At 36.1% G+C, this 127,129-nt stretch overlaps 14 protein-coding genes across 18 annotated transcripts; 6 read left to right on the forward strand and 8 right to left on the reverse strand.

The window, feature by feature from the left end:
* The first annotated feature begins 8,942 nt into the window (after positions 1–8,942).
* LOC131009744 (uncharacterized) lies at positions 8,943–9,957 on the forward strand. The gene is made up of 5 exons (XM_057937153.1): positions 8,943–9,080; positions 9,130–9,288; positions 9,391–9,558; positions 9,607–9,789; positions 9,841–9,957. The coding sequence occupies exons 1-5, from the start codon at positions 8,943–8,945 to the stop codon at positions 9,955–9,957; spliced, it is 765 nt and encodes a 254-aa protein (XP_057793136.1).
* Positions 9,958–35,232: 25,275 nt separating this feature from the next.
* Positions 35,233–37,186, forward strand: LOC131009745 (uncharacterized). Its single transcript, XM_057937154.1, has 2 exons — positions 35,233–36,993; positions 37,160–37,186. Exons 1-2 carry the CDS (start codon positions 35,233–35,235, stop codon positions 37,184–37,186), a joined length of 1,788 nt encoding a protein of 595 aa, XP_057793137.1.
* A 7,706-nt stretch (positions 37,187–44,892) lies between these two features.
* LOC131010263 (agamous-like MADS-box protein AGL12) lies at positions 44,893–48,521 on the forward strand. Its single transcript, XM_057937711.1, has 7 exons — positions 44,893–45,403; positions 46,077–46,170; positions 46,863–46,924; positions 47,048–47,150; positions 47,364–47,405; positions 47,572–47,613; positions 48,194–48,521. Exons 1-7 carry the CDS (start codon positions 45,222–45,224, stop codon positions 48,314–48,316), a joined length of 648 nt encoding a protein of 215 aa, XP_057793694.1. The 5' UTR covers positions 44,893–45,221; the 3' UTR covers positions 48,317–48,521.
* A 10,635-nt stretch (positions 48,522–59,156) lies between these two features.
* Positions 59,157–59,600, reverse strand: LOC131009746 (uncharacterized). The gene has a single exon (XM_057937155.1). It carries the CDS (start codon positions 59,598–59,600, stop codon positions 59,157–59,159), a length of 444 nt encoding a protein of 147 aa, XP_057793138.1.
* A 2,560-nt stretch (positions 59,601–62,160) lies between these two features.
* LOC131010264 (GDSL esterase/lipase At1g71691) lies at positions 62,161–65,759 on the forward strand. The gene is made up of 6 exons (XM_057937712.1): positions 62,161–62,318; positions 62,389–62,595; positions 63,704–63,825; positions 64,783–65,022; positions 65,099–65,348; positions 65,424–65,759. Exons 1-6 carry the CDS (start codon positions 62,249–62,251, stop codon positions 65,642–65,644), a joined length of 1,110 nt encoding a protein of 369 aa, XP_057793695.1. The 5' UTR covers positions 62,161–62,248; the 3' UTR covers positions 65,645–65,759.
* LOC131010265 (GDSL esterase/lipase At1g33811) lies at positions 65,688–68,435 on the reverse strand. Of its 2 annotated transcripts, XM_057937713.1 has the most exons (5): positions 68,079–68,435; positions 67,879–68,003; positions 67,216–67,461; positions 66,343–66,601; positions 65,688–66,271 (listed from the first exon to the last, which is right to left on the reverse strand). In XM_057937713.1, the coding sequence occupies exons 1-5, from the start codon at positions 68,329–68,331 to the stop codon at positions 66,048–66,050; spliced, it is 1,107 nt and encodes a 368-aa protein (XP_057793696.1). In that variant the 5' UTR covers positions 68,332–68,435; the 3' UTR covers positions 65,688–66,047. The 2 variants fall into 2 exon arrangements, with proteins under 2 accessions (XP_057793696.1, XP_057793697.1); XM_057937714.1 differs by lacking the exon at positions 67,216–67,461.
* A 2,733-nt stretch (positions 68,436–71,168) lies between these two features.
* LOC131010266 (uncharacterized) lies at positions 71,169–74,703 on the forward strand. Of its 2 annotated transcripts, none has more exons than XM_057937716.1 (6): positions 71,169–71,344; positions 71,539–71,607; positions 72,037–72,140; positions 73,463–73,607; positions 74,023–74,229; positions 74,398–74,703. In XM_057937716.1, the coding sequence occupies exons 1-6, from the start codon at positions 71,255–71,257 to the stop codon at positions 74,548–74,550; spliced, it is 768 nt and encodes a 255-aa protein (XP_057793699.1). In that variant the 5' UTR covers positions 71,169–71,254; the 3' UTR covers positions 74,551–74,703. The 2 variants fall into 2 exon arrangements, with proteins under 2 accessions (XP_057793699.1, XP_057793698.1); XM_057937715.1 differs by having other exon boundaries at positions 71,171–71,344; positions 71,539–71,618; positions 71,993–72,140; positions 73,497–73,607.
* Positions 74,704–74,996: 293 nt separating this feature from the next.
* LOC131010268 (uncharacterized) lies at positions 74,997–77,026 on the reverse strand. 2 transcript variants are annotated; one of them, XM_057937719.1, is made up of 3 exons: positions 76,581–77,026; positions 75,688–75,802; positions 74,997–75,245 (listed from the first exon to the last, which is right to left on the reverse strand). In XM_057937719.1, the coding sequence occupies exons 1-3, from the start codon at positions 76,809–76,811 to the stop codon at positions 75,172–75,174; spliced, it is 420 nt and encodes a 139-aa protein (XP_057793702.1). In that variant the 5' UTR covers positions 76,812–77,026; the 3' UTR covers positions 74,997–75,171. The 2 variants fall into 2 exon arrangements, with proteins under 2 accessions (XP_057793702.1, XP_057793701.1); XM_057937718.1 differs by having other exon boundaries at positions 74,997–75,802; positions 76,581–76,957.
* Positions 77,027–77,548: 522 nt separating this feature from the next.
* LOC131010267 (glucuronoxylan 4-O-methyltransferase 3) lies at positions 77,549–78,814 on the reverse strand. Its single transcript, XM_057937717.1, has one exon. The coding sequence runs from the start codon at positions 78,634–78,636 to the stop codon at positions 77,761–77,763; it is 876 nt and encodes a 291-aa protein (XP_057793700.1). The 5' UTR covers positions 78,637–78,814; the 3' UTR covers positions 77,549–77,760.
* Positions 78,815–79,617: 803 nt separating this feature from the next.
* LOC131010269 (dynamin-2A-like) lies at positions 79,618–87,981 on the reverse strand. Of its 2 annotated transcripts, none has more exons than XM_057937721.1 (22): positions 87,537–87,981; positions 86,668–86,718; positions 86,453–86,573; positions 86,216–86,305; positions 85,698–85,759; positions 85,328–85,442; positions 84,851–85,193; positions 84,476–84,623; positions 84,120–84,221; positions 83,918–84,037; positions 83,746–83,829; positions 83,524–83,651; positions 83,353–83,437; positions 83,079–83,211; positions 82,869–82,945; positions 82,362–82,418; positions 81,883–82,039; positions 81,645–81,793; positions 81,347–81,460; positions 80,962–81,029; positions 80,562–80,734; positions 79,618–80,121 (listed from the first exon to the last, which is right to left on the reverse strand). In XM_057937721.1, exons 1-22 carry the CDS (start codon positions 87,687–87,689, stop codon positions 79,898–79,900), a joined length of 2,754 nt encoding a protein of 917 aa, XP_057793704.1. In that variant the 5' UTR covers positions 87,690–87,981; the 3' UTR covers positions 79,618–79,897. The 2 variants fall into 2 exon arrangements, with proteins under 2 accessions (XP_057793704.1, XP_057793703.1); XM_057937720.1 differs by having other exon boundaries at positions 79,618–80,124; positions 87,537–87,979.
* Positions 87,982–90,573: 2,592 nt separating this feature from the next.
* LOC131010271 (dimethylnonatriene synthase-like) lies at positions 90,574–92,388 on the reverse strand. The gene is made up of 2 exons (XM_057937722.1): positions 91,467–92,388; positions 90,574–91,376 (listed from the first exon to the last, which is right to left on the reverse strand). The coding sequence occupies exons 1-2, from the start codon at positions 92,355–92,357 to the stop codon at positions 90,753–90,755; spliced, it is 1,515 nt and encodes a 504-aa protein (XP_057793705.1). The 5' UTR covers positions 92,358–92,388; the 3' UTR covers positions 90,574–90,752.
* A 14,485-nt stretch (positions 92,389–106,873) lies between these two features.
* Positions 106,874–108,855, forward strand: LOC131009748 (uncharacterized). Its single transcript, XM_057937156.1, has 3 exons — positions 106,874–107,469; positions 107,758–108,002; positions 108,803–108,855. Exons 1-3 carry the CDS (start codon positions 106,874–106,876, stop codon positions 108,853–108,855), a joined length of 894 nt encoding a protein of 297 aa, XP_057793139.1.
* LOC131009749 (cytochrome P450 71AU50-like) lies at positions 108,852–109,391 on the reverse strand. Its single transcript, XM_057937157.1, has one exon. It carries the CDS (start codon positions 109,389–109,391, stop codon positions 108,852–108,854), a length of 540 nt encoding a protein of 179 aa, XP_057793140.1.
* A 6,814-nt stretch (positions 109,392–116,205) lies between these two features.
* On the reverse strand, positions 116,206–121,478 carry LOC131009750 (trimethyltridecatetraene synthase-like). Its single transcript, XM_057937158.1, has 2 exons — positions 121,229–121,478; positions 116,206–116,915 (listed from the first exon to the last, which is right to left on the reverse strand). The coding sequence occupies exons 1-2, from the start codon at positions 121,476–121,478 to the stop codon at positions 116,206–116,208; spliced, it is 960 nt and encodes a 319-aa protein (XP_057793141.1).
* Between the last annotated feature and the right edge of the window lie 5,651 nt (positions 121,479–127,129).

Genomic DNA, 127,129 nt, shown 5'->3' on the forward strand with positions numbered 1-127,129 from the left:
ACAACAACCGTTAGATATAAAAAAGTCATTATATAAAGTTAGAGTATATTTATTATATAGAGCCATTTAGATAAATATAGAGCGGTTAAATAAATTTATTATACATTTTACATTTTATACCATAAAATAGAAGAACAAACACACAGAAGAAAAGCAAGAAATGAAAAAAAAAAAAAAAACAAGCGTCACCCCCACGCGCCAACCAGCACACACTTGTCACACACACGCCGTGGTGGGACGCGCGTGATAAACATGCATTTTTACCTCTTGGTGTGTCATATTTGATGTTTAGTTATGAGGATTTTGTGTATTTGATGGTTTATTTGCTTATATATTGGTTTATTGTTAAAAACTTGTCACTTTCTTGTTCTTTGAATGAATTTTTAGAAATAATGAAGCAGAATTTGGAAGAATTGGCTGAAATACAAGTTGTATTTCGTCTCGAGAGAAGTTCATGAGCGCAAACGGATTGTAAATCGGAGTTCGAACCAGGGAGAACGAGCAAAAAAAAAAAATCAATGTGCAAAGCTATCAGGACCCCGTCGGGCATTTCGGCGCCTCACGCGGGTTGGCGCGCGGCCGCGACTCGGGCCGCGTGCCAGCTCAGTTTTTGCGTGATTTTTTTTATTTATTATTTAAGCTATTTTTCGAATCTTACACGGTTTTGACCTATATTTTAAGATCTAGGACATATAAATACTCCCCAGAAATATATTGAAAACACATTTTATCATATTTTACTTTTCCTAAGAGCTGAGAGAGACAGACGGCGAAGACTTCAAGAGTAAGAACTGAAGATTCACATTTTTTCCTACAGTTTATTTATGAATGTTTATTTTTATTCTTGAATTTTCATTGCTAGTTCATATGTCTATGCGTGGCTAGTAATCTTTTATCATAGGGTTTAGGAAGTAAACAGATTTGAATTCTTGACAGTTTTGATTCAATTAATCAAATTTATTTATCTTTTTTATGTTCTTGTGCTTGTTGTTTGCTTTATTGTCTGATCACCAATTTAGCATAATCTAGGGTTTTAATTTGATATCGGGAGATGATAATTATTACCTAAACGAAGAACATAGAACACATTTATTTTAATTCTAAAGGGAATTGATATTTGTGAGGACATTAATCCTTGGAACTTTTAGGAGTTGCATGTTAGAAGTGTGATCCGGGGACGGTAGCCTTGCATGTGATCAACGGTTTGTACGCCACGGGAGTGGATATAGACTAGCTTTGAGATTGTCCTAGGAGAATTATCTTGGTTGTTGAATTGAATCTGTTGAGATTTCCAATCTGTTGAAACCTTTACCTTAGGCTAATTTATTTCTATTTGATTCTTCCCTGCAACTTGATTTATTTGTTTTCCAGTATTTATTTTTCTTAGTTTAAAAAATAAACCTTCAATTTTGTTGTCCAGATAGAGAATAATAATTTAGGATAGGAATTAATATTAATTGGCCTCTGTGGAATACGACCTTACTTGCTACTGTACACAATTGCACCCGTACACTTGCGGCATGTTAAAGAAATTAGCGAACAAGTTTTTGGAGCCGTTGCCGTTTCTGGGGACTGATTATTTATTAATACTATATGTGGATTGTTTGAGACTAATCTGGATTTTTATTTATGTTATTTTATTTCTGTTCTTTATTTTTCTTTTGGTTCTGATTTTGGCTCTTGAGTTTGCAGGTAGTTCTATGGCTACACAGGAAGACGTCCGTGCTCTGAAGGAGCATCTGCAGTATTTGATTGTAGCTCATCAGAATCTCGAGGCTCAGAAACAGCCTCCTATCAATGAAACCTTCACACCTCAGTTTCAATATCAGGAGCCTCCACGAGTCAACGCTAATAATTTTGAGTTGAAGACTTGCCTGATCACTATAGTGCAGCAAAATCAGTATGAAGGCAAAGTTGTTGAAGCTAATGCGCATTTGGCGCAATTCCCGGAGCTATGCAGCACCTTGAAGATGAATGGAGTCCCTGATGACATTATACGTCTCTATTTGTTTCTATTCTCACTCCGGGATAAAGCAAAGTCGTGGTATCATACTTTAGAGTTGGGAGCCAATCCGACATGGGAAGATGTGGCATACCAATTCCTACGCAAGTTCCACCCTCCCGATCTCACCCTGAAGTTGAAGATGGACATTCTACAGTTCCAGCAATTTGATGGATAAACGCTAGCGGAGACATGGGAGAGATACCAGAAGAAGTTTAGGAAGTGTCCGAGCCATGGATTCGATGAAGGCACGCAAGTAGTTATGTTCTATAACGCTTGCGGGGAACGCACCAGGATGTTCATGAACACAGCTGCAGGTGGTTCCTTACTTAAAAAAGGGAGTTATGAAGCGATGGATATCATTGAGAGTATTGGCCACTGATAACACTCATGTTTCCATGGTTTTTATTGTTCATATGATGATAATTTTATAGGAAATTGAGTGTTGGATGATTGTTTTGTGCTTAATTTGCTTTATCTTGTGAAACATGATTCTTACTCGAACTTTGAAGGAAATTTCAGGTTTAATGACTTCGAATTTGGAACAATGTTCTGAAATATAAGTTGTAGATCGTCTCGATACGAGTTTGTGAGTGCAAACGGATCATCAATCGGAGTTCGGACGAGAAAGTTATGGCCGAAACAAAAACGTCGCGCGCAGCAGTTAAGTTGGTCGCCGAAAATGGGCATTTTGAAGAAGAAACTCGGCGACCGCCGAGTTTGACCGCCGAATTTGGCGGGTTTGCGAGATTTTCCAATTTTCAGAGTTCTTCTGGGTTTCAAACACTGTATTTTACCCTGGCACTATAAATAGGTCTTCTTTTGACCTATTTTGGGTTCATTTTTCAGTCCAAAACTTTATTTTCTCAGTTTCATAGCTTTAGATTATTATTGCTTTCCAGTTTTTACTGCTTGGATTGGATTTCCACAAGATTGAAGATTCAAGCCGCTACAATTGTTTTATTCAGAGTTTTATTTAATTCAGTTCTTTCAATTGTGTTCTTTTTAATTATGTTTATGATTTATTTTAGTATGTTTGGCTAGTTCTTTAATCTGAACCTAGGGTTTGTACATAGCTGATTAATTATGTGTGTATGATTTATTGATATCAATTTGCCCTCCAACTTGTGATTCATGATTCCTGGTGCTTAATTTCTTGTGAATTATTTGGCCAATAATTTACATGTCTAGCTGTTCAGTTTGAGTCTTGAATGCGATAATTGTTCAGCCGATTCAGGAATGCATGTTATAGTAGTAGCCTTGACACTTGAATGGGATAGGTGAAACTATAGGGAGCTATTCTTTGTGTACGCTTGGGAGTTAATTTATTCATTGGAGTCTTGAATGTGAAGGGAGGTAAATTAATCTACTTTCATAGGTGTTCGTTAGAGAAGCTTGTGAATAGTTTTGTGATCTCTCATCAGGGTTGGATTAAATTGGTAATTGAATCAATAGATTAAATGCATGTAATTAATTAGTAAAAGTACATCCCTAGGATCAGAGTCTTTTGTTATTTGAGTTTTTACCTTATTTTATTTGTTGTTATCTGAATTTAGTGCTAATCAAACCTTCCTACTTTTTGTTGCCTGTCTACTGTTATAGTCTGTTTAGGAGTTAGCTAGAGTTATTTCGTTGTGTCAGTCCCTGTGGATACGATACTCGGTTACTGATTATTTGCTACAATTGCACCGTGTTAGTTGCGGTATTTGTTGCTAAGAAATTAGTGATCAACTTTTTGGCGCCGTTGCCGGGGATTGATTAGAAGTTGCTTTAATATTTCCGATAGGACTAGGTAGTACTTCAGGCGTTTACTGTTTCTTTTTTTTATTATTATTATTTCTCGTTTTTTTTCAGGCACTGCATACGATGGCAACTATTGAGCAAATTCAATTTCAAATGTTGGATATGATGCAGCAGATGTTAACAGAGATGTCTAGTATGAAGACAACTGTTAATACAAGAATGACCAATTTGGAGTTTCAAGTGGGTCATATTGAAAAAAATTTCTCAGCACTGTCCAAGCAAGTGCAGATGTTGGAGACTCAAATTGGTCAGATTGCCAACCAAGCAGCCGCGCAGCACAAGTCGAGCCAATTCCCGAGCAACACTACTGTCAATCCAAAGGGCAAATGCAATGCGATTTTCAATGACACTGTGTCTCCTGAAGATGAGGAAGCGATTGAATTTTTCCTGGCAAACTGTGAGGAGACGAGCAAGGAGCATGAGTCTCTGATTGAGGAACCACACAAGGCTCCTGTTCCACTTAGGGAATACATTCCAAAGGGTCCACTTCCCCGTAGGCTGATGAAGAGGAAGGTGCTTGAAGAGCAATGTGCTGAGAAGCCGAGCAAAAAGTGTAACGCAATTCAAGTGAGAAGCGGGCCAGAGCAGCGAGATCGTACAGAGCAGAGGAATCACCATTCCTCTGCAGAGCAGCGGGATCAGCCAGAGCAGCGGGATCGGCCAGAGTGGAGGAACGGCAAGGATGCCAAGGAAATCAAGCTGGAGATCTCCCATTGCAAGAATGAGAGAAAAGTTGTAAATCCCGAGGAGACAGAGCATAGACGCATAGTGGATGAACTAGAGAGGCTACTTGAAGAATCAGACCGGCGTGCAGAGCCTCAAGATAGCAGAGCAGCGAAGCAAAGTTCAGAACTCAACAGCCAGAGCAGAGAAATCAACCATTTCTCTGCCAATATCCGTTCATCTACCAATGATAAAGAAAAAAAGGCAGTCGTTCACACCAAGAAGATGGGTCATGAGGATAGGAAAATCTCGCAGGCGACAGCTGTGGGCACTGAGCTGCCAATGAAGCTACTTTCGAAGAAGAAAGATACGAGTAGCTTCACCATTGAGTGCGAGATTGGAGGAGAGCTCTTTCCCAAGGCTCTTTGCGATTTAGGGGCTAGTGTCAATGTGATGCCCATCTCTGTTTTCAAGCGGTTGGGAATTGGAGATCTCAAGCCGACCTCAATGGAGATTCAGATGGCGGATAGATCAAGAGTGAAGCCGAGAGGAAAGCTTGACGACATCTTTGTGAAGGTTGACAAGCTCGTCTTCCCTACGGATTTCTTGGTCCTCGATATTCTTGAAGATACAAATCCGCCATTGATTCTTGGTCGATCATTCTTAGCTACGGGGAGGGCTATGATAGATGTGCCCAATGGAAGTGTTATCTTTCACGCAGCTGATGCGCATGAGTCCTCTGTCTCTGTTCGTGTTAGGCGGTCTGTCACGCCCGCTGTGTTTGATGTTCATTGAGAATATGAGGTATCGTCGAGCTCTAGACGTTAAATTAAGCACTTGTTGGGGGGTAACCCAACTGTTTTTCTTTGTTTTTTTTTTGTTTGTTTAGTTTCTTTTTGTTTCTTTGTTTTCTTTGTTTTTTTTGTTTTGGGAGTTTAGTGCAGTGTTGAGCTTGGAAGATGCGGGAACTCGCGCCTTGTCCATACTACCACCATGGAGCATGTTTTTCTGTGAGTAGTGACACACATATCATCATCCCTCCAAACTTATTTTTGAACTTATGTTCTGTAATAAGTTTGGGGGAGGGGGTGAGAGTAGATATGTGTATCACTTTTATTACTTTTGTTGGCTTTATTGCTTTTTCCTGCTTGGTTGGTGGTGTGTGTTTTTTTGATTTTGAGTTGATTAATGCTCCATTAGATTTCTGGTGAGATGCCAATGATGATTTCTGTGAAAAAAAAAATCGAGTTTGATTTTTTTGATGATTTGAGCATAATTGGAACTAATTTGCATAATTCTAGAGTGATTTTAACCTTGACTTTTGGACGTTGAATAAACCGTGAGATTTTGAGCCATAATTGTTTAGTATACACAGTTTATTCTTTGTTGTGAGTTTGGTCATGCATGTGGTGATCTTCTAGAACTTGCCATGGTTTCTGTGTCGAGGTTGCTGTTGTGCCCAGGATTAGGAGATGATTTTAGGCCATCTTTTATTAGCCACATTATTATCCCAAACACTGTCCTTGAAAAAAAAAATTATCCTTTGTTATCCACTTTGAGCCTATTTAGCTTTTTATTCTTTAGCCGGATGATAGGGGGTGATGTAGTATATGGGAATCTTTGTGTGGTGAATATCATAGTGGGTTGTGAAAAAGAAGGGATGATTTTGTGTTACTATTTACTCTTATAAGCTCTAGAAAGTTGTGAAAAGAGAAAAAAAAATTGTTGAAAAAAAAAGAAAAAAAAAAGAGATGAAGAAAAGTGTGAAGTCGAGAGTATATTGAGAAATTTGTTAGAGAATCGACTTTGTTTGTTGGAAATAAATGGAGAGCATAAAAGAGTGTTTAGTTCTGTTTTGTGATAAAAATCCCTTGAGCTGTGTTGATTATGGTGATATACTTGGGTGGAAGATGGAATTTATTCCATACTTGATTTGTGATTTGTGAAGCTATAAGGTTGATGTTCTTAAATTATTTTGAGTCACTTAGCCGATATTTCCCTACCTAATCCAATGTCCCTACATTATAACCCGAAAAAATAAAGACCTATTTGATCTTAGTCTTGGCACACTTTTAGCGATGGAGATTGTAGACGATTGGCAAGCTTATGGTAAGTGATCTGCATTGCATTGAATTTCGATGAGAGTATACACGTCCTATTCCATCAAATTGAGAGTTGAGTGACACACATACCTTGTGAGATTCAATTGTTTGGAATGTCAAGGTTGATTTTGCTATAGGTTGTGTTTATTGGTGAATTTTGTGCTTAATTATTGAGGATTTGAGAATTCTATCATTCTTTATTATTCGGAGGCATCGATGAGCTAGATTTCTTACCCATTCGTGTTATTGATTGTGTTCTTCTCATTATTCGAGGACGAACAATGGCTTAAGTTTGGGGGAGTTGATAACACTCATGTTTCCATAGTTTTTATTGTTCATATGATGATAATTTTATAGGAAATTGAGTGTTGGATGATTGTTTTGTGCTTAATTTGCTTTATCTTGTGAAACATGATTCTTACTCGAACTTTGAAGGAAATTTCAGGTTTAATGACTTCGAATTTGGAACAATGTTCTGAAATATAAGTTGTAGATCGTCTCGATACGAGTTTGTGAGTGCAAACGGATCATCAATCGGAGTTCGAACGAGAAAGTTATGGCCGAAACAAAAACGTCGCGCGCAGCAGTTAAGTTGGTCGCCGAAAATGGACATTTTGAAGAAGAAACTCGGCGACCGCCGAGTTTGACCGCCGAATTTGGCGGGTTTACGAGATTTTCCAATTTTCAGAGTTCTTCTGGGTTTCAAACACTGTATTTTACCCTGGCACTATAAATAGGTCTTCTTTTGACCTATTTTGGGTTCCTTTTTCAGTCCAAAACTTTATTTTCTCAGTTTCATAGCTTTAGATTATTATTGCTTTCCAGTTTTTACAGCTTGGATTGGATTTCCACAAGATTGAAGATTCAAGCCGCTACAATTGTTTTATTCAGAGTTTTATTTAATTCAGTTCTTTCAATTGTGTTCTTTTTAATTATGTTTATGATTTATTTTAGTATGTTTGGCTAGTTCTTTAATCTGAACCTAGGGTTTGTACATAGCTGATTAATTATGTGTGTATGATTTATTGATATCAATTTGCCCTCCAACTTGTGATTCATGATTCCTGGTGCTTAATTTCTTGTGAATTATTTGGCCAATAATTTACATGTCTAGCTGTTCAGTTTGAGTCTTGAATGCGATAATTGTTCAGCCGATTCAGGAATGCATGTTATAGTAGTAGCCTTGACACTTGAATGGGATAGGGGAAACTATAGGGAGCTATTCTTTGTGTACGCTTGGGAGTTAATTTATTCCTTGGAGTCTTGAATGTGAAGGGGGGTAAATTAATCTACTTTCATAGGTGTTCGTTAGAGAAGCTTGTGAATAGTTTTGTGATCTCTCATCAGGGTTGGATTAAATTGGTAATTGAATCAATAGATTAAATGCATGTAATTAATTAGTAAAAGTACATCCCTAGGATCAGAGTCTTTTATTATTTGAGTTTTTACCTTATTTTATTTGTTGTTATCTGAATTTAGTGCTAATCAAACCTTCCTACTTTTTGTTGCCTGTCTACTGTTATAGTCTGTTTAGGAGTTAGCTAGAGTTATTTCGTTGTGTCAGTCCCTGTGGATACGATACTCGGTTACTGATTATTTGCTACAATTGCACCGTGTTAGTTGCGGTATTTGTTGCTAAGAAATTAGTGATCAACTTGTGGTGAATTATTCGGTAGGTGGTTCCTTACTTAAAAAAAGGGAGTTATGAAGCGATGGAGATCATTGAGAGTATTGGCCACCACAAGTTATCAATGGCCATCTGAGAGAGTTCAGCTGAAGAAAGTTGATGTTGCTTCCAGCTCTGATCATATGGCTTTAGTTGCTACTCAGCTGGCAGAGCGGAATGCCAAACTAAATGCTTTGACTATTGGTAATCATGAGCCACCTGTGAAAAACCCGATGATGATGGAAGATGCAAACTTTGTCAATAATGGAAATTTCTGGAATTTCCAGCGAGGTCAGTAGGGTGGATTCCAGAGAGGACGGGAGCGAAACTACCAAGATGGGCATCAATTCTATGAGGAGAAGAAGCCAAAATTGAAAGAGCTGCTAATGAAATACATCTCCAAGTCTGATGAGAGGATGGAGAAGCTTGAGTCTACCACCGCTGCGTTGGGGACTCAGATGAAGATGTTCGAGACCCAACTGGGTCAAGTGGCCAATGCTATCAGCAATCTGCACCAGTCAGGAAAATTTCCAAGCAATACCATGGTGAACCCGAATGAGCAGTGCATGGCTACTGGGTTGAAAAGTGGATCTACACACGAAGGCAGTTATGGATCTCGTGGAATGGGGGATAAGTCAAAGAGGAAAGTCGACAAGTCCCACCTCCATATCTTCCTCACATGCTGTTCCCTCAACGCCATTATAAGATGATCAATTTGAGGAGTGAGACTACTGATGAAGGTCCCAAGATGTCTGTGAAGGAGATCCCGCCACCAGCTGTAGAGCAGGAAACTGTTGCAATCATTGCTGAGGTTACTGAAAAGAAGAAATATGAGGGAACAGAGGTGATTTCGCCTGCAAGTTGTGCCAATGTCATTCCCTCAACGTCACAAGAAAGAGAGGGTGAAAGAGCAGTTCTCTAAGTTTTTAGAGATTTTCAGGAAGGTTAATATCAACATACCGTTGGTGGAGGCGTTGCAGAAGATGCCGCTGTATGCTAAATTCCTCAAAGAGATAGTTTCGCGCAAGAATAAATTGGGGAAATTTGAGACTGTAAATCTCAATGAAGAATGTAGCGCAATTTTGCAGAGGAAGCTGCCAACGAAGATTAAGGATTCGGGCAGTTTCACTATTTCCTGCATTATTGGAGGCTAGCGATTCGGGAAGGCACTCTGTGATCTTGGAGCTAGCATAAATCTCATGCCTTTATCCATCTTTAAGAGATTGGCCATTGGAGTGTTGAAGCCTACATCCATGATGCTGCAGATGGCAGATAGGTCAGTCACTTATCCACGCAGAATTGTGGAGGACGTACTTGTGAAGGTGGGGGATTTTATTTTCCCTGCTGACTTTATGGTTCTAGACATTTAGGACGGTAATAAAATTCCGCTAATTTTGGGTCGGTCGTTCCTTGCAACGGGAAGAGCTTTGATTGATGTGGAGAAAAGAGAACTCACGCTACGAGTAAAAGATGAAAGCCAAAAGTTCTCTGTCTATAGACCATGCCGCATCCATGAGGATGAAGTGCCCAAGAAAGTTAAAGGTCCGGGAAAGGTAAGAGTTGATGTTCATAATACATTTAATGAGGATTATTTTTCTTGGCAGGACCCAGCCGAGCTGAAATTTTGGGGAAGAGACATGGCTGGCAAAGATGGAGCTGAGCGTCGCAGCACTGCTTGTACCAGCCTCCTTGAGGAGATTATTTTCTCATCGAGCTATTGACGTTAAAAATAGCGCTTGTTGGGAGACAACCCAATTTTGATTAGTTCGTTTCTTTTCGTTTGTTTGTTCGTTTTCGTGCCCCACAATTCCTTTTCAAACTTATTGTCCTTGGTGGTGAATAAGTTTGGGGGGATGTGTCTTTGTGGGTGCACTTTTGCTTTGGTTGTCTTTGCTATTTTTGTTTGGAGTCTTTGTTTTGTTTGGAGTCTTTATTTTGTTGTTGAGTCGTTTAGTCTTGCTCTGGTGGTTTCTATGTGATGATACCTTGATGAAGATTTGAGTTGTATATGGATTAATTGGATGACTGGATGATGATGACTTCTGTTTAAAACTTGTGAAATTGCATGTGTTTGTGTTGATATTGTTGTGATTGAGCATGATTGATGAATGATAAGCATGGTCTCTTGGTGTTGCAATCAATGAAATAAGCTGTGAGGATTCGAGCCTTGATTGTCATTATTTTTACAGTCTTATTTCTTATTCTTGAGTGTTTGATTCAAGCATGTATGTTTCTCACTAGAACTTGTCTTGGTTTCTCCCTCGAGGTCACATGGTGTGCTTAATAACTTTGATGTGATAGAAGGCCATCTTTGCTAGCCTATATATCCCATAACTGTCCTTTTACTATATATGATCCTAGTTCGCCCCCTTTGAGCCTTATTTTTCATTTTATTTGATTTAGCCGTGGGTGGGAACTTGGCGATTGTTGATATGGGGTAGTTGGCGTTGTGGAGATGTGTAATTATGGATTATAAACCTTGATCTTGATATAATCCTAGTATCCTGCAAGTTGTTAAAAAAAATTGTGATTGTGAAAAGAGAGAGAGAGAGAGAGAGAAGAATTGGAAAAATGGGTACCTAGGATGCTTTAGAAATGCATAATGTCATGAGAAATAATTGATGAGTTGTGATGGAGTTTGTATTGAAAAATTTGGTTTTATGATAGGTGGAGGATTGTTATGTGCAAGAGTGCTATGAGGTTGGTGATTGTGTTACAATGGGTCATATCTATTAGTCACTTAGCCAAATATATCCTACCCTACCAAAGAGCCGACAGTACAACCTTCAATAAAGACCTTTTTTATCTTGGTTATAGGAGTACATATTTAGTGGTGGAGAGGTGAGATGATCTATAAGCCTATGGTTGAGTACTTGTCTTGCTTGATTTGAGAGTATACACGTCCACATGTCAATTGATACACTTGAGAGTTGAGAATTCTTATATTCTATATCTTTTTTGTAAGGATTGCAAGTCATGGAGACCATAATTTGAAGTTTGTCATGATTGTGATATCTTGATAATAGGAAATACAACTGCATGTTGGCATTTTGTTGACAAAACTGAAGCAATAATGTTGTGAATTTTCCCTACGCTCTTATTGATTCATTCTTGGTTCATTTTTGTTTTGTCTGATGACGGACAATAGTTCAAGTTTAGGGGAGGGGGGTGCCAGTTGGAGGCGATGTCCACAAATGTCAGATGGGAGTTGGGTGCCATTTTGGAACTAGTTTCTGAGTTCACAAATACTCTTGTGCAATCGGTTGGACCATGAAACTGGTTTCCAAAATGACAGTACTTCATTCGGGAAATGACACTTGAACATTTTCAAATGACACTACTTCAACATACAAATAACACTTGAAGATCTTCAAGTGTCATTTGTATGTTGAAGTAGTGTCATTCAGAAACCAGTTACACGGTGCAACCGATTGCACGAGCGAGTGCCTCTTCTCGGTTTCTTTTTTAAAATCAAATATGATCTTGCATTCTCCAATGCTAGTTCTATATTTAGGGAACTGAATTTTTGTACCATTGGAGGTACCCTATGTGTGGTTCTAATGAATAAAATTTTAGCTTCCAAATTAAAAAACTATAATTGGAGAAATTGAAAATTAGTTTCCACTTGGAAACCAAGTAACCAGGTGCAGAAACACACCCATCTCCCAAATAATTTTATGTGGGCCGCTAACGAACTCATTTTTCGTGCTATTTTGAGTTATTGTTTAAGTTTAGATCGCGTCGTTTCTTATATTTTTCTGTGTTTTGTATCCGAGAAGTGATAAATATGCATTTTTGCTTCTTATTCGAGTTTGTGAGCGCAAACAGATCAAAAATTAGACCTCAAACAAGGGATAACGGGCTAATGAAAAATCATTGCGCAAAGCTGGACAACGCACGCGGTCGAGACACATGCTCGTGACTCGGGCCGCGTGGTTGGCTAATTCTAGTTGTTTTGGCCGCGCGTTTGTGCCTCAGGCCGTGTGTTCGCTGGATTTGGTTGCGTTTTGATGGATTTTTGGCCCAAAAATTGATTTTCACTTGATTGTTTTTAGTATCTGACACTACGGCCTATAAATACCATTTGAAAGCTTCAAGAAAAAAAAGAACCTTTACCTTTGCCTACTTTCACATTTGGAGAGCTTGAAGAGAAGAAGAACTTAAAAATCAAAAGCTTGACTTGAAGATTCATAGTAGTTTTTACGGTTTTTGTTGTTGGATGATTATTATAGCTTTGAATATTGTAGTAGTTTATATGTTTACATGTGGCTAGTACTCTTTATCCTAGGGTTAAGTAAACAGATGATGATTTTTGATTTTATATGAGTCAATTAATCGAGACTTGTTCTATCATTTTCGTGTTCTTGTGCATATTATTTGCTTAGTTGATTGATCACATTATTGAGGTGGGATCATTATTCTACTCACGATATATTCAATTATTTTATTAAAATAAATATTATATATTTTTAAAGGGGCATGAAATTGGGGGACGGAGGGAGTATAAATTGATGTTGATTTATCTTGAAAAATTTAAAGTGTGAGTGATACTATATCAAAATCCTGGAATGACAACTTTATTGTTTAAGTATTGTTGGATAATAAAAGATAATTTACTTTAAGTAAACCACTCCACTGCGATTGATTTGTCTTATGATACTTATTTAATAAAGGTGGTGGCATCCCTCTCTTCTTCAGTTGCTTAATTATTTTAACTTTCCAAATATATAATATTAATGTTCTTGGTTTATGATTAGACTACATTGCATCGAATTCCAATATTCTTATTGTCATATTATTCTATAGAGATATTTGCAAATTAATTTAATTTGTTGGTTAATTTTGGTCCACTTCAACACTCATACGCCTTGTTTCCTAATTCTAAGCTATGTTTTTTTGGGGGATGCAAATTAATGATTTGAAGTGTTTGATTTATTAATTATTTTACCTTTCGAATTACACATAATTTCTAATTAATTAATTGTCAATCAATCGATGTATCATATATTTACTTGACTTCTATCACATTCAACATTTATTATATGAGTATACGTGTGTGTGCAATTCGCAGAAACTGATGGCAGATACTATATGTATGCTTTATAATTTTTCAGTTAATACAAAAAAAATTGATTAATTGCATGTAAATACACTAATTTTGGCAAAAATTCATTTTTAACGCGTATTTAGAAAAGTTCAATAAGACACAAAATTTGTTAGTTGTTTCGTTCAAAAGAAAACTTTGTTAGTTGTTCAATTTTAATTTCGATGAGCTACATAGACATCATGTAGTCCCATGTAGACGCGCGCCACACAGATGTCACAATGACTCACTGACGCAATGTCATTTTTGGTGAGCCACGTGGACGTCATTTCATTTTATAACTTGAGAAATTTGAAATCGGAGTCAAAATTGAATAATTAATAAAATTCGTGTATTTTATTGAACTTTTTTAAAATTATGTTAAAGATGAATTTTGGCTAAAGTTAGTGTATATATATATGCATGTAATTATCCCAAAAATATATGTACCTGACTAGAAACCTTAGTCACATGGTTTGGAATGAACCTCCGTCCTTTGTGGTGGGTCATTTCCACATTCCATGTTCATGTGTTGAATAATTGATCTCGCGTTCCCTCAAAAAAAAAAAAAAAAAAAACCTTAGTCACACTCACCTTCTGTAAATTGAATATGAAAAATAAAAATAATATTTGAAGTGCGAAAAGTAATACAGAATTAAATGATGGAAGAGTAAGAATGACAAATTTAAGAAATAAATATTTGTAATTTTCGTAGGAATAATTAGAAGATTTTTTTTTTTTTTTTTGAGAAGAGGAATAATTAGAAGATTCAAAAAGAGGACCAGTTTTAAATTCCTAAGTCCTAACCCGCGTGAGTGCACTAAAATTCTTTAAAAGTTGCATAAGAAATTTGTGGAATTAGTACGTTTATTATATATAGGACTCAATTAATCAGGGTTAATTTCATGAAATGTTACTAAACTATGGTACTTGTATCAAATTGGATACTAAACTTTAATTTGTTTCAAAATGATTACTAAACTTATATTTTGTTTCATTTAAAATTTTAACTACATTTGTATAATAATTTTATTCCAAAAAATAATTAAAATACAATATAATCTTCTCCAATAAAATTAATTTCTCCCATCTTCTTAGGCTTTCCAATTACTCCATAGAAAGATAGCGAAAACAACGCTCATCTCCAGATTTCGAGCTCAACGGCGCAAAGGCGACGCAAGCAGCTTGACCTCCACTCCAACGATCTTCGAACCCAAGCCGGTAGCGCCGCTGCCCACCCCTCAATTCAAGCGCCTGAGAAGCAGCTGAACTTCATTTGGGTCACCGTGGTTGTTCCCGACGGCTTCGCCATCACCCTCGACAAAAGCGATTTCCGGTTCATCACCATCCTACTCCTCATTGACAGTTGTAGCCACATGATTAATCACAGACCGGGATGGCCATCAAATCGAGCTCCAACCTAGCCATCATGGCTATTCAGATCGAGAATCGTCAAACATCAAACAAGGGAGCTCGCATGGAGCAGAAATCGAGCTGTCGGGCAACGACAATTGATGCGAACGTGGACGAAAGAAACTGAGGCTCAGATGTGTTGTTGCTCTCTTGCAGAAGATGGATGTTCGTATCAAGAAATGTCAACAGAGTTATGCACTAGCAATCGCTTACAATGTAGCAATTAAAATTGTGGTTTATTCCAACTGTGACTGTAGATGAAAAAATCAAGCTAACACAGGACCGGGAAGATGGGAGCCAGGAGTTGATTTTAATGCAGAAGATTATGTGGTATTTTAATTGTTATATGGAATAAAATTATAAGAAAAAATCCATTAAAACCTTAAATGATACAAAATACAACTTTAATAATAATTTTGAAACAAATTAAATTTTAGTAACCAATTTGATACAAGTACCATAGTTTAGTGACATTTCATGAAATTAACCCCAATTAATCAAATAACAATACATTAATTAATATATCACAAGTGGGATAACGGTACCATAATATTGTAAATTCTTGGTAGGAGCATTATATAATGTTGGTGCGTGCGCACATATATTGTGTATACATTATGTAATATATATATATATATGTAAGTACTGATTCACGTATAATATGATATTCTATACTAGTTTTCACATCTATATATATTAAAGCAAAAATGTTGGTTGCAAATTTTTCCTCCAAACCTATCATTGATTTATTTAATGAGTATTAGGTTTAATTATCAGTAAATAGGTCATGATTGCTATAATTTACCAAATACTTATCTCAATAAGTAAATAAAAAAAATAAAAAAATCCCTTTATATCATTTAATGATGTGTTCAATTATTAAATAAAATGGGTATTCATCCAATATCAAAACAGTTCATTTGAAGAAAATAAAAGCATAAAATACTCATAATTTAATTTATTTTTAAAGTATTTTTCATATTTTAAAAATATTTTTTCCATATAGTTAATTGATATGGACAAATTAATATATTTTGTATAATTTAATATTTTTTGTAGGGTTAAGTACCATTTTTCCTCTATCGATGACGCCCCTATCGCGTAGGACCCTAAAGTCAGGGGTGGCGCTGTTTACTACCTCAACGTGGCAAAATCGAAGCAAATTTCCCCCGCCACTTATCGGATGTTAACACCGTTAGTTTTTTTTTTTTTTTTTTTAATACAGCCGCCTATCTTTGCCTCTCTCTTTCTCAAGCTCCGCCGCCACGGCTCCTCCTCCAGCAAAGGGCCGCCAACCGGCCTCCATCTCCCTCACTTCGACTCAACAAAATCACACCCAATCTGGCGACGAAACAGTGGCGAGAACCACTGCCTCCGCCTCATCTCTCACGAGTTTCACTGGACTCCGACGACACAGATGCGGCCGCGCTTTTTTTAATAGACGCCTATCTCTCCCTCTCTCAGGCTCTGCCGCCGCGGCTCCTCCTCTGTCGAAGGGCCGTCGGCCGGCCTCCATCTCTGCCGCCTCCTCCACTACCATCGCCGCCACCACCACCACGCTTTCCTTCGTCTCCACCAGCAGCAGTAGCAAGGCCTTTTAGCTTCAATTTCTCGGATCGGGAGAGGCCATCGCTGAGCCCAAATCACAGCAGCAACCAGCTCAAAAAACAAAAACAAAAAAACTAACGGTGTTAACATCCGTTAAGTGGTGGGGGGAATTTGCTTCGATTTTGCCACGTTGAGGTAGTAAACAGCGGCACCCTATACGCGATTGGGACGCCATCGATAGGGGGAAAATGATACTTAACCCTTATTTGTAATATTTGTCTCATAATAAAGGTGCTTATATATATATATATATATATATATATATATATATATATATGGAGAAGTTCAAGAAAGAACCATAAATAAAAAAAGAACGGAGAACCATTCTCAGCCATTCGATCATCAAGATCTACGGTGGATGCATCATCTTGTTGGATGAATATAGAACCTGGGTTCGAATCCTGAAGGGAGCATTTTTTTTTATTTTTTGAGTGCATTAATTTTAACAGCGAATGCATTAATTTTTACAGTGAATGCATTAGATTTGATGGTTCTCACGTTCTCACAAATAATGTAGTTCTCTCTAGAACCACACCCTATATATTTATTTGTTCTCTCTAGAACCACACCCTATATATATATAGGGTGTGGTTCTAGAGAGAACTACATTATTTGTGAGAACGTGAGAACCATCAAATCTAATGCATTCACTGTAAAAATTAATGCATTCGCTGTTAAAATTAATGCACTAAAAAAAATAAAAAAAAAATTGCTCCCTTCAGGATTCGAACCCAGGATCTGCATTCATCCAACAAGATGATGCATCCACCGTAGATCTTGATAATCGAATGGCTGAAAATGGTTCTCCGTTCTTTTTTTATTTATGGTTCTTTCTTGAACCTCTCCCTATATATATATATATACTCACACACACGTACACACAAGATATTCTATAAAACATAATGGTTTTTGTGTAACATATACAAATTTATATTATTAGCAATGATCGAGGTTGTACAAATTTAGTTACTATGAAATATAGTTGTGACCATATTTATTTTTCATTTCCCTCCTCTCTTTTTTTTTGATATCTTAAGAAAATATATATTTATTTTGTCTAGTAAAGTGAATGTCGTCACACAGGCCTTATAATATTAAATTGGTGATTATTTTACAAAATTGCATACAATAAAATTATAGTTATTTTATATCCATTAGACTAAATGATTTTATTTTTCATACAATAATTAATATTTTTCAAAAATATAATTATTAAAAATTTATGTAGAATCAACTGGATAATTCACACAAACGAGCTCAAATGAGTGAGTTTAGTGGGATATAACAAGTTTTGTTAAAAAAAAATTAATTGAAGAAGAGGAACCATGGAATTGAACCACAAAGCTCTCTATTAACATAAATAGTACTCCATTTGTCTCCCAAATAACTTTTTATGAGGGATTAACACAGGTTTTAAGACAAAGTTGATGTGTGTATTAGAAATGGTTAAAAATGTTATGATTAATATTGAAAGTGGTGAAAATGTATTATAATTATTATTGAAAGTGGTGAACAGTAAGAATAAATGAGGTATTATTATTGGTGAGCTAATATCTCAAAATGAATAGAAAATTATTTGAGGGACGGCTCAAAAAGAAAATATATGAATTTATTTGGAAGACGGATAAAGTATTTAGGGTTAGATATCCTCTTAGAAGTTTCTCTTTTTTTTTTTTGAGAGAGAGAGTCCCTTATTGGAAGTCCCTTAATATATATATATATATATATATATATATATATATATATATGTGGGGAGGGCTACAGTGAAAACACTTCTTAAAATATAAATATAAACGTTTTTTAATGTACGAATTTTATCCAACAGGGTTACGAATTCATCCAACATGGTTACGAATTGTGGAAAATAAATTTTTGCTACCTTTGGGATTCGAACCCAGGACCACGAATTCATCCAACAAAGTTACGAATCAACCATAGATCTTGATAATCTAAGGGCTGAAAATTGTTTATATTTTATATTTTAAGAAGTGTTTTTATTTTAGCCCTCCCCTATATATATATATATATATATATATATATATATATATATATATATATATATGAGAAGACTAAAATAAAAACATCTCTTAAAGTATAAAATATGAACCATTTTCAGTCCTTAAATAATACGGTTGATTCATCACCTTGTTGGATAAATTCATAGTCTTTGATTCGAATCCCATAGATAACGAAAATTTTATTTTTCGCAATTCAGACATTTATAAAGAGAATTCAGACGTGCTCTACATATAATTCATACATTTTAGTCAGTTCGTATTTTATATGTTTAGAAGTGTTTATATCCTAGCCATCCCCTATATATATGGGGAAGAGCTACGGTATAAACACTTCTTAACATATAAAATAAGAACTAGCTAAAATGTATGAATTCTATGTAAAACACGTATGAATTCGCCGTGTATATGTATGAATTGCGAAAAATAAATTTTTTGTTACCTATGAGATTCGAACTCGGGACCATGAATTCATCCAACAAGGTGTTGAATCAACCGTTAATCTGAATAATCTAATGATTGAAAATGGTTCTTATTTTTATATCCTAAGAGGTGTTTTTATTTTAGGCAATATATATATATATATATATATATATATATATATATATATATATATATATAGGGTGTGGTTCTAGAGAGAACTACATTATTTGTGAGAACGGGAGAACCATCAAATCTAATGCATTCACTGTAAAAATTAATGCATCCGCTGTTAAAATTAATGCACTCAAAAAAATAAAAAAAAAATGCTCCCTTCAGGATTCGAACCCATTATCTGCATTCATCCAACAAGATGATGCATCCACCGTAGATCTTGATGATCGAATGGCTGAAAATGGTTCCCCGGTCTTCTTTTATTTATGGTTCTTTCCTGAACCTCTCCCTATATATATATATATATATAATGTTTTTACTACTAAATAAATAATAAAAGTGTTATGAGACTATAATTCATAATTGACTTTGTATGTTACTATTTATATTAAAATGTTAATTATATTATCCATTTTTATTTCTAATAATTATGATAGTATGACTGAATTAGATTACACAATTGTTTATTCATATGTGCTTGATTAAATTAGAATTATTTTTATTTAATTGGAGGAGGAAGGGATTTGGATTCATAACCTGATCTGAATGATCTAATGATTGAAAATGGTTCTTATTTTTATATGCTAAGAGGTGTTTTTATTTTAGGCAATATATATATATATATATATATATATATATATATATATAATGTTTTCAAATTATGATAGTATGACTAAATTATGATAGTATGACTAAATTAGATTACACAATTGTTTATTCATATGTGCTTGATTAAATTAGAATTATTTTTATTTAATTGGAGGAGGAAGGGATTTGGATTATGATCACCCACTCTTACAAATGAAGGAATATGACTAAATCATCGTTGATTAGTCAATTTATTGGAGGAGTTACAAATAGTCGAATTGATTTAAATCATCGGTGATTAGTCAATTTATGCTTTATGATGTAATATTTTAATTATAGTATAGTCAACTTATTGAAATTTGTTTTTTGATATTATTATTTGTATTGATACTTAGCTTATAAATTAACTTCGTGTACATAAAAATTTCTATATTATTCATACTAGGCTACAAGCTACTCTAGTAAATCTTTAAACAGAAAATTCTATCTACTCTAGTAAGTCTTTAAACAGAAAAACTCATCCGCATCGCATTAATTAATTAACTTCAATTATGTATCAATTAATTAATAATTGATCATTGATCAATTTTTAGTTATTAGTGAATTGTATTGTTTGCTTATCCGTATAAGAGGCTATCTCCTCTAGACAAGTCTTGTATAACGAAAATTAATACTATTTCTGTAGTCTAGAAATAATCAATTTCTATCCCAAAGGGAGAAGATCCTTAAGAAATTGATTAAATCTATCCCACAATATATAATAACATATCATTTCATCCGAAACAGTAAATCAATTTAAAATTAATCTAATTAACAAATTTCATCCGAAACAATAAATCAATTTAAAATTAATCTAAATAACATATCATTTCATCCGAAACAATAAATCAATTTAAAATTAATCTAATTAACAAATTAATTTCAATTAATCATACTTTAAACATCCTATAAAGTAATTATAGTTAAATCAATTCAAAATTAATCTAATTAACAAATTAATTTCAATTAATCATACTTTAAACATCCTATAAATTAATTAGAGTTAAGTTAATTTTAATCAAACAAATAAATAATAAATAAATAAACAAATAAATAAAAGTCTATTAAAAACGAGAGTGTACCGTGGGAGTCGACGGCGGAACCGTGCGGTGGCAGGAGCGGTGAGGCGGCAGGATTGGCCTGAAATTAGGAGGAGAAAGATGAAGAGAGGGTGAGAGGGTGAGAGAGAGAGCGAAGGAAATGAGGGGCTTACCTTGACGGAGGCGACCGGCGGCAGGCAGCAGGGCAGGGGGGCTGGAGGAGAGGGGGGGTGTTCTGGATCTGGAGAGGGTTAGGGCTTCAAGCCCGAATTTGGGTTTAAAAATTAGCGGCGGCCCATTGCCGCCGCTAAAGCCCGACCCGCATTCTCCTTTTACCGGCGGCAATATTGCCGCCGCTAATCACCGGCGGCATGCCGCCGCTATTTGTTATATATTAAAAAAAAAATTAATAGACATTTCCCGGCGGCCTTAATATTTACCGGCGCCGCCGGTATGTACGCCATATATTTAAAATTTACGGGTCGGCCGCTCCGCCGTCGGAAAGCCGCCAGTAATCGCCGGCGGCGGAGCTGCCGCCGGTAAACCGACGCTTTTTTGTAGTGTCTCACTTATCTTGAGACATTTTTTTCTATCTATCTTGAGATATTTTTATGTTTTAGTATCCATCTTTTAATTTTTTCACCTACCACACATAACACACAAAAAGTATGTTTACTTTAGTTGTAAAATTTTCATTGGAAAATGATGGATAATAAAAAATGAGAAAATATTATCTTTTTCTCATTTTTATCACATGTTTACTCGAGATAAAAAGATGACAAAATATTGAAAAATATTTTCACACCCTACCTTAAGATAATATTATCCAACATTTGAGATAAAAGGAGCTGTCCGATAAAAAATTTCATCCTGATCGAAGAAAATTTTTCATCATAGCAAACATGTTAAACTGATGAAAAATTGGTGAAAATATATATTTTTTCTCATTTTCCATCAAAGTAAACACACCCTGAATACTAGTTTCTTAAATTATGTGTTCAAAGTTTTTGTCGCAATATAAATGATTGTTTTACTTATCCATATTTTAAGGTAAAGATTCAAAAGTTACGTGGATCGAATTCGAAATGTTTTATTCTTAAAATTAAATTCTCTAGATTTGCTTTACGACACATGCTTTCATCTCTTTAAAGTGGAATGTACTATTTAATACTGTTGATTATTATGTTTAATACACTATTCAATATATATTTTTTAATATATAGCTCAAGAGTTTGAGCTCAAAGACTATTTTGTTTCACTAGCCATATCCTTCTTATTTTATTATCAACGTTCACATTTGATGAACGATATATATGGGTTATCAACTTATCATGTATACAAATGATCGATTTAAGATACTATTAAGGCAAATGCTCCAATAGTCTGTGTTGAGACCATGCAAATTGACATTAAAAAATGGGTGGAAAAGGCATATAAATAAATATTCAAATAAGAAAGTAATTGGCGCGTATATATAGTCCTGGCTAATAGGCATCTCTAAAAACTAGATTATTGATTCTTTTGACCTGTTTTAAAGTAGTGCCTGTCTCATATTTTCACATATTCTATAATCAAAAAGCCCAATCATCATCAGCACACCATTCACTTTTAGGGCTGGGAAGTTCGGGATCGGGTATCGGGTACCCGATTACCCGACCCGAAAAAATCGGGTATCGGGTACCCTATACCCGAAAAAATCGGGTTCGGGTTCGGGATCGGGTATTTAGGGTGTTAGAAAATCGGGTATCGGGTATACCCGAAATACCCGAATTAAGCTGTAATCCAATCCCAATTCCCTGCCCTTGTATCGGGTATTTAATTAAGCTGCTGCAGCTACAGCTGCCAGCTGTAATCCAATCCTTCCCTTCCCTTGAATCCCATTTCCCAAGTTCCAAATTCCCACTCCCAGCAGCGCGGCGCCGATTGAAATACAATTCCATTCCCTTGAATTTTGAATTGAAATCCAATTCCCTTCCCAAATCAATTCATCCCTCCCAAACCAATTCCCAAACTGAACTCCCAGATCCCAGCCCGCCGGCCCTCCTCTCGGCTCTCACTCCAGAGTCCAGCCCCGCTCGGCCGCCCCACTCGCCGTCGCCCCTCGCTCCTCGCCAGCCCAGCGTCGGCGCGTCGCGACCCTCGCCCCTCGCCCCTCGCCGTCGCGACCCTCGCCCCCAGATCCGAGACCCTCGCCCCTCGCCGGCGCTGCTGCTTCTTCTTCTTCCTCTTTTTTTTTAAATATGTACAGATTTGAAAGTTGCAGATCGGGTAATTTAGGGTACCCGAATACCCGACTCGGGTACCCGAGTCGGGTATTAGGGTACCCGATTTCAATTTCGGGGTCGGGGTCGGGTATAGGATTTAGGGGATTTTCGGGTTCGGGTACCCGATTTTTTCGGGTAGGGTACCCGAACCCGACCCGATTCCCAGCCCTATTCACTTTCACACAGATCGCTATAATTTGATTTTTTTAACTACTGTGAATATGTCTAACACAAATTAAATATTGGTACCAATTAAAACTCAACAATATATATACTAATATAACTTACTATTTTATTTTTTCCTACAAAAGAAATACTCCATCTGTCTCACAAAAAACATGAATAATTGGGAGTGGCAATGATCTTAAGAAATGTTAGTTGAAAATTATTGTGAATGAAAAATGGGTCCTACTTTATAAAGCGTTGTGAGAGTAATGAATTAATTAAGGAAAGTAGTGGTGGGCCATGATGATTTTTTTTGTGAATAAGTATAAAAATGAGGGATAAAAAGTAAGGGGGTAATGTACAAAAAATGAAATGTTCATGTTTTTGTGAGATACCTCAAAATAGAAAAATGTTCATATTTTTGTGAGACAAAGAGAGTAACAACTTTTATCGCATAAAGGACCTCGGCCATATTTTCACTCGAGTTTGTATATCCAGGAGTGCTTATTTATACATTTTTTATCCCTTTCCACAGGTTTATATGTTTGTATTTTAGGGAATGCTTAATTTAAATGAGTCGATGTATATGAGTATATAATAAGAATCATTTTGTAATTTTTAGATCGGGAATATTTACAATAGATTTATCATTTTCTTGAATAAATTTATGCTTCAGTGTTCGAATCTTGTAAGTGATAATTTTTTTTAATTCATCATTTTTAAAATAGATTCATAAAATTTTGTATATAGTGAATTAATATATAATAGAGCTATTTTATACGGTAAATGCGGTTTGTATAATTATCAATCCCTAATTTCATTGCGCTAGGGAAAGAGTAATGTATATGTTGGTCTCGAGGCGAGTATGTATTGGTGTAGGGAGAGTATACCAGTTAGCAAATTTTGTTCGTTTTTCAATTTAAGTGTTCTATAAGGTAGGCTAGCTGATAATGTGTGTCCAGATAAACCTCGCCTAATAGAATAATCAGTTGGCTACCTTATTGACAGCTCGTCAACTAGTCAGTTGAACTAGAAACTGAAGCGTGTATGGAATGTGGTAGTAAGTTTTAACTCACTTAGAATATCTTTCAAGTTATTTGTTCAGCTAAGACCGAGTTCAGTTTAAAGGATCAATTACTTGAATCCGACTGATGAAACTTGAAAACAGTTTTATACTTATGTTGCATGCAATTCTTGAGGTCACTATGCTAAAAGGTTTAACATGTAAAGCAATATTGAGCCAAAGTGTTGATTACAAAAACACAATCAGTTTTACTTGATTTACAGATAATTAATTAGTTTGAAAAGTGATTTAAGCAAATACAACAAATTAAAGTAAAGACTGAAAAAATAATACACAAATATTTTTAAGTGGTTCGAACCATTTTAATCTCTCTTGATTGCTAAGACCATCCCACTTATGAGTAAGCACCCCACGTTGAGGAGACTCATTCTCATTATTTTTTATTTTTGTATTTTTCATTTATTTTAAACTGCACCAACTTAAATAACACAATTACTTCAAATTAAAATTGAATTAATTGAAATTACATAATATTTTAAAAAATAAAAACATAGCCTAAATAACTATTCCGACCCTAGAGGTCCGAAACGTGCCCAAACGTGCTCGATCAAATCACTCTCCGTCGAGTCACTACTAGATGCCCCATGTCTTGAGTCGTCATCTCTCCAGTGGGTAGCGCTTTCACCTTCGTTTTCCAAAATCATATTATGGAGAATAATACAAGCCGTCATGATGTCTTTGAGATGGTCAATGTACCAATTTCGAGCCAGACTTCGAATGATTTCCCATCGAGCTTGAAGCCCTCCAAAGGCATGTTCGGCATCCTTTCGTGCCGATTCTTGCATCTTCTTGAACCTCGCCTCTTTTGGATTGGTCGTCACCGGTGGACTCTTGAGGAACGTTGGCCACTCCGGATATATGTCATCGCACAAGTAGTAACCCATCTGGGAGTAGGACCGGTTGACCTCAAAGATCACCGACGATGACGTTCCTTCTAAGATGTCAGCGAACAGAGGCGACTGGTTCAGAACGTTGATGTCGTTGTTCGAGCCGATGACACCGAAAAAGGCATGCCAAATTCACAAATCATGGGATGCAACGACCTCCAAGATCAAGGTGGGCTCTCCTTAATCACCGCGTGTAAATGCACCATGCCACGCCTTTGGGCAATTCTTCCACGCCCAATGCATACATTCAAGACTCCTGAGCATCCCGGGAAATCCATGTCGCGTCTCGTGCATCTGAAGAAGTCTTTGGACATCCGTCGCCGTAGGACGTCGAAGATACTCGGCACCGTATGCCCGGATGACAGCTTTGCAGAATTTCTTCAAGCATGGACACCCCGTCGTGTCAGCGATTTTCAAATACTCGTCAAAAGTATCCGCACTAACACCGGTGGCTAATTGTCAGATAGCCACCGTACATTTCTGCAACGGCGCATGAGAGTTGCGGCCACACGCATCGACCCCCATCCAGAAGTAACCATCAACACCTTGCACAGGATCGACGATGCGCAAGAATAGCTCTTTCTACAGCCGAAAACGTCGTCGAAAAAATATTGGTCTGTACGTTGGATTGTCATTGAAGTAATCTTGCATAAGACGTAGATGGGCAGCCTCACGATCACGATAAACGAACCCCTTATTAGTAATAAAACGTCGTTCGGGTTGTGGTTGGGAGAAAAATTGAGCAACCACTTTTTGTGAATCGATGATGATATCATCCATGATTTCTTGTGTCTTCCCCTCGGACGAAGACGAAGTATCATCAAACCATTTAGCCATTTTTTGGTGGAGGAGAAAGAAATGAAGAAGAAATAGAAAGAAAGATTGAAAGGGGTGAATGAAATAGGAGAAATGAGGGGGGTTTATATAGGAAGAAAAAGGGGGAAAAAAAAAACGGTCATAAGAGCCGTTGGAAAAAAAAAAGAAAGAAAAAAAATAAAAAAAATTCGACTGAAAAGAGCCGTTGGATTAAAAAAAAATTGATTTTTTTTATTAGTGCAAGCGCCATTTATTTAAGCTATTGCGTCTTACTCGAAAGAACGAGTAAGCCTCGAGTCTCCTCTTCTCCACATCGGCGTGCTCAATCTCCCTCTTTACTCGAGGAAGGGGGATCGAGTACAGGGATGCAGATGCTCTTAGTGTTTGGTTTCGGCGTGTGTTCTCAACTACAATGAGCCTGTATATGTATATACAAACTAAGAGAAGCTAACCTCTTTCAATAGCTAAGGGTCCTCATGGCACGTGGCAGCAATACCAGAGATCGGTTGTAACATCTAAACGTTGCATGGCTTATTCAGTGTAGCTGAACTCCCAACTGATTGCTTCGCATGGCTGACTTCGGCTGTGGTTATAGACTCATGCAGTCACATTGGAGGACAATATGGAAATATAATTCAATCATTTATCTATACGACATCTCCATATTAATTTTTTTTCATTCTTAATTTATCTAATTGGTAAAGAAAATTATATAACTTCAATATTTATTTAGATTGATACAAAAACACATAATATGATCTCTTTAATTATATAATTATATGAATGTGTATATATATATATTAAAAAACAAAAACGCTCCTAATATTTACATTATAAACCAAATAGGTCCCTCACAACCATTAGATGGAGGAACTTATTTGCTCTAATTTGTAAACATTATAAACCAAATAGATCCCTAATGTTCACAACCATTAGATAGAGTAACTTATTTACTCTAATTTGTAAATATTAGAAACTTATTTGCCCCAATTTATGAATATTAAGGACCTAATTGTTGGAATATAAGAATATATAATGGAGAATTTATTTAATTGGTAGGAGGAAATTTGAAGAAATTGGTTGTGGACGTGTGTGTGCTTATGAATTTTAGTGGGAGGATTGGAGTTTGCTAACACAATCTTTCTTCAATTCACTTCATTCTAACTTACTTACAATCCCAAAACATGGTTACATATTTATAGTGGTACATAGTAGTAGCTAGATGATTCTAGAGTTCTCTCACCTATTATTTTCCTAACACTTCTCTAGAATTTTCTAGTTTTAGCTATTTCTTCTTAATTCTAACTTATTCTCAATTATTCTAGATCTTTCTCTTTTCTCTTTTCTCTATCTCATTCTCAACTAATCTAGAATACTCTTTACAAAATATCTATTCAAATCAAGTTTATATTCCAACACTCCCCCTTAAACTTGATTTGTCATTTTGAGCAAAACTCTGAAGTTGGCGAAATCCTTTCACGACGTGCCTTGCTTTATATCTTTCAACTTCACCTTTGGAATTCTTCTTAACCTTATGCACCCACTTGACTCCAATGGCCTTGTGCCTTTCCGGTAGTGTCACGAGCTCACACGTATCATTCTTGTTTATAGCTTTGATCTCTTCGTCCATTGCAACTCGCCAATTTTCACTACTTGTTGCTTTAGGTTCATAATCAGCAGATAGGCAAAACAAGGTGAGATCTTCTAACATTTCAGTGTCTTCATATATCTCATCCAAATTCCTTGCTCGTGGTGTGGCTCTTTCATTTAAGAAAGATGGTGGCGAGTCTTCAGTGGCTGGCACTGGTGAAGCTGGTGGAGTCACTGGCTCTTGTTGGACTTCTCCAACTTGCTCTTCTGCTTTTTGTTCTTCTAACTGTGGGATGTAGGTGAAGTCACCGCTGGAGCTGAAATCCCAGACTCCTTCTTCGTCGAACTCCACGTCTCGACTTATCACTGTTTTCTTGGTATTTGGATTATATAACTTATAGCCTTTAGAGTTAGAGTCGTACCCGATAAAGATGAATGCTTCACTTTTATCATCGAGCTTCTTCCTTATCTCATCTGGTACATGCACGTAGGCTTTGCTCCCAAATATCTTTAGGTGGGAAATTCCTGGCTTTCTCCCGCTCCAGGCTTCTTGTGGAGTCATTCCCCACACGCTCCTTGTCGGCGATCGGTTGGATAGGTACACCGCGCACGCCACTGCTTCGGCCCAAAACTCTTTAGGCAGATTCTTCGTCTTTAGCATGCTCCTCGCCATCTCCATGATTGTCCTATTTTTTCTTTCCACCACTCCATTTTGTTGGGGGGATCTCGGAACTGTCAGGGACCGCCGAATTCCATTTGCTTCGCAAAACTCCAAGAACTCCTTTGACGTGAATTCTCCGCCTCGATCGGACCTCATGGCCTTAATTTGTCGTCCGCTCTCCTTCTCGACGGCAGCTTTAAATTTCTTGAATGCATCAAATACTTCTGACTTCTGCTTCAAGAAATATACCCACGTTTTTCTAGAAAAATCATCAATGAAGAGCAAAAAATAATTATTTTTACCGAGGGAGCTTGGCTTTATCGGCCCACACACGTCAGTATGAATCAACTCCAGTGGCTTTTGAGCTCTTGAGCTTGACTCCTTTGGAAATGGCTTTCTGAACTGCTTCCCGAGTAGAGAACCTTCGCAGAGTTGATCGGGATGTTTGATGGATGGTAAGCCTCTCACCATCTCTTTCTTTGATAGCAACTCCAAGCCGCCAAAATTTAAGTGCCCAAACCGAAGATGCCACAACCAAGACTTATCTTGGTAACACGCTTTCAGGCATTTTGCCATGTCATTTCGAATATTCAGTAAGAACATTCTATTTTTAGACATTGGCACCTTGGCAATAAGATTATTTTTGGCATCTCTTATTGAAAGGTTATAATCTCTCATGTGAATATCATAACCTTTCTCTAAGAGTTGTCCCAAACTCAAGATATTATTTTTCATATTGGGCACGTAATAAACGTTGGAAATAAATTCATGATTTCCATTCTTCAAGCGGATTAAAATTTTTCCTTTTCCTTTAACTGGAATTTTAGATTCATCACCAAAGGAGACGTTGCCACTTACCGACTCATCAAGCTCCACGAACATGCTTCTCTTCCCGCACATGTGGTTGCTTGCACCAGTGTCGAGGTACCACGTGTCGTCTTGTCTTCCAGCTTCTCCTTTATATGCCAGAAGCACACTACCATTTGCTTCGCTCGTGTTCTCGGCATAATTGGCCCTTTCTTCAATCCTTACTTTTTCACTTCTGCACTCGGAAGCATAGTGCCCAAATTTATGGCAATTATAACACTTTATTGAAGACTTATCGTACCTCGACTGCGGGTTGCTCCTCCCCCGACCATTTGTAAACTCCTTTCTTTCACTACTGTTGACGAAGCCTCCTCGTCCTCGTCCACGTCCACGACCTCTTCCTCGATCTTGACCTTGACCACGTCCTCTCCCGAATTGTCCATGGCCATTGCTCGGACATTCTTCTTTCTCTTTCAGGCTTACTTGCAACTTTAAAAGTTGCTCTGAAATCTCTTGCTTCTTCTTTTGCTTCTCCTCATATGCTTGCAGCGACCCCAACAAGAGATCGATCGTCATCTCCTCCAAATTTTTTGTTTCTTCGATCGTCACCACAATGTGCTCAAACTTTGAGGTTAGTGACCGCAATATTTTCTCCATAATTCTTACATCCTCCAATTTTTCACCATTTCTTTTCATTTGATTAGACACGGCCAAGACTCTTGAAAAATAATCCGAAATCGATTCGGACTCTTTCATATGTAAAGACTCAAACTCTCCTCTTAAGGTTTGAAGTCGTACCTTTTTTACTTGCTCCGCTCCTTTGCACGCGTTCTGGAGCTTCTCCCACGCTTCCTTGGCGGTACTCGCATTTGAGATCTTCTCGAAATCGTCGTCCCCCAGTGCTTGATAAATGAGATAGAGAGCCTTCTTGTCACTCTTTCTCGCGTCTCGCAATCTATCCTTTTGTTGTTGGGATAGTGCGGCCTCGTCCTGCGGCTCCTCGTAGCCGTTCTCCACGATCTCCCAAACGTCGTGGGCTCCCAATAGCGCCTTCATCTTGATGCTCCAATTGTCGAAGTTGCTCTTGTTGAGCATGGGGACTTGAAACGATTGTAGGTTGGCCATTCCACAGGTAGGATTTTATGGCTCGGATACCACTTTGTTGGAATATAAGAATATATAATGGAGAATTTATTTAATTGGTAGGAGGAAATTTGAAGAAATTGGTTGTGGACGTGTGTGTGCTTATGAATTTTAGTGGGAGGATTGGAGTTTGCTAACACAATCTTTCTTCAATTCACTTCATTCTAACTTACTTACAATCCCAAAACATGGTTACATATTTATAGTGGTACATAGTAGTAGCTAGATGATTCTAGAGTTCTCTCACCTATTATTTTCCTAACACTTCTCTAGAATTTTCTAGTTTTAGCTATTTCTTCTTAATTCTAACTTATTCTCAATTATTCTAGATCTTTCTCTTTTCTCTTTTCTCTATCTCATTCTCAACTAATCTAGAATACTCTTTACAAAATATCTATTCAAATCAAGTTTATATTCCAACACTAATTACACAAAATATAATGTTAAGAGCCTATTTAGTTTTTGTCACAAACGTTAGGGGTGTAATTCAAAATTTCAAATCAATAGATTTTCTTAGAGATAATGATTTTTCTTTTTGCATAGTTTATAAATTACTTTCTCCGTCAATGAAAAGTATGACAATTTTGTTATTAATTTCTGACGTTCTAAAAATATGACACTTTTCTTTTTAGGACATGATCTTATATCTTTTTCTTATCTTTTATCCTTATAAATACCTCTTACTTAAAAAAAATCACATATGACCACATTTAATTCAATCTCAACTACTCATTTTATACAATGACGGAATATTTTCTCCACGACATATAAATCACAAAAACATGTGCCCATAAAAAAATTATACTTTTAGGATGTGTTCTCTTTGATTGATACATTTATCATGAGAAAATGTGGGATAATAAAAATTCTCCATTTAAATGCCTCATTTATTTTCCCTCGTATCCTATAAAATAAAATTTCACTCTTTCTCATTCTTCATTTTCACTTTAAGGAGGAATAATATTATCCTTCCATGTTTATTTTGATCGTATTATCCATCCTTGAAGTGAAAATGAAGAATTAGAAAGTGTGAAATTATCTTTTATAAGAAATGAGAAAAATAAATAAGGCGTTTAAAAGATTTTTTTTGTTATTTTTTATTTTTTTATAATAAATTTATTAATCAAAGAAAATATGCGAACGGAGTAAATATAGTGCATCCCCATAAATAGCGGTTGTGAATTTTCTTTTGTAACAAAATTTTGATCAATTGATAAAAGTGTGATAGAAATAGAACAAAATCTCACAGAGTTAAAAACATCCCATATATTTTATTTTCTTTTCATATACACAGTTTCTTATACATCCCATAAATATTTTGTGCCTTGACCTATTGACAAAGTGCCAAGGAAAGAGCTCTCACTCCCCCACACGCACAAGCGAATAAGAAATTAAATGGAATAATCTTTTTGGATACGAAAGTATTTTTCTTTTTTAATTTCTTGTCTTTCACATGCCAAGAATATTTTGGCACCAATAAATATTTTTCTTTTTCCACTAATAAAATAGCTGCAACTTGGTTTCTCCTTCGTGCGTTGTGATAGGGAAAGAAGCACTTTTTCCTTAAAAACTGCTACCCAAAGAGCTTTCTGGCATTGGAATTCGGGATTATTTTAATCGCAAAAATGGGTGGATTTTAGTGTAGCAAATTTGATGTTTTATTTCATACTCATTTTTTTTCTTTCACCTATTTTCATCTTTTCAAAAAAAAATCTCATTTTTTCATACTCAATTTTTTTAAAATTTTCATCTTCAATGTCAATTTTATATATTTTAATTTAATTTTTATTACGTATTATTAAGGTTTATTCCACACAATTAAAATATATAATTATTTTTATTACATAACTAGCATTTAATTATATCTCGTGCAATACACGGAAAATATTTTTATATATTTATATTTAAATAAATTGATATAAACTCAATTATCATAGTTATAAATATAATAGAAAGATAATTTTAACTGAATATTGAAAAAAATAAAAAAATGAAAGAAGAATTCACAAAATTGATATCATGAAAAGGAAAAAATAACGAGTTAAAAAAATAAAATAAATTAGAAAATAGAATTATTCAAAAAAGAGGAAAGAGGAGAGAGGATTTTTTAAATTTTTAATCTTTAAATAAATATAATTTTTACATTTTAAATCAAATATTTATATAAAATATACTAAATTAAAGCTCTTATCGTGATCTTTAATTTGATATGTAAATTAAATATTTTATAATTAGTTGAGTTTCACAATTTTAGAAAAAAAATAACACTTAAAAAAAATAAGAAGATAAAGAAAAAGTAGTAAATAAAAATTATAGTTTACAAATAAACCTTCAATTTTATTATAACTACAAATTGTAATTTGATTTTAAATTGAAAGTTACCTTTTAATATATTATAGATTTTATTTTTATTATTAGGATTGACAAAATTCAAACTCCCCTCGTTCATGAAATATCTTCCTAAGAGCACGGATTTTAAGAAAAACTAGTTATGTATTTGATGAGTGAAAAAAAGTTACCACAAATTAAAAAAAATAGTGATAGTTAGTAAGGTTATCTTCAAAATTGGTGGATTCATGTAAATATACGAGAATTTTAATAGTGATAGTGGAATTATTCCTTTTTTTTTTGACTTGGGGGAGTTGGGGAGGGGGAGCAGTGGGGTTTGAACTCGGGACCTCACTGTTCACACACAGGAGGTCGCATCACTTGGTGTCCCCTTGGGGACTAGTGGAATTATTTCTAAAAGTGGAGTAGGAAGATGTTTCGTGAACATACGAAAATAAAAAAATTGGACGATATCTTATGAATGGAGAGTAATAAATTTTATTTTGATAAAAAATATGATTAAAATAATAAATTAAATAGTAGAATTATGACGACACATAAAAAATATGAGACATTAGATCCCATCAAAGGGTGAGTCTCGTGTTACCCAAGATTTGAATCGTCCAAATATTATTAAATTTAATAATTTTGAAATTTTATCATCATATATAAATTTAAATTTTTACGAACGACGTTTGAATTTTTTTGACCCGTCAAATTGTTCAGCACAAATTTTGAATTTGTGGACGTACATGTCTAAATAGAAGGGTATCGGAACTTTGACCCCTACGAAGAGTCAAGATTCTAATAATCCAAATACTATTACATTATAACAATTTATAAATTTATCATTAAATATGAATTAGAATCTAAGTATGAGCATAATTTCAATTTAACCTGATGATTAGACGCAAATATTGTTAGGGGGGCTCGAGATATATTTGCATAGTTAAGGGTACAAGAATTGCGCGTCACGAACGACAGGCACGTTGACACGGATGAGGAAATCGACGTGCGATATCCTTAGCCATGCAACCAATGATCAAGATGCAATAGATGTGAAAGGGAGAGGAATTAATGCAATTAAATTAAGATATTAGTTCTTTTTTATGTTTTAAATCTAGTGAATTTGAGGTTGATATGACAAGATTCTTAGCTTCAAAGTTAATATACGAGTATATAATAATGGGACTAGTACTTAGTAGAGGGAGCTGAGCTGGCCCTTTTCAATTTATTTAGTTAATCGAAGTTAAGAAAGCTCCAATAGTTCAAGTGGCATGATAGGACCTCTGTGTGTTTCAAATAGTTCAGATATACATGATTGAGCATTACTCCCTTCTTCATGTAAAAATAATAATAATAGTAATTATTTGGAGTAGTATTAACAATGATTTTGAAAGTATAGAAAGATATCAATTTTAAAAAGAGTCCCATTTTGAGATAGTCATTTTGTATATTTGGCCACCCATTTAAAAAACATAAATTTTGATAATTTTTTACGTTTTAAGTTTGTTTTGTCTTTAATTAGGACGGGTCGGATTCGGGTTAGCTAGCTACACTTGGCACTATTAGTGCAAAAAAAAAAATCCAAGTAAATTGATACTTTTGGCACAAATGATAATATTAGTGCCAAAAGTATCATTCGATGGTTAAGCCCTAAATGAGGAATCTAAACCCTAAATAGAGAATGTAAATCCTAAATATGGAATCTAAGCCCACGTTTGGTTGAGTGTTTTTAGAGGTTGGAAAGGGAATCAAGTAATTGAATCCATTACTTGTTGTTTGGTTTGGGTAATGAGATAATCATTACCCTTACTCAAGGGTAACCCAATCACCCAATTTGTTACCCCTCAAAATAGAGGGGAAACAAAAGAAAGGGATTCCCTTACTAATGATTCATTTCCATTGTTAAACCAAACACTCAATAAAAGTAATGGTTATTGTTACCATTCCACTCCTTTATTTGATTCCATTCCCTTTCCATTCCTCTACTTGAACCAAACGAGCACTAAATCTTGAATGGAGAAATCTAAATTCTAAATGGAGAATCTAAACCGTACGAAGAAGTGTTCAAAATGGCCATATAACTGCACTCATCTATATAAGACAAGTGGTGATTCAAGGACCAACACCTATAATCTAAAGAATAATAAGCATGATTATACCTAGTGTAGATGATCGGAGAAAGCAAAGTAAACAATTGGAAACCCGGAGCTCAAGAGAAAACTAGCTGTTGTATTTGAAAGTAAAAGATAGCGTAGTGTACAGGGGAGCACGCATGGCCTATTTATAGATTACATATAAGGGCAAAATGGTAAAATCATCTAGGGTTCATGCGCTTGGCGTGATAGAAGGGCATGTTGGTAAATTTGCCTTCATGCGGGAAATCTCCCGCGTCTCTGGCGATTCCGCTGATGAAGGTAGTTTCTCTGGCGGAGGCTGCTTCTCTGGCGAGGATGACTTCTCTGGCGAGGGTGACTCCTCTGGCGAGGGTGACCTCTCTGGCGAGGGTGACCTCTCTGGCGAGGGTGACTCCTCTGCCATACTTATTCCGCTGGTGGAGTCGATTCCTCTGTTTTGCATCATTTCCCTAATCTGCACATATCACTCCTCATCAACAAGACAATGTATCAGCACACGTATATATATATATATATATATATATATATATATATATGACACTATTGACACTAATATGATCACTAGTACCATTCATGCATGATGTTATTCTTCTGTGTGTAAAAAAGGAAAAAGAAGGAAAAGGGATAAACACAGCGTGGTGTAGAAAGGTTTTGCAAGGAAGCTGTTTGATTAAATGCGTGAAAGGGATTTGGCGTATTGCTAGGTTCTTCCTTCAATCAACTGTAAAACATGTCTGGAGAGTGGAGAGAGGTGAGGAGGAGAGGGGTAGGTCCTTCCCATCCCGAGCGTTATCCGGTGAGGCAGAAATATTACCCTAACCATAGGTACACCCCCAAAACCCAGTCAGTTGGTTGTCGGAGTTCGCTGGGTTCGGTCGGTGAAGGTTTCACCGTCTTTTTCAATAACTTTCCGGAGGGGACTTGGCTGGAAACCCTGGAAAGAAGATTCAGAAATCTTGGGAAGGTAATCGACATTTTTCGTCCAAGAAAAAGAGACATCAAAGGGAAATCGTTTGGTTTTGTTCGATTTGATAAGGATTCAGATAGAGAGAGTATTTTGAAAGAAATGAACAATATTTGGCTCGGAAGTTACAAGCTCAGAGCTTACATCCCTAGATTTGAAAGACCACCCCTGAAGCATTCTGGTGGCTTCACCCAAAGCGGCGGTTTTGAAACCAACATTAAGGAGAAGAAGGAGGCAGGTGGGATTAGAAAAATTGCCTTCAAAGTTCCGTTGAACAAAAGAACAGAAGGAAAGACTTTCGCTGCAGCCTTAGGAGGGAAATCTAACAACTCATCTGAACCCCCGGCAGATGAGTCAGTTGGTTTCCAACCCAAGGAGGAGGAGCTTGCTTGGTTAAAATCATCTTTCACTGGGTATGTTAAAGCTGATTTTGTCTGGGATGAGTTTGAAGTTGAAATCAACAGTGAGTGCGCAGGGCTCCTAAAGATATCAACCTTAGGCGGGAACCTTGTTCTTATTCAAAGCATTAATCAAACGTTGGTTAAGGATATTTTGACTGAACTTGACGAGTGGTCCAAATTTTGGTTCGAATGGATTAGGCCGTGGTCGTACGTGGATGTTTGTTCGCAAAGAACGGTCTGGACGAAGTGGTTCGGGGTTCCCTTACAAGCTTGGAACTCAAGATTCTTTGAAACAGTTGGAGCTCGGATGGGTATGGTCCTTAAAATGCACGAAAAAACTTCAGCCAAAGATCGCCTCGATGTTGCATGGATCCAAATGTCTACAGGGTTGGAGACTTTGAATCGAGTTTTCGACTGCAGAATTGCAGGTGCGCACTTTAAAATCAGAATTGAGGAGGCAGGTGACATGCAGGCTGAAGAATCTCCTCATGACCTTGAGGACCTTTCGGAATTAGAAACAGAAAATGTTCACGAGGAAGAAGCGGTTGACGCATTTGATTCTCCGGTGAACGCCATGATCATCGACGAACAGTTGGCTCTCGAAAAAAGTGCATCGGGTTCCAAAACAGTTCAACAGCCGGAAGTCTCTTTGGCTTCGACAAAAGGCGCCGCCTCTGAAGTATTTTCCGAAAAAGTTTCCTCGAAGGAAGTACACTCTCAATCATTAGGTTCGCATGTCCCAGAATCTGTCCCTTCGAATCCTTACAATCCCTCGGCCCCAATTGAGAACCTTAATGGGATAGGAGAGTTTTTGAACGTTCAAGGCCCAAAGGATCAGAGCCTTATTTTTCCTAATTCACCACTTCCTGTTGGGCCTCTGTTGGGCCGCGTTGAGCTGGGCTTCGGTAATCAATCCGCAGTTAAACCCATTAAGCCGAGACAGAGCAACTGGGATACAAGCAAACAAATTCTGAAAAAGAAGAAAGGGGGAGAAGCTTCCTTGAGACTGGGAATCCATCGTTTTCTTCACCCCAGAAACAAGAAAATTATCCACAAATCGCAATCCTGTAAAGGGGAACAAGTTTTGGGGACGGAGGAAACAATGTCAGCAGATAGATCTAGGGAGGTTTCTTCTCAGATTCAGGGAGAGTGTGCGACGGAGGGAGAACACCTGTCTTCGCCAAATGAGCTTTTGAAAGAAGGTCTCAAAATTTGGGAATTTGGGAAACAAATCGGATTGCATAGCCATCTTGAAGATACAGAAATGGCTAATCAACTGATGGATGTTGCAGGTGTGGAAAGGACCGAGGAGCAAATGAAGTCGTTCGATCAATGAAGGTGGTCTCATTTAACATTCGAGGGCTTGGGAGTAAGATCAAGAAACGTGAAATTCGAGAACTTATTCAAAAACAGGTGATCGATTTTTGTTTGATACAAGAAACAAAAATGGAAAATTTTAGTGTTTTTGATCTGAGAAGTATTTGGGGGTCCGAGAATTTTGATTTTGCAAGGAAACAGGCAGAGGGCAGATCGGGGGGCATTCTTTCTATTTGGAATCCAGAGATCTTTTCCAGGACGAGTCAGTGGGACATTCCGGGAGCTCTCATCGTCAATGGAATGTGGAGGTCGAATAATCTTACTGGTTGTGTTATCAATGTTTATGCTCCCCAGAGTTTGAGTGACAGAGAGGCGTTGTGGGATAGCCTTGGTATGGTGATTAGACAAAATAGCGATTCATGTGTTTGTGTCGCGGGGGATTTCAACTCCATTCGTTTTGATTTTGAAAGAAATGGGAGAGGTACGCAGTTTTCGAACAGAGATATCTTGGCTTTTGATAACTTTATTAGGGTCAACGATCTTCTGGAAATCAGGTTGCAAGGAAGGTCTTTCACTTGGTATCAACCTAATGGCCAATGTAAGACTAAACTCGATCGTTTTCTAGTGAACGGAAAATGGTTGGAAGCGTGGCCACACTCAAAGGCGATTGGTTTACAACGATCTATCTCAGACCATTGTCCGATCCTGTTGGAAACTAAATGGGTTGATTGGGGCCCCAAACCATTTCGGTTCTTAAATGCGTGGACCAGCCACAACGATTTTGAGAAGGTGGTAAAAGATTTGTGGAACAGGAGTGGCATATTCGGGTGGAAAAGCTTTGTGTTCAAAGAGAAAATGAAGAGGCTAAAGGGAGATCTTAAGAAGTGGAACTCCTCGACTTTTGGTTCTATTGAGGTGAACATAAAAAACTTGAAGGATGAAATCCAGATATGGGATGTTATTGATGATTCGTTCGGGTTGGAAGAAGGAGAACTTATCAAGAGAAATGAAGCCGCGACAAATTTGATCTTACAGTTGAAGAATAGAGACAGCTTACTCTCCCAGAAATCAAGAGCTCGTTGGCTTGCCGATGGGGACGTTAATAGCAGTTATTTCCATAAGGTGATCAAAGGTAGAAGACTTAAAAATGAGATTTCAGGCTTGTGGATCAATAATCGATGGATCGATGAACCTTCTGAGGTTAAAAACGTTGTTAAAGCTTTCTTTCAAGCTCAGTTCCGGAGCAGGCCCCGAGTTCGACCTCTGCTCCCAGATAACTTTGTGGAAAAGAAAATTCCTGACAACTATCGAGAGTGGCTTGATTCTCCATTCACAGAGGAGGAGACTAAAAAAGCAGTGTGGAATTGCGAAGGGGGAAAGAGCCCAGGCCCTGATGGTTTTAATTTTGTTTTCATGAAGCATTGTTGGGATATTATCAAGGCAGATCTTTTGGAGGTTATGAATGAATTTTATTCTCATGGGAGATTGGTTAGAGGTTGTAACCCTTCTTTCATCGCTTTAATCCCTAAGAAAGAAGGTGCTGCTGAGCTGAAAGATTTCAGGCCTATTTCTCTGATCAACTGCCTTTACAAGGTCATTGCAAAAGTTCTTGCTTCCAGAATTAAACAGGTCATGAACTTCATCGTTTCTGAGTGTCAAAGTGCCTTTATCGAAGGGCGGTTCATTCTTGATGGAGTGGTGGTGCTTAACGAGATCGTGGCCGAGGCTAAAAGGAGAAAGAAAGGTCTTACTATGTTCAAAATTGATTTTGCAAAGGCTTATGATTCCGTTGAGTGGGAATTTCTTGATACAATGCTTGAGAAAATGAATTTCAGTCCGAAGTGGAGAAGGTGGATTTCGGGATGTCTTCAGTCGGCTTCGACCAACGTTCTTGTCAACGGTTGCCCTTCGGGGAATTTCCAGCTTGAGAGAGGACTCCGTCAGGGAGACCCTCTCTCCCCGTTCCTTTTCATCATTGTGGTTGAAGGGTTGCACCTATTATTGGAAAAGGCGGTTTCTAAGGGGCTGTTGGAACCGTTTCCTATCGGCAACGGAGAGACTCGAATTTCCCACCTACAGTATGCCGATGATACGATGCTTATTGCCACTGATAAGAGAGAAAATTCGTGGGCGTTTAAAAGCATTCTTAAGTTATTTGAGCTGATTTCGGGCCTTAAAGTGAACTTTGATAAAAGCGTGATGGTGGGAATTGGTTTGGATGCTCAAAGAACCAACGAACTGGCAGCGATCCTTGATTGTCAGACGGGCAGCTTTCCTATCAAGTATCTTGGCATTAAGATCGGTTCGAGTACTTACAGCTCAGCGGATTGGAATTATCTAGTGGAGAAGGTTAAGAATAGAATTGGTAAGTGGAAAAACAGGAAAATCTCTTTTGCTGGGAGGTTAACTCTTCTCCGTTCTGTTCTCTTGTCTATTCCGATCTACCAACTGTCGTTTTCTCTGTTGAACAAATGTCTGTTATCTCAAATCCGAGCTTTACTTTGTAACTTTCTTTGGGGAGGGGGGGTGGAGGAAAGGAAAATTCATTGGGTCAAATGGGAGATCCTGTGTAGAGATCGTGGTCTTGGAGGACTTGGGATTAAAGACTTAGGCTGGTTTAACAAGGCACTTATGTCAAAATGGATCTGGCGCTTCCTTGTGGAGCGTGATTCTTTGTGGGTTCGGGTGATTAGAGTATGCAGGGGGGAGCTAGTGTGGGATGGTGAAGGTTTTCAAGCTCTTGGAAATAGGGGGGCAAGGTCGGGGTGGTGGAAGAGGGTGCTGGACTTGAGTCGTGGAGAGAACGGAAAATGGCTTAGGGATAATTTAGTTGTCAAAATCGGTGAGGGGGACAGGTTCTTATTTTGGCATCATGTTTGGGTTGGTAACAAGAGTCTTAAGGATCTGTTCCCTCGACTCTTCAGGATTAGCAATGATCAGGGGGGAGTTATTCGTAACATGGGGGAGAGGGTTGAGGGGGCTTGGGAGTGGAAATTTGGCTGGATCCGTCAGTTGAGAGGGAGGGAAATCGATCAATGCTCTAACCTTCTTTCATTAATTCAAAATGTCGAAGTTCTTGCAGGTTCATCTGACGGATGGAGATGGAAGGCTGATCCGAAGGGTTCGTTTTCGGTCAAATCAGCGTATGATGCTCTCAGTCAGGCTGCTGAATCCGACAGAACCTGTGACAAAGAACCGGAATTCGCAATCACATGGAAAGCACCTGTTCCGATGAAAGCAAAAACGATGGTATGGAGGATCTTGAAAGGAAGGATGGCAATGTGTGATAATCTCCAGAAAAGAAACGTCATCACCTCGAGCAGCGACGCAGTTTGCATCCTTTGTAAGAGAGAGACAGAAACCGCAGACCATCTTTTCTTCGTTTGCTCGGATTCTTCAGAAATCTGGTACAAAATTTTACAATGGCTCGGAAAAAGCTCGTCGCTTCCACCCAATACTAAGTCTCACCTTCATCTCTTTTCTAATCTCGGAAAGAAATCAGATTGCCCTCTTCTTACTTGCATTTGGTTTTGTTGTGTTTGGTGCCTGTGGAAATGGAGGAACGATTGTAAATTTAACCAAGTTCAGTGGAGCTCGGACAAAGTGTTGGCGGAGATCAAGTCAAGAGTGTGGAGTTGGACTATTGCTTATAAGGTGGCTCACTCTTCTTCAGACTTTAGAACTTGGTTCTTAGATGTTTTGCTGTCTGATTAGGCTTAGTTTGGTGTTCGTTTGGCTAGGCTGTTTGGCTCCTTTTCTGCTTTTTGCTCGCATCAGCTTCTGTTTTGATGTGGGCTGGTTTTTGTTTTGCTGTACATTGGTACCTCTTGTACCGTGTTCTTTCCCTCTTTTTATCTAATTACTTTCTTCCTGATCAAAAAAAAAAAGTACCATTCATGCATGACACTATTGACACTAATAGTGCCAAGTGTACCAATTTACTTGTTTTTTTTTCCTGTTTGTACTTTTGGCACTAATAGTGCCAAGTGTACCTAACCTGCGCGCAAACACGAATTCGATCCGTCTTAATTAAGGGCAGAACTGTCCTAAAACGTAAAAAATAGCCAACTTTTGTGTTTTTCAAATAAGTGACCAAAATTTGTGTTTCATTTTTCAAAATGGCCATAATTTAAAATTATAGTTTTTTTAAAATTTAAGTTATCAAAGTGCATTTTAACTCACTTCTACCATCATTTCGGTGAAGGAGCCGTTTTTTGGCCAAATTAAACTTTTTTTCTTAAAGATATTGAAATTTAAAGTTTCAAACTATATTATTTTCTCTCTCCTCATTCTTATTTTACTTATTTTTCTTAAATGATCTCACATTTGATTGATTCTATTTTATTTCCGTTCGATACTTTATTTAATTCTTTTAATTTCATTTAGATAGTAGAATTATTTTAATTTGTTTTTTCGATTTTATCTTTGTCTTTTTTGTCCATAACATGTTTAAGTATTATTTCATAGATATAACTATAATTTTTTTGCTATTGTTTCATAGAGATTTTTAGGACTTTTTAAAATAAATTATGGTAATTTAAAATATTAAAATAATGTTTTTATCTTTCTTCTCTACTTTCTTTAATGTTTTTTTCATCATCTCTCCTTAATGACATGTTTAATTTTTTCTACTATATTAATTTTTTTTCTATGTATGTATTTATTTTTATATTTGTGTTTTTAAAGAAAAAATAAGCAAATATAATGTTTTGTCTTTTACATATTTTTCTAATTATAATAGTTTAGAATGTAACAAAGGCGAAGGAAAATATATTGGCTCATTATATAACTCTTTTTTAAATATGTTTTTGTATTAATTTTAATATAACTTTAGATGAATTATTAGTTATATATATTAAAAATATAATTTTAAATAGTATGACTTTTTATTTATGTTTGTGTATGGAAAGATGTATTTATTTATGATGACATTTAATAATAATAATAATAATAAGTAATGCTAATTTTATCAAATAATTTTTAATTATTTAATAATTATAATTATCATTACACTTTATATAATGTTGAAAATTTATGTTTTCAAATTTGAGTTTTTATTGAGTGATTGATGTTGATATTTTATTTTATTTTATTTTTAAATATATTTAGTATTTGCTTATATTTTCATTCTCATTAATATTTATATTTATTTAAACATGTTATTTAATTTTGATGCTTGTCGTGCATCGCACTGACGGGTGTACTAGTAGTACTAATAATGATTAGTTGTAGACTATCTAATTAATGGGGTGGACCACATATAATAGTATAGATAAATAAGTTGATATATTAAGGATAATATGTACTTATAAATGAAATAAAATTATTTTTAGTGGACGCTCCAATAAATTATGATTATTTTTACCGGACGATGGAATAGTTTTTTATGGGATCTAATTTGGGTATGCAATGCAAATGGCCAACTGTCCCAACAAGTAGCCATTTTTGTAAAGATAAAAAAAATGATAAAAACGAAAACCACCGTTGTACTGGAAAATTCGAAGAAAACGGCGACCAGAACAGTGGTAGTCGATTTTGTACCATTTTGAGGAAGAAAATGGCAGTTGATGGGATTGGTTGTTGTTTATGTCCGACTTTTAGTCCAAATCAATTTTTTTAGTGTATTTTCGAATTTTATATTGCGTTTTCCTCTGTGTCTATATATAGGTCATAATTTCCACCTTTTAGAGGTTTCATCATATTCCTAGGTTTTAGACTTTATTGTTTTCTTAATTTTAGAACTTGGATTGACTTATGCAAGGATTGAAGATTCGAATTATTCACACTGATTTTTTTTTCCGAGTTTTGTCAATTTATTTAAATTTTTTTTCTAGTTCTAGAGTTTGTATTGCTTAATTGCATGTGTTTGATTTATCGCAAATTCTCCTATGTGGTTGACCGCATGGGATGTGGCGGGTTTGAAATATTACATTTCTTCACAATAATGTTTACTTTTAGTTATTTTCACTCGTTAATACTGTTATTTTTAACTATTTGGTCAAATAATTATTATCGTAACAAAAAGTTACAATGAAATGTAATATTTCTAAATTATTGCATTAATTTATTCACGATAACTGTTACTTTTATTCATGAGAACTTGTACTACTACATAAGTATACATTTGTGCAAACAAATATGTATCTTATGCTTATTAAAAGTAACCCACCGCATCCCATGCGGTCAACCACACAGGAGACCAGCCCTTGATTTATTAATACGAACTTGCCTTCTAGTTCATGATTTACAATTTCTGGTGCTTGTTTCGTGTGAAGTACCCAATCAATATTTTTGCTCGTTTAGTTGTTCAGTTTGAAACCCAACGGAGATAACTGTTCAATCGTTCAGAATTGTGTCATAGGATTTTAACATTAAGACCTAACTGAGATAGGTGAATCATAGCTATATATTCTCAATGTTATTTTGGGAGTTAACAAGTTTACCTGAAAACCTAAGGAAGATTGAGACTTTATTAATCAACTTTCATGAACTGCTCGAGAAAGAGCGTATGAATAATTGTATCATCTTTCATGCATCAAGGCCATATTAAACTAATAATCTGGTTAATAGGTTGAATGAACATATTTAATTGATCATTTCATTTCCTAGAGCAATATTTTCTTCTTAAATATTTTCTAAGTTTTATTTGCTTTTAATTTTCATTTGTCAAGATTTAGATAATCTCACCTTTTGTCAATTATCTGAATATTAATTGAGTGTTTGTGTTTAATTACCCAAGAGTTTTATTTGATATATTTTACGTAAATATTTGATTTAAAATGTAAAAGTTATATTTGTTTAAAAGATTAATCTTTTTTTTAAAAATCTCTCATCTCTTCTCTTTTTTTTTGAATACATCCTTTTTTCAATTCTTTTTATTTTCCTTTCTATTTTTTCTTTTTAACACATTTTCTTTTCTTAATTTTTTTACAAAAAAAGATATAAAAACGTTTCTCGTGCATTGGACGAGTGTAAATGCTAGTTATTATGAATTATCAACTTATTGACATTTTTTTTACTTCATCAACTTATTGCCATTTTATGTACATTATCGTGCGAAAACCTCCATCATCAAATTGAATTGCGAAAAAATTGTCTTCTCAAACTTGAATTCAAAATTTTAAAAAGTCATTCTCATCTCCACCCCTATATATATGTATCTATTTATATTTAAAAAACAGAGTGAAAAAACACATTGTGGGATTTTTTTGTTAATTTCTTAAAAAGAAAAAATAGTAGAGAAAGCACAGGCAATTAATAAAATGATCATATCACCGAAAAAAGTTGGCATGTAAAAGAAAGCAAGTTTAACAACATGGGCAGCTCATTCATTGGTCGAAACAAGAGTTTTGGAAGCACATGAAAAAGCAGTTGCATGCTGACTAGTAATTAACCAAAACAACAATCCCACTTGACAAAATTTTTTAAGGATCTTGTTTCAAATATATATATTCTACCACAAAAAGGGGGAAAAAAAAGTGTAGGATGAGCTCCATGTGCGCATTCGCCACGTCAGACCAATCGCTGCTCACCACGTCGCCCCGGGGGCATAATGGTCTTTTCACTCTCACCAAAAGATGTGTGTTGTCTTTAGGTAGCAAAAACTTGTAGAAAACTAGAAACAAGTGTCGAGCGATGGATAACTCAGGTGTTAAACTAATTAAGCCTAATAAAAAAATGAAGGTCATGTGTCAATAAAAAGTGGCTTCCAACCATGAAAATGGTGGAGTTAATTTTTATTATTCTTCTTTTTTTGGAATAGAATCATGAGGGGTGTGTGTGTGTGCGCGTGTATATAAGGTTGTGTCAGTCGTGAGAGCAAGTGTGTGTGTGTTATTTTTGTTCAAGCACTCGAGCGAGTTTTAGAGAGAGAAAGGCAACAGTCTCGAAGCTAGTTCAAACTAGTGGGAGCTGCTTGTCTCTGCAAGCTTACAGCACTCATCAAAACAATTCATAACTTGAAATTTTCTCCTTTGTTGATTTGATCATATATTATTATTTTTTTGGTGATTGATTGGGGGAGGAATCGTGTGATATATGGCTCGAGGAAAGACTCAGATGAAGAGGATCGAGAATCCGGTGCATCGGCAGGTCACCTTCTGCAAGAGGCGCGCGGGGCTTCTGAAGAAGGCTAAGGAGCTGTCTGTGCTGTGTGATGCTGAGATTGGGCTCTTCATTTTCTCTGCCCATGGCAAGCTCTATGAACTTGCCACCAAAGGGTATCTCTCTCTCTCTCTTGCATGTTGCTACGTGTATATATATATATGTACGAATCTGATCCTCTATTGCATAATTGTGCATCATCTCGATCGTATAATTGAATTAGTGGATGATCTTGATTGCCACTGGTCCACAAAATTTTAAATTATATACTTATTGAGTAGGGTTAGACTAGAAACTCATTTTAAAATATAAATTACCAACTGTGACTATATGATATGAATCTTTATGAAAAATAATCAATGGATTAAAAAATATATAGATTTTTGCTTCGATGAGATTTGAAATTAAAATCGCGAATTCATTTAAGAAAGTAATGAATTTATAATAAATATTTGACGATTTAAGAGTTGAAAATAGTTCTTAATTTTTAAAATGAATCCTTTTATAGTACTATTATTTAATCCATATGTTCACCCAATCCTGATCATATAAATTCTTCCTTTACTTTATATACATGCAAAATCTCACCATTTTCATAATTTGATAGGCTTTTAAATTTTGTGACGTGCGCGACTATCATTTGCAGATACAATTAATAGGGGATGGTTGTTGCATGCATGATGTGCATGTACATATATGTGAATCGAGTTCAACCAACAGATTACATGCTTTACTTGAACTAATTTGTATACATGTTCCAATTTTAATTTTCTTGGTTATAAATTGTAGAAGCATGAAAGGTTTGATTGACAAATACACGAAGTATAGCAAGGAAATCCCAGCTGATGAAGAGCCTAAAGAGAAGCAAGCTAACGAATATATGGTATGTGAGATCAATAAATAAACCCTAGCTAATTATAATTCTTCAAGATTTTTTATTCTAACGAATCGTTTTATTATGTTAATTTATCTCAAAAAATAATTTAGAGATCAGTATCTCGATCCACAATCATCAGAGAAAATATTGTTAACAGTATTAAGTTAGTAGAATCTGGTGCCTTTCTGGTGATGATCTTTTGATAAGTAATTAAATTATTAAATATATGCAAAGCTGTCAAGAAGTGAGCTCTTATTCCTGCTTTTTGGAGACAAAACTCCATGGGCAACTATTTGTGTACATAGTAAAAGAAGATTATTTAATAGTATTTAGATCAATCAAATCTAAATTAATTACTGTTTGAAACCTTTAAAAAAAAAACATCATTACGATGCTTTAATTTCACGAGCTAGCTGAGCTAGAGTAGTTTAATGTTTTAATTTGTTTTTTATTTCGCACTTTCTTTTACTTATTAAACTCGATCGAATTTAAATCAAATTTTGGACCGCGTCGGCCTAAGAATATCTATTGAAGTTTTTAGAGAAATACATATAATGATTCTTGAATTAATAAAAGAAATGAAATGAATTTTCAAAACACGAAGCTGGAATGAAATATTATTTTTAAATATCTGAAAAATATTTTAAAAGTAATTACGCATAACAATATATCTTAGTCAAATGCAATTTTCCCTTTAGGAACTGAAAGAAGAGATTAACCTGCTGAAGAATGAGATAGAGATTCTCCAGAAAGGAATAAGGTGATGTATATATATATATATATGTGTATATATATATTCCAATTATTGACATCACAAAAACTGCATATACATTTATTTTCAATTTTTTAGATTTTTTTTTTATAAAAAATGAATAAATTTTAGGTATATTTCTGGAGGGGGAGCTCCTGGTGCAATGACTTTGAATGAGCTGAATGTTCTTGAGAAACATCTTGAGACATGGATTTATCAGGTTCGTTCTGCCAAGGTATGTTTCTATACGCATAAAGGGCATTTATTTTAATCCCATTTTCTATTTCATTATTATGCGAAATAAATATTATAGTATGAGCAAATACGTATTTGATGAAACAAAATACAAGAACCAACGACTTGTTGCATGTTTTAACACGCATGAAATATTATGCTTTTTATGATTTCGTGCATTTAATATTACTTTGAAATGAACATTTTGGTACAGATGGATATCATGGCTCAAGAAATCCTGCTGCTAAAGAATAAGGTTAGCTAATTTTAATATATTTTCCACATATATTTTTGTAACATATATAAGTCTGCACTTACCTTTGTTTATTGGATAATTCATTCATTCATTCATCTGAAAATATGTTTTTACTATAAGATTTCGAAAAATCTGAAGATAAATAATATTTCCATGCTTAATATAGGAAGGAATTCTTCAAGCAGCAAACAAGCATCTGCAGGAGAAGGTATATATATATATATATATATCTAAAAACATATGTACATATATACTAATTAAAATTGCAACTTCTAATATTTTCATATATATACACACACACACACAATATTCTAATTAATAAAATAAAAATCTTCCTTAATGTAAAAATTACGAACCGTTTGTACTTAGCGTATAAGGTAAATGCATTTAACCTACAAAGTATCAACACTTTTCGTGGTTCTGGGATCAAATTCCATAAGAGGTACAGGAACATGAAAGTGCAATTATTTTATACATTAAATGCAATTACCCTATAAGTTAAGTGTAAGGGTCGTAGTTACATGCTCTTAGTAACTCAGCCTTATATAAGTATATATGTATATATATGCACAGAGTTCGATTATAGTAAAAATTGATCTTTCGTAAAAGTTCAGACTACATGAGTGTGCAATTATTTTATTAGGTTAAGTGCAAATAATTCATAATTTTTAAATTAATTGAGATTTTTATTTGATCCTAATCCTATGTTCACATTTAAATGGAATATATATACACACACAATTTACTAAATTTTCTTAATAAGAATTTTTTGGTTATTAATTGTGCAGATAGATGAGCAATATGGGATGATTGAACTGTCACCAATGCTGACTAACTTTCAATACCCACTAACCACTAACATTAATCAGTGCCCACTAACTATACCAAATCAAGAGATATACCAGTTTTAATTTAGCATATGCCCATAAATTTATTACTACCTGGGCATTATTGTAAGGTTTGATGTAAGAAAATAAAAATGGTATTTCTAGTCACGTTATCGTAGTTTGCGAGTGCTGGAGGTGTAGACCTAATGAACCAGGCATAATTATGTAAAAGTTGTACTTGTGGTATTATGTAAGTGTTTGTTTCTATTTTATTTTTCCATTATGTGTCTGATCTGTTTGACTACGTGTTCGGAGATTTACATATTCATCTATCTATATATTATAGCAAAATAAATCTTATCCTACGTGGCATCTTATAATCACTTAATTCTATTTTTTCTCAATTTTCATTCATTCATATTTATTTATACATTTCTAATCAATTTTTTACATTATAGCAAAATAAATCCTATCCTACGTGGCATCCTATAATCACTCCATTGTAATTTTCCTCATTTTTCATTCATTCTTATTTATTTATACATTTCTAATCAATTTTTACATTTAAAAATTATTAAATAATCATATAAATTTATAGAAATTCTATACTATTAAATAATCGTATAAAACTATTAGATAAAATATGTATTAAATAATCGTATAAAACTATTGGATAAATCCAACATATCCATTTAATTATAAATCCTACATATCCATTTGATTATCAGAACCATTATATAACTACAATAATACGTGGCATCGTATAATCACTCCATTCTAATTTTCATCAATTCTCATTCATTCTTATTTATTTATACACTTCTAATCAATTTTTACATTTAAAAACAATGAAATAATCGTATAAATTTATAGATAAATTCTATACTATTAAATAATCGTATAAAACTATTAGATAAAGTCTGTACTATCAAATAACCGTATAGAACTATTAGATAAATCCAACATATTCATTTAATTATAAATCCTACACATCCATTTGATTATCGGAACCATTATATAACTCACGGCCTTCTATTTTTCCAGCCAAATTAAAACACATTAGCACTTCGAGGGTCCATTCGTCTGTTTTCAAATGCCTGAAATCCCTCTTAACCTCATACCAACTTTTCTTATATATATAAACTCAATGACCAACAAGAACTCATCATGCCTCACAATCCATCTTTTTTTCATCCAAAAAATATAACTTAATAAAATGATAGCATCCAGAATAGGAATCCTTATACCCACTTAATTGAGATTGTTTCAAGTGTGACTAAAACTTAAATAAAGTATACTAATAAATTAATCCACAAAAAACAATCAATTCAAATGTCAATTCAATTTTTAGAAAAGATATTCTTCAACTAAATGTTATAAATAAATAAAATACATGCCTATGCCCAATATATATATATATATATATATATATATATATATATATATATATAATAGCAAAATAAATCATATCCTACGTGGCGCCGTATAATCACTCTATTTTAATTTTTCTCAATTTTCATTCATTCTTTTTTTATATATATAAATTTTAAATCAATTTCCATATCTAAAAAAAGATTTATATTTGTATTTTATTTTATTATATAATAGTATTAGTTTAAGTTTATCACATCACACTCACAAATTAATATGTATATATATAGTACGTTTATATATAGATGTATTCACTTAAATAATTAACTATATATATATGATTGAATATGATTTCAAATTTGACGATGTAGTATAAAGTTTGAGACGAGATGATGCTCGTAACTCAATTTTTCGTCTTTCAAGTTTTAGAGATGATGCTCATAAGTAAGAGGCGAGATTACCAAGACTCAATTATGATCTTTCAAACTCTAGACGAGATGATGCTCACAAGTCAGTTATGGTCTTTCAAACTTAAGACAAGATAATGCTCAAAACTCGGTTATGACATTTTAAGTTTCAGACAAGATGATGCTCAAAACTAAGTTGTGATTTTTCAAGTTCCACACGAGAGGGTGCTCAAAAGTCAGAGATGACATGTCAAGCTCCAAACGAGATTATTCTCATAACTTAATTATAGTTTCACAAACTCTAGACAAAATGATACTCACAGGTAAATTATAATCTTCAAACTCCATACAAGACGATGCTCAAAATTCAGATGTGGTATTTCAAACTCCAAAGAATATGGTTTTCAAAATTTTGACGTTCAAATGTCATATGCGGTCTTTAGAGCTTCATATGATTATCTGGTTTTATTAGGTCCATATGAGATGATACTCAGATGACATATGTTTAATTAAATTATTTCTATCCGTCAAATTTAAAGAATTTGAACAAACTTAATACTTCCTCCGTCCCCCAAACATCTTCCTAAGAGAGATGACACGAGTTTTAATAAAAGTTTGTTATGTATTTGATAAGTGGAGAATGAGTCCCACAAAAAGTGAAATGGTAAGAGTGATAGTTAGTGAAAGTGGAGAACGAGTCCCACAAAAAGTGAAATTGTAAGAATAATAATTAGTGAAATTGTTTCCAAAAATAGGTTAGGAAGATGTTTTGGGGACGAACCAAAATAGAAAAAAAAAAAAGAAAAAAGAAAGAAAGAAGGAAATGTTTGAGGGACGGAGAGAGTAATATTATCGATATACGATTAATAGCAGATGCGACACATCAATCGTACATCATATCATACAAATTGATGAGGAGTAATATATGCAGAGCAGAGGAATGGACTTGGACAAAGGTATTGCTCGGGTCGGAGGAACGGGCTCGGCCAGAGGAGTCGCTGAAGTCAGAGGAATGCTCTACCCGCGGGATAGTCAACGGTAGAAATGATCACCTTACCCGGGAAACGCCAAAGCAGAGGAATCATCCGCTCGCAGAGGAATCCAGAGCTCCCCGATACATACGTTTCCCTGTCGCTGAGCAGAGGAATGATCGAAGGAAGGCGAAATTACCATCATACCCCTGACCACGCGGGGAACATGGCCTCAGGCTGAAATTACTATTTTGCCCCTTTAGTGTACTCTATAAATACCCATGCACCTGTATCATGTATTCACACGTGCTTTCTCTCAATACAACAGTAAATTCCTTTCTTCTCAGCAATTCAACTCTATTCTCTCGATTTTCACGTTCAACACTAGGTAAAACTCATAATCTAATCATAATTCACCGGTTAAAATACTACCCACTCAATCATGATTCACCACAAATTTACATATTTTTTTGTTCTAAAATATTCAATCCCACATCAACTTTTTATAAACTTCATCAAATGAATATTTATATAAAAATGTATTTCTATTATCACAACCTACATTTAATTGGCGAAAGTGATTAAGATTAATATTATTTCAAATATTGTACTATTAATTTAATTTTATCATATCAAATTAATTAAAGAAATAATTTATATATAAACTATTTCATATGCTATAGTAATAAAAATAACATAAAATAATTATAAATGATGGCATAAAATAATTCCGTCGAATTTCGACGGATTAGACGCTAGTTTGATATATAATCTTCTCGCCCCTTTTCGATTTGGATCGAGTAAGTTTGAATTTGTGAATCTAAGTTAAATATTTTTTTTGGTATAAAGATGTAATTAGATTGAAATATCATTATACTCCTTACGGTCCTGAAATATTTTCCTTTTTTTTCATTATTTCTTCGCTCATCAAATACACAATTACTAACTTTTATTAAAATTCAAAGAAATTGAAGTTATTTATTACTCAAGGTGCCTACACGCGTTCAAATCAAATTTACATTTGATTTGATTAATTAAATAAATAACGTTTTTATTTATTTATAAATTAAAAAGTATTAAATAAATAAAAAATTTAAAGGTCGTGCCACAGGGAACTCAAATCCATAACCTTTGACCTTAAGCATTAACTCCTCACCGCTTAGTCAACACATCCACACTACATAAATAACGTTTGAATGTGTATTGAGATGGTTAAACAATCATTATAACAAGTTATATTTAATTAGTTATATATTTTATAAATTTAAACAAGTTTAGGCACGAGACTGATTGAGACGACTACAAACAATATTTATTTTTAATCAAACTTTTGAGACATATACAAATATGTAAATTCAAAGTGGATCCAAACATTAATTGATTTTCTCTATTTTTAAATATTTTGTTATTATTATTATTATTATTATTATTATTATTATTATTATTATTATTATTATTATTATTATTATTATTATTATTATTATTTAAAGCTCATTCTGATTTCAAACGATGGTTTGGGGCTGTGAGCCTTCATGGCTGATCTTGAGTTTCTCCCTTGTGCTGCCTGCGTGCGGCCCTTTCTCTTTCCTTTTTTCTGTACTTTTGTTCTGTTGGCTACTGTCTTGGTACTTCTGGTACCACTCCTTTCTGCATTTATATAATTTTTTCCTGATCAAAAAAAATTATTAAGAGGAATAATCAATTATTGTATCTACTTATATTTAAAAATTTAAACGAATTTGAATAATTAATAGGTATTACTAGACAGGTATGAGATGAGTATGAGTAATAAAATCACTTTAAAATTGTATTTTGGATAGGTTCGGGTATATAAATTTTAAACGTGTGCGACCATTAGGCTACATAGAATTTTAACCATTTTTTATATAGCAATTGTTGCGGAATCCTTATATCTTTTCTTACTACATACATCTCCCAGGTTCTATTTAATAGGAGACCTCAAAGATCCATATTACAAGGCTTATGCTTAGTCCCCACATAGTCCACAACATCTATTAGGTTTCAGTGGATCTTTCAAATAATGATTTTACAGCCATCAATGAATCTTCTAATATTTTAATGATTTTACGGACCATTTTTTAGCGCTGGAGATCACATGTTCTTTAACTATTTAAGTGAGTCTTCAACTCATTTTTTCTAACATTCAAACCTTTTGAACTTCTCAATCTTCGTTCACCAAAATAAATTTTTGATCTTTCTTCTTTCCTAATCATTCAAGATCACTTGACTAATCTTCAATGTTACCGCATTCTCGCCACTCATTTTTTAATCGAGAGTGTAAATATGCTCATTTCCATTGCCATGTAACATCTTGTACAATCTTACTATTTCTTGTTTCGCTCCCTCCTCTACCACGAGGAATATTTGAATCCTTAATCTTCTTTATTATACTTTCTTTGTTTGATAAAAATTCAACTAAACTTGAATTGAAAATTTTAAAATTATACTCCCTCTTTGGGACGTCCACAAAAATTAGTCTTTTTTTATATTTGGCCAATATCCCACAACTTATTATCCTCAATACATTTACTTATCTACCCTTTCTATCATATGACAAGAACCTTTCTCCACACACAATACAATCAGGGGGCGTTTACTTTGAAGGATTAGCCTTGATAGATAAAAATGGTAAGGCTAATCCCTTGTTTACTTTGATGGATTAAAACTTTGGAATATCCCAAGGCCCTTGATTATTTTTATCATTTGAGCTAGTTTTACTTGATTCTTATCCCATCAAAATGGTGGGATTGGAGATATCCAATCTTAATTAAGGATAAAAATACTCAATCATGCATCTTATCAATCATGCGAAGTAAACGCCCCCTTAGTTATCTTTATTAACACTATTCTTTGAGTGGGACCCTAAACCTTAAATCCTTTCTCCACTCACGATACACTCAATCATTTTTGTTAAAACTTGCGGCGTTCCCTTCTAGGACTAGTTTTTATGGACGGAGCAAGTATTACTTTTTTAGGACAAAATCCGTACTAAACAAACGGACCCATAATGTAACTGCACTAACCTATAAAGTATCTCCACTTTTGTGGTCTTAGTTTCAAGGGTTAATTGCACAAAATATCACCAACTTTGCCCGAATTCCATTTTTCCCATAATTTTAAAAAATTTCATTTTTTTTTATCACAGATTGAATTAGTTGTTCATTTTTTCCACGATTTTTAAGATCGAAAATGACGTGGCGTTGATGTGGCTCGTCGGCACACGCCACACACGTTCCACTCCGGCGATTGAAAAAGTTGCATCTTTTTATTACACCAAATATCAAGAACTTTGCCCGAATTTCATTTTTCCCATTTTTCATTTTTTTTTTATTCTCCCCAAAATTCTCTCTACCTTACTAAGAAGAATTACATCAGGCGCTACCGACTGCTCACTCCGCCGCCGTGCTTCAATCTCTCGATCCTCTCAATCACATCAGCAATAGTTAATAGGAGAATTACACCTAGCCAGAAACCAGCTCTTTCAATCCCAACTAAGATTCAATACATAGAAAAAAAGTATGGCACTCGCTTGCTCAAATGGTATTTAATTTTTGGACAGCCATAGTCATTTTCTGGGTTCGATGCCAAAATCTTTTACCTCACTCTGTTTTCGCGTGGGACCGATCAAATGGGTTGCTCAGAAAAGTGGTTCTATTAGCTTTTCTCGACTCTGTCGGAGGAATAATCATCAATCTGCTATGCTTGTGTTTAACGCCATTGCTTTAACCATGTTTCTTTGTAGACATTTTGCAGCAAAATCATGTTTCTGAGTTCTTAAATTATCTATAGCCACATTCACAATGAAATGCATTCACCATCACAAGCAAACAAAGAAGAAAACACGCTCGATTTCAGCCATCGGCATCGGAGTTGGCCGGCCCACAACGGGTGGAAGAAACAGGGTTGGCGGCGATTTCAACCAATGGCTGGCGGCAAAATGGAAGACAGGCGGCGGTCGACGGCCTATAGCGGCTCGGGGGCGTGAGGAGTGGTGGCCGGCGAGATGGATGGCGGCGAGATTGGGATGGAGGAGAAGAAGACAACCGATTTTTGGTGAAGAAGAAGACAACGATTTATTTTTTAATTCAAGTGACATTAGGGCTTTTTTGTGTGATTTTATTATTTGAGTAATTTTAAATTAATATATACTAATTTCACATCAATATTATGTGTAAATTTAAATCCACATCAGCGCCACGTCAACTTTCTGGTCACCAGAGCAAAAAATCATGGGAAACATGAATAACTAATTCAATCTGTGATAAAAAAAAATGGAATTTTTTAAAATTATGGGAAAAATGAAATTCGAGCAAAGTTGGTGATATTTGGTGCAATTAACCCTAGTTTCAAATCCTGTAGAGGGTGCAATTATAGGGCGATTACAAGATCACGAAAGTGCAATTTTTCTAAGTCAAGTGTAAGTAGTTTAGTTAGCGTGGTTCAATTAATCATAGTTTTATAAATTCATAAGAATTTTTTAAAATTAAAATTAGAAATAAATAATGATATAATTTAATCATATCATCATATAGATTACACTACAATTCTATTTAAAAAATAGTTAAATACGATTGCCTCAGTAACATTTCTCTCGTCGTCTTTAAGTTTGGACAATGCTAGGTTCATTAAAGATGAAATGAAACATCCACGGTACAAGATACTTTCGTATAAATCATTCTACTTATCTAAAAAATAATAACAAATTTTAAAATGTGTACTAATTTTTTAAATTTGGAGAAAAGAATTATGAACAAAGCTGTGTTAAATTTGAATTTTAGATCCTCATCGTGCAATAATATAGAACCAAAATATCTATTTCATTCATAATACATCATGATAAACAATGGCCAAATGTAGAGTAACATAATAAGTACACAAATCTCAAATGATGATCCAGTCCTAAATATATTACCTAAGGATCCCAAGTGAAAGTTGTGTTGCTCATACTTCATACATGATCGAAAATTAGTTCTAAATATATTTTCATTGGCGTACTAGATCATTATACATTTATACTAGGAAATTTAATACCAGTAATAACTAAAGAAAAACCAACTTAACTCTTTATAAGACAAAAGCTACCCTACCATAAAAAAGTATACTTTTGAATTATTAAATATGAAAAGAAATATACTCTTAATTTTTTGTAAATCTGTGGGGCCATTGCCCCGTCGCCCCTCATGAATGCAAGGCTCATAATTTTTATGGAAAATTAAGTTTGTTCTATAATTCAATTATGACTATATAAAATTAAATAAGATAATTTGGGAATATAATTTTTTCTTGTACAATAAATTTGTCACGGTTTAATGGCAGGTACATGAGAAGGATGTGATCGGCATCACTCACCAAGTCACCATCCCCACATAAACCTCATCGCCACCTACTGCACCATGAAATTATGGAAGCCATAACGCACTTTCCAGAAGCGTCGTGCAGCTTGCAATTCTTTCTACTGCATTAACCAATATGCACCTTATTATAACTGGATCGTTTTGCTTTCAGTTTTCGAGATCACCTAGGTTGTTTGTATTGATGTATATTCCATCTTTTTTAATATTTTATTTAAATCAACTTACATGTGAACATTGAAAATTCAAGTTACGTATTAAACTTTGAAGATGAATACTACACTTTACAGAGACTAGATTTGTGTTCATATCAAAATGGGGTATTAAATCTATAAATTTGCAATGTGTTTTTATTGCAATGTTACAAAAACCGGTATGGATGCGCTATTTGATAGCTCTACAAAATATTAGAGTGCTGTCGCATTTTTCTCCTTTTTTTTATTAAGTTTCTAGCACTAAATTTAAATTTTCTTTCAAAAACCAAAACTGCAATAGGTAATAATCATTAAAATGGAGTGTTCCAATGATATCCCCTATATATGGTGAGATTTTAGATTGATTTGTGGTTATTGATTTCATGTATCCTATAATTGATATTTACTTAGATGGCAAATTTTTTTACCAGAGTTAGAATTCTGGAGGAAGTGAAAATTTTATATTTTTTTTAAAATATTGTTATTTATCAGTATATATTGTCTTATTCAACATTATATACTGCCTTATTTATTGTACTCATGATCTCATGAAAATTAGCAATTTCACTAAAGTGCATCCCTATTATATATATATATATATATATATATATATATAGGGAGAGGTTCAGGAAAGAACCATAAATAAAAAAAGAACGGAGAACCATTTTCAGCCATTCGATCATCAAGATCTACGGTGGATACATCATCTTGTTGGATTAATGCAGATCCTGGGTTCGAATCCTGAAGGGAGCAATTTTTTTTATTTTTTTGAGTGCATTAATTTTAACAGCGAATGCATTAATTTTTACAGTGAATGCATTAGATTTGATGGTTCTCCCGTTCTCACAAATAATGTAGTTCTCTCTAGAACCACACCCTATATATATATATATATATATAGGCGCGCTCCAGTGAGACCACCTATTTTTCGTGTAACATGAGGACAATGAATAAGACATATAATACTAATGAACAAGACATATATCTAATGAACAAGATGTATGTACTGATGAAAAATAAAATTTAAAAAATTGGTAATGAATAAGCCATATATACTGATGAACAATGCAGTATATACTGATGAATAACAAAATTTAAAATATTCTGCTCCCTCCAGGATTCGAACCCTGCGAAAAAAAAATTACCCTCCAGATACAATATCAGCCATAGGATTAAGAAAATAAACGCAATAGATCGTGCCCTAGATCTCACTAAAATTAGGGGGTCTCATTGGAGCGCCCCCTATATATATATATATATATATATATATATATATATATATATGAGCTACATTACCTTATACAATCGCATGCATCAAGGATATGTTTTGAAGGTTAAAGAAGTTGAGGAGCCTTTGTGCAATATCTTATTCATGGAGGGAGTTAGTTGCAAATTTCACTAACAGATTTGTTTTAATCTTAGTCGTTCCTTATTCATCAATGGTTAGGATTAGATCTGAGAATTTGTTAGTTATAACGGCTCAGTTTCATCTTCTTTTTCTTTTTTTGAGGGAGTTTCATCTTCTTTTTCGAGCTACCATTTTCATAGCTAGCGTGTGAGATTTGCAGAGAGCAATTGTTCATCAAGTTAGAGCAAGCTTTTGTTCTTGAGTTTTGTAAAATTCAAAGTCAGTTTCACAGTAATAAAATCATATTCTCATGGCCCATGGATGTAGAACCTAAAAGGATCGAACCACGTAATTCGCTTGTCTTTGTTTTATTGTTTTGAGTGTTTATTTTTGCGTGTGTTTCTTGTGTTAATCTTGATCATATCGCAACAAGTGGCGCCGTTTGTGGGGATCGCGTGACATAGGCAACAATTTCATTCGAAGTTTGGGTGGAAGTTGATTGCTATGGTAGCGATGGGATCGACAAAAATGGAGACCGAGAAATTCATTGGGAAAAATGATTTCGAATTATGGAGGATAAAGATGAAGACCTTGTTAACGCAATAAGGGCTCACTTCTGCATTCAGAGAAGAGGTGAGCACATTCACTTTTGCTCCGACTATAACCGATGATAAGAAAAAAGCTGCTAAGATTACAGAAATTGAACTCAAGAAGGTTGAGATTCATGATAAGGCACATAGCCTAATTATCTTATGCCTCGACGATAAAGTTCTAAGAGAAATTGCAAAGGAGAAATCGACTGTTGCTGTATGGGAAAAGTTAGAATATCTGTAAACGGCTAAGTCCCTTGCCAGCATATTATACATGAAACAAAGGCTCTATTCATTCAAGATTTTCGATGAAAAGTCACTGGATGATCGATTTTTAATTTGAATGAAAGAAAGATAAGCTCAAAGTCCAAGAATAACGAAATGTAGTTTCACTTTTAATGGGTCATGGAGTGAATAATACTCTAAAAATTAATATATTTATAATACTACTAGACAGACAAACTTTGGGGTATAGTTGTACTCCCAGCCCCACTCTGCATCCGCCACGGGCTCCAATCTTCTTCTTTTTTTGATCGAGAAAAGGAGGGAAATTTTATTAAAAACCGAGGTACCAGAGGTACCGAAAACTAGTACAAGAAAGAAGTTGTAAACTCGCGGGAGCACCACTTCGAAAAAATTGCATCGGAGGCGACGATACCAAAAGTTTGATTCTAGCTCCACATTCTTCCTTTGATCTCTAAAGCCATATGTTGGGCATCCCAAACCTTTCCTTCAAATCTGCTCACATTCCTATTCTTCCAGATCAGCCAGATCGTGCAAATCCATAGCGCTTTGAGGAACTTCCTACTACTTTTCCCTTTTCCACCGTGAACAAAGATAGAGAAATGTTGCAGAATACCTTGTGGTCTCGCCGTTCTCTGCCCGATCCACTGTTGAATGAGGTCCCACACCTGACCGGCCTTTGGACAATGGAGGAAAAGGTGCGCCGCTGTTTCTTCATGCGCCACACATGAATTACACCAGCTATCCTCCACCTGCAGCGCCACCTTCCTCTTGATGAGATTATCACAAGTTGCCAATCTATTGCGAAGACATCTCCAAGCTGTGACTCTCGCCTTATAAGGAGCAGGAGCATTCCAAATTTTCCCATACATCACATAATGTGAAGTCTCGAGTTTATAGAATAATTAAATAAATACACTAATTGATAATACAAAATTATTTACATGAACATATTCGTAAGCCTATTCTTGAATATGTTCGCGAACCTACTCGCAAATAAGACTCACGAACATATTCACGAATAGATTCGAGCCAAACATATGCAAGCTCGAGTTTGACTCGATAATCTTGTCGAGCATAATTTCATGTTCGAGTTCGAATCATTTAGGAGACAAACGAATTTTGAATGAGCTTTTTTTGAGTTGAGCTTTAAATAATTTGCGAGCGGCTTGATTTGTTTATAGACCTACTAATAGGCCACAAGGATCGAGCACGAATATTAGGAAACTAATCATTTATACTAAAATTGGAGAGAAAATAATATTTCGAATATATATTTGTCCAAAAAATAAGAGAAAGAAATGAAAAGATAGATAATTATGTGTGTGCCACAATGATATACAGAATGTAAATAAATTATGTAGAGATATTTGTTATGCATTGACTTTTCATTTGATGATATGGTCTATTAAAATAAAATGTCCAAATAAAGATACGTGACCTATTAGCATGAAATGAGCATGAAATGAGGGAGTAATATATAGATAAATCTCGAAACTCGTGCCATTTTGGGAATCCGTTCCGAATTTATGTCAAATGTAGGCCTGCAACTAACCCAATAATCCCAACTCCCCCCATGCCAGAATTAAATGAAGTGAAATGTAAAAAAAACATAAAAATAAAAATCAAATGAACACTAAAAAATTCAAACTCAGCACTAGTTGGTCAATGATCAAACACACATTTACTGGAATTTGAAAACGTAGCCGTCCACAGCTTCCAATCACTTTTTATTTTTCTTTGTTTCATTGAAACAGTTTGATGGGGGTGACTTTTCTATAAGTCAACCTTAATATGGATGAACATTAATATCTTTCGAATCGATGTGTGAATAATGACTATAATATTATTAGAGAACAAATTAAAGACATCTATATCTGAGTTGACTTTAAAATTATGTTGTGTATCATAATTACTTTTAAAATTAAGTCAAAGACCAGTTGCATGAGCAAAAACGAGAAAGTACAATGTTACACATTTGAAACCGTTTGCAGTTTCAAAGTCGTAGGCAAATTAATTATATTGGGATATACTACATATTAGCACAATCGTTTAATCATTTTGTGATAATATCGTGATGTTTTGAATTTGACAAAATAAATAAATAAAATTTGAGCAATTGAATTTGACAAATTTTCGGCACCGAATAGTCGACGAGACTTGTTGGCCTTTGATGTATATAAATTGGACACCCCAACTATTTCAAAATGATATCGTGGGGTTAAAGAAAACACAAATTTTCATGTCAAATTAAAGAGAACAAGCAGTCTGGCTATATACGTATTCCCAAAATTGAGCAAAGTTTGTGAAGAAGACGACGATAAAAGGGAAATATACTACGACATTTAAATGTCTGAGTCTAACCCAATATGCTATATCTAGTCTCTTACCAAAATCTGCGTCTAAATTCCATAATCTTCTATTTACAAATATGGCCATTTAACTGAAATTTTTGTTATTGTTATTTACATCATAGATACTAATGTATGCTTTAGGATATAGCTTTCCCTTGATGTGAGTCCTACTCCTGCGCGAATAGTACTGCTATGAATGACCCAATATCGAATCACAAGCCACTTTGTATTCTTTTTTATTCGAACCATAAATATAGTTTGGTTTACTTTCACGCGCATATTATGAAAAATTAAAATATTTAATGTAGATGAAAAAGTAAAATTGTGCCACAGCTACTAATCTAAATGATACTGGTTAATTAGTTTAAATGGTGATATATTACGATAAAAGGATCCTTGTGTGACAAATTATGATTATAAAGAAAATCATATTACACAATAGATAAAACTGGAGCTGGTCTTGCATGCGGTTAACCGCGTAGCATGTAGATAGTTACTTTTAATAAGCATAAGATATACCTTTGTTCGCACAAATATATACTTACGTAATAGTATTTCTCATTAATAATAGTAACACTTATCGTGAATAAATGTAATAATTTAGAAATATTACGTAATATTTCTAAATTATTACATTTATTCACGATAAATGTATACATTTCATTGTAACAATAATTACTTTTTATTACGACAATGATTATTCGGCCAAATAGTTAAGAATAAAAGAATTAATGAGTGAAAATAACTAAAATTAAAAGTTCTTATAAATAAAAGTAAACATTATTGTGAAGAAATGTAAACTTTCAAACCGTTCGCATTGTATACGGTTGACCGCGCAGGAGAATTTGCGATAAAACTGAGTTCGAATCTAAACCAATCCCTATAAGAAAATGTGGAATTTTCCCCAAAATAAATTAGTTCCAAAAATCATGGATCTGAAAGAAAAAATAAAAAATAAGAAAATGCACATAAGCAAGCAGCAAAGAAAAAGATTAAAATATTTCATGCATATTTAGTGCAACATACACTATACAGGTGAGCATATTTACTCCTCCTCCAACCACCGCCTTCCTCCGCCTATTAAACCCTCTGCCACCCTCCCATAAACCCCTCCACCATCTCTCACACACCACACACACTCATCACCTAGAGAGAGAGAGAGAGCAATGGCTCATAGTTTCTTCAACTTCTGCAGGCTGCTCGTGCTCTTCTTGTGGCTCTTCGCCAACAATGCAGGTAATTAGTAATTAGTTAACTTTACACACACATCACACAGTCATCTGGCTGAGTGGTGAACAAAATGCAGGTTTATGTTGGGCCCAAGGTGCAAATGGAGGAAGAAGAAGAGCATTGGTGCCGGCCATGTTCATATTTGGTGACTCTTTGATCGACAATGGCAACAACAATAATTTGCCTTCACTTGCTAAGGCCAACTACTTACCTTATGGGATCGATTTCAACGGCGGGCCCACCGGAAGATTCTCCAACGGCTACACCATGGTCGACACCATCGGTAACTAACTTTTTTACCAAACTTTTTTTGATCAAATTCTAAAATACTAACAAACAAATTATAAATGAGTACATACGTCACTCATTAATTATATTGTCTCATCAATTACACCTTTAAACTTTTTATTAGACTTTATTTGTAAAACGTAACGAAATTTTAAAATGCTCCAATTAGTATGTGTCTGATTGTCTCAATTAAATCTTTATAATTAAACTTATCTACTAGGGGTGAGCATTTGGATTTCGGATCGGATTTTTCCTTAATCCGATTCGATCAGAAAATTCGAAATTTCCCTAAAATTCAATTCGATCTGAACCGTATTATCCGAAAATCCAAAAAATTTCGGATAAAATCCGATCTGAACCGAAAAATCTGAAATGTGAAAAAAAAATCGAAATGTTAAAAAAAATCCGAAAACCGAAAAATCCGAAATATATGTTAACCTAACATATTAGATAATTACAATCAAATTAAGGTCATAATTAACAAGCCATTAATTATAATCAACGAAAATGGGAGTATAGGGTTAGAATTTAGAAATATTTAACTATTTAAAAATTAATAATTATATATATTTATTTATAATATTATAATATTAATTATATTTTAAATATAATTCGGATTTCGGATTTTTTCGAATTTTTAAAGTGTCAATCCGATCCGATCCGAAAATCCGAAATTTGCTTAAAATTCAATCCGAACCAAATTTTAAATTTCGGTTTGGTTCGGATCGGATATTCGGATTTCGGATATTTTGCTCACCCCTATCTACGAGACTTTATTTTAATTAATAAACATAAATAAATAATAAAATAAATAAATAAAATATGCATATGCCTGTTCGTCACATTAAGCTTTTTTAACAAACTTATAAAGGAATAATAAGAACCATTGCTACGTGCCCGATTGTCTCAATTAGAGCCTTAAAAACTTTTTTTGGATACTTATTCGATAGACCTAATGAAATAACAAAGAAAATGCTTATTATCTACTCGGTCCGACTAGTTAATTTCAGCTTCGTTTTTTTTTTTTTTTTTTTTTTTTTTTTGAATATCTGTACCCTTTTGCCATATGTATATGATGGTGCATCACTGGATTGTATGTGCAGCTGAGTTGCTTGGACTTCCGTTGATCCCTCCTTACTCTGAGGCTTCCGGCAATCAAATGAGATTTGGAGTTAATTATGCGTCTGCTGCTGCTGGAATTCTTGACATCACAGGCAGAAATTTTGTGAGTTTTTTTTTTTTCTGTCATGAAAATAAACTTGTTTTCTTTAGACCTTTTGTTGTTGGATAGTGTGATAGAATGCTTCCGGATTAATAGAATATGAGTCCCAGCTGAGTCATGCATTCAAAAAATTTAGGTTAAAAAGAGTATAAAAAGTAAATTTCTAATTACACACATTAATTTAGTATATTTAATTTGTTACGTACTATGATAAAAGAGTCTAGTTATTAGGAAATAAGAGTTTACCTTTTTTATTTTTTTTATATTACTATTAATTTAAGGGCGATAGTATAAGTATTTATTAGGGTTAATAGTGTTTTATGTCCCGAACTTTCAGCGTATTCCACAAAATATCCCGAACTTTCATTTTTCCCTAAAAAATCCCGAACTTTCAGTTTTTTCTACAAAATGTCCCGCAATACAAAATTCGTTGACAAAAAGATGAATTATCTCGCCGAAAGAAATATTTTGGGAACCATCATTGTTGGAAAATCATATTAGGAACCACCATTGTTGGAAAACGCTGAAGGTTCAGGGTTTTTTGTCATCTTTCCGTCATCGAATTTTGTATAGCGGGACATTTTATGGAAAAAAATTAAAAGTTCGGGATTTTTTAGGAAAAAATGAAAGTTCAAGACATTTTATGAAAAACGCTGAAAGTTCGGGACATAAAACACTATTAACCCTATTTATCTATATTAGTGAAAAGTTTCACAGTTTGTTGGGATTTATATTAATCTTCTAAATAATTATATACTAATTCATTCCATTAGAAATGTCTGTTTTTTTTTGGCACCATTATTTAGAAAATGTTAATTAGATTAGATTATATATCGAGTGATGTTCCATCATATAAGTAGATTTAAAATGAGACATGAGTCGCTAAAAAAACCCGAGATAATCGCCTCAATTAATTGGTTCCCGGGCGGCTTACTAGAAATAAAAATGTGAGAATGTCAGGTGAGCCGAATTCCGTTCAACCAGCAGATCAAAAACTTCGAGAACACTCTGGATCAGCTGACGGGCCGCCTCGGGGCTGCGGAGATGGCGCAGGAGCTGGCTCGCTGCATCTTCTTTGTCGGAATGGGCAGCAACGACTACCTCAACAACTACCTCATGCCCAACTACGACACCAAAAATCAGTACAACGGCCAGCAGTATGCAGATTTCTTAGTTCAGCAGTATACACAGCAGCTCACCGTAAGCCAAAAAATATACATGTGAAAATAGATAGTCATTTTTGTAATACTATGTTGGAATGAGTTGTGGACTGCAGAGATTGTACAACCTGGGAGCTAGGAAGTTCGTGATAGCCGGATTAGGCCTAATGGGGTGCATCCCGAGCATCCTCGCCCAGAGCAGGAGCGGGGCTTGCTCCGAGGAAGTGAACCAGCTCATCGTCCCCTTCAACACCAACACCAAGGCCATGATAAACAAGCTCATTACTAATCTCCCCGGCGTCCACTTCTCCTACATTGACGTCCACAACATGTTCCAAGATCTCCTCGCTAACGCCAGATCATACGGTGAAAATTCCTCATCCTTTTTTGATACGGATGTTGGATCAAGACTTATCTTGTTTGGTTGAATCTTGCGTCCAGGTTTCAGTGTGGTGAACCGCGGGTGCTGTGGCATTGGGCGGAACAGAGGGCAGATAACTTGCCTGCCGATGCAGACGCCGTGCCCCAACAGGAACCGCTACGTATTCTGGGATGCGTTTCACCCCACAGAGGCCGTCAACATCTTGTTTGGGAACAAGGCCTTCAATGGGGGCACTGATGTTGTTTATCCTTACAATATCGACCAACTCGCTCGTCTTTGAACTTTTGCTTCTTTTTGTTGTAACTTGTAATAGAGCAGAGTTGTTACTATGTATCAAAATTCTTAAACAGCTTGATTGATTAATTTCAGCTTAATATATAGACAGTTTGCACCAAATGCAAGAAAATGAACTCGTTACAGCTTATACAATCACCCTAACAGTACAGAATTACATAATACAGAGACTAAAGCATTTAAAGGTAATTTCCTTTGATTGCAAATTTATCATAAGAGATGGAAAACACTTATCCCATGTTCACTAAGAGAGCCTTTCTTTTGATAGAACATGATGAAAAATATATATATTTTCACTCTTTTCACATGATAATTTTTTCATTTTTATTATTTCTTGTTTTTTTATGATAAATTTGTAATCAAAGAGAAAGCAAGCAGGAGGTGCTGTGCTAGAGCAGGGCTAAGTGCTGTATGTTTATAGGGTATGCATGAGATCTGGTCTTGGAAGCGTATGCTCTTTTGGCGAGAATGACGTTGGCGGCTTCTGTGGGATGAAAGGCGTCCCAGAATACGTATTTCCAGCGCTCGTCACACGGCATCTGAAGCGGAAGGCATGTGATCTGCCCGTTGTTCCTCCCCACGCCGCAACATCCCTCGTCAATCACTTCGAATCCTGTTCCAAAAACCACAAGAGGAGATAAATATCCATCAAAAAGTATAAATGGAAGAAACAGAATCTACTACCATATGATGTTGCATTTTCGACCAAATCTTGGCTGCTCTGGAAGGAGTCGAGGTAGACGAATCTGGCGCCGGGCAGGCGGCCTCTGTTGAAGGCGTCCACGGCCCTTCTGAGGCCGGCGTTGAAGAGGGAGATGGCGGAGTTGATCTCGTCGTTGCATCTGCTGCCCTTTCCATCGAACCGCGCTAGCTGATAGGGTATGCAGCCTATCGGCCCTACTCCGGCCACCACCACCTTCCTCGCCCCCAAATTGTACAGCTCCTACAAACGCAACAAGTAATGATCATCACACTATAGGGGAAACAAAATATGGGCTTAAATTTCAGTTATTTATTTACTAACTTATAAAATATGGTAAAAGTCAAATTAAATATACTCCCTTCATCCCCAAGCATCTTCCTAAGAAATGGTGACACGAATTTTAATAAAAATTAGTTGTGTATTTGATAAGTGGAAGATGAGTTCCACAAAAAGAGTAATAGTGAATGCAATTATTTTTAAAAGTATATTAGGAAGATGTTTTGGAATGGTCCAAAAATAAAAAGAGAGAAAGATGTTTGAGGAATAGATGCAATGCTATAAATTTAACCCTAAAAGATTTGATGACGAAAAATTGGCGTTGGAAATTAAATCCACTTTGTGTCAATCTATTCAACGGCAAAATATTCCATTATTAGATTTAACGATGAAATTATCCGTCGTTACAATTTATACCTTTTTAAAATTAGCAATAGATTTTCCCCTTAAAAAAATAAAAAATAGCAAAAGATTATTAATAAAAATCTCCGTCATTAATTAGCTTTAAATCTAATCTGTCGCTAGTTGCAGTTTTGAGCAACGAGAATTTGGAAGGGGAAAAAAGGGTTGCATCGAACCGTGAGTTGGTTGGTGTAATCGTGAAGGAGGGAAGCTGCGAAGGCTGAGGGGGTGTATTCGTCGGCGGTTGAGTAGTAATCGCGCATGAAGTAGTTGTTGAGATAGTCGTTGCTGCCTAAGCCGGCGTAGAAGATGCATTTGCTTAGGTAATCGCAGAGGCTGTTGGCATTGTTGAAATATCTCCTTAGCTGCTGCACTGTCTTCGCGAAGCTCATCACTTGTTGGTTCATCGACGCGTGGTCGCCCTGTGGTAGGATCCATGTTACTTAATTAGGAGACGTTTACTTTAAATGATTAAATATTATCTTCAAAAATAAAATTTCTTCAATCCCACAATTTCAATAGTATAAGAATCAAGTAAATTTTTCTTAACCGAAGCGATCATCGAAACCTATCAATTTAGTACTCCTTCCGTCTCACTCCAATAAGCTCACTTTTTTTGGGCACAGAGATTAAGAAAACTTACTTTTTGGTAGGAAAGTGGTGTGGTCCACACCAATTAAATACATTTTTTTTACTCAAAAAGGAAAATGAGCCTATTAGAATGGGACATCCCAAAAAAGAAAATGAGCCTATTGGAATGGGACGGAGGGAGTATATATTTTTTTGTTACAATTCAATTAGGTTAGGGCTCACCCTTACTTGTATGCATATAAACATACCAAATTATTTCCTGTTTCATCTCGTATTCCAGAGGCCCCCGAAGCGTAATTGGCTCCCTGCAGCAGGGCTCGACCACGAGCCTCAGCATAGGGAGGAATGTAGTTAGGAAACCCTAACAACTGAGCTGCAAAATAAATAAATAAAAAACTTTGAATATCATCAAACAGCAAAGTCGGGTCAAAGTTGGTGATGCACGTACCTAACACGTCGACAAAGGTACGGCCGTTGGTGAAACGCCCCGTGGCACCGTTGGGAAAATCAACGCCGTAAGGGCTGTAGTCAGCCCTAGCAAGAGTCAACATGTCATTGTTATTGCCATTGTCAACTAAGGAATCTCCAAATATGAAGAAACCTGGTACTTGTGAGCAGCCATTGTTGTTGCAAGCCTCGGCAGCTGCTAAATACAAGGAAAGAAGCATAGCCCACAAATAATATTGTTGGTGAATAGCCATTTGCAATGTAAGATTTGAGGTTTTGGTTGTATTCTTAGTGATTTTTTTTGTGTTTATTTATATTGAGATTCTTGGCATGTTGGGTTCGAGAGAAGTTGGAATCCGTGATGGAAAAATGTGTGCGAAAATTCTCTTTTTAGGTGTAGTTCGTGAATGTAAATTAGGTTGTGTTTTTATTAATTCTTTCTGTGCTAGAATCAGCGGTGATGAGAGCTCAAATCTCGTGAGCATTGTGTTTGTTGGTAAAAGTGAGTGGAGTTACAGTTTGATCACTCTCATTTATCCGTGAATCATGAAATGCTAGACGTTGGATCATATGTCTAGAATGACATTTCATATATGGTAGTGTTGTCGTGTTGTGTAGTGTCATTTTTCATATACTTACTCTTTCCACAAAAAACTGCTACAATTTTCTTTTTAGTTCGTTCATCAAAAATTAATTATCACTTTCATTTATAATAGTAGAATTCATACAATTCCACTCATATTTAAAGTGAAACCCTTATTTCACTAATAATTTCACTCATATTTTATTAAAATTCGTGTCTTTCACAATATGACAAATTTTTGGTGAATGGAGAAAATATTAATTATGAGAATAAGTTGCAATCTCTATTTGAGATGCGCATTGATTAAATTTATTTTTTGTGCAATAGTCTGTATGTATTCAGTGGTGGATGTAAAAAAAAACTTTCATGGGGGCTATTTTCTTTAAATTTTAAATTTGAGATTTTTTTTAGATGGAAAACGTGTAATTTTATTACTCAATATCGGTCCGTACAACATCCCTAAGCCAATTAGGGAAACTATGAGTCCAGCTCTTTGGGCGCTCAAGATGACTATTGAGATTTTTAAAAAGTAATCTTCTTGTAATTTGATTTAGTGGTGTGGGACTATTAATTGTACATACAATAATTCACACAAACTAACTATAATTTGACCATTTTATATAATAAAAAAAAATCTTTTGTTGGGTGGGGGCTTAAGCCCCCCCCCCCCCCCCCCTGGCTCCTCTTGGGTCTGCAAGTACTTGCAGCAGACCATATACAAGAGACATAAATCGTGCTAGGGAAATTTAATACGATGATCTCGATCTAGCTATAAGATGTTGATTCAAAGGAAGAATATATCTCCATATTAGTCGTACGAGATAATTCTAATAGTAACACTGGGACAATTATGCACTATATCAAGGTTCCTCTTTCATTCAATTTGTTTGGTAACTACAATTAATATTCTACTATATATGATCAAATAGAATTAATCTAATTAATTGCAAATACTTGGACTCTGCATCAATTGTCATTTCTTGGTTGTCTGGAGACCTATATAAACCACTCTTCTGTTCACAAGCCTCCATCTCTCCCAAACTTGATATTTCGAATATCTGAAATATTTTAAGGAAAAGAAGTTTTGCTTTTGTTTTCTTTGGAGAAAGATGAAAAATTCTGCTATGATACTTTGTCTTGCAGTTCTGCTGCCTCTCTTCGTCCCTTCTATGGGTAAATTTTTTTGTTCAGTTACTTCATATATCTAAATTAGTAAAAATTTATAAAAAATAGTCATGCATGTTACATTTTTTGTTTGTGTACCCGTTGTCACTACCCCATAGATGTGTATGGGTATATTCAGACTTCATGATTAGAGAGTTGGCATTTCACCAATTTGAGGTCTCAACTAGATTCGTTGACAGGAGTTTGCACCGCTGCGGGGACTTAAAGTTGAAAATTTTCGAAAAATATTATGGGTAAAGTTTACTAAAAGAAGTTTTGGGCCAATCCAAAGTTCTTGGGATTTTAAAAGTATGAGCCTCAAATTGAGCCAATTTATGTTTGACAGCTCTAATTGAATGTTAGGTTATTTTATACCTTTTGTGTTCCATAAATATAAGTTATCTCCATTTTCTTTTTTATGTGCTAATTGTGATTATTATTTTTATTTTTATTTTTATTTTTTGAAGGGAAAATGAGATATTGTCGAGCTCCAGATATTCCAAGAACAGGTGCATGCAAGAATGGATATAGAAGCTGCTTTGAGATAGTTTTGGGGCAATTTCCAGCAAGTAAAATGCCCACTAAAATTCGTTGCGTTGATGTTGCCAAAAATAAAAGCAAATGCACTTCGCGAGTTCTTTGTAAATAGTAGATATTAGTTTAATAGTCGGAAATAATAAAATATTTAGCCAAATATGTAATTTTCATACAATTTTAAAACGGTTCAGCAGCAATTTCCTTTATTTTATTTATTTATTTTTTTTTGTTTGCATTTACAACATCCCCATTCTGTCACCATCTTAATGCCGCTATTGAAAGCAGATATTGATATTGAGAAACAATAATCACACTTCATACAAGATATCAAGGATCCAGAGATATGATTATATCTTTTTTCAACATCAAAACATATAATTTTAGAATGAATTAACTGAGATCCATGATCTTCTTAATTTTCCGTTACAATCTTAACAATAAATTATGGGGTAAACTAAGATTCTTGGTCTACAAAAGACAAAGCTACAATAGACTCTTACCAATTTACATCCAAATTACGAAATCTATTTTCAAACAAATTTTTAACACCTAAAAGTTGAGTAGAATTATTGAAAAAATATTGGGCAACTTTTTTTATTTTATTTTATTTTATATTTTTTTAAATCCGCGTGAAAAAAACCGTGACCTGTTTGTTCAATCTAACCGGCAGAGTGCGGGCTTTTTAAGGGAAAATTCATTAAAAATATACTTTATTGGGCTTAAAGCCCGCAACCTATTAAGATAGGCCCAAATAATTGGGTCACTTTCACCTCAAAGCTTTATAACGACAAATAGTTGTTTTGGTTTTTTTCAAACAACACCTAGTTAACAAACAGTCTCTGTGTGTTATGATTGTGATCAGACAAAACTAAAACAGAAATAAATAATGTTCAATGGAACTGAAGCTTAGCCAATCTTCTCTTCCCACACCCATCTTCAATCCATCTTCTTTTTTTCCCAAGCATTTTGCTCTACTTTCTCAGGTGGTTATCTCTCTCGACGTAATTTTTCTTTTTTGCATGTTTGATTGTATGGTTCCTTGAAATTTTAGTGCAAAAATATTGGGTCTTTCTCCTCTTGGAAATTCATGGGCTTTCTATGGAACTTAATTGGGATTGAAATTTATTTTTTTTGTGTAAAAATCTGAGCTAATTTGTTTGTGGGCTTCCTGGTACAGAGATGGAAACTTGATATTCAGAGGATTGCTGGGAAGGGCCGTTTCGCGAGCAAGAAAAACTTGGTTCATGTAGTTAAAGAGTAAAATTTTCTAGAATCATTTTTGAAGTTTTGTTTGAAATTATTGTATTTTGTGTTTGACATTTGGAAGCTGCATTTGGGGATTTTTTAGCTCTTTAATATGAGCTGCGTTATATAAAGATTTTAGCTTTCTTTTAGGTTTCTGATTATGCCTGCATTTGGACAAGACTTTAGCTTTCTTTAAGGTTTTTTTTTATATGCCTATTTTTTTAGGATGCTGTATTGTGTTTGAACATTGGAGCTGTATTTGAACAAGATTTTAGCTTTTGTTAAGAGCTTTTTTCCTTTTTCTTTTAACATTAGAGCTGCATTTGAATGTTGTTTAAGGTTTTCGGATTATGCCTAATATTTACTTGGGGTTTTTAACATGGTAGAGGTGAAACTCTGACTTCAATTTCAAAACTGTATGGGGTGCCAGTTCTTGAAATTGCTGATTCGAACAAGGAGATTGCTGATGTCAACATCGTTTTCGAAGGCCAACGTCTCCAAATCCCTTCTGCTGTTGCTGGATGTGCTCAATTGGTGAGCTATTTCTGTTCTCATTGTTGTTCATTTGCTCGATTTCCATGTTTTCTCAAACAATTATCTGCCTCGTGACCTAAGAACATTGCCTTTTGCGTGAGTCTGTATTATATGATATGGCTTCATATGTTATGTGAGTAAAATCTTGGCCGGAAAAAATGCTTGCTGTGATGAAATTTAGAGAAGAAACGCGATTTCAAAAAACGCCCAATTTGAGAAGCCTGTAGCTTGTGGATGTTATAACTTTAGCAGCTTAGTTCCTATACTATTCTTATCAGTTTCTTGATGTCTTATCTTCCTTATGACAGGAGAACATTACCTAGCACAAATCTAAATTCTCTAGAATCTTGCCCCTTGTTGTGTGGTTCAGCTTCATAGCTTTTTTGTGGTTGTTATGTAAAAACAATATTGCTCAGAACTATGCTTGCTGTGATAAGTCCTTGAAAAGAAATGCAATTTTAGAATGCTGAATTTCAAATCCATTAGCCTGTGGATGTCATCACTTTATTCTTATTGAATCTCAACAGTTTCTTGATTGCTTATCTTCCTCATCATGTAAGAACATTGCCTAGCGCGACTCTAGAATCTAGATTCTCAGGAGTCTTGCCCAGCCCTTGTTGTGTGTTTTTGGCTTCATCACTTTTTGTGGATCTTATGTGAATTCAACATTGCTCTTGCTGTGATAAACTTTGCAAACTGCAACTTTAGAATGCCTAATTTGAGAGGTTGTAGCTTATGGATGCTATCACTTTAGCAGCTTAGTTCATATACTACTCCCTCCGTCCACCAAAAATGGGGCACATTCCTTGGGCACAGGTTTTAATAAAATTGGTGATTAGTGGAGAAAGGGTCCCACCATTATTTGAAATGAGTGGTTGAGATTGAATTAAAGGGTGTTTGTAAGAATAAAATATAAGGAAAAGTGGTGGGCCCATGTACTAAAAGGGAAAGTGCCCCATTTTTCGTGGACGGAGGGAGTATTTCTTATCGAATTTCAACAATTTCTTGATTTCTTATCTTCCTTACGACCTTTGAAACATCACCTAGCACAACTCTAGATTCTCAAGAATCTTGCCCCTTCATTGTGTGGTTTGGTGTCATGATCTTTTGTGGCTGTTATGTGAATCAATGCTTGCTTGTTGTGATAAACATTGGAAAAGAAATGCAATTTTAGAATGGCGAATTTGAGAGCCCATGGCTCGTAGATGTTGTCAATTTAGCAGCTTAGTTCTATGCTATCAGATAGAAAAATGGATGTCTTGAACCAAATGTATGAGCTATCTATGCAGCATTTGAATGTACTTGTTTCCATCTCTCTTCAGTTCAATCTTTCTTATGTTCGATCTTCCGTATCAGTGCGACTTCGAGGGACATCTATTGCCAAATGGATCTGCTAGGTTAGGATTTCATATCAGACAATGGAAGACTCAGATCTCCTCCACCATGCCATTCCATCAATTTTCCATTGTAAGTGTTTCCCGTTGCCATTTTTCTCTCTTTACCTAAGCATTTTCCTTGGAATTTATACTTAGGAGGCGTTTACTTTTCATGATTGATAAGATATATAATTGAGTATTTTATCCTTATTACCAGAATTTTATCATTACTGAAAGTATGTCTAAAAAACTTGCATATTTTGGCCTAGAAAATGATACTCCCTCCGTCCACGAAATGAGTACTCATTTGGGGGTGGCACGGGTTTTAAGAAATTAATTAAGTGTGTGTAAGTGGAATAAGGGACCCACTTTTATTGTGAGTGAGATGTGTGGGGTACACTTACCAAAAAAGGAAATGGGTACTCATTTGGTGGACGGACCAAAAAGGAAATATGGGTACTTATTTCGTGGACGGAGGGAGTATTTACCTTTATATTTATGATCAGGCTAAGGCCGCCGGCTCATTTCCCATTCTGGTTGCTGTGGTAGCCCTTTGCATCGTATGCATAATGGGCGCGTTTCGGATCATACTCGCCAAAAATTCGAGACAGAAATCTGCAGATAAATCGTCTAACTGTGCGCGATGGAGAACAGCTCTTAGTGAGTTGAGAGATCCAGACTCGCTGGATGCTGAATCTGCACCAGATTCTGATGTAACTACAAACATCTCTCCTTCTCTCTCTCTCATCTGTGAATTCTTTGTACCTTTCTCTTACATCTCTTCTTTGCTTCTGCGAGCTTAGTATCGTGTATCTTAAAAAACTTGGCTGAGTAGAAGAATTGAACGTGTAACCTTAGGCTCTTTTTCGTTCAAAACGCAGTTGCAGTTGCAGCCGTTGCCAGACGACAAGGAGCAGTTTCACCTCGAAGATGCTTCGCATGGTTATAACAAACTTGAAGGTGAGTACGAGAAATTTCTTTCGGAATGTGGAATGAGCAGTTATGGCTACTGGCGTGGAGGTTCACCACAATAGAGATTCCGTCAATTCTATGTTCAGTTTACTTGTAATTGTTATTGTTATTGATATCATCAATCAATGTTGTTCCATTATATTACATATATAGGAGTAAGATTGAGTTTGTACGAGGTACTAGGTGATAAATGTATAGCGTTTTTTTCCGTCCAATTCTCTCACCATTTAATACACAAACTATAAATTGCATAAGTAAATAAAGAAATTTTTAAAGGAAGTTACACATGTTTTCATATCGAGTTTGCAACCATTATAATCAACTTTCATGTACAGAATAATTTGCTTAATAATCAACTCTAAAACAAAATTTTCTTTTTTCACGTCAATTTCGCATAGCATCAATCCTATTCAGGTTTCTGGTGCCGGAGAAATTAGCATTGATTTTTCTATAGTTGGGGTATTGATTGGTCAAAATCGATGGGTTAGGATATATTGAAAATAAGCGATTATTCGAGCCTACGAAAAGGCAGCAAGTTCACCATTCATGACAATCACAATCAATGGAAATACAAAAAGCTCCTTCAAATTGCAATAGTTGTATAATTCAGCTGAATACAGGAAAACAAGAGCTCTTTCTATGACCAAGATTTTCAGTGTTCTACCAAAAAACATATCATTGTTTTAACGAACTTTACGAGCTTTCTCTTCCTGACCTAATCCAAGTGATTTCTGTGCATCTGCTATACCTTCGGGATCTGTAAGCAAATCACACAAAGTTATGAGTTTGGCTGAGCATACTTAACACAGCTTATAAGTTGTTTAGGAGTTTATAAGCTCCTGGAATTGGTAAAAATAAGCTCCTAAACAGCGTAAAGCCATATGGAAATAAGCTCCAACAACTTAAAAGTTCCCCACAAAATAGTCTCTGTATTTTCCATCATATACCCTTCTAATTTCGTCTCTCTTCAATTTCTCTCTCTAACTAGGATTTTCTCTCTCTAACTCACAACTCTCTCTCTAGCTTGTCCAAACACTTTACAACTCATAAGCTCTTGAGACATTATATCTTATAAGTTGTTGGAGCTTCTCTCCAAAGTAAGCTGAGCCAAAAAAAAACTCTCTAAACATAAAACTTTATTTGAGATAGATGCATAAAATGAATGGCGTGACGATAGTTTGAAGGAGACTCAAACTCACCGAAGAACTGTGTGAAGATCCTTGTGAAGAAGGACAAATTGCGCGAGACATTGTATGCCATTGTTGGAGGAAGGGGCTTGACAACTGTATCAATGCTGAAGACGTTTTGAAGGAACTGCAGAAACACGAGAGAGCTTCTTTTAATCACTGATTTTCACCAGGCCAATCACAACACAGTAAATGAGACCTTATAATCATCAATCTAGAGCTTCTTTGAATTCAAGACACTTTGTTTTGACATTTTGTGAACTCAATTTCGTTGTTTTAGAACTGGATTCAACTTATTAGCGGTTCTCAAGCATATCCAAGAGCATAATCGACTGATCTTTCACTCCCCCAAAAACTAAAGCAAATGAGACCTTATCATCATCAATCTAGAGCATTATCAGATCAAACATCTCTGCAACACAGTATCATCAAAAACTAGATAACATTTTCTGATCAATAAATACCATTATAGAATCGATTGATCTTTCACTCCTTCAAAATCTAAAGTAAATGACACCTTATCATCATCAATTAAGAACATTTTCAATATCAAACATCTCCGCAACACTTTATCATCAAAAACTAGATAACATTTTAGAACCACAAAAGATGTGATACAGAAGAAGGGACTAATCAGTAATCATCATTCAAGGGCATTTTCTCAAACATCTCATGCGCATTGCTCGGAGTCTTCAAATTTAACAAACTAGTCGTCCCTCACGCATCAAAGGTTGTACCTTTCTTTCTCCTAAGATAACAGTTAACCATCATTTCCACACTGACAAACAGGAAAAAGGAAAAGAAAAATAAATAAAAACTAACCCCCAAAAAACACACCAAACAACACAGATTGCAAGCGCACAAAAATTCATGAATATGGATGAGCGTAGCTTATTTCAATTCACCTGGAAATTGCGCTGGAAGCTGTAGCGAAGTTCGGGGTCGATTTCAGTGAGGGAGTCCTCGCCAACGGCATCGTTTTTCGAGCCGAACTTCTTCTTGCCGGGGACGTGCATTGTGGGTGTTGCACCCGGCTGTGACGTCACCTTCATCTTTGCGTCCTTGAATTTGTCGTCTTCTTGTGGGCCCGCCCTCCATGGCGCTGATGACAGAAGCTCTTTCTTCGTTTTCGCCATAATTGAGATTAATTTGAGCACTTTTTTCCCCTTCTTTTCTGTTTGTGTTTGTGCAGGCCAGAATTGGAGGAAGAAAAAGATAAAACGTAGAGTGGATAAAGGTGATACGACGCCGTGCTGGGCTCTCTCAGAAATTTTGCGAAATCTGCCCTTGAGGTTTTAGATAATGTTAGAGAACTCCCTAGAGATTTCAAGAAGTGGCTTTTTCTTAAATTGCTTTAACTCTAATTTTATGGTCAATTTTCCTTTTCTAGCAAATGAAATTAGGTTTGAGAAGTATTTTTTTTATAGATTAATAATATTAAATAATTTGGTGATGGATTTACACAATAAGACTCGATCTTACTAAATCGCTATATATTCACTAGACACTAACGATGAACAATAGGAAGAAAGACAACAACCCACTCCCTAGGTATGAACTCAACACATTCATCACCTAATCCCTCACAATAATTTCAACAGTTACTTAGTAAAATAACCGAATACAGAATCGCATAACGAACTCAGTGAAAAGCGATTAGACAAGATCACATAAACACAAAGTATGATCTAAACAGCACACGAAATATACTCTATGAGCTCAAATATAAAAGCATATATAACTGCATAAGCCATAAATCGTTCTTCTCTTTGCTTTATATTGACATCATTTGTCAGGAATCCTAGCATTGTCTACATAATGATCACAATCAAATAAAAAGTATAACCTACACACTAAGGATGGATATATATAATTTCTCAAAAAAAAACAAAAAATGCTACTATATGTTATGACTTATGATGATACATAATATGGAGAAAGTAACAAGAAATCTCGTACATTAATCATACGAGCCTCAAATTCTCCCTCACCCACCCACCCGAAAAACAAAAACAAAATATATAGGATGTAGTTTTTCATATATGAAGATATCATTATTTAGCGGGAAAAAAATGTTGCATAAATCTATGGACAAAAAGGTCTACCAAAAGTAGTCCTATGAGTAGGGATAGTGAAATGCCTAATCCTCCCTTGTTGCTGAATCAAGTAACCCTCACACAACAATGCCTTTGAAAACCTATCCTCCACAACCCTATCCACATCATGCACAAACACATCACTCTCACCACTCTCCCTATTCCTGGCCATCAACCCCGCCGTGTAGATCGCGCTCATCCGCCCCGGCGCCCCCTCGAAGTACCCGGTCGGCGCGTCCACCATGATCACGTCCCACTCCACCTCGTAAACCTCACTTGGAAAACTAGCCAGCGCCAGCTCGCACTTGGACGATCTCGGGTCGCTCACAACCCTACACTCCTCCCTCGTGGCCACCTCCAGCAGCTCGTCCGCCTGCGACACCTTCGTGTCGTACGCCACGTGGTACGCCTCGAGGGATGGGACCCGCTCCTTGATTTGTGCGATCCACTCCACGTCCTCTTCTAGGAAAACCGTCCGCCCCCCGTGGTTGAGCGCCGTCCACATCAAGCTGTCGTGGCCCAATCCGAACACCAGGAAGTTGCATGGAGATTTTTTTTCGAGGACTTTGAGGGAGATGGAGATTTCCTTCAAAGTTTGTTGTGGCGTGATGTTTAGGGTTGCGTAGTGGACTAATGCGTGGGCTAGGGAAGGTGGGATTTTGGTGCATGTTAGTGGTGAGTTGGGGAGAGAGGGGCGGCAGCTCTGTGGCGAATTCTCGGGGTGGGTGGCTGCCGGAGTAGTCGACAGAGGGGTGTGTTGGGAGTAGGGGAAAGATGATCGGAGGATCAAGAAGAGGAAGAGAAGGAAGAAGAAACATATCAAGATTGTCTTGAGATTGAAATGGTAGTGTGCTTTCTCCCTCATGCTTGATCAAATCGAAAATCAAGTTTTGTTTTGAATGATGAGATTGGATATGGGGGGAGGGGAGATTTGAAGGTGAGAGTTTGTAGATAAATTGGTAGGGAAGCAAGAAAGCTATGATTTTTTATATAAGGTGCATATATGGTTTAGCTTTATTTAATCTTGGAATTGAAGCAATGAGTTGTATAGGTTGATTGGGACAAGACAACATATGACGATTTGATGATTTTCTGTTAATTAGGTGGGACATTAGGTGACATTGGGGTTGTTATATCCAATCAAACAAGTGACTTCGAAGGGTGGTGTCGTTTAGTGTTAAAATATTGTTGGATGTTTTGAAAGTAGTTGCATAGTAGTATGTTGTAATTAGAGGATTGGATGGTTCTTCACGTTACTTGATTTAATATTAGTTACTTTTAGCTAACAAAATGTTTTTAACTTTTTTGTTTACCATTTTGGAGGTGAGGTGGTAAAAATTGAATTCATAATCTCACTCTTTACATGAGAGATGTCGCACTTGTTCACCTCTATTACACGACATGCATTAACAGAGCCACTTGGATTGGAGGCTTCGGAGCTAGGAAGGGACTTGAGTCCTGACCAATCAATATTTTTACTTTCTTTTTATTTTTTTTGTAAAACCATCAAATCATCATTATTTATTGAGGATAGTTTAAAATTACTTCTGAAATCTCAAACTCCAATTTTGGAAAACGAACCCCCAATATCAATTTTTCTACATACCCCCTAACATGTTTGTCTTATATGAGAACAGGTCAAAGGGCTTCTTGATTTTCGTCGTCCAATCCTTAAACAACTTGAATAAAATCTTAATTACATTATCATATAATATCTCATATTTCACTTCATCAAAACGTAACAAGAAAATGCCATTCTTGATGATATCCTCAAAACTAAAAATGGAAATAGTAGTATAACAATCATAGAAGGTTATGAAAATTTTTCACGACAAAATAAAAGGACTGTCAAAAAAATATTACAATTCTTGCCAAAAATTTAGAGATTACATATATAGCATTCACGATAAAAGAATTTCCATAGGAGTTCTACCAATACACATTAACTTCAGCAGTTGCAAACACAACTGCGAGAAGCAGATATTATATATACAAAAATGTCTATATCGATCGATCCTCAAAAGGGTAACTACTATCACAAGATTTAGAGCTCGATCGGAGCTCGAGAAACTGATCAAACACCCGACAAGAATTGCATGAATCGATTGTCAAAATTTCCATCTACCTTAGAATCTATAGCCAGAGCCCGATGATGGAGGAGCAGGTGGCAGGCGGGTAGGCGTGCGTCGGCCGCCAGGGTTTGCATCGCCATTTTGAGAAGGATCACTGTTCCGGCGGCTGTGACCATTTGATCTAGAATCCCCATATGATAGGTTTGGACCGTTGGCGGCAGCATCAAATGCAGATCTCCAGTCGTCTCCCGATGATGGACCAGCAGTGGTTGGGCTTTCTACTAAACGTAAAGAGGAAACGTTACATGCATACAAAAAGATTCTCATCTTAGAGTTGGGTTATAGTAAAGGCCTGATTTTCCGTAAAATCTACGGATCTCTGCACTTTACCTATAAAGTAATTGACTTAATCTATAAAGTAAATTGCGCTCCTCATAGGATTCGAACCCAGGACCACGAGTTTGTGCAATTACTTTATAGGTTCACTGCAGTTAAGTTAAGTGCAAGCAGTTTGTAGTTTTTACGTTAAATGAGATTTTAATTTGATCCTAATCCTCTCATCTAATATAGTTATATCAAAATAAATAAAACCTGTATATATATATATATATATATATAAAATGTTATTAAACTATCCTTTGAAATTAAAATAAGGATGTTATAGCTTTATATCAAACTTTGTAAGAATATAAACTTTTATAATAGTAAAATAGATCACCTGCTCCAACACCATTTGAATAGCTGGATGCAGCGGCTGCCCGATTATCATGAATACTGAGTTGTCTAGTAAGTTTGGAAAGAATAGAGGACTGTTTCTGGATACGCTCTCTCCTCCGCTTGACATTCTGGTCCTCTTGGAGCAGCTCTTCTATTCTTGCCATGCTTTGAGCACTATCATTCCAAATTAGACGAGTCACGTCATGAACACAAAAATAAAAGCATAAATCGCACGAGTCTTTTCAACAAGGAGATGAATGTTCCTATAGATGTTAATGAGCTAGCTTAACCAGGCGGGGCCTAGTGGGTATTCTCTAAACTTTTCCATGTGAATTTGTCGTGGCTCGGAAATACAAGCTCTCAAGTATCACCCACCATTGGATGCATGAAAGGAGACTAACCTGATAGAACTGTATAGCTTAAATAGCATATCTTCTTTCGCCTTTTCGACTTGGCAAAGCACAACTGCCTGTAATCAAATACATCAAAAGTGAAAAGGTGGTTTCTCTTAACATGTACTCCCTGTGTCCACGAAAAATAGTTGAGAGATGTGTATAAAGTGTAGAAGGAGCCCCACCAAAATTGAGTGGAGAAAGAGACACCAAAATTGATGTGTTAAATGGTTGGGTATTTTGTAAATATTGAGTGTGAATGAGGTTCAAAATATAAGGGGTGATTTCCAAAAAAGAAAGACTAATTTTTGTGGACGGACGAAAGTAGTAATAATACTACAATTTTCGTGGACGAAGGAGTATAAAGGAATCTTTTTACTATCATAAATCTGACCTTTGGTACATTGGCTGCAAGACTGTTAAGAACAGCTTCAACATAACCACGCACTTCCTGAGCCATCCATCGAAGTTCTTCTTCTGGATCGACGGGTCTTCTAGTCATGGTATCCTAGATGAAATTTTAAAAGTAAGGCATGTATGTACGCAAGTCCTAATTTAACAAAAAGAAAGTAACTAAAATGAAACAAATATTTAAAACTTTATAAATCGAACAGCTCAAACAGCAGTAAGAACAACTTTAAGAACATAAACGTTAGACAAATTTGGCAACGTTAGGAAGTGCATGAACTTACAAGAGAACCATCAGAAAGACTTTGGCGCAATGGAGGACCAGATTCACCCTTCACTTGACCTCCTTTTGAACTGATAACATTTCTTAGTTTATTTATCCATTCTGTCTTGTCAGAGGCACTTTCAGCCTTCAAAACAACGGCACTATGGGCTGCAGGTATCGGGAAGCTTCTACTTAGTTGTCTATAAATTAAAATTGCAATAAGTTTCAGAAAGAGAAGGCAGCAATATTTGTCATACCTTTCAGTACAGTCTTATATGGAACCCTACTAGTGATCTTGAATACTAGACTGGGTGTTTTCCCCGAATCTGGACCATTTGCTTTTTTATCTTTAGAACTCTTTGGAGGAGGAGGAGGAGCTTCATCATCTTCTGCAATTTCTTCCAGATTGCATTCCTGACAGTCGCAACAACAAAATCACATGACTGGTTAATGTTAGACGTAATTTCTGCAGATATATAAAATCAAATTAACACTTTTATGCACCAGCAGATGTTATGGAGCTCTAAGACAGAAACACTGAAATATGTTCATATAGCTCCAGAACATGTAGCAACGAAATTCAGTTCTGAGTGTTAAGTATTAACATGTCCCCCATATGACTCATTCTTTGTAATATTATTTAAAAGTCCCAGTTTCAACATCTTTAGCATACAAACATTTTCCAGGATTAAATGAGAGGGCTCAGTAAAATCTGTATCATATAGCCATAAAGTACCTCCAATGTAATGACACCACGGAAATGTCTCTCTTCCTGCTTCTTCGTGTACCCAAGCTGCAGAGGTCAAGCAAATGATAAAGATTCAACAGAACAGAACAGCATATAAGAATTCACTAATTTCCTCATGATAAGCAAAAACTTCAAGTAAAACATGTTTTGACGCTATCATTATATTAACTCTTAAATAAAATATTAAAAGAAAGTCCAAAATATGCATGATTACGTATTACTATTTACTAGTACAACCAGGATAATAACGAGTAGAATTCAATCATTATCAAGATTTCATGGTGTAACATTATGAATATTCTGAACATATGATGAATGAAAAACTAAGGTATTTTCACAGACAGCTACAGAGGTAGAGTCAAGCTATGATTTTCAAATAGCCAAGAAGAGTATTAGTTACTAGAAAAGAAAAACACCAACTACCAAGTATAGTTCATGAAACGTTTGAAAAGACATTTGCTTCTACCAGTAGTTGTTGGAAGTTAAGGAACTTACTTTTCCTGTTTTTCCATTTAAGACGAACCATCTGCGGCTCCAACCATTAGTTTTCGTACTCCTCTTCAACAAAAATCCTGCAGTAAGAAATGTTAGTACTCCATACTAAATCTGATCAGTATTCCTTCTACCAATCACGGACCTAGCCTAGAGACAAAATGAACATATGCAAACAGAACTACAACTTCTATGAGCTTGTTTTGCAAGAACCTGCTGTTAGTTCTCCATCTGGTCCTGCAATCTTCAGCCCAGATCCTTCTTGGGCGTCTTTATCTTTTTCTTGCTGACTAGATTTGCTATCCTTTGTCGATTTTGAGCTGCCCCCAGTTTGTGGGCTAGTCGCCTGAAAGTAGGCAAAAGACAATTAGAGGAGCAAATAGCATCAACCATTTTCCATCACATTGTTATGGCATGCAATTATATGGTTGTTGACATACATTAAATAAGAATACAACTTGCAGCACAAGTTCCAAAAGATGTTTACCCTATTTAATATAGATTGCTCTGCCTCAGAACCCTTTTTGGAAGATCGGCCTTTCAACTCCTCTTCACGTCGCTGTCTATCCATCCTGGAAAAACCATCAAAGGGAGTAAGTGCAAAAGAACAAATATTCAAATACAGGAACTGTAGAACTAAATCAGCTGCAGTGCTCACCGCCTCTGCACTAGACGTATGAAATGTTGAGGTGGAACATATGCACGTTCCATGTCAACAAGAGCAACTACCATGTTTTTAGCTTCATTCTTGAATCCTTCCAAAGCAGTTGTGGCAATTGCAATAACCTACATAATTTAATGGAAGAATGCTACATGAAGATCCAACAAAACGAACAAGACATAATGTCATCAGTAAATGAAATAAAAGCATTCCATCCACCTCGCGCTTAAAAGGAGGATATCTTCCAAGGCCTGGTGTGGCATTTGCAGAAGCTGAGACAATATCAACAAGCACTCGGTGTACCTACAAAAGGAAATAAGAAAATTGTTTAATAGAATGCAACTACAAGCACAAAAGACACAAATAGGTAAAAGAGCCAAGATTCATTTACCTCTTCAACACAGAGGCGTGAAGATTCTTTTGCTAGCTCTAAAACACCTTTGATTAATGACCTCAGCCCTTTCTCAGGAGAGATCAGATACGGTTGATAACCATCCGCTTCGAGCACAATCTGGTTCAGTTTTGAAGCATCAAACACAAAAGGCATCAAAACTCACATACTCCAAAATGACATAACTAATTGAAACACGTACTCTTTTAACATTATTAATGTCAAAATGTTTATCCAGAGGTAGTTGCTTGATCCTGTTGGGGAAATTGCCTTCAAAACTAGAAACCACTTTCCAGCCAGAACCCTGGACAGGTAAGGTAATCCAAATTCTCAACATAATGCCGGCAATATAGAGCTCAAATAAGAATACACAACTTTAAAACAACCATACATAAGACAACGACAATCAAGATGAAAAGTGATAAGATAGGAACAGACAGAGATAGACCAGAAGTTCGAATAATGAAGAGTTCCATAGGACATCATTCCACCACAGGGAAATATTAGATATATTTATATAGATTTGCATATTTCTGTTCCCCGAGTTCAAAGCATCACCTCTCCTGTTGTGATATGCTGGAGAAACTTGTCCTCAAATTCGCGGCAAAGTTCTAGAGCTAAAGCTCTTGTACCTTCAGAACTATGAACCATCTGTTCACCAAGCCTGAAAAGTTCATCCTGCACTACTTGGGACTTTCCCTGGAGCCTGCGGTAGTCACACGATCAATATCAATACTTAATATAGGTGTTAAATAGTGCATCATACTCTAGCATATGATGCACTTAAAGAATCAATGCATCCAGTATATCCTTTTACAGATCAATTATTAAAACAGTCATAACTGAAAAATGATACTCTAGAATATGATGCACATAAAGAATCAATGCATCCAGAGAGATCCAGAAGAGAAGCAGCTTAACGAGACAACATACCCTGAAAGAAGATTTGGCAGCCTTATTTTCATGCGATTTCGGATCTGTTGAGCAAGGGTCTCTACCAATGCTAACCTCCCAAGCTTGCTTTGAGGGGCTCCAGTCAGTATAGATTTCAAACTTTCACTCTCAGCTCGCCATGCATTTTCTAAAGAGTTATCAGCTCCAACGCTCCCTGATTGAGCAGATGCTATAGCAACCGACTGACCAATTAAAGCAACCCAGGGGATGTCAGATGTACTTCTAGGCCCTTGATTTAGCAAAAGGGCCTGCACTGCAGCAAGAATTTTTGGGTCGGATGATGCTTGATCTACTTTGCTAATCACTCCAACGGTTCTTGTACCTAGTTAACAAGTAAATGGAAGTTACTCAGATACATAAACAGATTTTGACACAATTGGCAGAAAACATTCTGTTTCTATTTTCTTCCTCTCTTAAATGTATTAATCAAGACAAAAATGGATCTAGCAAACCTACATTCTCCATCAAGTTCCTTTGCAATTCTAATAGCTTTGGCTGATGCAACTTCTGGAGCCTGGGCAGCAGGTATTACGACCAGCAATATTGCATCACTACGTTCAGCGTACAGACTCTGAAATGAAGAGAAAGGCCATCACAACTAAAAATCAAAATACTTTGGGCCCTAGAGCATGATTAACAATCATTAGTATCATTCAGTCAGAGTCAGAAGGACAAAATTCACCAAGACTGAAGTAGGGCACATAATCAATTATTCTGGAAACGTGTAACTGCAGTCCATCTTCAGACTGAATTCTATCTTGAAGTCCAAGGCATATGTCACCAGTACAATCCAATTGAAATCAAATCTTGTTAAGAAGGTACTCACCAATGAATCATCAACATTTCCCTTATCTGCTCCAGGCAAATCAATCAATTTCAATGGTGGAGCTGCCAAAACATGAAGAACAAAAATTAGATAGCTAACCTCATTTATTGCAAATGCCAACATGCTTATGAGATAATATTATTAAATGCACTTTTATAAAATGAAAAAATTATATCAGCTGCACAGCCAGAACACCTGATAGAAGATAAAAAAGAGTAAACAAATAGTTTTGGAAACTCATTATGTTCAGAAAAATGACATATTGGTCATCTAAGTCAATCAGCACAAAGTATCCATAAAAAAACTATACTCAGATTCATCTTTAGATGAGAACACAGTTTAGAATGTAAAAGCATGTGCAGCAGCAGTGAAGATGATTTTATCAGATAATATGATTATTATTACATCCTATCTAACTTCATGACCAATTCTTTTCCCTCATAAGTTTCTAGATAACAGGTATCTTCGACGCCATTTGTCGCCTAATTAAAATAAATCAACTCCCAAAGCAGACACACCTGTACTTGTACGCAGCTTCAAATATATTTCGTCACGGCTCTTGCCAGATGCTTTACTCAACCTGTCTTGTAATGAATGCCGAAGTGCACCTATGACAAAACATTAAATTAAGAAGAATGACTTCATGCAGTGATAAAACCAAGTGACAAGAATTTGTCTCAGTACAAAACAAGGAACAAAACCTATTTTGATTAATATTATCTGCTTTAGGAGTAATGTTCAGTTAGAGGCCTTACTTGCAGAAACTGCTTGAGATTTACTATCAATCTGCAACATAATTGATTTGCTGCTTAGCGAACTGTCCCTTGTTAAGTCAACACATATTGGAGCACGGGTTGCACCACCTTCGCCAGTTGGCTGCAAAATTTAACAGAAGCATTCAGAAAAATGACTTTACACATGAATATAGCCGATCAACCTCATAATACAATATTTATAATAGCATACTTACCAATGCTGGATGCCCAATCAGACTATTCAGTACAGCTGACTTACCCGCACCCTGAAGAAACAAGTACCATATGAATAAAATTTCTATCAAATATACAAAGAATGGTAAAACATATAGATGTTTCATTCACCAGAATCACCACAAAATGGTAAGTCAAATTGGAGAATGCAAGAATAGCTAGAATACTTCAATGTACATGATGCTTTACAGATATTGTTAAAGCGCAAAACCCTGGTGAACTGCTAACAATTAATCCAGGACCTAGTTACTATAGCTTTAATCCAAGGAGTAGTGGCCCTTCGGATATGAGCAAGGCCTAATATAGAGACAACAAAATATTTTCTTTGGCCCATATGGGGAAGAACCAATCTATGATCAACCTGTTGGCTCCTAATTAAAGATCTTCGAACTTGGTATTTCCGCACACATTTAACATGCTAAGCAGAATTGTCTTATAAGATAATGCAGTAATGTTTTTTAGTTTGCTGTGATTTGGCAATTTAAGTCCGGCGAGCTACTAATTTAGTTTTGCAGTCAGCTTTTCATCCTTCTGCAAAAGTGAGTCACAGCAGCAATGCGAAATATCCTTCTTACGCCCATTTGCCTATACTACTTGCTAACACAATAAGCCCACTAATCACATGATCTGCATCACTTGCCTAATCCAGTGCATTACAAACTGAATTTCGCAACAACCAGCTTAATTACATATACAAAGATTCACCTTGAGATCAGATAAACTGCAATTTCCACTAATTAAATCAAAACCCAGATCCCAAAATGGCCAACCCCAAAGATCTAGACCGTACAACAATCACAAACCAATTCAACTGCCAACTTCAAAGAATCCTCTGATTGAGCTAACTCACAGTGTTTCCAAGAGCAACGACATTGAGGAAAGTGGACGAGCGCTTGGATGAAGAAGACGAAGACGTCGTCTCGTCCACATCTTCATCGGCGAGCATCGCCGACGCCTGCCGCATCGACTCCGAGAGCTGCGCCAATTCCTCGATAGCCTCCATGGATTCAAATCAGTCTCCAAACTTTCCGATATGCGATTAAACGATGAATTTCCACCAAACCACTGGATCGAAGTACCGATAACCACAGATCCAATAGAATGGGAGGAGATCGAGCGAAATAACAAGCGTGTATGTAAATTGTATCTATATGTTCATGTGCGAATTGTGGAGATTTAGGGTTTGGAAGTTTGAAGTTTTGAAAATTTTGGGAAAGAAATGAAAATTGGTTGAAGAAAGTGATGACACGGTGAAGCGATTGCGTTCAAATTTTAAAAGGCAAAACTGTACATTCTCCGTGTAAAATGTAATATCTGAAAATTTTATTTATTTGTTTGTTTTATTTTTATTTTATTTTTACTTTTTTTGGCGATCAAGTAATGAAATTTATCGACGTATCTGAGCAGAGCTGACTTCCGAATTAGTCGAGATTCATCTTTTAACAAAAATGCAATAAATCAAGTAATGAAGTTGGACTTCGTGAGTCAAATCTTGATATCATATAAACATATCAATATTAATAAAACTATATTATTAAAATTATATGCTTATAAATCATACAATAATTTTATTTAATTTGAATATGCAATACAATGTGCACTCTATAGTGGTTGTCTGTTGTATTGTATGCCTTCGCACCCAAAAATGACTTATTTTTTTGTATGCCTTCTCACCCAAAATTGGAGTAATTAATAGTCTTCTAGTTATTGGCATCGAACAAATAAGAAAGTTTTTATTAGGATTAACTGTTTTCTTCATTTGTAATTATTGTTTTTTACTTGATTGTGTATGAAAACGTTTTTGCGGTTGTAAATTTTGAATTTTTGCTACCGACGCCAATTTCTGAGTAATTTGAATTTCTAGGGGAGGTGCAAGTTATGATGCATAAAGTACAACCCTTGCTAAAAGAGCACTCCTTTTAATTGTGAGAATTATGCAATAACATAAGATTGATGATTGGAAGATTATTTAATTGTAAATGTCAAATTATGTTCGGAAAGTAATTGGAAAATACTTTTAAGCAAGTAAGAATAAAATTTGTTTTACTATAGATGTCAAATGATGTCTGATATAGTAGAAATTTCCGTAAATTGTTTAAATTACTCCATTTATCTTTCATAACCTGACATGCATTAGATCTCTAGATTTGATGAAGACAATTAAATGTTATAATAACTATTTTATCAGTACTAGTCAATATAATAATAAACTTAGTTTTAGAGGGTTCATAATTGGCAATTGCTAGAAGCTTTGACAATTAGAAGAATTTTCGCTTTTTTTTGGTAGGCATAGGCGAATTTTTGCTTGAGTCCACATTTGTGAATGATCCTTTCTGACTAGGACGCAAATAGTTATTGCATAGAAATTATGGGTTGATCGAGTCAAAAAGCCTTATAGGGCTACATTACTTAATAATGAAGTTTTTTTTTTCCTTAAAAAAAATATTGAAGGTGTTTAGTGCGTAATCAATTATACCCCCAATGGGCCATATTGCTGAATTCTGGGGCCAGTGTTAGAGGCAAAAACAAATAGAATGAGATCAAGATTTAGCAGAATAAATTAGGGTTCCTGGTGAAAAAATACATAAACTTTGAAAAAAGTTGCAATTTTTATTTGAACTTTCAATTAAGCCTCAAAATACATAAATTTATATTTTTATTATAATTTTTACCTAAGTTTGACTTTCAACGAAATTAGAGCTTAATTGACAGTCGAAATTAAGTCAAATATATTAATTTTTGTCTTCTTAGACCTCCGAGTTTCTAAATACTCATTATCATTAGAAGTTAGACCAACATCAGATGAATTTTCGACTGTTAATTAAGCTCTAATTTCGTTGAAAGTCAAACTTAGGTGAAAATTGCAACAAAAATATAAATTCATGTATTTTGAAGCTTAATTGAAAGTTCAAGTGAAAATTGCAACTTTTTTCAAATTTCGTGTATTTTTTTGCCATAACCCAAATGAATTATTTATAGTTTTGATAATAAATAGATGAATCCGCTGGGGCTCAAAGATATGTAGACGAGTCCCTCTACAGAAAGAAAATAAAATAAAAAATAAAAAGAAAAAAAGAAGAAGAATAGGTAGAAGAGGAGAGAATAGTGTATTATGTATATTACTCGCCCTCCAACCTATTAATATAATAGCTCAATTTTTATTGTATTTGTCCCATTAATAATGATCCCTTCCAAAAAAAAACTACTCTTTCTCACAATAAGTTATGGGTTCTATCACTATCTTTCACTTTTATCCTTTAATCACTTTTCTTCTTAATTACCATGCCTATTATATGAAAAGTATTTTTAGCTTTAAAAGTTCATTATATGAAAGGTTCAACTTTGTATGTTGGGCCGAAACAAAAAAAGTTTTTTTTTAAACTTTGTTGAGCTTGCAAATATGTTATTGGGCTTCTGAAATAGTGAATTTAATATGTTTATTTATATTCTTAATTTTCATGTGGTCTAGGCCTATATTAATTTTAAATAAATTAATATTTGATTTATATATGTACATGTTATCTTGTGTTAGTATGATCGGGATGAGATCAAATGCTCTATAACTTTAATACAATATATTATATAAAAATAAAATTTATTACAATATTATTAATTGTACGTAATTTTTATTTGAAAAAGATTAACATTTTAAAAAGTTATATACTATAACTTTGAGTTTATCAACCTATAGTTAATAAAAGTAAAATTAAATAATAAAAAATAATTATATACTCTAATTAAATGGAATAAACCCTAGTTAATAATCACAAAATTAAATTAAAGCATATAAAATTAGAATTGAAGAAAACATACATAAGAAAATAAAATTGAAAATGGAATACAAAGTGGAACATCAAATATGATACACTAGTATAATCAACACCAAGTGAAATCAAATAAGGTATAACTCTCTGTTTTTGAACTCAAAACAAAGCTTATGATGACAGATACACAAAACACAATTTCAATTTATTTCATATATCTAGTGCTCAAATGGCACATACTATACTATATGCTTGAAAAACAAACACGAGCTCATGTATTCTAGCAGTTACACCAACATAATTTAGTAGAGATGTGGTGGCAGAGTAGGCTCCATGAGTAAGGCAAGACGATGCTTAGGATGCGTGCTAAGTCCATACTCCTCCTCCAGAGACACATCTTCAGGCCTCATGCCATCAACTAATTTCATATCAAATCCATGCAACAAATTAGCCAACGTTGTTCGAACAACCTTGAGTCCGAGGTTGTATCCGGGGCATACCCGCCTGCCCGAGCCAAATGGCAACAACGCGAAATCGCCTCCCAACATGTCGATTTCCCTGCCCAGAAACCTCTCCGGCAAGAACTCCTCGGGCGAGTCCCACGCCCCCGCTTGCCTGCCTATGCTCCACACGTTGATGAAAACCGTCGTCCCCTTTGATATGTTGTATCCGGCAACGTTACAGTCTTGAATCGCGTAATGCGGGGCTAACATGGTGCCCACCGGGTGGAGCCTGAACGTCTCCGTCACAACGGCTTCTAGGTAAGGCAGTCGACCCAAGTCGTCCTCTCCCACCCATCTGTTTCTTCCGATCACCCTGTTTAGCTCTTCCTTCGCCTTCTCAATTATGTGCGGCTGTCTCAGGATTTCGTGTACAGCCCATTCGATCGTCGTCGCAGACGTATCCATGGAACCAACGATCAAATTCTGCAACCATAATCAACAAATTAACAAAGTTACAAAAATTTCTCGAGATTTTACCTAATTAAAAGAAAGGCAAATTTTAAAAAAAAAAACCTGTATCAATGCCTTGACACAATCCCTTGTGAGCTCAACTTCAAGCTGACCAGCCTCAGCCATCTGCAACAAAACATCTACAAAATCGGTGGGGGCGAATTGGTGTTTCTGGGCAGCTCGTCTAGCTAAATGATCATCGATGACATAGTTGTAAAAGCTGTCCATTTTGTTGTTCAAAGCCTTCATTTTCTTGACGTAACCCTGGAGATCAAAGGGGGCGAGCCACGGGATCCAGTCGCCGATATTGACAACTCCAGAGAGCATAAACCACTCATCCACCATCTCATGCAAGTCATCCATATTTAGAACAGGGTTTGATTCACTAAAATATTCGTCTCTTGAAATCATCCTCCAGATAGTTGACAAGCTATAACGCGACAAATGGTCTTTGAGCACGAGAGTCTTCCCAGAGAGGGCTGAGAGGAAATTGTGCATCTCATCAGCACGAACTTGGTGGTAGAGCTCGAGCTTCTTAGCACTGAAGACCTCGGAGGTGTAGATTCGGCGAGCCTGACGCCAGTATGGGCCGTGAGGGGCCCACACAAGGTCCCTGTAGTTGTAGCTGGTGTATTTGCCAGCGGCCAGCAGGGGCCTGGAGGCGAAGCTCGCGTCGTGCACCCTCAGGAACTGTTTGGCCATATCGGGAGATGATGCCACCACAACTGGGAATTTTCCCAACTTTAGCTGCATAATTTCACCATATTTTTGGGATAAATGGTGGAGGGATTGATGTGGGATTGAGCCAAGAAGGTTCAAATTGCCTATTATAGGCCATGGTTTTGGGCCCGGTGGGGTTCTACGCTTCGATTCCGAGCGGTATTGGAGTATTTTTGAGATGAAGGCTACTGCAGCTGCATATAGTAAGGCAAACAGAATCCAACAACTCTCCATAGGAAAAATGATAGATGAACAATGATAATACGCATATATATATATATATATATATATATATGGTGATGCATCTATATGTTCATATGATGACGAGACAAATTTTGTCACGTGCAGAGACGTGGACAGATGCACTAAGAGATAAGATATCATAGATTATGTTAATCGAGTGGATGAGATTGTTTCTTCTTACTAACAATATTTACATTTCTCCATTGAACCTTTTCCTATCTATATATATATATATATATAGGGTGTGGTTCTAGAGAGAACTACATTATTTGTGAGAACGGGAGAACCATAAAAAATCTAATGCATCCACTGTAAAAATTAATGCATTCGCTGTTAAAATTAATGCACTAAAAAAATTAAAAAAAAATGATCCCTTCAGGATTCGAACCCAGGATCTGCATTCATCCAACAAGATGATGCATCCACCGTAGATCGTGATGATCGAATGGCTGAAAATGGTTCTCCGGTCTTCTTTTATTTATGGTTCTTTCTTGAACCTCTCCCTATATATATATATAACGTGTGGTGTGGTTCTAGTGAGAATCATATTTTTCGTGAGAATGTAAGAACTATTATAATCAATTTATATATTATAAATCTTCATGCATTCGTTGCTAAAATTATTGCTCTCGAAAAAAATAAAATGTATGCTCCTTTTAGGGTTCAAACTTAGGTGATGCTTTTATCCAGCAAACTGATGCATCCATCGTAGATCTTGATGATTGAATGACTGAAAATAGTTCTTTGTTTTTATTTTATTTAGTGGTTCTTACTTGAACATTTTCATCTCTTTATATATATAGGGAGAAGTTATAATAAAAATCAACATTAATGTGAAAAATAAGAATTAAATTTAACCCTTACTTTTAATATCTAGCGGTTAGGAATTTGACGTTTTTTCGTTCTTTTGTTTTTCAAAGTGGCTTTTTTTTTTTTTTTGTGATTTTCATTGTTTAAAGGATAGTAATTAAATTTCGATAGTTAGAGATTTTAAAGGGATTTCGTATGTCATTCACGTTATGCAAATTGCAAAATATTGAAACAACAATTCAAAGATAATAGACTGACAAACAACTTGCAATTTACATTCTTTTCACTCTACCTTTAAGTGAAAGACATGACTCTTTTTATAGACATTTGTAAATCTTGAAATGCATTCTCTGATCTACAAGCCATAATTTAATTACATTGAGCGTGAGAATTATAGCTTGCCAAAACTTTGTAAATGGAAGGATTTCGCTATATATAAATACATAGTATAATTTTAAATGGGTTGAAATTCAAACTACTCACTTCATAACATATCTATCAAAACTACCAACTCTTATAATAAATATACTCAATCTACTCAAAACTAAAATGATGTTGATAAATTTGCATTGTTTTTTATAAAAGTTGTTACACTTTCTTACACAAGTACAATTGTGTAAGAAAAGTGTAAGATTATTAGTTAAAAATTGTACAAAATATGAGAAATATGCATATATTGCTAATTCACGTTACTTTGATATACTTTAGGTTTGAAAATTTAAAAAACTTAGGGCACGTTTGTATTATAAAAACATTAATACAAAGACGAAAAAATACAAACTTATTTATATTATGAAATAAAAAAAATTCTGAAGCTAATGGTTTAACTAGCCGTCGTCACTATTCACGGGGATAATTTCCCGGCGGCTAAGGGTTATCGGCGACTAGTGATATATTTACATCTAGAAAAATAATCTACATTTAAATATATCACTAGCCGCCGATAACCCTTAGCCGCCGGGAAATTATCCCTGCGGCTAATGACGGCGGCTAAGGGTTATCAGCGGCTAGTTAAGCCGTTAGCTTCGGATTTTTTTTTATTTCATAATATACATAAGTTTGTATTTTTTTTTGCATTCGTATTAATATTTTTATAACACAAATGTGCCCTAATTTTTTTTAATTTTCAAACCTACAATATATTAGCACTACAAAAAAAACAGTTTTTAGTGGCGACATTTTTTGTCACTATATGTACCAAAATTGTCACTATAAGTGGTTAGTGACGACTTTTGTGTTCGTCGTTGAGTTGAGACTGTATGCACCGACACTAAAAGTATTAGTGACAACGACAAAATAACGTCACTACATATTGAGGTATAGTGATAGATGATGTCACTGGAGATGATGATGTTGTGACAATAATTAGTCATCGCTATATTTCAATTTTATAGCCACGTTCAATGATCGTCACTGTAGTTCATTGTTCCAGTGACATGAATTATTTGTCACAAGAAATCACTTATGTAGTCACACATTTTAATTGTCACTAAATTACTCGATATATAGTCGCATTTTTTTATCGTCACTATAACTCCATCAATTAGTCACATCTATTTACTGTCACTATATAATTTGGTATGTAGTCGCATGTCTTTCTCATCACTAGAACCTCATCAATTAGTCACATTTTACAGTTATCACTAAAATAATTTGTATATAGTGGCATGTGGTTACCGACACTAAAGTGTCTCGATTTAGTCACATGATACAATCGTCACTACTATTCCGTAATAATGTCACGCAGTATAGTCGTCACAAAATAAATATTTTTTATTGTCATTATAACAATATTATTTTAGTGACAAATCTATTTTAACACTGAAACAAATTAATATAGTGACTAAAAGAATTTCTATAGTAACATAAATTATTATCACTATAATTACCGTCACAAATCCATAATAATTTAGTAACAAAAAATAATTTTAAAGGTTGTCACAATATTAATATAATGTCAATTATACAATTTGTCACAAAAATTAAATTATTTATCATAATTAATATTTTTATCTAATTTGTTAGTTACTATACAATATTATCAATTCTATAGTGACATATAGTGACAATATATGCTGCCAACAATTAAGTTTGTCACTAATGCATTTTTTTGTGACGAATGAAACAACTGTCACAACTTAACAAAGAAATTTAGTGACAACAAATGATGACAATCAGTAAAACACGTCACTATTACACTTTGTGGTGACACTATAATATATTGTCAATATATATATGATTGCAGTGACAAACTTAACAATCGTCACAGACGTATAGTGACATTAAATACCGACGATAATATAATTTATCACTGTTATAATCATTGTGGAGATAATAAATTATTGTAATTATAAATATGGTTATAGTGACAATTTAAAGATTGTCACTGATATATAGTGACAATAAATAATGACAGCAACAAAAGTTGACACTATTATGCTATTTTGTGATATTAATACGTGTTGTCACTATATTCAAACTTGTAGTGATAAAAATATAATTGTCACTGATATACAGTGACATTAAATATCCGCAACAATATAATTTGTCACTATTACACAGTATTGTCACGATACACAATATTGTCACTATATCTATATTTTGTAGTGATAAAAACAAGATCATCACTAACATGTAGTGACAATAAATACTGACAATAATTAAATATGTCACTGCTACACTATTTTGCAACGATATATCGTATCGTCACTACATGCATATTTACAGTGACAACACTCAGTTCGTCACTGGCATATAGTGACAATAATTATCGACAACAACAAAATTTGTCACTGGTACATTATTTTGTGACAACATTTTTTTTTGTCACTATAAAGTTATTTATAGTGATATAAATACGATCGTCACTCGTATTGTTGCCACTAAAAGCTCTTTTTTTTGTAGTGTAGGGTTACAAAGTGACGTGAGTTAGCAATAAATGTCTCTTTCTCATATTTTGTACAATTTTCAACTAACAATCTTACACTTTTCTTACACAAAAACAATTGTGTACGTAAGAACTTTTACAAAAAACAATGCAAGCCCATCAATATCACTTTACTTTTGGATAGATTGAGTATATTTATTACTCCCTCCGTCCCACTCCAATAGGCTCGTTTTCTTTTTTGGGACGTCCCACTCCAATAGGCCCAGTCTAAAATTGGAAATAATTAGGGCTTTAATAAAAATCAAGAGTTACTTAATTAAAGGGGATATACCCCCTTAATCAACCCTAATCTACTCATTCATTCAAGAAATTTTCGTCCCAATTTTTTCCAGAGCGGGACCGCTGACTCTCCCTCCCCCTCCCCCTTCTCTCTCTCTCAACAACAGAGCGGCGCCGCTGACTCTCCAGAGCTCCGGCCACACAAATCCACCGCCGCCTCAAGATTACAGCCTCTACTGTGCCGCCGCCGCCTCTCCTTCGTCGGTGGACGGTTCAGAGCCCCTCTCTATCTCGACGGAAAACCTTCCCCTTTCCCTTTCCGTCAATTCCCCTTCACCTTCGCCATTTCCATCACCGCCGCCCCCTCTCCATTCTCTCTCTCTCAACGACGAGAGGTGCCGCTGACTCTCCAGAGCTCCGGCCACACAGATCCGTCGCCGCCTCAAGACTGTGCAGCCGCCTCCTCTTCTTTGTCGGTGGACGGTTCAGAGCCCCCACCATCGCCGTTCTCCGTCTTCGCCGCCACCTCTAAGCTCTTGATTTGGTAGAAAGTTTCTGAAAGTTTGATTTCTCAGTTCTTGATTTAGGGTTCTTCATTTGCAGATCTTGATTTAGGGTTCTTCATCCTCAGTTCTGAAAGTTGAAGAAGAATGAAATAAGGAAATTTTTGTTCTTGATTTTTGGAATTTTGTTTTCTCTATCAGATTCTTACTCTTCGATTTCTGCAGTACCTATAGTTAATTTCTCATGGATTTCGGCAGATCTTGCTTTGCTTCTTACTGTGTTCAATTTATGTTAATTTCTCATTTGATTGTTCCTGAATTCGATTAAGTAAACAAATGTGACTAAGGAAAATAAGAGAACACTTAAAACATTAATTGTTGGTGGACCTCACCATTTACCTATCAAAAAGTGACTTTCTTAATCTCCGTGCCGAAAGGAACTGGGCCTATTGGCCTGGGACGGAGGGAGTATATAGTTTTGATAGATAAATTATGAATGTGGGTACTTTCGCCCATTAACATATTTTAAATTGATTGATTATAAATTGAGTGGCTATAAAGTGGAAGTAAGAGTCTCATTAATGACAAATTTTGTAAATAATGAAGAATTGAAGTTAATAAGATAGTAGAATTAGGGCTGTAAACAAACCAAGCCGCTCGCGAACTATTCGGAGCTCGACTCGAAAAAAGCTCGTTCAAGTTCGTTTAGAGAAGCTCGGCAAATAAACAAACCAAACTTGAGTTTAGTAGTATTCGGCTCGTTAGCTCGTGAATATGTTCGTCAAGTGATTCAGCTTGAAAAATATAAATTATTAGTAGATACAACTTATATTTATCCACTAAAATTAATAATAATTGTATTAAATCTCTAATTAATTTTATTTGTTATAAGAAAATAATTAATATATTTATTAATTTGAATAAAATATTTTATTTTTGAAATAAAATAATCAATATTTTGAATATAAATATAAATTTAGAAAGTTCATATAGGCTCGATTAGGCTCGTGAGCCTCAAAGTATTCGGTACGTAAAGTTCGGGATTCGATTCGATACTAAACAAACCAAACTTGAGCACATTACTATTCGGTTCGGCTCGGTTCGATTACACCCCTAAGTAGAATCATATGTACCCTACTACTATAAATAAATATGTTAAATTTTTTGTCATATTTTATATACCGAAAATGAAATTTTTGACAAATTTTTTATGTACGAACATGATATAATTTCAGTCAACATTGTATCGAAGAAAAGTTCGAAATGAAATGTTCTCCGTCTTTTTATGCACTAACATGATTAGGTTGTTATGGGAAAAAGTATGTTTAATTGGCTTTTAGTAGTATAATTTTCAACAGAAAATATTAGTCTTCCATTAACATGATTAGGCTATGGGAAAAAGTATATATGTTTAATTGGCTTTTAGTAGTATAATTTTCAACAGAACATTAAATATTAGTCTTCCATTAGGTTTTTAATTCTTCTTCTAGTAAAGGACGTGCTTAAGTAGTCTTCACGTGTCCTCGCTTTAACGAGAAATGTATGAAAATTTCTGTTTGTTAAATCGAATTTCAGTAATTTTTATATTCCCCAACCCCAATTTTTAGTATTAATATTTTTATTTTAGTTCATCTCATATTTTGTTATCAATTTCTATTTTTAATAAAAGTAGGTGGGATCCTTACTTCATTTTAATTATTTTAACTATTTTAACATTCACATAAAAATGAGACTCTTATATTCCACGTACAACACACTCAATCACTTTATTAAAACTCGTGTCACTCTCAAATGGATATTAAAAGTTGAGACGAATGAAGTAATTAATTATGTGGCTAGTATAATATGCCCCAATTAAAGTAATGGAAAAAAATCGTCAATGACCTAGCTCAAACAAAGTTCAGGCATGCACCATTCTTTGTGAGAGGTTTTGAGTTTAATTCCGTCTGCGCACGATTAGCTTTTCCATTTTTGTGTAGCTAATGATCCCATAACTTATTTCATTGTATAATAGATACCTCTTATAATTCTTAAAAAAAAAAAAAAAATCAAACACGTGTCTATCAAGCCATAAGGTAGATCAAGTTATCAAACAAAAAAATCATGAGAAAACTATAAGTCAAAAACTTTGATGCGGCGGCCCTAGCTAATTAATTAATAATACTAGTTAGGAGTGAATTAGAGCTTTGATATATTTTTTTAATTAGAATTTAATTAGTCAAAATTTTTATTTTTAATTAGAATTTTCATCGAAATTCGGTTCGCTATTATTTTTCCTACGCCACAAGTATACAGATAATTGCAATATGTGAAAGTAATGTCGTATCTCACGAGGATTAGTGGTCAAATTCAAGTGATTATCCTAATTCATTGTACTAGGGCTATTTAGACTAAATGATAAAGTGGTTGGTTTGATTATCTAATGATTACCTAACAAGTTCAAAGACAAGTAAGATTAAAACAAGTAGAGTGAATTACTAAGTGATTAAGGTGATTCAGGGACTAGGCATCAATGGATTAGCCATAGACTTCAAGTTAGCTCAATATTAGTCTTGTTATTACCTATTTATCTAGAGTGATCTCTCAACTAGTTCTAGCCCCCTCCCGGACGACTAAAATCGTAGATTACAGGTCATAGTTGTCGTCCCCGGTCAACTTCTAACCTATAACTCTCAAAAGCACTAAGGATCGATAAACTATCACCCAACTCTCAACCTCCTGATTTATTGAGTCGATATGTTTCAAGCACCTAATCTATTGTAATTTGTCTAGATTCAAATTACAAATGAGAAATGTACAAAGAGTGGCCAATAATTCATACAAGGAATAAAACTAGAGCTTGAAAAGATAATGATAAAAGGAACAATCAAGACATATATTGAGCAACATAATCAATCCATTATATCTAGGGGTGTAATCGAACCGAGCCGAACCGAATAGTGGTGTGCTCAAGTTTGGTTTGTTAAGTATCGAATCGAATCCCGAACTTTACTTACCGAATACTTTGAGGCTCACGAGCAGCTCGCGAGCCTATACGAACTTTCTAAATTTATATTTATATTCAAAATATTGATTATTTTATTTTAAAAATAAATTATTTTATTTAAAATAATAAATATATTAATTATTTTCTTATAACAAATAAAATTAATTAGAGATTTAATACAATTATTATTAATTTTAGTAGATAAATATAAGTTATGTCTACTAATAATTTATATTTTTCAAGCTGAATCACTTGACGAACATGTTCACGAGCTAACGAGCCGAATACTACTAAGCTCAAGTTTGGTTTGTTTATTTTACGAGCTTCTCTAAACGAACTTGAACGAGCTTTTTTAGAGCTGAGTTCCGAATAGTTCGCGAGCGGCTTGGTTTGTTTACATCCCTAATTATATCATCCATATAACATATTCAAAATCAACGTACCTAAATTAAAGGGGTGCATAAATGAAAGAGAGAGCAAGAGGTGGCAAATCCTATTTATGGGCTTCTTCTTCCTTCTCTCCTCTTCAATGCTCTTCAAATGGTAGTTGGAAGTATTGATAGAGGCTAGGGTTTGGTGTGGAAGATTTCGGGGTGTTATAATTGAGTGTGTGTGATGAATGCTCAAAAATGAGGAAAGAATAGGGGTTAAGGGCTGAAAATCGCGTCTGGGCCCACTTGGGGGAGGAAACCCGCCTTTTCCCGGCAGTTGCGGCTGAGACCGTGGTTGGGAACGCGGCGGCGGAGGTCAGTGGCCCGCGGTCGGGCCCGCGGCCACGGCTCAAACCGCGGTGGTCTTCTGGGCTCGCCACACATGAGCCGCGGTCACACTCGCGGCCGCCGGTGGTGACCGCGAGCTACTGCTCCTTGCCACGGCTGGCTGCCGCGGCCGTGGGGCCATATGCAGCTAGCTTTGTCGGCTCCGTTTTCCCTCGTCCAAGCTCTGATTCCGTCGCCATTTGCGCTCACGGATTCCTCTCGAGGTGTACTTCAATCTCATGTCCTCCCAATCCCCCAATTGATCCTTGCTTTTTTCCAAAATCACTCCAAAGCTACACCAAGCATCATATCTCAACAAAGCTCAAAATTGGGATACAAACACACATTAACAATCAAATCATGGGGGAAATGACAACAAATCATGCGAAATTGAGGAACGAAAACCATATTAGTCAAATTCACTACAAGAAATGGAGTTGGACTCCAACAAAAATACCGACGTCTAAGTTTCCGTCCCAAAATCAACGACGGATTTACCGTCGAAAATAACGACGGAATCGCCAACGGCGAAGCCCGAGAAAATTTTCATCAATTTATCGATGGAATTCTCGACGGCCTACTGATGGAATGTCTTACGACGGAAACGTATTCGTCGTTATATGTATTTATTTATTTATTTTATTTATTTTTTACTGTTTACCGATGGAATAGTATCCGTCGTTGTATTTTAAATTTTGAAAAATATATTTTTTTAGTTTATCGACAGACTTGTGTCCGTCTGTGAGCCCTAATTGTTTTTGGAATAAATCTCTCTCATCTCACGTAACCTGCTTCCGCAGAACTCCACCACCGATCCTTTCCCTCGCCCCGCAATGTCAGCGCTGCTACTCTCCTTTCTCCCCACCCCCGGCGGCGATTGTTCCACCCGTCGATCTATCTCATGGTTGTCGACGGGCTGTCCGTCGCCTCCAGCATCGGTGACTCAGCAATGGACAACGATTTTCGTCGGTAGATCGAATACCGACTATTTTAGTGGCGACCGATGATCGGCGTTAGTGTTCCGTCGGTAACTACATTTACTTACGAAAAATTAGAATTTACCGACAGAAAATTTCATCAGTATCCGCCCAGTTTCTTGTAGTGATTTATCTGAATTATGATTTAATTTTAAATTAAAATTTATTAACTTTTAAATTTATTTATCACAATTATGATATAATTAAGACAAGTGCAGTGAAATCTGCCTAAGACTATAATCGCATGCATACAAATAGAAACCTTGTACCTCCGTCCACGAATCAACTTCCCATTTGCCTCTAAAATTTTGTCCACCAATTAACTTCCCACTCTGCTTTTTGAACATATATACCCTCCATTACTTTTATAATTACTACACTCTACCATTTTGGGCCCACCTTATTCTACATTAAAAACACTAATTAAGCAACCCTAATTAATTAAGTGGGCTAATAAATCTGATTTGCCTTTTCCTTTTTCGGCCCAATCACCTAACTTATGTCTCTATTTTTATTCCCTAAAAAGGAAAAAAAATTCCATTCGGCGCAAACCCTAATTCTTGAAGGTTCCGCCGATCTCCCACCCCTCATTGTTCTCCGATCATCTTGTTCGTCCCACCAGTTAACTTCCGCCGATTTACCTATGGATGACTTTCCTACGATTCCTCCCACTTATCTACTTGAATGGGAAGTCGAATCAGAGGGAAAAATGAGGGGATCCCGTCTCCCCTCGATGGAAGATGCCGCCATTTCGTATGCGAGTTATCTTCAAGGGGTTGTGCCGGAATCTGCATTTATGGTGCCAGAATCTGAATCGTTCATAGATTCGACCGAATTCATGGTGCCAGAGACTAAATCTTTCGTAGATTCGACTCCGACACCTGGATCTGTCGAGGAATGGTCGCCGCTGTCTCTCACTCGACCTTTAATGGCGCCGGCACACGGTGCCCCACTCGCCACCGTCGCCTTCAGAACCCTGTGCGCGCCGCCGCTACATTCAAACCCTAGGCATCTTTTTGCCTTGCATACTAGATCTGCTCGATTAAGGTGATATCTTTATCATTATATCGTCTCTTTTGTTTTGTTGGTGGCTGGTGATGTCTATGGGGTCTGTTTGTTGGCTGGTGATGCCTATGGGGTTTGTTGGTTGGTTGGTGATGCCTATTGTGTTCTTGGTTGGCTGGTGATGCCTATGGTGTTTGTTGTTTGCTGGTTGTGCCTTAATATGTGCTCTGAATATTAAGACTGTATATGTGCTCCGGTGCTCTGGTATATGTGTTATGGTGCTCTGTATATGTGCTATGGTGCTCTGTATATGTGCTCTAGTGTCTCTGTATATGTTCTCTGAATATTTGTTGTTGGTGATGCCTGCATTTCAGACTTAAATTGATGATTACAGATACTATAACTTGGTCTTAGACAGCCCCAGTGATGATGTTTAATCTGAGAGGAATTGTTTACCTTCTAAGAAAGCCACCACTAAGTTTATGACTTAGTTTGGAGGTTTCTTAATTAGGATTTAAACATACAAAATGAACCTCTCCACACACTCAAAATGGAATTCCTACACTACTCTAACTGATTTGCACATGCATGAACCCCTCAATGATTTCTTGCATCTCTGCTTCCTCCATGGTTTGTTGTGCTGCCTTCTCATTGCTGTCATAATCTTGTAGACCCTCTAGGTACTCCACACACTCCTGCACGAGGAGTTCTTCTACTTGTAGAGTTTCTAGTAGAATCTCTGCCCTTTCCAATCTTTCTTTGTTCATATGAGAGATTGTGTAGTTGTTATCCCCTTTAGCTTTGAGTATCTCATGGTAACATCTCTGTAGAGTGAGGAAGACATGGTTGATTTTCTGTGGTGGATTCTCTAAGTATGCTTCATGCACATTTTTTAGTAATCCAGCCACATCCTTGGCTGGTTTCTGTTCCTTCAATGTTTGTATTGCTCTAAAGAAGCCAAGATCATTGACATTGGTGTCCGGAGAGTTCACAGGTTGGCAGACTAGTTGGAAATTGAAACCATCTGATCTTGCAACTGCTAGAAACTCCGGGTCATCAGGCTTGATGTGTGGCTTCGCATTGTCTTGCTGTATGAATATGTGTTTACTTGAAAATGCAGGCCACTTGGCCTTAAAAACAGGTAACATCTGTGGAGGATATTAAAAAAGCTAAATGATGAATTCTAAACACTAAATTCTGATAGCATAACGTAGTAAATGCATACCTTAGCGATCATGCAGTCCCTCATGATGTTCTTTGTGATGTTTGGTATTGGTTTAACCTCAATAGTGCCTTTTGCTCTATTCTTTGAGTTTCTTTTTGCTTCATCTTCATTTGTGAAAGGGAAAATGCCCAATTTTCCATCAAAGAGCACATTCCCTGTTCATCCATGATTGGGCGTGCAATTGCAGATAGAAACATAATTTTTAGAATAAATCTCTTACTTTTGCAAGTTCGATAAGGTTCTTTCTCATCCGGCAAAAGGTAATACACATCCTTAGTTTTGGTTAGATAAAATCACTTCTCGTCTATGTGTATAGTGTTGAACATTATTTGGAATTTCCTCATTCCCATCTCACTCACATCACTAAGCTGTGATAGACTCCATTGCAGCCTTGTTTTTTTGTTTTGAGGAGTTAAGAACGGCTTGATGGAATTGGTATGTGGCCTAAGTTCCTTGCTTTTCACCCAAGTATGAAGAAGCGACTTACTAACACCTAATGAACATGCCATCACTCTAATTGATGATCTTTGTAGAACACTTAGACTTTTTACCTTTTCTGCATCGAGTTTGAATTTGTCCTTGTGAGTTGAGCCTTTTTTCATATTTTTTAATGCTATAGGAATGCCGACTGCTTGCTGCACCGCTGCCTCCTTCCAGATCGTATAGATCGTCCTGCCACTTGTGTTGAAGATGTTGGCAGCCTCTTGCTTAGCCCCGTACTTCACTTTGCCGTTCGAACTTCGTTGCAACAGCCATTGTGCAATTTGATTCCTTTTATTTTCTGTTAGTTTACTGCTTTCCCTAAGTTCTACCATTTTGTGTAGTTGAGAAAATTAAATGAGTTCAACTACTACTCCATGTATTTATTAACAAAGTTAGTAGGTAGGTGGGATTTAAAATTCCCTCCAAATGTTTTGGAGGGTGTTAGTATAGAAAATGGCGCCACTTTAGCTTTGTTTTGCAAACATTTCAATGAAGTCAATTTAAATGCTCAATGAAGTCTCTTTATTTTCTGACCTTGAATTGTGTTCCAGCATTAAACAATTATCTATGTGTTCCAGCATTAAATTCGTGGCAGCTGAAACTGGTGAAAAGTAATCGAGTGGATATAAATTTTATCGGTGAATTGTGATAGGATGATAAAATATACCTAGTGTTGCTTGGAGATTGAAAGAGAAGAGTAAGATCGAAAGCTTGAGGGAAAGAATGTTGTAGTATTAAGAGTGAAGATAGCGTAACCTTACAAAGAGCACGTAGGCAACTATTTATAGATTACACATAAAGGGTAAAAGAGTAAATTCATCATTGGAGCATGCGCCTTGCGTGGTCAGGGGCAAAATAGTAAAATTGCCCTTACGCGGGAGATTTTCCCGCATTTCTGGTGATTCCTCTGGCGAAGACCGTTCCCCTGGCGAGAGCGGCTTCTCTGGTGTAGGTCGTTCCTCTGACTTCTCTGCGAGAGCCCATTTCTCTGGTGAAGTTCATTTCTCTAGCGAAGGTGATTTCTCTGATCAAAGGTGGTTCCTCTGACATAGTCCATTTCTTTGATGTATTCATTCCACTAGTGAGGCCCGTTTCTCTGATTTATATCATTTCTCTGCTCTGCACATATTACTCCTCATCAGAAACCAATTCAAAAAACTTTTAATGAAGAATTTAAAAGACTTTAAATTCATATTCCAACATTAAATTCGTGTTCCAACATTAAATTGTCATCTATAGTTTAGTTTAATTCAAAAACCTTTTAATGAAGAATTTAAAAGACTAATTCAAATTCATGTGTAGTAAATGCAGAAGAATTTAAAAGTTTAATTCGAAAAACTAAGAATAAATTTAATTAAACATTAAAAAAAAGCAAGAAATAACTTATAAAAAAAAAACTTTAAGTCAAAGCTTTAAAATAATGTGAAATAGTTAGTGCAAGATTAGTAAAAGTAACCACAATACATTAACGCTACCCTTTTAGTCTTTTACACCACTTTTACATCACATTTTTCAACTTTCCTAAGTTCCATGCCGAACACCAAATGGGAAGATGATTCATGGACGGAGAGAGTATATAAATTGGGGCAGTTTGAATTTTTATGAATTTCACTGTAATATGTAGTATTTTGTTTTAAGATTATTATGATATTATCTGATCTCTCTCTCTCTCTCTCTCTCATATAATTAATACTCCCTCATTCCCATTACAAATGTCTCATTATTTTTTAGCACAGAGATTAAATTGTATAATTAGTAGATAAAGTGAGTTGATGGAGAGAAAAAGATACATTGAAATTTGTAAAAATATGTATAAGGAGAGAATAGGCGGTGGGCCCATTAATTAATTATTCTCTTGATTATTTTTCAAAAAATGAATGTGACATTTGTAATGGGACATCCATTATGAAAATTGGGACATTTGTAATGAGACGGATGTAATATTCTTTTATGTAGAAAACTAACTATACTTATAACAGAAAACTAACTATACTTCAACAAACACAGTACAAAGATAGAAGTTGGCACACACATGCACAGAGCTCTCTCTAAGTGTGACTTGGGTGTTAGACAGAGATAAATGAGATTATGATTTAGGAGCAACGAAATTGAGAAATTTTATTGCGCGAATTACATTTTTTTGAGTCAAAGGATTTTTTAGGACAATAACTTATGTTGATTTGGAAATTAGGACAAAAACTTTCGGACTTGTAAAAATAGGACACTATTTTTTTTAGAGTAAAATAGGACACTAATTAATAAGCATCGTAAAAATAGGACATTTTCTCGGCTGAGAATTGGCCGAGAAATGTCCTGCGGGTGCAAAACTTATTAATTAGTGTCCTATTTTACTCTAAAAAAATTAGTGTCTTATTTTTACAAGTTCGAAAGTTTTTGTCCTAATTTCCAAATCAACCTAAGTTATTGTCCTAAAAAACCTTCGAACTCTATTTTTTTAATTGAGTTGCAATTCAAACCTCTACGCTCACTCAAAATGACTCAAACTCCGAACATCTAATTAGAGAAATTGAGTATCAACTAAGTTACGTTTAAATGTCATCAACAAAGTTACCGCATAGAGACAGGGTGACCCGATGTCTCCCTTCTTATTCCTCATTGTTGCGGAAGGATTGAATGCGCTTGTTGAGAGAGCAGTGGAACGACAGTTATTGTTTCCTGTTAAGATTGGTAAGGATGAAGTGCCGATTACACACCTCCAGTACGCGGATGACACCATCTTTATTTTAGAGGCTGATGAGCGTAATGTGGAATCACTGAAAAGTCTGTTGCTTCTCTTTCATTTTGTCTCGGGTCTTGCTGTCAACTTCGCGAAGAGCAGCCTGATGACGGTGGGAGTGAATGTGTCAGTCGAGAGGACATGGGCTTCGTTTCTCCATTGCAAGATTGGTTACTTCCCGTGTCTTTACTTGGGAACCAAAATTGGAGGCCGAAGCAATGGTGTTAGCGAGTGGAAGTTCTTGGTGGATAAAGTCTCAAACAAAATTGCAAGCTGGAGAAAAAGACCTCTCTCGTTGGCAGGGAGGATCACTCTTGTCAAAGCGGTGCTTCAATCTATTCCGGTATATCAACTGGCCTACGCTTTCATTCCCAAGACTGTGCTCAAGAACCTCAATTCCTTGTTCTCAAGATTTCTGTGGGGTGGAGACTCTCAGTCGAGAAGAATCACCTGGTTTAAATGGAGCTCCTTGTGTTCCAATAAGAAAACAGGAGGTCTTGGGTTTCGGGATGTGGAATTGTTTAATCATGTTCTGTTAATTAAATGGCTTTGGAGATTTTTGGTGGATGGGGGAGCTTTGTGGGCGAGAGTAATCAAATCGATTTATGGGGAACTTGTCTGGGGCGAAGAGGGGGATTGCTCGATGGTGGGAAGAAGTGGGCAGTTGGGGTGGTGGGCGAAAATTGTGGAGAAAGGGGGAGGAAGAGACGATAGATGGTTCATTGATCACCTTCAACACAGTCTCGGGGATGGGATGAATACAATGTTCTGGGAGGACGTGTGGGCTGTTAACAAACCTCTCAAGTTCTCTTTCCCGAGATTGTATAACTTGTGCTCGAATAAGAAAGCCCTTGTCGGAGAGAGTGGGTTTTGGGAAGGAGAAGAGTGGGTGTGGTCGGTGAATTGGAGGAGGGATTTGAGGGAAAGAGAGAATGGACAGGTGGAGGAACTTTTGAGACTTGTTGCTGCTTTTGTCCCTTCTACAGGTTTAACTGATGGATGGAGTTGGAGGGCAACTACGGACGGTAAATTCTCAACAAAGTCGGCTTATGATTTGGTGGCGGCTTCCAGAGAGGTGCAACAAACTCAACCGGCTGAGATGGCTATGGTTTGGGAGGCTCCAACATCGCACAAAGCCAAGGTGACAGCGTGGAGATGTCTTAGAAATCGTTTGGCTACATGTGACAACTTAAGAAGACGACAAATTCAAATTAGCTGGGAAGAGAGAGGATGCAACGCCTGTGTCGCTGGAGAGGAGACGACGGAACATCTGTTTCTTCATTGCCCGAAAGCTGCGGCGGTGTGGGACCAAATCTTCCAATGGTTACACATCAAAACGACAAATCCTAGAGGTACTCTCCATCATTACACTTCCTTCATCTCTGCTGCCAAAAAGAAGAAAGGAAGAAGATTGCTAAATGCGTTATGGGTGGGAACGGTTTGGACACTATGGGAAAAAAGAAACGAGAGTCGTTTTCAAGGAAAGATTTGGGATATTGAGAGACTTGTTTTACAGATCAAGGGTAGACTTTGGAGTTGGAATGAGGTCTATAAAGTTTTGGAGTTGAGAATCCCTTTCACCATGTGGTGCTCAAAGGGTTTCAATCTTTCCTTCTTGTTTTGATTGGCATCCCTGGTGCCTTGCTTTTTATCTTAATAAAATTTTAATTTTACCGATCAAAAAAAAACAAAGTTACCGCATATCAATAGATAATATTTATTGATCAAGCAATAAGAATTTAGTAAAGATAGCTTGGTAATGTTGGTTCCATGATGATGGAAATAGGGTGTTTAAGAATGGTGGTTAGTCCATATTGTTCTTCCATATTTATATCTTAAGGCCTCATGCCCTCCTCCAATTTCAGCTCAAATCCATGCAACAAATTAGCCAACGTGGTTCCAACAGTCTTAAGTCCGAGATTGATTCCGGGACATCTTCTTCTGCCCGAGCCGAATGGCAACACAGCAAAATCAATTCCTGTTATCATTTCGATCTCTTTTCCTACAAACCTTTCTGGCAAGAATTCTTGGGGCGCATTCCACGAGTTTAGGTTCCTCCCTATGCTCCATACATTGACAAGGACCACTGTCCCCTTTGATATGTTGTAGCCTGCAACGTTGCAATCCTCAATGGCACAATGGGGGCCTAACAATGTAGCAATTGGATGTAGGCGCATTGTTTCCATGATGATGGCATTTATGTATGGCAAGTGAGTCAAGTCATCCTTTTCTACCCATCTATTTCCTCCAATCACACTGTTGAGTTCTGCTTTGGCCTTTTCAATTGTACGTGGTTGTTTGAGGATTTCATGTACAGCCCATTCAACCGCTGCAGCTGCAGTATCTGTGCCGCCAACCAACAAGTTTTGCAACATTTAATTAAGACAAAAAAAAATGAGAAATTGAGTTTTTTTTTTGTTGTTGTTGTTGTTGGTGTCGTCATATTTTTATAATTTTAACACGATCTTTAAAATGTTGGAATAATATTACAACCTTTTAATTTGTTTCAAAATTAACACCTGTATTGTTTTCATAGTGACCGGAGAGTTGACATAGCATGACTTACAGCATGAAGCGGCCATCTCCACAGTTCAATTGCAAGGTCTTGGTATTTTGATTCGATACTATGCTTCTCCCAAGTTTTTCTAAATGAGATCGAGTGTTTCTCAAACTTTTTCTTATGAAAAAATAAGTAAATTTAAAGATCGCGTGACGATTGACTTAAAACCTAAGACATTTGATTTTAGGCTTTAATCACGCTACCACTAAATTAAGCAGCACATCCGCACATCCCTCAATTTTCTATGTGCCACAATGTCCACTATTATATCTATTAGTTTAATAATATTTTTTATTAAAATAAAATTTGTTATAATATTATGAATCAGTACTTAATTTTTAGTTGAAACAATTGAAACTAGATCAAATGAGAATGGACAAATGTGATGTGAAATGAGAATGAATCTGCAACATTATATTTTCAAATCTTATGCCTAATATTTATTAAATGGGGTGAATTTTTATTTGGGTTCGAATTCTAGAGGAAGTGAAAATTTTATGAATTAATCGAATTGCATTATGCAGTCATTATAAGAAGTTTATGCAACATTATATACTGACTTGTGTATGATTCTTATTTCTTACGAAAGATAACAATCTTAGTATAACTCATCCTCACATACACACACACACACACACACACAGATATATATATATATATATATATATATATATATATATATATGGTGCGGTTATAGTGAGAACCACAATTATCGTGAGAACATAAGAACCAATAAAATTACTGCATCTGCTATACAAATTAATGCATCCACTATTAAATTTAATGCATTCAAAAAAAAAATAATTTTTTTGCTCTCTTCAGGATTCGATCCCAGCATCTGCATCCATCCACCAAGATGATGCATTCACCGTAGATCTTGATGATCGAATGGCTTAAAATGGTTCTCTGTTCTTATTTTATTAGTGGTTCTTATTTGAACCTCTCCCTATATATATATATATATATATATATATAATACTCCCTCCGTCCACGAAAAAGAGTCTTATTTCCCCTCTTTTTTTTGTCCACAAAAAAGAGTCCTGTTTCACTTTTTATACAATTTTACCCTTTATAAATTTGTGTATTTACTTTATTTGCCATTGAAAACCCACCTCAATAATTAAGAATTATCCATACTTAAACTTACTTAAAAACGATTAACAATAAAAGTGTTAAGAATTCTTTATGTTTGACCACTTAATTTCTCAGTCAATATCATCTCTGCTCAAAGATGAAACACTAAAAAATCCTAAAGACTCGCCGCCTTTCTGCCTTCTTCATTGTTCATCTTCGATGAACCCTAAATCGCCTCCCTTAGGCACCGCCTCTCACCTTCTTCAGTCTTCACCCTAAGGCGCCACCTCTCTCCTTCATTGTTCATTCGCCTGAAACCCTATTAATCACTGCCTCTGTAAATGTGTGTCGCCTCCCTCAAAGCAAGTTTCCCCCAAATCGTCGCCTTCTTCTTCAAGGTGAGGAGCCACATGCACAGCTCGGCGCCGCCTATCTTCCCTGACGAGGAGCGCCACCACTGACCGCAGCAATCAGCAGCCGCCGCAGGACGACCAGCTGCCGCTGTCGCCCCTCATCCATCACTCTCTCTATTTCTCACTCCAGACCCAAAAATCACCCCTTCCGTTCTCAGGTAACAACGACAACCCCTCGTTGTCTCTAAAATTCTGGCAACCATTGCCGCCCCCAGCTTCGATTCCATCTCACCGTCCGGAGAGATGACAACCCCAAACTCAATTTTTTTTTTCCAAAATGTTCATTTACTGATTTTGTCCTGAATTTGTGTGGGAAAACTGAATTTCATTTTAAATGTAGCTATAAATTTTAAATGTAACTATAGCAAATCTAAATGTATACAATTTCGTTGATGGTGCTTATTTCTTTCTGAATGTACGCAAATTTGAATGTAGCTATAGCAGATTTTTTTTCTTATGCTTATTTCTTTGAATTATTTTGTGTAATTGTGTGTAAAAGTGATTGTGGTTCAGTAGAGAATATTAAGAGTGTTAATCGATTTCGGTTTGAATGAAAAATGTGTTGTTCTTAATTGAGATTAAGCATTTAAAAATTGTCATTAACACTACCCCTACAAATTTACTTTTACCTCACTTACACCTACTTTAACAAGTTTCTTAAAACCCGTGCCGAACCCCAAATGAGACTCTTTTTAGTGGACGGAGGGAGTATTATATATATAGGGAGAAGATCAAATGAGAAAAGATACATGTGGTGAGAATGAAGAATGATTGCATAAATCAGTATATATGTTGCATAAGCTGCTTGTAATGACTGCATAACAAAATTTAATTAATTAGATAAAATTTTCGCTTCCTCTAAGATTCGAACCCAAGTAAAATTTTTGCGCAGTATTAAACTGCAGCTTATGCAACACTAATACTGACTTATGCGATCATTCTCATTTCTCACGAAAGATAGCATTCTCATTATAACCCATATATACATATATATATATATATATATATATAGAGAGAGAGAGAGAGAGAGAGAGAGAAGAGTTCAATAGAGAATGTTATATATTGAAAGAATGGGGAATGAATCTATGACCTTCCGAATAAGTCTATAATTTTTTTGAATAAATCAAGGTTCTGCATGAACAGACATTCCCGCCTGGGTTCAAATTCTAGAGGGAGTGTGTTTTTTAACATATTAATTAGATATGTATGTTCATGAGTTTTATTTGGAAACATTCATTGATTTATTTGTCATTCTCTATTTTCTAAATATATAGCATTCTCCACATATAGAACCACACCCTATAATATACACACCTTAAATTTGAATTTATTAGTTACTCCCCCCGTCTCTAAAAATTAAAACTGAAAGAAGATGACACAGGTTTTAAGAAAAAATGTGGTAGTTGTGTTTAAGTAGAGATTGAGTCTCACACCTTTTAGTAAATAGTGAGAGAGAAAGTTTGTGGGGTCATTTCCAAATAAGAAAAAGTCACAATTTTCAGGATTGTCCCGATATAGTAATAAGGTCACAATTTTCAGGGACGAATGGAGTATAACAATGAAATATTATCTGATAAAAGTGAAATTAAATATAAAAAAATTATATTATCTAATTAGGTGAAATAAATGATAGTTAAAAGTTATAAAATTAAATTAAAGCCTCAAAAATTAGAATTGAAGACAAAACACTACAAAAAAACGCGCAAATAGCGACGAAAACTACCGACGGCGGCGCCGCCGCCGGCAATTACCGGCGGCAATCGGCCGCCGCTAATCGCCACCGCCGGTGACATCCGGCGATAGCACAACCGCCGTCCGGCCAACGTTACCGACGGCATTTTTCCGCCGCTAATTACCGACGGCAAATGCTAATTACCGACGGCAAATGCCGTCGGTAATTAATTTTATTTTTTTTAATTTTTTTTAATTTTTTTTTAATTTTTTTTTAATTTTTTTTTATTTTTTTATTTTTTTTTCATTTATCATCTAATAAATTGATCAAAGATAAAAATACAAAAACATTGAAATCAAATATATATTGAAATACAAGTGAAAATTTAAACATTGATTATTACTAATCTAAGATTATTACTAAGAATTCAAGATTCTTAGTAAGAATCTTATAATTATAACTTAAGAATGTTAATTTGATTAGTGATTCACTCATCAATCATCACTGATCCAAGATTATTACTAAGAATTCAAGATTTTTAGTAAGAATCTTATAATTATAACTTAAGAATGTTAATTTGATTAGTGATTCACTCATCAATCATCACTAATCCAAAATTATTACTAAGAATTCAAGATTCTTAGTAAGAATCTTATAATTATAAGATAAGAATGTTAATTTGATTAGTGATTCACTCATCAATCATCATTAATCCAAGATTATTACTAAGAATTCAAGATTCTTAGTAAGAATCTTATAATTATAACTTAAGAATGCAAATTTGATTAGTGATTCACTCATCAATCATCATTAATCCAAGATTATTACTAAGAATTCAAGATTCTTAGTAAGAATCTTATAATTATAACTTAAGAATGCTAATTTGATTAGTGATTCACTCATCAATCATCATTAATCCAAGATTATTACTAAGAATTCAAGATTCTTAGTAAGAATCTTATAATTATAACTTAAGAATGTTAATTTGATTAGTGATTCACTCATCAATCATCATTAATCCAAGATTATTACTAAGAATTCAAGATTCTTAGTAAGAATCTTATAATTATAACTTAAGAATGCTAATTTGATTAGTGATTCACTCATCAATCATCACTAATCCAAGATTATTACTAAGATTCAAGATTCTTAGTAAGAATCTTATAATCCAAGATTATTACTAAGAATTCAAGATTCTTAGTAAGAATCTTATAATTATAACTTAAGAATGTTAATTTGATTAGTGATTCACTCATCAATCATCACTAATCCAAGATTATTACTAAGAATTCAAGATTCTTAGTAAGAATCTTATAATTATAACTTAAGAATGCTAATTTGATTAGTGATTCACTCATCAATCATCATTAATCCAAGAATATTACTAAGAATTCAAGATTCTTAGTAAGAATCTTATAATTATAACTTAAGAATGCTAATTTGATTAGTGATTCACTCATCAATCATCACTAATCCAAAATTATTACTAAGAATTCAAGATTCTTAGTAAGAATCTTATAATTATAACTTAAGAATGTTAATTTGATTAGTGATTCACTCATCAATCATCACTAATCCAAGATTATTACTAAGAATTCAAGATTCTTAGTAAGAATCTTATAATTATAACTTAAGAATGCTAATTTGATTAGTGATTCACTCATCAATCATCATTAATCCAAGATTATTACTAAGAATTCAAGATTCTTAGTAAGAATCTTATAATTATAACTTAAGAATGCTAATTTGATTAGTGATTCACTCATCAATCATCATTAATCCAAGATTATTACTAAGAATCTTGAATTCTTAGTAAGAATCTTATAATCAAAGATTATTACTAAGAATTCAAGATTCTTAGTAAGAATCTTATAATTATAACTTAAGAATGCTAATTTGATTAGTGATTCACTCATCAATCATCATTAATCCAAGATTATTACTAAGAATTCAAGATTCTTAGTAAGAATCTTATAATTATAACTTAAGAATGCTAATTTGATTAGTGATTCACTCATCAATCATCATTGATCCAAGATTATTACTAAGAATTCAAGATTCTTAGTAAGAATCTTATAATTATAACTTAAGAATGCTAATTTGATTAGTGATTCACTCATCAATCATCATTAATCCAAGATTATTACTAAGAATTCAAGATTCTTAGTAAGAATCTTATAATTATAACTTAAGAATGCTAATTTGATTAGTGATTCATTCATCAATCATCACTAATCCAAGATTATTACTAAGAATTCAAGATTCTTAGTAAGAATCTTATAATCCAAGATTATTACTAAGAATTCAAGATTCTTAGTAAGAATCTTATAATTATAACTTAAGAATGTTAATTTGATTAGTGATTCACTCATCAATCATCACTAATCCAAGATTCTTAGTAAGAATCTTATAATTATAACTTAAGAATGTTAATTTGATTAGTGATTCACTCATCAATCATCACTAATCTAATATTATTACTAAGAATTCAAGATTCTTAGTAAGTAACTTATAATTATAACTTAAGAATGTTAATTTGATTAGTGATTCACTCATCAATCAATACTAAGGTTATGAATGGTGTATAAACTAGATTGATAAAAAAAAAAAAATCGAAAATTAATAATAAATTAATTAATAAATATTTTTCCGACATAAAAATAAGAACGGAAACGAGCCCAATCCGTAATTAACAACATTTTTTGTATATCATCTCGACATATTCTAAGGTTATGAATATATATGATATTGTATATTGAAGTAGACTTTAAATGAATTAATAGATACTATATATATCAATAATACGAGTGTTCTGTACTGGTGACCATTCGAAAAGAACTTCAAGGTTAAGCGTGCTTGACTTAGAGCACAACTAAGATGGGTGACCGACTGGGAAGTTCGTCTAAATTATGCAATACTGTATAAATATCGAAATAAATTGTGGATATACAATAAAATAAATAAATAAATAAAATAAATAAATAAAAATAATAAAATAAAAAAAATAAATTAAAAAATATTACCGAGGGCAAATGCCGTCGGTAATTACCGACGGCATTTTGCCAACGGTAATATCGTGAACAACTCCGGCGTGTGCGCCACCACCGTCCGGTGGAAATTACCGACGGTGATCTCGCCGCCGCTAATTACCGACGGCAAACGCCGTCGGTAATGTTCCGGCAACTCTCCGCCGTTCAACGGCGGTATTTAACGGCGGAAATGCCGGCGGCTTCGCCGCCGTTAATTGCCGGCGGCGGCCGATCGCCGTCGGTAATGGCGTTGCCGACGAACCGTTTAGCGACGGCGAGTTGCCGCCGGTAACGCCGCCGGTAACACTATTTACCGGAGGCCGTCTTTTGTTACCGACGGCATTTCGCCGTCGGTAATCAACGATTTTTTTGTAGTGAAAAGATGAAAGAAAGTAAAAATAAGTGAGAGTGGACACAAAATAAAACACTAAATTTGGTATGTTAATTAGGTGGGATTTTTCTAGTGCTTTGTAAGAGAAATTGGTGAGAAATTATTACCATTATCAACGCCTTGGCACAGTCCCTGGTGAATTCAACTTCATCTTCATCCTCAGCTAGTTGCAGCAAAACATCTACAAAATCTTTCTCGGCGGCGTCATTTTCTCCCGCAGCAGCCCTTTTCTCCAAGTGATCATCAATCACATAGTCGCAAAATGTATCCATTTTCTTTCGCAAAGCCTTCATTTTCTTGACATAACCCTGCAGATCAAGGGAGTCGAGCCACGGTATCCAATCTCCGATATTGAAGGCTCCATTAAGCAGAAACCACTCGCGCACCATCACGCCCACTTCATCCATGTCTACAATGGATTCGTCCTTGAAAAGCATCTTACATATTATTGATAGAGTGAAATGCGACAAATGCTCCCTCAACTCGACCGGCTTCCCCGACAGTGATCTCAGACGCGAGAGCAAGCGGCGCCGCTCCTCAACGCGAGTGTGCTCGAAGGAATCTATCTTTCGAGCACACAGCACCTTGGTCACGACTATCTTACGCGCCACTCGCCAGTAGTGGCCGTAGGGAGCGAAAGATACGTCTGAGTAATCGAAGCTGATGTGTCTGTATGCAGCAAACGCAGGCCTCGAGGCGAAGGCTGCATCGTGCACCTTCAAGAACTGTCTGGCCATCTCAGGCGACGATGCAACCAAAACTGGGAATTTTCCCAACTTTAGCAGCATGATTTCGCCGTATTTTTGGGATAAATGGTGGAGGGATTGATCATGTGGGATTGAGCCATTAGCCAAGAAGGTTCAAATTGCCTATTATAGGCCATGTTTTTGGGCCTGGTGGGATTCTTCGCTTCGATTCTATTTGGTTTTTGATTATTTTTGAGAGAAAGGATACTGCAGCAACATATATATATAGTAAGGCAAAAAGTATCCAAGAACTCCCCATTTGAAAAAAATGAGAGATGATGAACAATGATTAATATGTATATATATATATATATATATATATAGAGAGAGAGAGAGAGAGAGAGAGAGAGAGACAGGTTCCATACAAATTTCTAACTTTCAAGCTTTAGATCCAATACCGAAGATTCTTTATAAATTCAAAAGTGCATATAAATGTATTTGAAAACAAATTACTTTATATATACACATTATCAAAAGATGCATGATTACATAGAAATAGAATTATGCACAAAAATACACGGATACCACGGTCACTCACAGAGCCAAACTTTTGACTATGAGACCCAATTAATTACTCCTCGTTCCGCGAAGTTTGACCACTTTTTTTTTTTGTTACGAATTTTAAAGAGTTACTAATGTGTTAAGTATGATAAATGAAAAGGTAAATAAAGGAAAAAAAAAACTTTTATTATATAAGGAAAGTTATCAAGGTTCGCGGGACAACCCGAAAAAGAATATTGATCAAGCTTCACATAACAACATTCAAGATGTGTAGTCATAATTTTCCATCTTCTGAATGAGAGGATATAATTAATTGGGAACATATAGCTTTGTTGAATTTGAATTTCAGTTACTTAACATGCAAATAATATAAAACTAAAATTTTTATTTAATCCACGATACACCATAATTAACAAGGATCAAATGCAAGTGTAACAGAATAGAACACAAAGCTCAAACGAGGATTCAATCCTATGCTTATCACCTTATAGGATATCAAGTTTCCGACTTTAAAATTTTTTAAGACTACTAGGCGATTTGCAAAAATAAGTTTTTTTTAGCTTATAAAATTAGGCCAATTATTATTAATTAATTTCGGCGTTCTTGACCACATTTTAGCCTAAATATGGCCCAAAATATCTCGATTGGGCTCAAATATAATCTAAGTCATCGAAATTTAAAACAATTGATTTATTTCTGTAAGCTAGCCCGAAAAAATTGACATATTTTTGCAAACTGTCCGTAATTAAAAAAAATTAAACTATGATTTATTAAATGACGATTTTATATAAAAAAAAAAAAAAAACCCAAAAAAAACCCTTGAAAGCACAGAAGGAGAAGACTAAGGGCCGAACCTCATTAAAACCTTTTCACTGAAAACCCAGTGGGAAAAACCGTGAAAAGGAAAAAGAGTACTCGTCTAAACACAAAACGAAAGTAGGGAAGAGCGGAAGGGAAAGTTTCCGGAACTCCGGCCTAACCATCGTCCCCAAACTATCCCGGCTCTCACCCCACGAAAAAAAAAAAAACGGACGGTTAGAACCAAACAGCCACCCATCAGCCCCAACTACCGTTTCTGACGCAGATGGCTATGCGAAGCCATGTCAAGACGAACCGCAGCCCTAATCTCCTCAATCTCATGCGGCCACCACCCTTCCGAACGTTGTTGGTTAGCCATTATATCGGCCGCCTTGTTTCCTTCTCTAAAGATGTGAGAAACCTGCAGCGAGAAAGCATCTAACATCTTTAAAATCCTATTCCAAGCCGCCTTAAAACGCCAAGGCACATTCAAAGAACGAGAATTAAGAATGAGTATCACGTAGGTGGAATCGGCTTCAATCCAAAGTCTGTGCCATCCACGATTGTGAGCAATTTGAATCGCCGAGATAACTGCCAGTAGCTCTGCTTCAAAGGCAAAACCCGAGCCACCTTTGAAGTGAAAACAACCACGCACCACATTCCAGTTATCTCTAAACACCCCACCTGCAGCAATAGTTCCCGGAGTTCCCGTCGCTGAACCATCAGTATTCACTTTGATCCACGGCGCCACCGGTGGCCACCAATGTACCTCCACAAACTCCGGAGGAGGAGCACTCCTGGTATTAACACCCACTGCCCGGAGAATCAGATAATCCGACCAAGAATTCCACATGTAGCCTAATTTAGCAAAGTTATTATCAATCTCTTTGAAAGCAACTTTCACAGTGTGGATGACACGACGTGCTTCGAACTTTTGATTATCAAAGATACAATTGTTTCTCTGCATCCAAATGGCCCAGATGACCGTGATGATACCCGCCTTCCAGAAATTACCAATGAGGGGACTAAGTTTATACTGCCAAGCTGCCACCAAAAAACTATGAATATCACTCTCTTGCAACCCTTGCATGAAATTGAACCACCCAAGGAACGTAACCCAAATATTCTTCACACGCTCACAATTCCAGAAAAGGTGATCCTGAGACTCACTTCCTTTTAAGCAAAGCAAACAAACGTTAGGCGTGATCATACCGTAGCGGATAAGGCGATCATAAGTCGGCATTCTATTATGAAGAAGACGCCAACAGATCAAGGAACGTCGAATCGGAATAAAGGATTCCCAAAGCCAAGAACCCCAAGACACCTTCGGAAAATGATGACAATGCTTGTTGAAGGCCAGCGCAAGTAGTGACATTCCCGTGCAACGAGGGTTTCCAGAAACGCACATCTCCGTCAGTGCCCAGAGGAGTGAGCAAAATATCACACACTATCTCAGGAAAAGCATTAACAAAGGCTTGCGTGAAATGCCAGACCCCATCATAGAAGTAATCTGCCACCGATTGAGAAAGAAACGGAAGCATGAAATGTGGAATACCACATTTATTCAAAAGATTATACCCAAGCCAGTCGTCATACCAGAACGAAGTAGAACCGCCATCACCAATATACGAGTACGAATCCGCCACCAAACCATCAATTTCCTCACGTAAGCTCATCCAGATAGTAGAAGCAGCCACCAGAGATTTACTACGCCCAAATCGATCGAGATATCTATCTCTAATTAAATCATATCCGAACTCACGCCCACCAACCACCTTCCACGCCATTTTCATGAGATAGCTCTTATTCATGAGGTCGAATGACCTTACCCCGAGACCGCCCTCCTCCTTAATCGAGCAGACCCTCTTCCAACTTACAGAACAAGACGGCGTCTGCTTGATGTTGCCAGTCCAAAGAAAATTACGACAGCACGCATCGAGCTCCTTAATAAGAGCTGTCGGCCATCTATAAACCATCATGGAGTGCGTCAGGGAGCTTTGGATAACCGACCTGATCAGGCAAATCCTCCCAGCCATCGACAACTGTAATCCCTTCCATCTCGCGAACTTGTTGATCACAATATCATGTATCGATCGAAGATATGAAGCACGCACACGACCCTTAAAGATAGGAACCCCAAGGTAAGTAATCGGAAAATTGCCCTGAGAAAACCTCATTATGCTCTGTATAGCCCTGCAGGTCTGAGAAGGAACTTTGCTAGTAAAAAAAATTTGCGACTTATCCTGGCTCACAATTTGATCAGAAATTTGACCATAATACTCCATAATTTTCTGAATGGTATGAGCGTTCGTGACCGTGGCATGACAGAAAACCAGAATATCATCTGCATATAAAAGATGTGTGGGAAAATTAATTCCCTGTCTCATTTGCATCGGTGTAAGGGTGCCTGCGCTAACACAATTTGCAAAGAGCCTACCAAGAACATCCTCGGCGATTCCAAAAAGAATCGGAGAAAGAGGATCGCCCTGACGAACACCCCTTGAACACGCAAAATAGCCTTTAAGCTGACCATTGTACAGAATAGAAATCCTAGCCGAATGAAGCAGAATCTCAATCCAACTAATGAACTTTGGATCATAGCCAGCAACACGAAGAACGTTAAGCAGGAAGTCCCAGTTAAGAGTATCAAAAGCTTTATTGATGTCAATCTTGCAAGCCATGTTTTGACCACGGCTCGTACGATGCATACAGTTCACGCCTTCCGACCCAATCAGAATACAATCGTGAATGGAACGGCCGCTAATAAAACCAAACTGATGACGGGAAACATAAACAGCAGCAACCTGACTCAGTCTAGACGCCAACACCTTAGTAATAATCTTGTAAAGAAATTTGGACAAAACAATCGGTCTCAGATCCGAGACCGAATTGACGACATCTTTCTTAGGGATCAACACCAGGGTATTAGAATTACAGCCTTGAGGAAGATAAGAATTCCTGAAGAAAGCTTGAACAGCACACCAAATATCCACTTTAATAATCGACCAACAATGCTGAAAGAACTTACCCGAGAAACCATCCGGCCCTGGCGAGCTGTTCGGCTCCATCTGAAAAACCACAGCAGAAATTTCCTCTTCATCCGGCAAGCGAATGAGCAAATTATTATAACGATTTTCAACCATCTCCTCAATCACCGCCTCCACCGCCGTAATATCAGTATTAGTATGGCTGCTAGTCGAAAACAAAGAAGAGAAAAAATCCACGATATGATCTCCAATAGCCGTATGATCATAATTCATAACACCATTGATCTCCATGTGAGAAACGATGTGAGGTTTATGACGAAACCTAAGCATTGCATGAAAGAACTTTGTGTTCCTGTCTCCGTCTTGAAGCCAAGACACCCGACTTTTTTGCTGTAAAAGCGAGCTCTGCCTGGAAAGCACAACGTTGATCTTAGCTTGGGCCTCCACTTCTTTATCAAAGAGATCCTCCGTGTAACCATCCCTGGCAATCTGATCTTGAATCTCCAAAAGCTCTTGTTGAGTATTCATGATACAAGAATCCACATTTCCAAAAACATTCCGATTCCACTCGCGAAGAACCTGCCGAAGACGCTTTAATTTATGCATAACTTTAAAAATCGGGCAACCAATCTCGGTATCCATATGCCAGGATCCTTCCACCGTATTGAGAAAATCCGGATGTAAGGTCCACATGTTAAGGAACTTAAAGAAACGATGGCGAGGAGGAGCATCCACCATGCAATGAAGAACAAGCGGCGAATGATCCGAGGTAATACGTGGAAGAGCTTGAACAAAAACCGAACTCCAGAGATTCGCAAAAGAGTCAGCATAAATCGCTCTATCCAGACGAGACTCCACATGGGTTGGCATAAATCTACGACCAGACCACGTATAATGCAGACCAACCGTAGGCGCCTCAATGAAACCGGAGGCTTCAATGAAATCACAGAACTCCGCACAAGAAGTAGAGTTAGGCATACAGTCACTACTTCTTTCATGGGCGTCTTTCACCGCATTAAAATCGCCAATAAAGACAACATTACCATCAATATGATCCAGAAGATCCAACCACAAACGACGTCTGCCAGCATACGTGTTAACGCCATGCACCACCGCGATTTTAAAATTCCACGTCGACCATCTGCAGTTCATGATAACCACCTGCTCCGAGGAGAAAATCACATCATGAGTAACAGAAGGATGAGAAAAAACCCAAATATTCGAACTCATGTTGTGTCTTGAATTTTGAAAACAAGGAATAAGATTCAGAGAACGCCAAAATCTAGAATAAGTCTTCTTGAGATTCGTCTTAGGCTCAATAATCCAAACAATCACAGGGGAGAAGGAGTCGCAATGCTCCTTTAAAACTCGTTTGGACTCGTCCGTAAGGCCCCGGACATTCCATACGAGGACATTCATCATAAAGACTGAGAATTCGTGTTCGGGTTTTCACCCGATTCCACTTCAGCTGCCCAACTCTTGGCCGCCACATTATTCAGGGCTCTATCATTCTTCGAGCTCCCTGACGTAATAATGAAATCTCGAGGTTTATCTTCTGCTTCCCAAGCTTTGTAAAGTTTATTTTTGATGAAATCTTCAGCCTGTTGGTTAGGTTGCTGATTAGGTTGCTGCTCTACCGAGTTCCGGAGACGACTCTTGATACTATCTTCCCCACGAATCATCGGTTTCTTTGCCTCCAAATCTTTCGGCGGTCTTCCCCTTTTTTTCACCTGCGCTTCCGCCTCAAAATTCCTGAAAGTTTCCACTATCCGCTGAGCTTTGATAGCGCTTTCCATCATCCTTTCCTGTTTTTCACAATTTTTATCCTGATTGACCGAACTTTCAAAAATGACGATCTGTTGTGAATCTGCTTCAGCCCGTGTATTGCCACCATCCAACTGCCCATCAGACTCGTCTCCCGAATCTATCTCTTCCGTAACCGGCACAGTGATCGCCTGTAAGATATCTGGACCCGATGTCAATCTATCTCCACTGACATCCTCAAAATCAACATTCCTATCAGTTAAAGCCAACGACTGATTGTGGTTCTTTGTTCCCCGCGGTGTCTGAATCTTCTCTTCTTCAACAGCAACCTGTTCCCAAACCACCAACTGATTTATAATCTGCTCTTCTTCGACAGCCACCTGTTCCAAAACCCCAAACTGATTTTCAGTGACAATCTGCGGTCTGTGAGCTTGGGCAGTCCTATTCTGGTCCCAAGATTTTGGTTTCCAGTTAGGTGCCCTAACATCCTTGGCAGCTCCCTTGTTAATTATTTCATTGTCTTTACCCAGCGACATGTCTTTGTCCTTCCCATTCCTGCTGTCCTCCTTGGATTTGTTCTTCATTCTATTACAGTTATCAATAGAATGTCCAGTGATCTTACACTTAGAGCAGAAGGCCGGGAGTTGTTCGAATTCAAATTCGACGTGAAATGAACGTTCTTCCCCGTCAACCAGCAAAGCCTCCGGAAGAGGACGCGAGAGATCAATTTCCAACAAAATTCGAGCATAATGTCCAGCAGCACCACGTGCAGAAGCCCCATCAACTTTAATAGGTGATCCCATAGCCCTTCCAATACCCGTAATGACATCCAGAGTCCAAAATTCTAAGGGCAAATAATAAATGCGCATCCAAACTTCACAAAGTGAGGAAATTTCTTTATAGGGATCGAAGAATCTTACCCATTCGCGTAATCGCATGGTTCCGAAAGGTAGCTCCCAAGAAGTGCTTTTCTGAACTAACGCCTTGTCTTCAGCGGTATTAAATTTAATAGTGTAGAAGCTCTTTCCCATGGGGATGATTTGCCAATCATTGTCAATATTCCAAGCCACCTGAAGATCACGTTTAAGATCCGTGAGAAGACGCGGCTTCTCTCCTTTCCTAAGAAGAAGACGACCAATTAAAGCATGCTCAAATTGATTTATCTTGGGCAGCAGATGTTCTTTTGGCACCCTAAGCGTGGGTATTTCACCAGAGAAGTCCGGTTGCAGCGAAGTGAAGCGATGAACAAGCACATCCGGTGTACGTTCAATTTGTCGGGGTCTCCTCAGAAGCGAAGCAAAAGAAGTGATGCTCGGCCGATGAAGCTCCGTCGCCGAGGCATTCTTAGAATTGTTTCCCTTTATCAAATCCGGAACCCTAGTATTGGATGTAGTGTTTTTATGATCCTGTGAATTTCCATAAGTTCTACCAGCAAAAGACGTCGTCGTTGATTCCTCAGCCACACCCTTTGTAGATTCAGCAGCAAATTGCTCTTTGTCATGACCTTCTCGATGGCTATGATTAGAGAAGTTATTGGAAACTTGCGGCAGATTCAGCCCTGCCTTATCAACCATTATCGACAAGTGTTGTTGGTTGATGGTTGGCGTCGATGACTTGCTCGGCGACGTTGGCGGCATCGGTTGGTGGACATTGGACGGCGTGCCGTTGATCTCATCCAAGAACTGCATTTTCCTGAAGGGAGCGGACCTTCTCCAGTGGCGGAGGTGGCGAACTGGCCACCAGAAAAACCAAAAGTCAACACTCACCAGATCGGGTAATCAATCTCTCCCTCCGACGGGATCCGACGCGACAAAGGGGGCGGCGCAGGCGGAGACGGAGTGAGCACAGATCGAACAACAACCCTCTCTGCGCCGCCGTCCAGAGTTTTTGCGGTCGCCGGATCCAGCTGCCCGCCTCAATCGAGGGTGAGCAGCGTCTGCAACAGAAGTCTGGAATCTGCACGTAAGGCGGCAGCGGACGGAGGTGCCGAGGGTGAAGGAGTGGGCGACCGAGATGCAGCGCTGGGGAAGCTCCGATACGCGCAACCGGAGAAGCGGGCAGCAGCGGTGACTGCGATATCACCGGACGAGCCGCGCTGCAGCTGCTGCTGTATTTGTTCGACCAGAACCGATGCTGCTGATGGTCTGCACCGGACGCCTGATCTTCGCCGGTAGTCGTTGGCGGCGGCAGACCGGAGAGGAAAGGTCAATATCCGCGGCTCCTCATCAAAGTACGCATCTGCTTTTTTCGTTGATGTTTCGTTGGTGAACAGTACGCAGCAGCTTGCTCTCCAATCTCGAAGATGCTCGGAGGTTGATGCTGTGTGCTGGCCGGAGGGTGCTGCTGCTTGCTGTCCGGAGGCTGCTGGTGCGTGATGGACGGAGACTGCTGCTGCGTGCTCCGAGGCTCAAAGCTGCAGCGGCGCGAGGTCTCCGGAACAGGAAGCGAGACAGGCGGCAAAGAGAGCAGGGACGTGGTCGGCGACGGGCGGCTGGCTCGCGACGCCGGCGAGCGGCAGCCCGGTGGGAGGGATTCGAGGGAGGGATATCCGGCGTGATATCCGGCGTGATATCCTCCTTTTTTGACTTCTCAAGAGAGAGAATTTTCCTTTTTTCTTATCATGCCCAACGTTGAGGATGATAGGCAAAGAAGCGTACCCTTAAAAATTTTAAAAAAATTAAACTATGAAGTTTCATATTTAAGAATAGAAAATTACAACTTTTGCATTCAAGTGAAAATTATGTTTATACTTGAACATCATACAAAACTCATGCTAAAAAAACTAACATAATATAAAACTAGCTCTATGTATACTTTTATTCACGTACTAATAATTTATTATGAAACTTCACGTCAACAATAATTAATCTGTTTATCAAACAAAGAACACATATATACCTATAATTTTTGATAAATTTGCATGGGACCCAATGCCCACAGCCCCCCTAGCTAGGTACGCCACTGACTACGGTACTACTAGGGGTGTAATCGAGTCGAGCCGAGCCGAATAGTGTCTTGTTCAAGCTTGGCTCGTTTAGCTAATCGAGCTGTTTGATTAATTATCGATCGAGCTTTAATCGAGTCGAATACAGTGCCGAGCCTAATCGAGCTTTTTAAATTTAAATTTTTATTTAAAATTTTAGTTATTTTCCTAATACATAAGTTAATTTTCAAATATATAAGTTATTTTATAATATATTTACTATTTTCTTGTAAATAAATCATGTTAATTAGATACTTAATCCAAATATTACTACATATAGTATAAAATATAGTAAGACATTTAATGAATAATCTTATGTTTTTAAGATAAATCACTTCACGAGCTTGTTCACGAGCTAACGAGCCGAGCATCGTCATGCTCAAGCTTGGCTTGTTTAGCTAAACGAGTTGTTCATTAAATTATCGATCGAGCTTTTATCGAGTCGAACGTCGAATAGCTCACGAGTAGCTTGGCTCGTTTACAACCCTAGGTACTACCGACGAAATTGTTTATATATATGTGTGTGGTGACGCTTCTATAATAATTGTATAGCTAGTATTATCATAAAAAAAATTGTATAGCTAGTATTGAAATAATTAATATGCATACACATATCACATATGGTGATGAGATAAAGTTTGTCACGTGTCCAGAGCCGTGGGCACTGAAATAACATTTTTTTAGTAAGAGATAGCATTTAAATGGTCGTACGTACCTTTTGATATAGGGTTACATATAAACATAGTTAACAGAGAGGTTGGATCATAATGATTGGAGAGTATAAAAATATAACGGTAAAGATTACTTTATGTCCCATCATTTTAACGAATTCTCAAAAATATCATAACTTAACGATAATATCAAAACGATACCCAACCTATAAAAAAAAGTACTCCCTCCGTCCCAATAATGAAGACACATTTCATTTGGGCACGAAGATTAAGGTAAGGTAAATTAGGGACTTAAAGTGTTGTAATGTGTTTAATTAAACTTATTTAATTCCTATCTAATTAAATCAATGCTTTACAAAAGTGGACAAAAGAGAATTAATTCCATCGCCATCCATCTCATCCGCCGCCCAGATGCAACCTTTCTTCCACCGCCATCTCCGGCCCCGCTGCCACTCTCTCTGCCACCGCCGAGACAACCCCAATAGCACAAGTACCCCTTCCCTCTCTCTCCCACCCACCTTTCC

Source organism: Salvia miltiorrhiza, chromosome 2 (assembly GCF_028751815.1).
Source record: "Salvia miltiorrhiza cultivar Shanhuang (shh) chromosome 2, IMPLAD_Smil_shh, whole genome shotgun sequence".
NCBI lineage: Eukaryota > Viridiplantae > Streptophyta > Magnoliopsida > Lamiales > Lamiaceae > Salvia > Salvia miltiorrhiza.

Coding starts and splice junctions, on each gene's coding strand:
- LOC131009744 (XM_057937153.1), top strand. CDS start 8,943: ATGATCAATTTGAGGAGTGAGACTACTGATGAAGGTCCCAAGATGTCT. Junction 9,559..9,606: donor TGGAGGACGTACTTGTGAAG/GTGGGGGATTTT, acceptor CTAGACATTTAG/GACGGTAATAAAATTCCGCT. Junction 9,790..9,840: donor AAGTTAAAGGTCCGGGAAAG/GTAAGAGTTGAT, acceptor TTTTCTTGGCAG/GACCCAGCCGAGCTGAAATT.
- LOC131009745 (XM_057937154.1), top strand. CDS start 35,233: ATGTCTGGAGAGTGGAGAGAGGTGAGGAGGAGAGGGGTAGGTCCTTCC. Junction 36,994..37,159: donor CAGCAGATAGATCTAGGGAG/GTTTCTTCTCAG, acceptor TGGATGTTGCAG/GTGTGGAAAGGACCGAGGAG.
- LOC131010263 (XM_057937711.1), top strand. CDS start 45,222: ATGGCTCGAGGAAAGACTCAGATGAAGAGGATCGAGAATCCGGTGCAT. Junction 46,925..47,047: donor ATTCTCCAGAAAGGAATAAG/GTGATGTATATA, acceptor AATAAATTTTAG/GTATATTTCTGGAGGGGGAG. Junction 47,406..47,571: donor TCCTGCTGCTAAAGAATAAG/GTTAGCTAATTT, acceptor TGCTTAATATAG/GAAGGAATTCTTCAAGCAGC.
- LOC131009746 (XM_057937155.1), bottom strand. CDS start 59,600: ATGTATGGGAAAATTTGGAATGCTCCTGCTCCTTATAAGGCGAGAGTC.
- LOC131010264 (XM_057937712.1), top strand. CDS start 62,249: ATGGCTCATAGTTTCTTCAACTTCTGCAGGCTGCTCGTGCTCTTCTTG. Junction 62,596..63,703: donor CACCATGGTCGACACCATCG/GTAACTAACTTT, acceptor TTGTATGTGCAG/CTGAGTTGCTTGGACTTCCG. Junction 65,349..65,423: donor CGCTAACGCCAGATCATACG/GTGAAAATTCCT, acceptor TCTTGCGTCCAG/GTTTCAGTGTGGTGAACCGC.
- LOC131010265 (XM_057937713.1), bottom strand. CDS start 68,331: ATGGCTATTCACCAACAATATTATTTGTGGGCTATGCTTCTTTCCTTG. Junction 68,004..68,078: donor TACCTTTGTCGACGTGTTAG/GTACGTGCATCA, acceptor TTTATTTTGCAG/CTCAGTTGTTAGGGTTTCCT. Junction 67,462..67,878: donor ATGAAACAGGAAATAATTTG/GTATGTTTATAT, acceptor ATCCTACCACAG/GGCGACCACGCGTCGATGAA.
- LOC131010266 (XM_057937715.1), top strand. CDS start 71,255: ATGGAACTGAAGCTTAGCCAATCTTCTCTTCCCACACCCATCTTCAAT. Junction 71,619..71,992: donor TTGGTTCATGTAGTTAAAGA/GTAAAATTTTCT, acceptor TTAACATGGTAG/AGGTGAAACTCTGACTTCAA. Junction 72,141..73,496: donor TTGCTGGATGTGCTCAATTG/GTGAGCTATTTC, acceptor CTTCCGTATCAG/TGCGACTTCGAGGGACATCT.
- LOC131010268 (XM_057937718.1), bottom strand. CDS start 76,811: ATGGCGAAAACGAAGAAAGAGCTTCTGTCATCAGCGCCATGGAGGGCG. Junction 75,803..76,580: donor GCTTCCAGCGCAATTTCCAG/GTGAATTGAAAT, acceptor GTGTTTCTGCAG/TTCCTTCAAAACGTCTTCAG.
- LOC131010267 (XM_057937717.1), bottom strand. CDS start 78,636: ATGAGGGAGAAAGCACACTACCATTTCAATCTCAAGACAATCTTGATA.
- LOC131010269 (XM_057937720.1), bottom strand. CDS start 87,689: ATGGAGGCTATCGAGGAATTGGCGCAGCTCTCGGAGTCGATGCGGCAG. Junction 85,194..85,327: donor AAAGGAACTTGATGGAGAAT/GTAGGTTTGCTA, acceptor CTTGTTAACTAG/GTACAAGAACCGTTGGAGTG. Junction 82,419..82,868: donor TAAATGGAAAAACAGGAAAA/GTAAGTTCCTTA, acceptor TGACCTCTGCAG/CTTGGGTACACGAAGAAGCA.
- LOC131010271 (XM_057937722.1), bottom strand. CDS start 92,357: ATGGAGAGTTGTTGGATTCTGTTTGCCTTACTATATGCAGCTGCAGTA. Junction 91,377..91,466: donor GTGTCAAGGCATTGATACAG/GTTTTTTTTTTT, acceptor TTATGGTTGCAG/AATTTGATCGTTGGTTCCAT.
- LOC131009748 (XM_057937156.1), top strand. CDS start 106,874: ATGTCTCCCTTCTTATTCCTCATTGTTGCGGAAGGATTGAATGCGCTT. Junction 107,470..107,757: donor CAGTCGAGAAGAATCACCTG/GTTTAAATGGAG, acceptor CCTTCAACACAG/TCTCGGGGATGGGATGAATA. Junction 108,003..108,802: donor TGCTTTTGTCCCTTCTACAG/GTTTAACTGATG, acceptor TGATGGAAATAG/GGTGTTTAAGAATGGTGGTT.
- LOC131009749 (XM_057937157.1), bottom strand. CDS start 109,391: ATGTTGCAAAACTTGTTGGTTGGCGGCACAGATACTGCAGCTGCAGCG.
- LOC131009750 (XM_057937158.1), bottom strand. CDS start 121,478: ATGGAGATCAATGGTGTTATGAATTATGATCATACGGCTATTGGAGAT. Junction 116,916..121,228: donor AGGGCCGGATGGTTTCTCGG/GTAAGTTCTTTC, acceptor GAAAATTCCCAG/TTTTGGTTGCATCGTCGCCT.